Source organism: Hemiscyllium ocellatum, chromosome 20 (genome assembly GCF_020745735.1).
Source record: "Hemiscyllium ocellatum isolate sHemOce1 chromosome 20, sHemOce1.pat.X.cur, whole genome shotgun sequence".
NCBI lineage: Eukaryota > Metazoa > Chordata > Chondrichthyes > Orectolobiformes > Hemiscylliidae > Hemiscyllium > Hemiscyllium ocellatum.
The window spans coordinates 56332068-56471430 of NC_083420.1; the positions used below are offsets into that span (position 1 = coordinate 56332068).

General features: G+C 48.7%; 1 protein-coding gene across 1 annotated transcript; it reads right to left on the bottom strand.

Moving 5' to 3' along the window:
- Positions 1-9310: 9310 nt before the first annotated feature.
- On the bottom strand, positions 9311-121227 carry foxj1b (forkhead box J1b). Its single transcript, XM_060840377.1, has 2 exons — positions 120700-121227; positions 9311-10225 (listed from the first exon to the last, which is right to left on the bottom strand). The coding sequence occupies exons 1-2, from the start codon at positions 121177-121179 to the stop codon at positions 9422-9424; spliced, it is 1284 nt and encodes a 427-aa protein (XP_060696360.1). The 5' UTR covers positions 121180-121227; the 3' UTR covers positions 9311-9421.
- Positions 121228-139363: the final 18136 nt, after the last annotated feature.

Here is a 139363-nt window from a genome sequence, read left to right on the forward strand (position 1 = left end):
TGTGGATGGAAGCAAGTGATTTGCTCAGAGATCTTCCAGAAGTGTCTTCCAAGTGTCCAGTAGCACTCCCTTGGCAACTTTTCACAATCGTACCTGTAACCCAGGGAGTGGTAATGGCCTGGTGGCATTTTCATCACACTATTAATCCAGAGAGCTGGGTAATATTCTGGGGTCCCGGGTTCCCTCCATGGCAGATGTTGGAATTCAATAAAAATCTAGAACTAATAGTCGAATGATTACCATTGTCGGAGAAATACACGCTTGGTTCATCAATGCCCCTTAGGGAAGGAGACTGGTCTACATGGGACTCCAGATGCATGGATACTGGCCAATAATTGATTGACACAGTATAAGTTAGGAATAGAGAATATGAAGAAGGGCCGGAGACAGACAGCAATCCTCAGTGGGTAATCTTTGTGGGCAGTAGTGTTCAACTGGGAGCTCGCTTCTCCAAGTGGAAGATGGATCAGAAGGAGGAGAGGAATACCAAGGGGAGAGCTCGCTAATACTTTGGCAAGAGAACTGGATGCTGTCTTCACCACTTTAACGTTCTGCCCTAATAGCCTGTGTCCCCTCTGGTGTCAATGAACCATCCCCAAAGGTCAGGACTGTGTACTTTCTGTATCTAACTAACTCATGCAATCATATCTAAACTGCTACTTCTCAAACTCAAGAAACTATCGGAACATTACTATAAATTGGTAGCTGCCATTAGTAAGTAATCGTGATTACAACACTCTCTTCCCACCAGCAATGTGGTTGACCTTTGACTGCCCTTGGGACACTTACGGATGGTTGAAAAAATACTGGACTGGTGATGCCCACATCCTGTGAATGAGTCAAAAGACTCATGCAGTCCCTGCTGCAAAGCCAAGGTGCTGATCATTGGAAACTTGCCTGAATGGTGGCTTCTAACACCTTGAAATGGCGCTGTGGTTTGTGGGTTTTTGTAGATGTGAGGGGAGGGTTAAGGGCCAAAGGTCTCCCCTCCAACTGAGTAACCAATGAGCGTGCAGGATCGACTCCCATTGTACTCTGCCCACTTTGTAGACATCTGGTGCGTGAATCTTTGAGGGTGACAGTATGCTCCTGTGCACATGTGCAAGGTGATATCAGATCCCATGGGACTGAGACCAGATACAAGAAGGTTCTAGAGCAGCTCTGCTCCATACTGTCTTTCAGTACGCTGTTTAATAGTTAATCAAGGTAAATGGTTTGGAAAAGAATGATGTCCAGTCCCAATCCCAGATGCAGCTAATGAGACTTATACATAGAGAATATCTCGAAAGGGTGTGAGTTATGCCTGACCACTTGCTGATAGATTAAGTTTGTTACTTGCAGGTACAGTCCAATTTACATGGTGGTTGATGCAGTAACTCTGCTGCCAGAAAGATACACAAAACAATGGGACCTGGATCTACCAATGAGAAATCAGGAATAGAAACAGTACAGATAAGGCTGGCACTGGCTAGGCCAGGAGTTCCTATTTTCCTCGTGTAAAAGGGTAAGGGAATTTGCAGAATCAAACATGCATCAGAGGAGCTGTCATTTTGTTCCTCATCCCCTAGGAAACATGGCGGGGTTAGAAACTCTGCAAATGCCAATTGGTAGGATGTCAAGGGAGATTTTCGGGCAGTGCCTCTGGGAGCTTTGCCCAGTTACAGAGGGTAGTGGGTAGGCTCGGGAATCTGGGGAGCTCAACAGGAGGCTGGTCCAAGACTGAAAGATGGGCATCCTCACTGTCAATGGTGGGTCGGGGTATGACAGAAGGCAAAGGGGCATCTCCTTTTCCAGCCCTCAGCCACAAACGGAGGCAATGTTTATTGGTCAGAGAATTGAGTACAGGAGTTGGGAGGTCATGTTGCAGCTGTACAGGACATTGGTTAGGCCACTGTTGGCCATTGTCCAATTCTGGTCTCCTTCCTATTGGAAAGATGTTGTGAAACTTGAAAGGGTTCAGAAAAGATTTGCAAGGACATCGCCAGGGTTAGATGGTTTGAACTATAGGGAGAGGTTGAATAGGCTGGGACTGTTTTCCCTGGAGCGTTGGGGGCTGAGGAGTGACCTTATAGAGGTGTATAATGTCATGAGAAGCATGGATAGGATAAATAGACAAAGTCTTTTCCCTGGTGTCGGGGAGTCCAGAACTAGAGGGCATAGGTGGCGGCACGGTGGCACAGTGGTTAGCACTGCTGCCTCACAGCGCCAGGGACCTGGGTTCAATTCCCGCCTCAGGCGACTGACTGTGTGGAGTTTGCATGTTCTCCCCGTGTCTGCGTGGGTTTCCTCCGGGTGCTCCGGTTTCCTCCCACAGTCCAAAGATGTGCGGGTCAGGTGAATTGGCCATGCTAAATTGCCCGTAGTGTTAGGTAAGGGGTATATGTATGGGTGGGTTGCGCTTCGGCGGGTCGGTGTGGACTTGTTGGGCCGAAGGGCCTGTTTCCACACTGTAAGTAATCTAATCTTACCAGGTTTAGGGTGAGAGAGGAAAGCTATAAAAGAGACCTAAGGGGCAACGTTTTCATACAGAGGGTAGTATGTGTATGGAATGGGCTGCCAGAGGAAGTGGTGGAGGCTGGTACAATTGCAACATTTAAAAGGCATCAGGATGGGTATATGAATAGGAAGGATTTAGAGAGATATGGGCAGGTTGGGATATCTGTTCGGCATGGACGAGTTGGACCGACAGGTCTGTTTCTGTGCTGTACATCTCTATGACTCTATGACTGAAAGAATTATGGTCTCTTGGATAGAAGGGAGATAAGACCCACACTGGTAAAGAATCCTGTCAGTGGCTATCTTATAACACATAGTACCTTCCCCATTGAATGGCCACAATTGTCAGTTGGAAAATCCAGATCCCAATTGTCTTACTGCACGGTGGGGCAGGTATAACAAATCTTACCATCATTCCTGCTCCTTCAGAACACGATGGGAATGGGAACATATCAGAGCATTGATCTGACTCAATTTTCTCCCTGTTTTCGGATAACTTTCATCATCAATGCCCTCTGACCTTGAGCATTAAGCCCTGGAAGAGCCCTAGTGAGGTAGTTCAAGGTTATTGGAATGTGAGGTTTTTTTTGGCTCGCATATCGTGTGAAAAAATGCCAACATGTGGGTTTCAACTCCAATTCTGACAAGGAGCCTGCCAGGAACTGGAATAGCAGCTCCTCATAACCCCAAACAGGCATCACCACAGGGTCGCCATGCACTTAGACACTCACTATGACCTACTGCGTAGGGCTGTTGTGGTGCTAAAATCACTCCACTGGCTCAGTTTGCAGTCACATTGGGAACATTACAAACATTCAGCCAGTGGTAATGTAACCATTCCTCAATAGAAAGGGTTAGCATTGAGGACCATTTGAACAGTTTGAGCGCACATTTTGGACAAAGACTGGGAATGGGTTGTTTAACAGACTCAAAACTAATCGACATTTCACTCTTTATTGTCCCCGTGCCAGTGGGGGAGAGTAACATCTTTCCTGCAAACATAAACGTTCCAATTCGAGATGGGCTGCTATTTCTCTCATCTGCTCAGCAGGGTGCGTTGGCCATGTAATCCAGAGAGCTAAAGGATATCTATCAGATCTGACTGGAAACTGCTGGAAAGGGTGAGGGCAGGGACCAATCGATGTTGTCTATGACAAAGCAACACCGAAAAGAGGACTGTTTTTAAATAAATGCCCAATCAGTTCCAACAAAGGTGACAGAGAGGCCAGTCTTAGCCTAACATATCGTTGATTCATTTTTACAACTGGACACTGAACAGTAAGCACTGCATTGTACAGTGAATATTCTACCTTTCTGGAAAAATTATAGAAACAAACAAAACAGCTTGGCATAATCATAGAACCCCTACAGTGTGGAAACAGGCCCTTCAGCCCATCAAGGCCACACCAACCCTCTGAAGAGTAACCACCCAGATCCATTCCCCTGCCCTATCACTCCACATTTCCCCCTGACTAATCCACCCTACCTACACATTCCTGAACACTGCGGGCAATTTAGAATGGCCAATTCACCTAAACTGCATATCATTGGACTGTGGGGAGCACCCGGAGGAAACCCACACAGACACGGGGAGAATGTGCAAACTCCACACAGACAGTTGCCCGAGGCTGGAATCGAAGCTGGGTCCCTGGCGCTGTGGGGCAGCAGTACTAACCACTGAGCCACCGTGTCACCCGAATGTTTAGTTCGGCCTACAAATTCTACATTTTGCAAAAACCTTGTCCAACTAAAGTCTCGCCTTAATTTTGCCTAATTCCATCTAACAAAGATAAATATACTTAATGGGACTTGCCCAGGGAACTACACCAATTTCAAATCTCAGGGGAGCATTGTGACATCTAGTCGAGAATGGTGGTGGGTAATTAAACACCTCATTGGAGGAGGAGGCTCCATAAATATTGCCATCCTCAACGATGAGGGAGCTCAACAAGTCAGTGCGAAAGATTGAAGCATTTTGCAACCACAATCAGCAAGACCTTCCAAGTGGATGGTCCATCTCGGGCCTCCTCCCGATTTGGCCGAAACATCGATTTTCCCGCTCCTTGGATGCTGCCTGACCTACTGTACTTTTCCAGCACCACTCTAATCTTGACTCTCATCTCCAGCACCCACTTCCACCTTTTAAAAAAGGCAGATCAGGAACAGACTACCAATCCACCCCCAGCAGGTCAAGCTGAAGAAAGGAGTTTGAGCGTTTCCAATGTATGATTATACACTGACATTAGTCAGGTTTCTTGGTGCTCCCCAAACTCTGGCAAACAAAAGGAAGATTGGATCCATAAGGATCACTGAAGTTCAGTGAGTGTTCTCTCCAGGAAGCCACAATCACCATAGTCCCCACTTCACCCCACTCCAAGTAACGATCATGGTCATAAGGTCTGTCTTATCCCACTCTGGGTACAAGCAATGCTGTCACAACTGATCAAATGCTTATAGCCAACTCAACATATCCAACAGCAAGCCTTTGAGGCTTAGAGAGCTGAAATTATTTTATCCATTCGTGAATTGCATTAAAATGAGGAATTCCGTTTCCTTTTATTTCTGTTGTTGCAACCTATCACACTAATTTCCTCTTCCCTGATACTTAGCTTAATTAAATTATTAACCGAACAATACGGCAAATTAACAAAACACCAAGACCTAGCACTAAGAAGCTGCCTAATAAAATCGTATTTGTTCTTTAAATGGGTTAGATTTGCTCTAATGACTTTTGCCTTCAAATTTCTAACTGCCTACTTCCTTTCTTGCATTTCATTACAACCCTCATAATTCAATTCAGCACAGTTGCCTCTCATTATATTCAATCTAATAATTAGAGAAGGAAATATTTTAATATTCAAAAGAATAATCACAATCAAGAAAAGAATCAGCCTTTTTTTTATTTATTCAACTCCTTTCCCATCCAATAGGTTAGAGGCTAATTTGCATCCAAACACCATGGCTTATGATAATTTAGTTAATACACGATACATACAAACTTTGGCAAGCAGGCCACTTTGTTTGGGAAAAGAGATCCTAACTAACCTATCATAAACCTAAAAACGGGCTTTTCTGAAGGAATACAGTGTGGTGTCCGTGGAAAATGCTTTGAGTTCAGTTGTTTACACTGTTGTTAGCTTCAGGATATCATTGTTGCAAACAACGATATTTTCTCCAATATTTTTAAAAATGTAATTGTGCATGTGTTTAAGTCACAGGAGAGAGTGCAGAGCAGCTTGAGAACTTCTCTCCAATTATCTCTATAATTGTGGGAACGAAATGACAAGGCATACTTCCCAAATGGTTCAACTGACGATGCCACATCGTGGAGACCACCTCCAATTCACGGAGGTCGTGAATTCCGCTGAAACGGGAAGTCGCTGCTTTGCTTTCCTGCTCTCTGCCGTTTGTTGACTTCACCAGAACGGTGACCTGTTTGCTCTCAAATATGCTTTGTCTCTGATTGACCAAAGGCTGCCTTTCACAGGGGACGTCACTCATTATCAGTGCAGCCCGCTCAGACACACTCTATGTCCCCTGTCGAAAGACCAAAATTGTACAACTCGTGCATTCTCCTTCTGATATTTCAAATATTTAACAGATCAAAGTCTGGATTTAAACACTCAAAGTCATTTCTTTTATTCAGAGGTTCAATTTCCAAGGCGCAAGTGAAATGCAGTGCAGTGTTCACAGTTAACAAGACTGTACAGCTGTTGCATTCTTTATTGCTGTCCACTGTCCACCTCCCCCTCAATATTATTCACACCACTGCATTCTACGTTTAGGTTCCAAAGAGCTGCTGATTGTTTTCAATGTCCGGTTAAGTCCACACACCATTGCTGGTGACATTCAACTGGGCCAACAAAGCAAGTAAGATTCCTCATCCGTTTTTTTTTGCAGTTGGTCAGATGTAAGGATGCATCAGACCTGCTAAAGGTTTCCACAAATCGCCATCTGGTCAAAAACTGCAAATGCTGCCTATTGAGAATTGGACACCAATGGTGCAATCCAAAATAATCTTTCAATCAGGATCATATACGAAATGCCTACAGTGTAGAAGCAGACCATTCGGCCCATCGAGTCTGCACCAACCCTCCGAAGAGCATCCCACCCTGAGTGACCCTACCCCCTGTATTTCCTACAGCTAACCCACCTAGCCTGCACATCCCTGGACACTATGGGCAATGTAGCCTGGCAAATCTGCCCTAACCTGCACCTCTTTGGACTGTAGGAGGAAACCGGAGCACCCGGAGGAAACCCACACAGACACGGGGAGAATGTGCAAACTCCACACAGGCAGTCGCCTGAGGTGGGAATTGAAAGTTGGTCTGTGACACTGTGAGATAGCAGTGCTAACCACTGAGCCACCACTGCCACCCACTTAGAGACAACTGACCCCGTTTGAAAGGAGACAATTGACTATTTTAGTCGAAATGCAATTTCTCACATCCATTTTGACGATTTATGGTTAAACACCACCCCACAAATCAGGATTCCCTTTCTGAACGGGCATCACTCACACAGGATGGTGGACAAACCCACTGCACAAAACATATTCAAACCCTAACATATCACTGCTCCTTCAGTGTCGCTGAGGCAAAATCCTTGAACTCCCTCCCTAACAGTGTCATAGGTGAATCTACAGCATATGGACTGCAGTGATCAAGGTGGCTTCTCATTACCAATCGGGTGATGGATGAAGAACTCCAACTGTGAATAATCTTATTATTAGATATTTCTATGAGCATTTCATAAGATCGTAAGAACGAGGAGTAGGAGAAGGCATGGTGGCACAGTGGTTAGCACTGCTGCCTCACAGCGCCAGGGACCTGGGTTCAATTCCCGCCTCAGGCAACTGACTGTGTGGAGTTTGCACGTTCTCCCCGTGTCTGCGTGGGTTTCCTCCGGGTGCTCCGGTTTCCTCCCACAGTCACAAAGATGTGTGGGTCAGGTGAATTGGCCATGTTAAATTGCCCGTAGTGTTAGGTAAGGGGTATATGTAGGGGTATGGGTGGGTTGCGCGTCGGTGTGGACTTGTTGGGCCGAAGGGCCTGTTTCCACACTGTAAGTAATCTAATCTAAAAAAAAAGGCCTCGAACCCTCTCTGCCTTGGAGTAAGATCCGAGCTGATCTTTTCATGCACCCAGCTCTATTTACCCGCCCGCTCACTGGAAGCCTTAATTTAGTGAGCAATTCTAGAACTAAACTGGGTCCAGGTTGGCAATGCATTTCAAACAGATTCAAAATTTCCATCCCACCTCTAATAGTTCATACCATATTCATATCTACTGTTGTGGTGTGTATGATGGTTTGATCCACCTTACCCAAATTAGTTCATGTTCTTCACGATGCTGAATTATGAAGCAGCATATGTTTCAAATTGGAAAGAAATGATGGGTAATTATTGTTTATTCAAATAAAACTCTAGAAGAATGTGCTGTAAACCCCACAATTTTTATTGCGGTGAGGCAAATAGCAATTAACCAGAATAGAAAATGGGAGATTGCACACATATGGGGGATTTGCTCCACTGGTCAGTTAACAGTGACCCAAGCAAACACATTGACTTTCCTGTTACAAACCAAGCAACTAACAGTGACTACTTATCAGTCAGCTCAAAGAATGATGAGTTTATCTCTAGTCTGCGTTCATGAATTGAACAGATTGGCATAGTTACACAGTTCAGCGGACGTTGTTCATTTCATCTTCTGAATTACATAGCAGCTCTTTACAAAAGTCACGGGATGGAAACTTCATAACTTCATTGTTAAGGCAGCAGTTCCAACACAATAAGAAAAGGAATTCTGCATAGAATCACGATGACTTGATTACACCTTTTTTTTTAAAAAAATGAGATCCATGCTAATGTGGACAGGCCAGACGCTTGCTTCACTGTAGGATATGTAGAAAGCACATTTGCCCTTCCTAGTGTTCAATCATTTAGGCCTTGCGTTTGTCATGATTAAGGGCAGTTCCAAACAATAATCGAATCAAGTCCTCCCCACGTCCCTTCGGTTTTTGAGAATTTCACTCAGGTTAGTCACCAAATCAATTCCAAAAAGAAAAAAAAAACTACACCTTTTAACACTAGTACTTCTGAGCAAAATAAGTCTTTTATGGAAAAATATATGGTCAAAACTGTGCCTTACATCCTGTAAGTGTGTTGATTCTGTGAAGCCATTGAAGCAAAGCTCAACACTCACTCAATAGCCAAGTCAAGAAAAAGCAAGTAGAAAATTAACTTGAAATGACTTCTAATTTAGCCCTGTATTTCTAATTCGAGTTCATATGGCGAAACACTGCAACTGCAAGGTGACAGAAGGTGACTTTAACACAAGTTAGGGTTAGTCGTTTTTAGGAGGAAGTGCAATATACTTCAATGGACAATTTTTGGATCAACTGGCAAGAATAGGCTGTTAACAGCCATCTCAGTTGAGAATTAGCTAGCTCCTAATTGACTGTACGTAAATAGTGCCATCACAGTTCCATTCATTGTACGCTTGCTTGACTTGACTATTGGCTTCATATTTTCACTTCAGCAACATTGTCTTCCAAAGTGTCAAGTGCAGTTGTGAGCAATTTTCGGCTTTGAACAAAGAAAGAATCTGAAACGGCAAATAGCTTTGAGAACACATCCCTTTGAAACATTGCAGCATTGTGCACCTCTGGTGGTACAATCTGGTATGTAATCAGATGGTATGATCTTAAACTATTAAGAATTTCAGACTGATTTCTTTCGACTATGACGGAAATCTCTTAAAATGGTATTCCAGTGTAAAAATTATAAACAATAAAAAATAACAAACGGGTCATTTTTCAACAGCATAAAGGAACTTCATGTAAGCTGTACATTTCCAATAATCAAGAGCATTAATGCTAATGTAGCAAATGGTTCAAGATTGATCATCAGGGGAATATAGTCTTGTCACAGAAAGTTGTCTCCTCTTTCCCATTGATGCAGTTCATTGAAGAATCCTTCATAGAAGTTGAAGCCTTGATCTATATCCAAAGGGGTAATTTGGAACTCTTCCTTCATCTCCTCCCATGGATGCCTTTGAGCATCAGAGAAAAATGTAAAATCTTCAAACTGGGAAGCCTGGCTGGTGGTTTCCGCAAGAACCTGGTCCATCCCAATGGAGCACCATTTAGACTGTGGGCTAATGTGCCTTCCTTGGACAGTAAGATCCAGCTCTGTACCCAGAGAGTTCAATGCTGCATTGATGTCTAAGTCCTCAAAATTGCTCCCATTTGCATTGAACACATCATCAAAGACTGAGGCCCAGTCAAAGTCGCCCTTGAGCGATTCAGATTCTCGATCGTCGTGACCCAGCAGTGGAGACTTGGTAGTTCTGGACGTCTTCATCGTTCGCTTTGGCAAGGCTTGCTTGCGTTTGCTTGCAGTTCGTTGGTTGTCTGAAGAGTTGAATAGTGGGTTATTGTGAGAATTCTCCATGTACCGCACAGATGTATGTCCAGGCCCAGGGTAAGACAGGAAAGGTTGAGTTGATGGATTTATCGAGACTTCAGATGTAGTTACAGATGGGAGTTTGTTTTGTTTGAGGGCGCTAAAGTGTGTTGCTGGCATCCGTCTCCTTTTGAATACACCGTTGACAAACATGTCGGCATACTGTGGATCAATCTGCCAGAAACCCCCTTTACCAGGTTCATCTTTCTGTCTTGGCACTTTCATGAAGCATTTATTTAAAGAAAGGTTATGACGAATAGAATTCTGCAAATTGGATAGAAAACAAGAAGAATTAATATGAGAAAATCTTCCAGAATTAAACTATGACAGCAACTATTGTTACTTAACTAGGCCTCTAAAAGGCCAAAAACACATCCATGTGCATAAAAACTGCAAATCATTTATCTACAATAATACATTTTTAGGACTACTCAACATTGAAAATTAGTTGGATTTGGGCTAACCACAGAAGTTTAAAGTCTCAACTCACTTTCCCTGAGTGAGAACAATCCAGAACTAATTCCACCGTTGTGCTCTGTTCATACAGTTTTGTATCCTAGAGCCTGGGGTACATCTTTTCCAAATCTTGCCTGATTTGCATTCGGTTGAACAAACACTCTGTTTCTTACCTATTAAGTAGCTTTTTACCCTTGTTGCAATATTCCCTTTTCTTTAAAATCCTGAATTTTAAGAAGAAATCCATTCCTAGATGTTTCTTACCAACTGCATTCTATAACATCATACAGATGACAGATATGCCTCTGTTTTAAGTGTCATTAATTACCTATTCAACTTGAAATGCTCGATTGTTCTGCTCGGGATTGGGGCTTCCAACTGTTTGCTGTAATTGAACGTTCTCTTCCTACTTAGCCATTAATGGCAACCAATCCCAAGATATAAAAATGTGGAATTCCTTGTTTTAGGCTTCAAAATCGAATGGTGATAATGTACAATTACAATGGCTGCAGCAAGGTTTTACTGAGCGACTGCTATCTGTCTGTACCGTCAGGTGGCTCCAGTTTTCCACCTTCTCATTATTTTTTCTGTCCTACCCTTAAAGTTGGAACAGCATCACTACCCTTCACTATAAGGCCATTATTCTGCATTGCAGGTAATAAAATAACGCAATGTGGTTGCTTGCCAAAGCATATTCCACAATACGTCTCAAATTCTTAAAAATGTTTTACGAGCTGTGGTCAGTGCTTGCAATTTGTTCCCAATCCCAAATTGCCCTTGAGGAGGTGGTGATGAGCTGTCATCTTAACCGCTGTGGTGCATCGGTAAAAGCAGCAGTTCAAGGGCATCTTGTTCGGCCATTTCAGAGGGTAGTTAGGGGCGAAAGTCAGCCATTGTTACCTGTGACATGTGACATCTCCAGAAAAACTGCAGATCTGGTAGGGCACAGCGCCCACACAGACACTGCTCTCATATGCACTAATGCACACATGTGGCAGATTATATCACTGTCTACACTTTATACTACCTCACATAATCTCCAAGAATTGAGACTCAGTAGCCTTTAAGTATTCACCTTAAGCCCACCAGCTGGGAGCAGAGATGGTGAGCGATGGGACTGTCACAGAAACACCTCCAAAGCCATATTTTAAAACTGTGCGCTGCTTTTCCTGGTAATTTCTCCTCCTTTGCCTCATTATTTTGCCTTCATTCTTTCACGGAATGTGAGCATTGCTGATTTAGACCACCATTTGTAGCCCATCCCTAATGATTGGGGTAGCTTACTCACCAGTTTCAGTGGGTACTTTTAAGAGTCAACAACACGACTATGGTCAGGAGTCACGTGTAGGCATGGCCAGGTAGGCCTTTACAACAGCAAACGGGATTTACATGGTACAGGTCCTGAGACCTCTGGGGATTTTCAGCTCCAGAGACACTGATACCACTCATGAGCAAACTAGTGGGCACTGTCGGTACTGCGGTCAAGCCTCAGGGAACCTGGACTGAGATATGTCAGGAATATCGGGTTGGGAAACTTTGGACCGAGTGAGAGCAGGAGAGGGTTTTGGGACAGAGCTTTGCAGGGCAGATGAGAAAGGGGCTCAGTGGTTAGCACTGCTGCCTCACAGCGCCAGGGACCCGGGCTCGATTCCAGCCTTGGATTACTGTCTGTGTGGAGTTTGCACATTCTCCCCATGTCTGTGGGTTTCCTCCAGGTGCTCCGTTTTCCTCCCAAAATCCAAAGATGTGCAGGGTAAATGAATTGGCTGTGCTGAATTGCCCCATAGTGTGCAGGGATGTGTAGGTTAGGTGCATTAGTCAGGGGTAAATATAGGGTAGAGGAATGGGTCTGGGTGGGTTACTCTTTGGAGGATCAGTGTGGACAGACCTGTTTCCACACTGTAGGGATTCTTATGAATCCACAAAGGCACCTGCTAGTGGGAAATTGCTTCTTGCTTCCTCCCTGGTGGGGTTTGAACCCAGGACCTATATTGAGTTAGCCTGAGTTTCAGGATAGTCAGTCCCAGTGACATTACTATCATGATGTGGAAGTGCTGCCAGAGTTGGACTGGGGTGGACAAGTTCAGAAGTCAACTGGTTACAGTCCAACAGGTTTATCTGAAAGCACAAGCTTTACACCATACCTGTCAGTGATGAAAGGGTCAGGTCTCCTTTATTTCTTGATGAGTAATAAGGTATCCTCATTTCTTGGTTTAAAGCATCAGGGAACAGAAAAGAAAAACACACCCTCTCCCCACACCTCCAGCAGCCTCCCCCCTTCAAATCTAAGTTGCTGTATCCTTACGTCCAATGTTAGATCTTTCATACATCTATAGTTTAGCAATGGTCTAACTGCACCGTTTTAAGTACTCCCATCACCAATAAAAGCTTTCTGAATAACACAATCTGTATTTAGTTTAGCAAATGGAATTGAATGTTAATCTGTTCTGACTATAGCTCTATATCCACACTGAAACCACATGTGGGGCCTGTATTCACTGCTTCCAGAATGTACCCAGTAACAGTGACAGCACAGCACCCCACGCTCAGCTGAAGATCACAGAGTTGGAAGATGGTGATGACAAGCCTCACACTCAGACTAAATTGCAGGCTAGCATTTCAGTAGCAGAAAGAAAAAGGTGTTTTTCAAACATGCCAGTTTTCAGTCGATGTGAATACAAAGACTTCAGGATTTGGTGTTGGGGGGGGGGGGATTCAGAATGTGGTGGGCGTTAGGGCCGTCATCAGCCATTTTGTGCCGCTCAGTCTTTGGCAGCCCCTGACACAGGTCAGGTTCCTGACACAGAGGGAGTTGGAAACAGAGATGAACACTTTAAAATCAGAATCCTACCAGACCCAGGTTTCAATGTAGGTCAGCGACCAGAACAAGTTAAACTTTGCGCAACAAGTGATGAATATCACTTCGAGGTGTTGTTCATCTTAACAAAATGAAATTTTGATGATACAAACTAAAACAAAGAATGCTGGAGAAACTCTAGCAGCATTTGTGGAGAGAGAAATAGAATTAATGCTAAGTGTCCTCAGAAATTTTAAATGGAATTGACTAACACCTAAATAGAAATTGGAATAAGAAAACGTGTGTGTCAAAGTGATTATTGACTGGAACCACAATTTCCCTTGCCATCTTTTATCAGATGGCTGTCCTGTTACAGGTATTTCTGGTCTCTAATAAAAATCTGAAAGAATTGTAGATGCTGGAAATCAGAAACGAACAAAAAAAATTCTGGAATGGCTCAGGAGGTCTAGCAGAGAGAAATCAAGGTTAACATTTTGGATCCAATGGCCATTCCTCAGAACTGATTGGCTCTGGAATTCTGGTCTCTGTTGCCTGTGTAAAAAGAGACAATAGGAGTTGAAAGGATTCAGGTAGGCTGCAGATTCAGTCACACTCTGTCCTCAGTCATCCTGCTAATACAGATCCTGATTCTGAAAGCTGTATTAATGTCAAAAAAAAAAGTGGTTCAACATTTTCAAAATTTATTGTTTTGGAACTTTGCTTTGCAGTTCTAAATCCTGAACTATTTTGAGACCAATTCCACAAGATCATTCACTATTGTTTCTTGTAAATGAAACCAGACTGAGATCACCTCCTTACATAAATGTCAAACTACAGATCGTGTGTCACTGCAATGTTGTAAATGCGTTATATCATAATATTGAGCTCAACATTTGTCTTCAAACCAGATATCAGCTATTATCACATTATGATAAAACACAAAAATTAACCCGACTTTGAATCAGAATGAGAAGAAACCTTGCTTAGTTGCAAAAATATCATCGCCATTTTCTGCTCATCAAAATTCACAATTGAAATCCTAACTCAGCCAGGAAGGCTCATTTAAAGCACTTCAGAAATACATGGAAGTATATGGAGTAAAGTCAAATGTCTGTACTCACTCCACAGTACAACAGAAATGCCTTTATTTGTCCACTTTGAGTCATAGAGACGTACAGCATGGAAACTGACCCTGTGGTCCAACGCATGCATGCCGACCAGATATCTGAAATTAATCTAGTCCCACCTGCCAGCATTTGGCCAATATCCCTCCAAACCCTTCCTATTCATGTAGCCATCCAGATACCTTTTAAATATTGCATTTGTACAGGCCTCCACCACTTCCTCAGGCAGCTCCTTCCATACACGCCCCCATCCTCAGTGTGAAAACGTTATCCCTTAGGTCCCTTTTAAACCTTTCCCCTCTCACCTTAAACTTATGCCCTCCTGGGATAACTATTCTGGGATAACAACCTTGTCTGTTCACCCTATCCAAAACCCCCGTGATTTTATAAACCTCTATAAGCTCCAGGGAAAACAGCCCCAGCCTATTCAGCTTCTCCCTCTAGCTCAAACCATAGAGCACACAAATTGATCAGCAGGCCTCAAACTCAGGGAGAGAGGGACAAGCAGAGATTTTTAGGAGAGGAGATTTCCAAACCAAGCACTCCCATTGTGACTGATCAATCCAGGGCTGAATGAAGCTTGCTATTATACAAAGACTGAGAATTATTGCTGATGTCATAAAAACACAAAATATTTCGACTGGGACAACACATCTATCCTGGGGCAGGCTAAGCAAAGACATGCAAGAGAATTCCTAGAGGCCTGGCACTCCAACCACAACACCATAAACAAACACATAGATCTAGATGCCATCTAACAACCCCTCAGAAAACGAACAGGAAATGACATCACCACAAACCCCAGGAACCCCATCCAGGAGAAAGATATAAATAGAAAGCAGCCAACAGCTTCGCTTTACTTAGAGGTCGCCACTGATGATGTTACCTAGCCAGGTAATGAAACATCTGGATATCAAACCTACAGCTCAGCGAGCAAACCTACACCCTAAAGCTCAACCTGAGCTACAAACCGTCACAAACCTTGCAAAAACACAAAATAAACAGGAGCAACCAATATGGGCATTCAAGTTTGCCCTACCCTTTAATACAATCATGGCTGAACTGAAGCTGCAATTCCAACTTCCTGTTAACGCCTCATATCCCTCCAATCCCGAAAGCTCTTGACAGTCTGCCCATCTAAGTCTGAAATATATTCAATGATGAAGTATTTACAACCACTGAGATGGAGGATCATGAACCATTCCTTATCTCAGTCCCAAATGATCGAACCTTTATCCTAGGATTAATCGAGATTCCCTGAGCTGTGGGAACAATCTCCCTGCCAAGAATCTTCCGTGAAATCATCTCTCATTTATCTAAACTCCAGAGGAGCCAATTTACGCAGTTTCTAATCAGAGTACAACTGCTTCTATCCTGGGAACCAATTTCATCAATCCTTGCTGTGACATCTCCCATGCATGTTGTTATGACATGGAGAGAACTTTATTTAGATTCCCTACAGTGTGGAAACAGGCCCTTCGGCCCAACAAGTCCACACCGACCCGCCGAAGAGTAATCCACCCAGGATCCATTTCCCCTGACTAATGCACCTCACACTATGGGAAATTTACATGGCCAATCCACCTAAACTGCACATTTTTGGATTGTGGGAGGAAACCCACACAGATATGGGAAGAATATGCAAACTCCCGCAGACAATCGCCCAAGGCTGGAATCGAACCTGGGTCCCTGGTGCTGTGAGGCAGCAGTGCTAACCACTGAGCTACCATGCCACCCAATCAGAAACAGCTAAACAATCCGAATCAGAGAGAAACAGCCAAATCAAATCAACCTCCCACTCCTACATTCACAACACAGTAAAGTTAAAGCATTCAATAACCCTCAAAATTGAGCTCCATGGTTCCTAACCTGACTTTTTAAATAACTGATACCAGATATAAAGTTTATAGCTGAAAAAAAATTAACATTTTTTTAATAGGACAGTAGGTTTGGCAAAGTTAAACAGCAAGGCAATCAAAATAATGTCTCTGATTTACCTTCTTTGGTTCCAGTCCCCAGGATCAACCCAATTTACTCTGCCTCTCACTGGACAACCCTCCCATTCCAGAGATCAATTGCCTCCAAAGGGAAGGAGATCCTTTAGTAAACCTGAAGGCCAAAGTGCACACGCTACTCCCGATGTGATCGCAGCAAAGGCATTATACAGAAGACATTGGTTTTACAATCAACCCAAAACTCCCAAGTAGGAATCTGGAGAGGCAGCATGGACTGCATTTGGGAACATGCTGGTGAGGACAAGGTATTGTTCCAACCAAAGTGATATTATTGATGTCAGCATGTGAATCCACAACTACCAACTATAAGTCCATAAGACACAGGAGCAGAAATTAGGCCATTCAGCCCATTGAGTCTGCTTCGCCATTCATCATGGCTGTTAAGTTTCTCAACCCCATTCTCCTGCTTTCTCCCAGTAAGCCTTTATACCCTCGACACTCAAGAACCTACCTCAGTCTTAAATATACTCAATGACATGACCTCCACAGCCTTCTGGGGCAGTGAATTCCATAGATCCCCCTTCATTAAGGCTGTGCCCTTGTGTCATCTCTCCTACCAATGGAAACATCTTCCCAACATCTACTCTGTCCAGACCATACAGTATACTGAAGGTTTCAATCAGATCATCCTTCATCCTTCCAAATTCCATCGAGTATTGACCTAGAGTCCTCAAACCTTCCTCATATGTCCAAACCTTTGCCTTGACTGTAGTTTCCTTCTAATTGTTTTACTATCAGGAAGTGACAAAATGAACTTCAGACAAACTTAACCCATATGACTATAATGGGAGGGGTTTGCGACACAGTGGTAGTGTTCCTACCACTGAGGCAGAAGGCCCAGCTCAAGTCCCATCTGTTCCAGAGGTGTGTAACAATACCTCTGAGCTGGGTGATTAGAAAACAACTATAATGGTGCTGAGTCCACATCAGAACTATCTGTCCAGCTGCTTTACCTTAATATCCTACCAATATTTCTCTTCATGTTAACTAGATTTTCTCAGCTATGCACCAATTAGTTCAGGTTATATTTAAGAAGATTGGATTTGGGAGCATCAATAGATTCTCTAAGGGATAGCCAGCAGATGTGAGCAAATTGTTCTGTTTCTCCAGATCAACAGACCTTTAACTGAGTCATGATGGGAGATCAGGAAGATTCTTCTCTGGAAATCTGACAAAAACACAATAAGTGCAATTATATCCTCCTTTCAAAGGACTGGTCGTAGTTTGCACATAAACAGGCAACATGGTTTTAGTCAGGTGTAGTAACTTCAGTGTAGAACACTACACATTGAACCAAACAAAACCGGCAAGTGGACTTCACATTCCACAGAAGACTGTGGAGGCCAGGCCATTGAGTATATTCAAGACGGAGATAGATAGTGTCAAGGGAATCAAAGGATACAGGGAGAAAGCGGAAGAGTGGGATTGAGAAACTTATCAGTCACAATTGAATGATGGAGCAGACTAGATGGGCCGAATGGCTTCATTTCTGCTCCTAGGTCTTAGGGTGTTTTGATGTGAAGCTGCCATTGTCCCAGAGGGCTGCTGGCCCATGATACAGAGGGAGAGAGTGGGAGATGAGTAGTGATGAGTTTCACCTGAGCGTCATCACACCTCAGGCCAGCAGAGCGGTTGAGATGGTGGGACTTTCACAGTAACCTCAGTTGGTTTAAGAACTGAACTGGTACAGTTGGCATCACACTGCATTGCAAACTAGCCAACTGAACTGCTGACCCCATATACTTGATATGCATCTTCACTCAACAAGTATCTACCACCAGTTAGGAATTAAGGACTTGCATTCACCATTTCGCCAACGATGCATCAAAGTACACGTGCATAAGCCATGCAACAAAAAAAAATGTGTGTGTTGGGATCACATACCTGACAATGGTTACAGCTCACGTTTCACACCATTAGTCACGTTTGCATTCCCAATTAGTCGCGTGTGGCTAGGGATTAATGCAATGAACAATATTTGCAGCAAAGCACTGATGCAAGAACAGAACAAAGCTACGTGAATGGGTGTACTGAGTGTGCTACCTTCAGCACAGAGTGTTAGTGGTACACTGTAGCCTGATTCTAACTCAGGCAAGGGGAGGCAGGGCAGTGAGGGGGGGGGGAGACATTACTGACTGGAGACTTTCAAACTTCTCGGCCTCACCCAAAGCAGTTCAGCCCCAGGAGGTCGAAGCCAATCACCCACCAGAGTGACCCCCAACAATCACACAGATCTGGGAGGCTCCCAATATCACAACGCAGTGCGGTTCGTTCAAAGATCCAGGTTTCCTTTCGAGATTGAAAGCCAGTCTCTTGGGCCACAGAGAGTGGGGGGATTCAGATTAATTCAATTATAACTTCTCTTTTCAATCCTATTCTGGGCCTGTTATTCCTTTGCATACAGTGCTACTGACATTGCTGGAGAGCATTGCCTACATTTGACAACGCACAGTTAAAAATCGGGTCGAAATGACCATAAACTCATAGGAACAGAAATTAGGCCATTCAGCCCATTGAGTCTGCTCCATCATTCAATCATGGCTGATACGTTTCTCAACCCCATTCACCCGCTTTCTCCTGTTCCAGGGCCCGTACATCCTTCCTGAGGTATGGGGCCCAAAATTTCTCACAATCTTCTCAATGTGGTCTGACCAGAGCTTTGTACAGCCTCGGAAGTACATCCTTGCTTTTACATTCTAGTCCTCGCAAGATAATGACAATGTTGTATTTGTCTTCCTAACCACCAACTCGACCTGCGCATTTACCTTCAGAGAAACCTAGACTGGGACTCCCAAGTCCCTTTGCATTTCAGATTTCTGACTTTTCTCCCCATTTAGAAAACAGTCCATGCCTCTATTCATCCAACCAAAGTGTACAGCCTCCCATTTCTCCCTTCTCCTCTGAGGCTGCTTGTCCCGCTGTACTTTTTCCAGCTACACTCTATCCACTCTGACTCTGACTCTCCAGCACCTGCAGTCCTCACTGTCTCCTTTGACCAGCGCTGGTAATGCATATTCACCTGGCCCACTGGAAGGAGGTCTCCTTCCTGGTGGCTGTATATGTCAGTAAACAGCAGACAGGAGCCTCAGGTGCTTGGTCAGGTCCAGAAAACAAACCCTCATCGGGGATACCTCTGCCTGTGGCCATCCCCTGAAGCACCAGGAGGTTGAAGAGAAGATGCTGCTGCTGGTGTTGGTGTTGATCCTGCTGGTGGTGCTGGTGCTGTTTGTGTAGACCCTGCTGGTGCTGGCATTAATGCTGCGGCTGGTGCTGACCCTGCTGGTGCTGTTGGTGTTGACCCTGCCGGTGTCGATCCTGTCAGTAGCGTTGTTGGTGTCGCTCAACACCAGCAGCCCCAGTAACAGGATCAACACCAGCAGCAGGATCTGTCAATCCAATTCCACTGCTTGTTCCTCAGAGATCCTAGGCAGAGCTACATTAAAAAAACTCCCAAAACTGCAGTGAGGTCTAACAACTGGAAATGCAAGATCAAAGAATCAGAATAGCAGAAATGACCTCCCAATTCTTGGAAATTACCTCCAACACAATAAAACAATACACTCAGGACTGGTCATGTGAGCAGAAAAAGATCAACCTTTTAATACATTGAGATGCTGAGCATTTCTAATCTCATGATTTGGACTGGGGTGTACAAAGTTAAAAATCACACCACACCAGGTTATAGTCCAACAGGTTTAATTGGGAGTACACTAGCTTTCGGAGCGACTATCACCTGATGAATGAGCGTCACTCCAAAAGCTAGTGTGCTTCCAATTAAACCTGTTGGACTATAACGTGGTGTTGTGTGATTTTTAAGTTTCTAATCTATGTGCATGGGGAGATGTTCTATGGTAATGATATTCAAGTATGATCTACTCAGACAACCTGATCCTAACAATTGTATCGGGTTAGACCAGTCAGTGTCTGGAATCCTATATGTGCATAATTTTACCTCAGCTTTGTAAACAAAACACTCAGTCAGTTTAATGTAGCGTTTTCCTCACATTTCATTCCCACTGGAACATTATTTCAAGTAGACTCAAGCACTTCAACTTTAAATTAGCCTTCGAACAATTGTCACTGAGTGAATAGATTAATCACAGAAGTAACGATGTGATTTGATATTTATACAAATAGACCTCAACCGAATAACAGATGGTTAATGAGAAGATGAGTGAGGTAAAATGACAGGTGTGTGTGCAGAAAGTGCAACACAGTCAGAGGGTAATTCTATGGATCACATACTATTTAATATGTATAGGCAGCAACAAAATCTATCATGAACAAATATGTTACACATTTATAATATGTTTATGAACACATAAATGTAAAAGCAGTATGGGCAATTTTTTTTTGCAAAGATCAAAACTTCCAAATCATTTCAAACTAAAAGCACCTGCATCATATAACTGTCTGCCAAAGAACAATAAAAGACTAATTTTAAAAAGGAATTGATGTCTGATATGCTTGTGTAGCATTTTACTAATTGGAGATAAGAAGGAAGATTAAGGTTTGACAGGAAAAGAGAAGTACTCTGTCTTTCAGTCGATCCTTGGTTTGACCCAGGTACACCCACTCTCTGTTGTATTAATGCATGAACACATAACTACGTAGAACTGGACCTCTACCCCTGCCGAATGTTATGTATCATTGGAAGTGCTTGGGTTCTACACTCTGAAGAAGCACTATACCATGTATGGACCAGTTTCATCACATTAAACTCTAAGATCATAAAGAACACAACAGGGAGAATATTAAATGTGAGGTAGGCACTTGGAATGCTGTGTCATATTAGTTCATACAGTGCAGATAGAGACCATTCAGTTGACTTAGTCTCCACTGACTATCCACCCAAATCCAGCCCCCTATCCTATCCCCATAACCCCGCATTCACTATGGCTGATCCATCTAGCCTGCCCACCCCAATGTAAAATTGAGCCTAGCCAATCCACCTGACCTGCACATCTTTGGATTGTGGGAGAAAACCAGAACAGCTGGAGGGAACCCAGACAGATGCAGGGACAACATGTAAACTCCACACAGACAGTCGCCAGGGGGTAGAATCGATCCAGGGTCACTGGTGCTGTGAGGCAGCAGGACTAACCACTGAGCCAACCTGCTGCCCCATGCAATTATGGTCGAAGTTGTTTCGAATGGGTGGTTTGAGGGTGCTACAGGAATCCAGCACATGTTTTATGCAGATCATCAGCCATTTGTTTTATTGTTCCAGTCATCATTACTGTAAAGGACAGCTGGAATTAGGTCACTATAATTGAAAACAATGACCCCGGTAGTGGAATCCTTGTCCTCTGTTATTAGTTAGATTCATTACCAAACCACGTGTCATGTTACTGTATCCTATTACACAGCTCAATATAATCCCTTTGAATACAATTGGTTAATTGTCAGCTGTCTTATAAAAGACCCTTGGCCCAAATTCCTACTACCTGATATCAATTTTTAGTTACTCAAAGAATAATTAAACTGTCGAAACTACAACAAATAATGCAGAACACAAGCAGAATTACTAATGAAACCATATCCAACAATAGACCCAACTAAACAGTAAGCTGCCAATCCATTCTCACTGCACCAGACTGGTTCTGGCATAGGGACGAAGTGTATACTCCCATGGTCTCTACTATTTGCTAGAGGGCTATGTTTAATACTCCTCAGCACTGGAATAAATGACTCACCCAATGTGCTTCTCGCACAATAAGTGTTGCATCAATTCCCCCCAAAACACTTGATTTAGAAAGACTGGCACTTGCATCAAAGCAGCAATCAGTAAATTAATGTTCCAGGCTGTGGAGAGTGGAATTTGAGAGATGTTTGATAAATGCATGAAGAACCAGAGGATAATATTCCATAATCACCTGATGAAGGAGCAATGCTCCAAAAGCTAGTACGTCCAAATAAACCTGCTGGACTATAACCTGGCGTTGTGTGATTTTTAACAGAGGATCATAGTTAGAGACCAAAAAAGTAACTCATGCAGGGAGGCAGAAGACAGTAGGTATGGTTTGCATCTTCCTTTACAAAGCAGAGTGGGGTTGTGATGCAAACATTGCGATTAAGGAGAAAATATTGACAGAGTGAGAAAGGATGTTAAAGGGGCTACATCTTCCAAAGTGGACGATTGTCCAAGTCCCTGAAAAATGTGCCCCAGGTTGTTCGGAGAAGGGAGGGAGGGAATAGCACAGACTCTGGTCGTATCTTTGCAGTCCTTCCTGTCTGGAGGCCTGGTGGTAGAAGCAGTGAACATTGTAAAATTGACCAAGCAATTACAGGCCAGCCTGACCTCAGCAGAAAACATTTGAAGGGGTGACAATGATTTACTAAAGCACTTATTTAATGAATCACTAATTTTTAATCAATGACCATTGGCATGGATTTGTTAAGGGAAGGCTGTGTCGAACTAAAGTTATTGAATTTCTTTAAAAACAAAAGAATATCAAGATGATCAATGGAGGTACATGTGAGATAATCTACCAGGTTTCCAGCATGGCTGTGAATATGGCAGGCTGGTCAGGAAGATGGTAACATGCACTGGACTCGGTGGGGGGCGCGGTTTACTGTTCAGTGAAAGTGCAATTGTCAGCAGCATGGAGAGGTTGTTTCTCCTGGTGTTCTGCAGGCCCCAGTACACAGCCCGATTTGCACAAACTGTCCGCGTGGGTGACGCAAGGGGCAGACCGCAGGAAGGTATGGACTGGTCAGCTGAGCAGTAACGGGACACATTCGATCCAGAGAAATGCGAGGCCATGCATTTGGAGAGGATAAAAAATGGCAGGGGAAATAACACACAATAAATGGGAGGATTCAGAGATCCGCACAGGCATAGAGACAACATGAAGTGCAAATCCACAGATCCCTAAAGGTAGGAGACAGGTGATCAAGAAGGTTTGGGAGATGCTTTCCTTTATTCGCTGAGTAACAGAGTATGAGATCAGAGTCGAGAGTGTGGTGCTGGAAAAGCATGGCAGGTCAGGCAGTATCCGAGGAGCAGGAAAATCCACGTTTTGGACAGAGGCCTTCATCAGGAAATTGCTTGATTCCTGATGAAGTGCCTTTGCCTGAAACGTTGATTTTTTTCCTGCTCCTCGGACGCTGCCTGACCTGCTGCGCTTTTCCAGCACCACACTCTCTCGACTCTGATCTCCAGCATCTGCAGTCCTCACTTTCTTCCAGAGTTATGACAGCAGGCAGGTTATGCTGGAACTGTACAAAGTAGAAGTTAGGACCTTAGCTGGAGGATTGCAAATAATTCTGGATATCGCATCGACAGCAAAATGTGACTACACGAAACACGCTATGAAGATATTGCCAAGAACTGACAGATGAGATAGTGATACATTTTGACAGAGAGGTAAGGAGAGACAATGGAGACTAACTTGTAAAAGGTGTGCAGCAACAGAGTGTCCTGGTAAGATCTATGAAGGACTTATTGAGAGTGGTTAGCGAAGCATGTGGAATCTTGAGCTTCGTATTTCGAGATGCATTAAGTGCAAAAGCAGGGGGTGTGTGTGTTGAAGCACTGCAACGTTCTGGGTAGGACCCAGTACTGCATCCAGGTTTGGTTTGTACACTTGGAGAACGATGAGAGGGTGCAGAGGGGATTTTAGCAGAATGAGCCCAGGCGATTTTAGATACTAGGTAAACTGGAAAAGACAGCAGTTGATCTCCTTGGAGTAAAGGAGTTTGAAGGGAAGTTTGATGGATGTGAACAAGGAAGGGTCACAGATTTCTCTTCACAGATGCTGCCTGACCTGCTGAGTTTTTCCAGCAATTCCTGTTTCCAATTTACAGCATCCGCAGCTCTTTTGGGTTTTCATTATGAATGAGATTATAATGAACTTAGATAAAGTAGACAAGGACAAACATGAGCAAAGTTGCATGGAGTGGGGGTGATGGAGATTTTGGGCTGGAGACGGGGCAAATATGAAAAAGAACATTTTTCCCTCAGTAAGTGGAATTTGCAACTCACTTCCCATGAAAAAGTGCTCAAAATGGAAACAACCAAATTATTTCAAAAAAAGAAATTGACTGGGCACTTGCCAGAAGGAGAAATGCAGGGCTCCAGGGATTGAGTGAGGAAAATGAGATTGACCAGCATACACATTCAGATGGGCTAAGTGGCTTCCTTCACTGTCACAAATGACTCAACAACAACCCAGGGTCAAGAATAGATTGTATACCAACCATGTTGGAGATCTTCCATTGCTACCTAGATATATACCAGGAATATCATGACGTTTAAACATATGTTCCCAATTATTTTCATAGATTTGGCGTTAGTCATATTGATATATCTTGTTGCTGCGATGTAGGATTTAACCATCGGTGAGTCAATAATATGTAGAAAAAAACATTTCAAAACTGTAATGTCCTGGAAATTCTAATGGGACAAAACAACAAATAAGTAAAAAAAAAAGACAAACATGCTTTGGTTTCAGATATGAGAAATCCAAACCAATGGACGTTCCAGACATTCCACAACACCTTTGGCAATGAGCCCCAAAATGTGAATCACTGCAATCACTTCCGCCCACTTGCTCTACTCCTCTGCCCCTTACTTCAGCTGCTTAACCTCACCGGTCTCTCCCCACCATCCATGCACTCATCCAAGCCCCACCCCATCCATCCAAACCCAACCATCACATAACTGCCCCACTCACCAACTGGATCTGATAACCTTAAAACAAGCAACGTTTCACAAACCTTTTCCCCTCTGCAGCCCATTCCTCCAAAGTTACACCAGCCGATAAGACTGCCCCAAGCCTCCATTCCTATCCCTCCCCTCCCATGTCTTCCCATCTCCCTCTAAGCCCACCCCCTCTGACCCATATCTTTCCTTTTCAGTTAAAGCACTCAGCTCTAACTGAATCATGCTGGATACCATCAAGGACATTGATGAAAAAGATCCCTGGAATACTGGAAGTAGATTGCACTAGATTAGGAGCCAGAGAAGTGAGCTTGTTCATGCTTTAAGCACATGGAGATGTATGAACAGTGAGCAACTCCACTGTGCAGGAACATGTTCAAAAGGATATCACGTGTTTTCTGCTATTTTCATGGAGAACTGGCCAAAGGGAGAATCTATCCTTCACAAAATGTTCAGTCTATTCTGCTCTCAGTCGGTTAATGCCAACCAAATTCTTTCATAGAATTGGAGTGTGGCTGGCTAGGCCAGCATTTATTACCCATCCCTAATTGCCCAGAGGGCAGTTAAGAGTCAAGCTCATGGTGATGGTGATGGTGATACTTGAACTCCTGTCGCCAGAAAGAATTAGCCTGCAATTCTGGATTATAAATCCAGTTGTATTATCGCTACACCACCAGCTCTTTGCACGGAGGTTATAATGTGAGCTTAGTGCCTGTCAGAAGGAGTTAAGAAAGAAAATCAGCCAACAGTTGTGTTCCTGACAACTACCCAATCATTTCTGCCTTTCACTGTCTTTATCTACAGTTAGGATTGGACTGTTGTGGCTGAACAACTCTAGTGGCCCACTGAATGTTACACATAAATACTGGGCACTTGTGTACGACGTTGCAAGATAATGAAGCTCAAGGGAACCATAGCCCTCCACAGAATCACTACATTGTGGAAAGCGAATCAGGCTGAGTCCACACTAACCCCAGCCCCTATCCCTGTGATCCTGCACATCTCTTGTCTAGGTCAGAATGCAGTGACACCAGCTTATAGTCCAACAGGTTTATTTGAAATCATAAGCTTTTGGAGGGCTTCCCCTTCATCACCTGACCTGGTGTCATCTGACTTCTGACCTAATACAGGAATGTGAAGGTTAGGTGGATTAACCATAGGCACCTCCACGTCATCTTTAGGTTGTAGGAGGAAACTGGAACACCCAGAGGAAATCCACACAGACACAGGGAGAATGTGCAAACTCCATGCAGATAAGTCATCCAAGGCTGGAATTGAACCCGGGTCCCTGGCACTGTGTCGCAACAGTGCCAGCTACTGTGCCACCCCACAAAACCGGAGACTGAGGGACCATTGTTGGGGCTAGGGGTATATTCATGGAAGAAACAAACAAAAAGAATGAATTGAATTTAAGGGAATCACTCGAAACAACCTAAAAAAGTATTATATGGTCAGTGCAGATGGTGCATCATTAACATAAACCATAGTCAATTGCATAGTTTCAAATCTTTAAGTAACCTTCTCCATTAAAAGATAACAACTCCTGCTGTGGTCCGTACTCATAACTGGATTCATCCTTCTCCCCACCAAGGAGAAGGCGGCCAGACAAATGCAGTGATGCTTGAGGTACAGTATACCGCTTGGGGAATTGTTTAATGTGTTGTTCAGAACTCCCAGTACTCAACCACCAAGGCTGGCGACAGCAGAGCAAGTTAAAATGCAAAATGACAACTGGAGTAGGTCCAGTTCTAGATGCATATGCATGACATTGACAATGCTGCTTACCCCATGCTGTTAAGTTACCCACCAGCAGAGCAGCTGCCAAGCTTTCACATTCACATCACACAAATAGAAACGATCAGGGAAATAATAAAACAGCAAGCAGAGCTTCAGACTATTGGAAGATTACTCTAGAAATATTTAACAAACATTTTGGGGGGGAAGCAGAATTGAATCCTGTTATCTTCTGAATGCTATAAAATTTCCAGATGCCTTCTTTACTTATGCAGACAATAAGGCATGATGTTTGAGCACTGACGCATGAACTACAGCTAGACGTGAATCAAATTCAATAAAATAAAAGTTCTGTCAAAACACAAGAGATCAAACAAGAAACTCGAAACATGATTTCTTAGCAACTATTCCTTCATAATAAGAGCCTCTCAATCAAGCATAGGTACAATTACCGCCTGTAAAACTGAATCTGGATCGAATCCAGATTGCTTAAATTGCAAGTTTTCCCTTGTTTAGTGAGAATCCAGGTGAATACTTCCCTCAGGTTTAATTAAACTGATCGAAAAATGACATGGCAAAGTTCATTTTTCAGTTCATTCTCAGGAGGTGTACTACTGAGAGTTCCTGATTTGGACAACCATTGCGAACCAAGTGATCCTTCATATAATGCCATCTTTCTACACAGTCCAGTATCGAGCAAAAGTGCTTCACATTCTTGATCCAAATGTCAACGTCAGTCCCGATAAACAAGGAAGGTACAACATGGGAGGACAGGGAAATAGATAACTTTTAGGAAAACAAGGGCTCTCGGTGCTAACTTGAAGCCTCAAGCCTTTGATTGAGAAACAGTTACAGGAGAAAGTACCTATACTCAGGCAGCAAGGAGCTTGCCACAATATGAACGATGCACTCCCCTCAATATCACTTTACATACTACAAGCTCTATAACAATTGTGTAACTGGAAGGGTGCAAAACAATACCATCAAGGATGGAAGTGATGAATCATAAGGAGATAGTACATGCATTCCATTGCTTTCTACACTTCTTGTTAGCTGCAAGAAACTGAGCTAATTTTGATAATATAGATCTTATATATACAATTTTTATTCTATGCAAATTAATTATGATGTTGTGCACAGTGCAGAGAGAATGTTGCAGTCAATATCCGACGTTTATCATCCTGTCTGTAACTTACTTTGATAACTCACATACAAACTAAAAACATCAGCAATTTAACACAGAAGAGGATACATTTTAACTTTTTGTTATTAAAATGTACAGAGTGAAAGCTAATGATGATTAACACGTTTTGTGTGAACTATACAAGCCCTACAGTGTGGAAGCAGGCCACTCAGCCCATCGAGTCCATACTGACCATCCAAAGACCATCCCACTCAGAACCAACCTGCATCACTTGGCAGAGAGCTGACACAGACTTGAGGGACCCTCTGCTATCCTGATTCTATGACTCAGTCACATAGAAGCTAAAAAAACATTGGCAATTGTTCTCCTCAGAACTGAGGAGGTAGAGGGAAGATTTAATCAAGGAGTTCAAAATCACAGAGGGTCCTGACAGAGTAAAGGTGGGGCAATTATTTCCCTGTTGTATTAAGATCAGGAACCAGAGCTCACTAGCTGGATAGGAGAAAGAGTAGCCCAAGCAGTGTACGCATCCCTGGAAGCTATGGGCAATTTAGTACGGCTGATTCACCTAACCTGCACATCTTTGGACTGTGGGAGGAAACTCAGGCAGATATGGGAACAGTGTGCAAACTCCAAGTAGAAGGTACCCAAGGGTGGAATCAAACCTGGGTCCCTGGCACTGTGAAGCAGCAGTGCTAACCACTGAGCCACCGTACCGTCCTATGTATAAACTGTTACTGCAATTTTTATACTAAGCCAAGAGAAAAGGTTAAAAACCACACGAAAAGGAGAAACAGGAATTCTACAGAATGACTCAGAATGCATAACGCATTCTGTCCCGATGCTGTATGCCAGTGTTGATATTGAATCCTCCACCTTCCTTCCCTTAACCCTATCATCATAACCCTCTACTCTCTAATGGAATTCTATGATGAGTGAATTGGTTGATGAGAACAAAGCAGTTGATGTTGGGTTTGCAGACATTCGAATGGAAAGTTGAAAAGTGTGGTGCTGGAAAAGCGCAGCAGGTCAGGCAGCATCCGAGGAGCAGGAGAATCGACGTTTCGGGCATAAGCCCTTCTTCAGGAATGAGGCTGGAGGCAAATCCAGCAAGGCTGAAACCTGGTTAATCAGAAGCCAATATTGCTGAACGGTCGTTTTCAGACTGGACAGACACGTGCAGTGGTATTCCCTCGGGGTCAATTCCGGAACTGCTCTTCGATACACGTTCATGATGTGAATGAACTTGAGTTCACAGAGCATCATTTCAAAGTTTGCAAATGACTGGAAACTTGAAGATGGAGCAAACAATGGAGTTGATAGTATCAGACATCAGCCTGGTGAAATGAGCAGAGGGCTGGCAGGTAAAGGTCAGCAGTATAAAGTGTGACGTGATGCATTTCCTGGGAGATTCAGGAGAATCAACGGAAACTAAATGATATCATAGAATCCCTACAGTGTGGAAACAGGCCCTTCGGCCCAACAAATCCACACTGACCCTCCGAAGAGTAACCTACCCAGCCCCATTCCTATACCATATTACTCTACATTCCCCCTGACTAATGCATCTAACCTACATATCCCTGAACACTACGGGCAATTTAATGTGGCCAATTCACCTAACCTGCACATCTTTGGATTGAGGGAGGAATCCAGAGCACCTGGAGGAAACCCACACAGTCGTGGGGAGAATGTGCAAATTCCACACAGTCACCCGAGGCTGGAATCGAACCTGGGTCCCTAGCGCTGTGAGGCAGCAATGCTAACCACTGAGCCACCGCGTTGCCCCCAAGGAGCAAAGGACACAATTTGAAAGGAAATGCAAGAATAGAGAGTCTTTGGTAAATATTTGAAGATAGCAGGTCATGGTGAAATGCTGTTAAAACCACATTCCAGATTCGATGGAGAAGGTTACACTAAATCTTCAGAAAACCCTGGTTCAGCTTCACTAGGGCACTGTACTGGGAAGCCAAAGTCTTGGAAATAGTTATTTTTGAGAATGGCACCAGGAACGTAGGACTTCAGCTATCTATTAGCAAATTGGTACCAGGCCTAGGGGGGGCACAAGATTAACATTTTAGAGTAAAAGACACTGGGGGGTTGTGAGAAATAACTTTAACCACCATGATTGGACATGGCCTGGAACCTCCTGCTGGTCGGGGGGGTGGGAGCAGAGACGATGAACGGTCTCAGTGGGTGATTGAATGGGCACTTGTGGGAAAGCAACTTGAGGCTTATGGCCACTTGGCTCAGAGCTGACACAGACTTGAGGGACCCTCTGCTATATTGACTCTATGACTCAGTCACAAAGGAGCTAAAAAACTTTAGCAATTGTTCTCCTCAGAGCTGAGGAGGTGGAATCAAGGAGTTCAAAATCACAGAGGGTCCTAATGGAGTGAATTCGGGGCAATTATTTCCCTGTTGGATTAGGATCAGAACCAGAGGACACTAACTGGATAGGAGAAAGAGTAACAGATTAGATGAGATTCCCTGCAGTGTGGCAACAGGCCCATCGGCCCAACCAGTCCACACCGACCCTCCGAAGAGCAACTCACCCTGACTAATGCATCTAACAGTAAAGATAATTTAACATGGCCAATTCACCTGACCTGCACACATTTGGACTACGGGAGGAAACCAGTCCAAAGATGTGCGGGTCAGGTGAATTGGCCATGCTAAATTGCGCGTAGTGTTAGGTAAGGGGTAAATGTAGGGGTATGGGTGGGTTGCGCTTCGGCGGGTCGGTGTGGACTTGTTGGGCCGAAGGGCCTGTTTCCACACTGTAAGTAATCTAATCAAATCTAATCTAATATACACACACACTCACACACTCCACACACACACCACACACACCACACACACTCCACACCACACACACTGACACACCTCACACACACTCCACACACACCACACCCCACACACACTCCACACACACACACTCCACACACACACACACACACATTGACACACTCCACACACAGACACAACACACACCACATGCAGACACACACCATACACTGACACACTCCACACACCACACACACATTCCACACACACACTCCACACACACACAGACACACACTCCACACACACACACACACACACACACACACACTCCACAAACACCACAAACACACACCACACACACTTCACACCACACACATTTGTGGGCGGCACGGTGGCACAGTGGTTAGCACTGCTGTCTCACAGTGTCTGGGACCCGGGTTCAATTCCCGACTCAGGCAACTGACTGTGTGGAGTTTGCACGTTCTCCCCATGCTAAATTGCCCGTAGTATTAGGTAAGGGGTAAATGTAGGGGTATGGGTGGGTTGCGCTTCGGCGGGTCGGTGTGGACTTGTTGGGCCGAAGGGCCTGTGTCCGCACTGTAAGTAATCTAATCTACACTGACACACCCCACACACACAGACATTGACACACTCCACACATACAGACACACACACACACATTGACACACTCTACACACAGACAAACACACACCACAAACACACACACACACCACACATTGACACTCCACACACACACCACAGTGACACACCACACACACAGACACATACCCACACCACACATACAGACGCACACTCCACACACAGACACACATATTCCACACACAGACACACATTCCACACATACACACACACTTCACAGACACACTCATTCCACACAACCAGACACACATATTCCACACACACACTCCACATACACAGACACACACTCCACACATATTCACACATTCCACAGACATTCACACACACACTCCACACACACACACGGACAAACACACAGACAAACACACACACCACAAACACAGACACACACACCACATACAGAGGCACACACACACACCACACATGGACACACACATACCACATACAGAGACACACACACCCACACACACCACACATTGACACACCACACACACAGACACACACACACCACACAGTGACACACCACACACACAGACACATACACACAGACACACACACTCCACACACACACAGACAAACATATTCCACACACACAGACACACACTCCACACACAGACACATACTCCACACACATACTCCACACACACTTCACACACACACACTTCACACACACACAGACACACATATTCCACACACACAGACACACACATTCCACACACACAGACACACACTCCACATACACACACACACACACACACACTCCACACACACAGACACACACACTCCACATACACAGACACACACACTCCATACATATTCACACATTCCACAGACATTCACACACACACTCCACACACACACACACACACCACATTCCACACACACAAACACACCACACACACAGACACACACTCCACACACACACAGACACACACTCCACACACACAGACACACACTCCACACACACAGACACACACTCCACACACGCACAGACATACACTAAACACAAGCAGACACACACATTCCACACACACACACACTCCACACACACACACACTCCAACACACAGACATACACTCCACACACACACAGACACACACTCCACACAAACAGACACACACAGACACATACTTCACACACAGACACACACCACACACACACAGACAAACCACACACACACACACACACACACACAAAAACACACACCACGCACACACCACATATTGACACACTCCACACATGGACACACTCCACACACACAGACACACTCACCACACACACTCCACTCACACGCACACCACACACACACCACACACAGACACACACACACCACACACACACAGACACACACTCCACACACACACAGACACACACACTCCACATACACAGACACACACACTCCACACTCACACACTTTCCACACACAGAGACACACACACTCCACACACACAGACACACACTCCACATACACACACACAGACACACACTCACACACACTCATACACTCACACACTCCACACACACAAACACACTCACACACACACACACTCTCACACTCCACACACACAGACATTCCACACACACACACACACACACTCCACACACCCACACACCACATACAGACACCACACACCCAGACACACACACACACTCCACACAGACACACACACTCCACACACACCACAAACACACACCATACACACTCCACACCACACACACTGACACCCACCCATACATACACACTCACACACTCCACACACACACTCACACACTCTCCACACACACTCCACACACCACACACACACACTCACACACACTCACACACACCCACTCGTCACATACACAGACACACACTCCACACACACACAGACACACACTCCACACACGCACACTCTTCACGTACACAGACACACACTCCACACACACACAGACACACACTCCACACACGCACAGACATACACTCCACACAAGCAGACACACACATTCCCCACACACACACACACACACACACACACTCCACACACACACACACACACACACTCCACACAAACAGACACACACTTCACACACAGACACACACCACACACACACACACACCACACACACACACACAGACACACCACACACACACACACACACACACACCACACACACACCACACATTGACACACTCCACACATGGACACACTCCACACACACAGACACACTCACCACACACACTCCACTCACACACACACCACACACACTCCACTCACACACACACCACACACACACACACACACACACACACACACACACCACACACACACACACACACACACACACACACCACACACAGCCAAACACTCCACACACACACAGACACACACTCCACACACACAGACACACACACACCACACACACAGACACACACGTACCACACACAGACACACACACCACACATTGACACACCACACACACAGACACACACACACCAAACATTGACACATCACACACACAGACACACACACACACACCACACATTGACACATCACACACAGACACACACACACCAAACATTAACACATCACACACACACACACCAAACATTGACACATCACACACACACACACACCACACATTGACACATCACACACACAGACACACACACACCACACATTGACACACCACACACACACATATACCCACACCACACACACAGACACACACACACCACACACACAGACACACACACCACACTCAGACACACATATTCCACACACAGACACACACACACTCCACACACAGACACACACACACTCCACACACAGACACACACACACACACTCCACACACACAGACACACACTTCACACACACACACTTCACACACACAGACACACCACACACACACACGTACCACACATTGACACATTCTGCACCCGGACACACTCCGCACACGGACACACTCCGCACACACAGACACACACATTCCACACACACAGACACACACATTCCACACACACAGACACACACACTCCACACACACAGACACACACTCCACACACACAGACACACACTCCACACACACAGACACACACTCCACACATTGACTCACACATTCCAAACACACAGACACACACTCCACACACATTCCACACACACAGACACACACTCCACACACAATTATACACACATTCCACACACACTCCACTCACACACAAAGCACAGACACACACACACCACACACACATCACACACTCCATACACACATACACACACATTCCACACATACACACAGACACACAGTCCACACACACACACACTCCACCCACACACACCGACACACACAGACACACAAACTCCACACACAGACACACACTATACACACACACACTACACACACACAGACACACACTCCACACACAGACACACATTCCACAGACATTCACACACACACACTCCACACACAGACACACACACTCCACACACCCACACCACACACAGACACACACATTCCACACACACAGACACACACACACCACACACAGACACTCACATTCCACACACACAGGCAAACTCACCACACACACTGACAAACACACCATACACAGACACACACTCCACACACACACACACACATTCACATACACACCACACACAGACACACACATTCCACACACACAGACACACACACACCACACAGACACACACATTCCACACACACAAACTCACCACACACACAGACAAACACACCATACACACAGACAAACACACCATACACAGACACTCCACACACATACACACCCCACACACACATTCCACACACACAGACACACACTCCACACACATTCCACACACACACACTCCACACACAGACACACACCACATATTGACACACTCCACTCACTGACACACACACCACACACACATACTCTACACACACCACACACACATACCCCACACACACCACACACAGACACACACACCACACATTGACACACTCCACACGCGGACACACACCACACACAGACACACACACCACACATTGACACACTCCACACGCGGACACACACCACACACAGACACACTCCACACACAAACACACAGACACACACACACCACAAACACAGACACACACACACCACATACAGAGAGACACACACCACACACACACACCACACACAGACACACACACACCACACATTGACACCACACACACACCACACACACACACCACACATTGACACCACACACACAGGCACACACACACCACACACACACCATACATTGACACACCACACACAGACACACACACACACCACACATTGACACACCACACACACACAGAAACACACACCCCACACACCACACAGTGACACACACTCCAAACACACAGACACACACACTCCACTCACACAGACACACACATTCCACACACACAGGCACACACATCCCACACACACACACACACACCCCACACACAGACACACACACACCACACATTGACACACCACACACACACACACTGACACACACCATACACACACCACACATTGACACACACCACACACACACCACACATTGACACACACCACACACACAGACACACGCATTCCACTCACACAGAGACACGCATTCCACACACAGACACATTCCACACACACACACACACACATCCCACCCCACATTGACACACCACACACACACACACACTGACACACACCACACACAGACACTGACACACCACACACCACACATTGACACACTCCACACACACACCACACGTTGACACACTCCACACACACACCACACGTTGACACACTCCACACACAGACACACATACACCACACATTGACACACTCCACACACAGACACACAAACACCACACACACCACACATTGACTCACCACACACACACACCACACACAGACACACACACCCCACACACAGATAGACACACACCCCACACACAGATACACACACACCCCACATTGACACACCACACACACACACACTGACACACACCATACACACACACAGACACATACCACACACAGACACACCACACACACACAACACATTGACACACTCCACACACACACACCACACGTTGACACACTCCACACACACACCACACGTTGACACACTCCACACACAGACACACATACACACCACACACAGACACACCACACACAGACACACATACACACCACACACACACCACACATTGACACACCACACACAGACACACCCACACCACACAGAGAGACACACACCACACACAGACACACACCACACACACATTCCACGCACACAGACACACACATTCCACACACACAGACACACCACGCATTGACACACCACACACACAGACACACACACCACACACAGACACACCACACACACACAGAAACACACACCACACACGCACACACACCACACAGTGACACACACTCCAAACACACAGACACACACATTCCACTCACACAGACACACACATTCCACACACACACACCCCACACACAGACACACACACACCACACATTGACACACACCACACACACACACTGACACACACCACACGCAAACCACACATTGACACACACTCCACACACACAGACACACGCATTCCACTCACACAGACACACTCATTCCACTCACACAGACACATTCCCCACACACACACACACACCCCACACACAGATACACACACACCCCACATTGACACACCACACACACACACTGACACACACCACACACACTGACACACACCACACACAGACACTGACACACCACACACACACACACACCACACACACATTCCACGCACACAGACACACATACACCACATACACACCACACATTGACACACTCCACACACAGACACACATACACCACACACACCACACATTGACTCACCACACACACACACCACACACAGACACACACACACCCCACACACAGATACACATACACCCCACATTGACACACCACACACACACAGACACACACCATACACACACAGATACACACCACACACAGACACTGACACACCACACATTGACACACCACACACATAGACACACAGACATCACACATTGACACACAACACACACACACACAGAAACACACAGACACACACACACCACACATTGACACACACCCCCCCCACACACACCACACATTGACACACACCCCACACACACACCACACAGTGACACACACTCCAAACACACAGACACACACACTCCACTCACACAGACACACACATTCCACACACACAGGCACACACATTCCACACACACACACACACACACCCCACACACAGACACACACACACCACACATTGACACACACCACACATTGACACACACCACACACACACACTGACACACACCACACACACACCACACATTGACACACACCACACACACCACACATTGACACACACCACACACACTGACACACACCACACACACACTGACACACACCACACAGACACACACCACACACACCGACACACGCATTCCACTCACACAGACACATTCCACACACACACACCCCACACACAGATACACACACCCCACATTGACACACCACACACACACACACTCACAGACTGACACACACCACACACAGACACTGACACACCACACACACACACACCACACATTGACACACTCCACACACAGACACACATACACCACATACACACACACACACACCACACACAGACACACACACATACCCCACACACAGATACACACATACCCCACACACAGATACACACACACCCCACATTGACACACCACACACCATACACACACACACAGACACACACCACACATTGACACACTCCACACACACACACCATACGTTGACACACTCCACACACACACCACACCACACACAGACACACATACACACCACAGACACTCATACACACCACACATTGACACACCACACACAGACACACACCACACACACATTCCACGCACACAGACACACACATTCCACACACAGACACACCACACATTGACACACCACACACACAGACACACACACACCACACACAGACACACCACACACACACAGAAACACACACCCCACACACAGACACACACACACCACACATTGACACACACCACACACGCACACACACCACACAGTGACACACACTCCAGACACACACATTCCACTCACACAGACACACACATTCCACACACACACACACCCCACACACAGACACACACACACCACACATTGACACACACCACACACACACTGACACACACCACACGCACACCACACATTGACACACACTCCACACACACAGACACACGCATTCCACTCACACAGACACATTCCACACACACACACACCCCACACACAGATACACACACACCCCACATTGACACACCACACACACACACACTGATACACACCACACACAGACACTGACACACCACACACACACATACCACACATTGACACACTCCACACACACACACCACACGTTGACACACTCCACACACAGACACACATACACCACATACACACCACACATTGACACACTCCACACACAGACACACATACACCACACATTGACACACTCCACACACAGACACACATACACCACACACACCACACATTGACTCACCACACACACGCACACACCACACACAGACACACACACACCCCACACACAGGCACACACACACCCCACACACATATACACATACACCCCACATTGACACACAGACACACACACACACAGACACACACCATACACACACACAGACACACACCACACACAGACACTGACACACCACACATTGACACACTCCACACACACACCACACGTTGACACACACGACACACAGACACACATACACACCACACACAGACACACATACACACCACACACACACCACACATTGACACACCACACACAGACGCACCCACACCACACACAGAGACACACACCACACACACAGACACACACCACACACTTTCCACACACAGACACTCACATTCCACACACACAGACACACCACACATACAGACACACACACACCACACACAGACACACCACACACACACAGAAACACACCCCCACACACAGACACACACACCACACACGCACACACACCACACACGCACACACACCACACACCACACAGTGACACACACTCCAAACACACAGACACACACATTCCACTCGCACAGACACGCACATTCCACACACACAGGCACACACATTCCACACACACACACACACACCCCACACACAGACACACACACACACACCACACATTGACACACCACACACACAGACACACACACACCACACACAGACACACCACACACACACAGAAACACACACCCCACACAGACACACACACACCACATTGACACACACCACACACGCACACACCACACAGTGACACACACTCCAGACACACAGACACACACATTCCACTCACACAGACACACACATTCCACACACACACACACCCCACACACAGACACACACACACCACACATTCACATACACACCACACACAGACACACACATTCCACACACACAGACACACACACACCACACAGACACACACATTCCACACACACAAACTCACCACACACACAGACAAACACACCATACACACAGACAAACACACCATACACAGACACTCCACACACATACACACCCCACACACACATTCCACACACACAGACACACACTCCACACACATTCCACACACACACACTCCACACACAGACACACACCACATATTGACACACTCCACTCACTGACACACACACCACACACACATACTCTACACACACCACACACACATACCCCACACACACCACACACAGACACACACACCACACATTGACACACACCACACGCGGACACACACCACACAGACACACACACCACACATTGACACACTCCACACGCGGACACACACCACACACAGACACACTCCACACACAAACACACAGACACACACACACCACAAACACAGACACACACACACCACATACAGAGAGACACACACCACACACACACACCACACACAGACACACACACACCACACATTGACACCACACACACACCACACACACACACCACACATTGACACCACACACACAGGCACACACACACCACACACACACCATACATTGACACACCACACACAGACACACACACACACCACACATTGACACACCACACACACACAGAAACACACACCCCACACACCACACAGTGACACACACTCCAAACACACAGACACACACACTCCACTCACACAGACACACACATTCCACACACACAGGCACACACATCCCACACACACACACACACACCCCACACACAGACACACACACACACCACACATTGACACACCACACACACACACACTGACACACACCATACACACACCACACATTGACACACACCACACACACACCACACATTGACACACACCACACACACAGACACACGCATTCCACTCACACAGAGACACGCATTCCACACACAGACACATTCCACACACACACACACACACATCCCACCCCACATTGACACACCACACACACACACACACACACACTGACACACACCACACACAGACACTGACACACCACACACCACACATTGACACACTCCACACACACACCACACGGTGACACACTCCACGCACACACCACACGTTGACACACTCCACACACAGACACACATACACCACACATTGACACACTCCACACACAGACACACAAACACCACACACACCACACATTGACTCACCACACACACACACCACACACAGACACACACACCCCACACACAGATAGACACACACCCCACACACAGATACACACACACCCCACATTGACACACCACACACACACACACACTGACACACACCATACACACACACAGACACATACCACACACAGACACACCACACACACACAACACATTGACACACTCCACACACACACACCACACGTTGACACACTCCACACACACACCACACGTTGACACACTCCACACACACACCACACGTTGACACACTCCACACACAGACACACATACACACCACACACAGACACACCACACACAGACACACATACACACCACACACACACCACACATTGACACACCACACACAGACACACCCACACCACACAGAGAGACACACACCACACACAGACACACACCACACACACATTCCACGCACACAGACACACCACGCATTGACACACCACACACACAGACACACACACCACACACAGACACACCACACACACACAGAAACACACACCACACACGCACACACACCACACAGTGACACACACTCCAAACACACAGACACACACATTCCACTCACACAGACACACACATTCCACACACACACACCCCACACACAGACACACACACACCACACATTGACACACACCACACACACACATTGACACACTCCACACACACACACCACACGTTGACACACTCCACACACACACCACACGTTGACACACTCCACACACAGACACACATACACACCACACACAGACACACCACACACAGACACACATACACACCACACACACACCACACATTGACACACCACACACAGAGACACACACCACACACAGACACACACCACACACACATTCCACACACACAGACACACCACGCATTGACACACCACACACACAGACACACACACCACACACAGACACACCACACACACACAGAAACACACACCACACACGCACACACACCACACAGTGACACACACTCCAAACACACAGACACACACATTCCACTCACACAGACACACACATTCCACACACACACACCCCACACACAGACACACACACACCACACATTGACACACACCACACACACACACTGACACACACCACACGCAAACCACACATTGACACACACTCCACACACACAGACACACGCATTCCACTCACACAGACACACTCATTCCACTCACACAGACACATTCCCCACACACACACACCCCACACACAGATACACACACACCCCACATTGACACACCACACACACACACTGACACACACCACACACAGACACTGACACACCACACACACACACACACCACACACACATTCCACGCACACAGACACACATACACCACATACACACCACACATTGACACACTCCACACACAGACACACATACACCACACACACCACACATTGACTCACCACACACACACACCACACACAGACACACACACACCCCACACACAGATACACATACACCCCACATTGACACACCACACACACACAGACACACACCATACACACACAGATACACACCACACACAGACACTGACACACCACACATTGACACACCACACACATAGACACAGAAACACACAGACACACACACACCACACATTGACACACACCCCCACACACACACCACACATTGACACACACCCCACACACACACACCACACAGTGACACACACTCCAAACACACAGACACACACACTCCACTCACACAGACACACACATTCCACACACACAGGCACACACATTCCACACACACACACACACCACACATTGACACACACCACACATTGACACACACCACACACACACACTGACACACACCACACACACACCACACATTGACACACACCACACACACCACACATTGACACACACCACACACACTGACACACACCACACACACACTGACACACACCACACACACACTGACACACACCACACAGACACACACCACACACACCGACACACGCATTCCACTCACACAGACACATTCCACACACACACACCCCACACACAGATACACACACCCCACATTGACACACCACGCACACACACACTCACAGACTGACACACACCACACACAGACACTGACACACCACACACACACACACCACACATTGACACACTCCACACACAGACACACATACACCACATACACACACACACACCACACACAGACACACACACATACCCCACACACAGATACACACATACCCCACACACAGATACACACACACCCCACATTGACACACCACACACCATACACACACACACAGACACACACCACACATTGACACACTCCACACACACACACCATACGTTGACACACTCCACACACACACCACACCACACACAGACACACATACACACCACAGACACTCATACACACCACACATTGACACACCACACACAGACACACACCACACACACATTCCACGCACACAGACACACACATTCCACACACAGACACACCACACATTGACACACCACACACACAGACACACACACACCACACACAGACACACCACACACACACAGAAACACACACCCCACACACAGACACACACACACCACACATTGACACACACCACACACGCACACACACCACACAGTGACACACACTCCAGACACACACATTCCACTCACACAGACACACACATTCCACACACACACACACCCCACACACAGACACACACACACCACACATTGACACACACCACACACACACTGACACACACCACACGCACACCACACATTGACACACACTCCACACACACAGACACACGCATTCCACTCACACAGACACATTCCACACACACACACACCCCACACACAGATACACACACACCCCACATTGACACACCACACACACACACTGATACACACCACACACAGACACTGACACACCACACACACACATACCACACATTGACACACTCCACACACACACACCACACGTTGACACACTCCACACACAGACACACATACACCACATACACACCACACATTGACACACTCCACACACAGACACACATACACCACACATTGACACACTCCACACACACCACACATTGACTCACCACACACACGCACACACCACACACAGACACACACACACCCCACACACAGGCACACACACACCCCACACACATATACACATACACCCCACATTGACACACAGACACACACACACACAGACACACACCATACACACACACAGACACACACCACACACAGACACTGACACACCACACATTGACACACTCCACACACACACCACACGTTGACACACACGACACACAGACACACATACACACCACACACAGACACACATACACACCACACACACACCACACATTGACACACCACACACAGACACACCCACACCACACACAGAGACACACACCACACACACAGACACACACCACACACTTTCCACACACAGACACTCACATTCCACACACACAGACACACCACACATACAGACACACACACACCACACACAGACACACCACACACACAGACACACACACCACACACGCACACACACCACACACGCACACACACCACACAGTGACACACACTCCAAACACACAGACACACACATTCCACTCGCACAGACACGCAAATTCCACACACAGGCACACACATTCCACACACACACACACACACCCCACACACAGACACACACACACACACACCACACATTGACACACCACACACACAGACACACACACACCACACACAGACACACCACACACACACAGAAACACACACCCCACACAGACACACACACACCACATTGACACACACCACACACGCACACACCACACAGTGACACACACTCCAGACACACAGACACACACATTCCACTCACACAGACACACACATTCCACACACACACACACCCCACACACAGACACACACACACCACACATTGACACACACCACACACACACTGACACACACCACACGCGCACCACACATTGACACACACTCCACACACACAGACACACGCATTCCACTCACACAGACACACTCATTCCACTCACACAGACACATTCCACACACACACACACCCCACACACAGATACACACACGCCCCACATTGACACACCACACACACACACACTGATACACACCACACACAGACACTGACACACCACACACACACATACCACACATTGACACACTCCACACACACACACCACACGTTGACACACTCCACACACAGACACACATACACCACATACACACCACACATTGACACACTCCACACACAGACACACATACACCACACATTGACACACTCCACACACAGACACACATACACCACACACACCACACATTGACTCACCACACACACGCACACACCACACACAGACACACACACACCCCACACACAGGCACACACACACCCCACACACATATACACATACACCCCACATTGACACACCACACACACACACAGACACACACCATACACACACACAGACACACACCACACACAGACACTGACACACCACACATTGACACACTCCACACACACACCACACGTTGACACACACGACACACAGACACACATACACACCACACACAGACACACATACACACCACACACACACCACACATTGACACACCACACACAGACACACCCACACCACACACAGAGACACACACCACACACACAGACACACACCACACTTTCCACACACAGACACTCACATTCCACACACACAAACACACCACACATACAGACACACACACACCACACACAGACACACCACACACACACAGACACACCACACACACACAGAAACACACACCCCACACACAGACACACACACCACACACGCACACACACACACCACACAGTGACACACATTCCACTCACACAGACACACACATCCCACACACACAGACACCCCACACACAGACACACACACACCACACATTGACACACACTCCACACACACAGACACATGCATTCCATTCACACACACAGACACATTCCACACACACAGACACACAACCCACACACACACACACAAAACCACATTGACACACACCACACACACACACTGACACACACCACACACACACTGACACACACCACACACAGACACTGACGCACCACACACACCACACACACACACACCACGTTGACACACTCCACACACAGACACACACATACACACACACACCACACATTGACACACCACACACAGACACACCCACACCACACACACAGACACACATTCCACTCACACAGACACACACCACACACACATTCCACACACACAGACACACACCACACACACATTCCACACACAGACACACACACACCACACTGACACATCGCACACAGACACACACAAACCCTACACATAGACACACACACCACACACAAAGACACACGCCACACACACAGACACATTCCACACACACAGACACATGCCACACACAGAGACACACGCCACACACACATTCCACACACCCAGACACACACGACACAGACACTCACCACACACCTTCCACACACATCATACATTGACAAACTCCAAACAGACACAGACACACACACCATACATCGACACACCACACACACACACCACACACACAGACACACACACCCCACACACAGACACACACCACACACACAGACACACACCACACACATGCAGACACACACCCAGACACACCACACATTGACACACCACACACAGACACACATACACCACACATTGACACATCGCACACATACAGACACACACCCACACCCCACACACACACACACACACACAAAGACACACGCCACACAGAGACACACGCCACACACACAGACACACACCACACACACATTCCTCACACGCAGACACACACCACACACTGACCACACACACAGACACACACCTTCCACACACACCACACATTGACAAACTCCACACACAGACACACATACACAACACACCACACATTGACACACCACACACACAGACACACACACACCACACATTGACACACCACACACACAGACACACACACACCACACATTGACACACCACACACAGACACACACCACACACACATTGTAACACCACACACACAGACACACCCACACCACACATTGACACACCATACACACAGACAGACACACACACCACACACAGACACACACCACACACACATAGACACACACCACACACCATACATACAGACATACACCACACACACATTCCACACACACAGACACACACACACACACACCACACACTGACACACAGACACACACACACCACACATTGACACATCGCACACACACACAGACACACACCCACACCCCACATTGACACACCACACACAGACACACACACCCCACACACACATTGTCACACACAGACACACACACACACCACACACTGACACATCGCGCGCACACACACAGACACACACCCACACCCCACATTGACACACCACACACAGACACACACACCCCACACACAGACACACGCACCACACACAAAGACACACGCCACACACACAGACACACCCACACCACACATTGACACACCATACACACAGACAGACACACACACCACACACAGACACACACCACACACACACACAACACACACAGACACACACCACACACACATTCCACACACACAGACACACACACACCACACATTGACACACACAGACACTCACACACACCCCACACATAGACACACACACGCCACACATAAAGACACACGCCAAACACAGAGACACACACCACACACACAGACACATTCCACACACAGACACACGCCACACACAGAGACACACGCCACACACACATTCCACACACACAGACACACACGACACAGATACTCACCACACACACACACCTTCCACACACATCATACATTGACAAACTCCAAACAGACACAGACACACACACCATACATTGACATACCCCCTCCACACACACACACACCACACATTGACACACCACACACAGACACACACACCACACATCGACACACCACACACACAGACACACACACACCCCACACACAGACACATACACCACACACCACACATTGACACACCCCAAACACACAGACACACACACCACAAACACAGACACACACACACCCCACATTGACACACCACACACAGACACACACACACCCCACACATAGACACACACACCACACAAAGACACACGCCACACACAGAGACACACGCCACACACACACACCACACACACATTCCACACACAGACACACACCACACACAGACACACATGACACAGACACACACGACACACATACACACACGACACAGACACTCACCACACACACACCTTCCACACACACCACACATTGACACACCCCACACAGACACACACACACCACAAACACAGACACACACACACCACACATTGACACACCACACACAGACCCACACACACCACACATTGACACACCACACACATAGACACACCCACACCACACATTGACACACCACACACATAGACACACCCACACCACACATTGACACACCACACACACAGACACACACACCCCACACACAGACACACACCCCACACACAGACACACACACCCCACACACAGACACACACACCCCACACATTGACACACACCACACATTGACACACACTCCAAACACACAGACACACACATTCCACACACACAGGCACACACATTCCACACACCCAGACACACACGACACAGATACTCACCACACACACAGGCACACACCTTCCACACACATCATACATTGACAAACTCCAAACAGACACAGACACACACACCATACATTGACATACACCACGCACACACACACACCACACATCGACACACCACACACACACCCCACACACACAGACACACATTACACTCACACAGACACACACCACACACAGACACACACCACACACACAGACACACACCACACACACACCCAAACACACCACACATTGACACACCACACACACAGACACACACCACACACACACCCAGACACACCACACATTGACACACCACACACACAGACACACACACCACACACAGACACACACACTCCACACACACAGACACACACTCCACACACAGACACACACCACACACACAGAGACACACACCGCACACACAAGCACACACCACACACACACAGACACACACCGCACACACAGACACACACCACACACACACAGATACACACCACACACACACAGATACACACCGCACACACAGACACACACCGCACACATTGACACACACCACACACATAGACACACACCGCACACATAGACACACACCACACACACAGACACACACCACACACACAGACACACACCACACACACAGACACACACCACACACACACAGACACACACTGCACACACACACCACAGACACACAGATACACACCACACACACCACACACACACAGATACACACCACACACACATTCCACACACACAGACACACCACACACACACCACACACCCCACACATTGACACACCACACACACACCACACATTGACACACCACACACACACCACACATTGACACACACTCCACACACACAACACATTGACACACACTCCACACACACAGACACACACATTCCACTCACACAGACACACTACACATTGACACACTCCACACACAGACACACCACACATTGATACACCACACACACACAGACCACACACATAGACACAGCCACACCACACATACACACACACACTACACACACAGACACACACACCCAACACACAGACACACACACACACCACACCACACATTGACACACCACACACAGACACACACCACACACACATTGTAACACCACACACAGACACACCCACACCACACATTGACACACCATACACACAGACAGACACACACACCACACACAGACACACACCACACACACATAGACACACACCACACACACATTCCACATACACAGACACACACACACCACACATTGACACATCGCACACACAGACACACACCCACACCCCACATTGACACATCACACACAGACACACACACACACCCCACACATAGACACACACACGCCACACATAAAGACACACGCCAAACACAGAGACACACACCACACACACAGACACATTCCATACACAGACACACGCCACACACAGAGACACACGCCACACACACATTCCACACACACAGACACACACGACACAGATACTCACCACACACACAGGCACACACCTTCCACACACATCCTACATTGACAAACTCCAAACAGGCACAGACACACACACCATACATTGACATATCCCCCCCCCCACACACACACACACACATTGACACACCACACACAGACACACACACCACACATCGACACACCACACACACAGACACACACACCCCACACACAGACACATACACCACACACCACACATTGACACACCCCAAACACACAGACACACACACCACAAACACAGACACACACACACCCCACATTGACACACCACACACAGACACACACACACCCCACACATAGACACACACACACCCCACACACAGACACATACACCACACACCACACATTGACACACCCCAAACACACAGACACACACACCACAAACACAGACACACACACACCCCACATTGACACACCACACACAGACACACACACACCCCACACATAGACACACACACCACACAAAGACACACGCCACACACAGAGACACACGCCACACACACACCACACACACATTCCACACACACAGACACACACCACACACAGACACACATGACACAGACACACACCACACACATACACACACGACACAGACACTCACCACACACACACCTTCCACACACACCACACATTGACACACCCCACACAGACACACACACACCACAAACACAGACACACACACACACCACACATTGACACACCACACACAGACCCACACACACCACACATTGACACACCACACACATAGACACACCCACACCACACATTGACACACCACACACACAGACACACACACCCCACACACAGACACACACCCCACACACAGACACACACACCCCACACACAGACACACACACCCCACACACAGACACACACACCCCACACATTGACACACACTCCAAACACACAGACACACACATTCCACACACACAGGCACACACATTCCACACACCCAGACACACACGACACAGATACTCACCACACACACAGGCACACACCTTCCACACACATCATACATTGACAAACTCCAAACAGACACAGACACACACACCACACACACCATACATTGACATACCCCACACACATACACACCACACACAGACACACACACCACACATCGACACACCACACACACACCCCACACACACAGACACACATTACACTCACACAGACACACACCACACACACAGACACACACCACACACACACCCAGACACACCACACATTGACACACCACACACACAGACACACCACACATTGACACACCACACACACAGACACACACACCACACACAGACACACACACACCACACATAAAGACACACGCCACACAGAGACACACGCCACACACAGACACACACACACCACACATAAAGACACACGCCACACAGAGACACACACCACACACTCACCACACACACAGACACACACCTTCCACACACACCACACATTGACAAACTCCACACACAGACACACATACACCACACACCACACATTGACACATCACACACAGACACACATACACCACACACCACACATTGACAAACCACACACACAGACACACACCACACACACCATACATTGACACACCACACAAACAGACACACACACACCACACATTGACACACCATACACAGACACACACTACACACACATTGTAACACCACACACACAGACACACCCACACCACACATTGACACACCATACACACAGTCAGACACACACACCACACACACGTTCCACACACACAGACACCTTCCACACCACACATTGACACACCACACACAGACACACACACACACCACACATTGACACACCACACATAGACACACCTACACCACACATTGTAACACCACACACACAGACACACCCACACCACACATTGACACACCATACACACAGTCAGACACACACACCACACACACGTTCCACACACACAGACACCTTCCACACCACACATTGACACACCACACACAGACACACACACACCACACATTGACACACCACACACATAGACACACCTACACCACACATTGACACACCACACACACAGACACACACACCCCACACACAGACACACACACCCCACACACAGACACACACACCACACACGGACACACACATCACACATTGACACACACCACACAAACACATACACCACACAGTGACACACACTCCAAACACACAGACACACAAATTCCACACACACAGGCACACACATTCCACACACACACACACACACACCCCACACACACACACACACACACACCACACATTGACACGCACTCCACACACACACACTCCACTCACACAGACACACACATTTCACACACACACAGGCACACACATTCCACTCACACAGCCACACACTACACACACAGCCACACACACACACACACTCCACACACAGACACACCATACACACACACACACACAGACACACACACATACCCCCCACACACAGACACACACACACACCACACATTGACACACACCACACACACACCACATATTGACCCACACTCCACAGATACACCACACATTGACCCACACTCCACACACACTGACACACACATTCCACACACACACACGTTTCACACACACACAAACACACAGACACACACTCCACACACAGACACACACGCCACACATTGACAAACTCCACACACAGACACAAATACACCACACACACCACACATTGACACACCCCACACACACAGACACACACACCACACACAAAGACACATGCCACGCACACAGACACACACCACACACACATTCCACACACAGACACACACCACACACACACTGACACACGCTACACACACACACCCCACACACAGACACACAGACACACCACACATTGACACACACCACACCACACCACACACTGACACACGCCACACACATACTGACACACGCTACACACACACTGACACACCACACACACACTGACACACCACACACACACTGACACACCACACATCACACATTGACACACACTTCACACACGCATTCCACACACACAGACACACAATTCCACACAGAGACACTCCACACAGTGACACACACACATTCCACACACACAGACACACACTCCACACACACAGACACACACCACACACACAGAGACACACACAGACACACACCGCACACACCACACACACAGACACACACCACAGACACACAGATACACACCACACACACCACACACACAGATACACACCACACACACCACACACACAGATACACACCACACACACAGATACAACCCACACACACAGATACACACCACACACACACAGATACACACCACACACACATTCCACACACACAGACACACCACACACACACCACACATTGACACACTCCAAACACACACTTCACATACACACTCCACATACACACCACACACACCACACATTGACACACCACACAGACACACACACCACACATTGACACACTACACACACACAGACACACACATTCCACTCACACAGACACACCACACATTGACACACTCCACACACAGACACACCACACATTGATACACCACACACACAGACACACACCACACACAGAGACACACACCGCACACACAGACACACACCACACACACAGACACACACCGCACACACACAGACACACACCCACACCCCACATTGACACACCACACACAGACACACACACACACCCCACACATAGACACACACACCACACACAAAGACACACGCCAAACACAGAGACACACACCACACACACACACACATTCCACACACACAGACACACGCCACACACAGAGACACACGCCACACACACATTCCACACACCCAGACACACACGACACAGATACTCACCACACACACAGGCACACACCTTCCACACACATCATACATTGACAAACTCCAAACAGACACAGACACACACACCACACACACCATACATTGACTTACCCCACACACATACACACCACACATTGACACAACACACACAGACACACACACCACACATCGACACACCACACACACAGACACACACACACCCCACACACACAGACACACATTACACTCACACAGACACACACCACACACACAGACACACACCACACACACAAACACCACACACACACCCAGACACACCACACATTGACACACCACACACACACACACCACACATTGACACACCACATACACAGACACACACACACACCCCACACACAGACACACATTACACTCACACAGACACACACCACACACACAGATACACACCACACACACAGACAAACACCACACACACAGACAAACACCACACACACACCCAGACACACCACACATTGACACACCACACAGACACACACACCACACCGACACACTACACACACACCACACATTGACACACACTCCACACACACAGACACACACATTCCACTCACACAGACACACCACACATTGACACACTCCACACACAGACACACCACACATTGATACACCACACACACACAGACACACACACCACACACATAGACACAGCCACACCACACATACACACACACACTACACACACAGACACACACACACACACCCAACACACAGACACACACCACACACACAGACACACACACACCACACTGACACATTGCACACACACAGACACACACCCACACCCCACATTGACACACCACACACAGACACACACACTACACACAAAGACACATGCCAAACACAGAGACACACACCACACACACAGACACACGCCACACACAGAGACACACGCCACACACCGAGACACACGCCACACACACATCCCACACACCCAGACACACACGACACAGATACTCACCACACACACAGGCACACACCTTCCACACACATCATACATTGACAAACTCCAAACAGACACAGACACACACACCACACACACCATACATTGACTTACCCCACACACATACACACCACACATTGACACACCACACACACAGACACACACACACCCCACACACAGACACACATTACACTCACACAGACACACACCACACACACAGACACACACCACACACACAAACACCACACACACACCCAGACACACCACACATTGACACACCACACACACAGACACACACACACCACACATACACCACACATTGACACACCACACACAGACACACACACACCCCACACACACAGACACACATTACACTCACACAGACACACACCACACACACAGACAAACACCACACACACACCCAGACACACCACACATTGACACACCACACACACAGACACACACACACCACACATTGACACATCGCACACATACAGACACACACCACACCCCACACACAGACACACACACACACCACACACAGACACACACCACACAGAGACACACGCCACACACACAGACACACACCACACACTCACCACACACACAGACACACACCACACACACAGACACACACCACACACTCACCACACACACAGACACACACCTTCCACACACACCACACATTGACAAACTCCACACACAGACACACACACCACACATTGACAAACCACACACACACAGACACATACCACACACACCACACATTGACACACCACACACAGACACACACCACACACACATTGTAACACCACACACACAGACACACCCACACCACACATTGACACACCATACACACAGACAGACACACACAGCACACACAGACACACACCACACACACATGGACACACACCACACACACAGACACACACCACACACCACACACACATTCCACACACACGGACACACACACACACCACACATTGACACACACAGACACACACACACACCACACATTGACACACACAGACACACACACACACCACACATTGACACATCGCACACACACAGACGCACACCCACACCACACACAAAGACACACACCACATACACAGACACTGATCTTCCACACACACCACACATTGACAAACTCCACACACAGACACACACACCACACATTGACAAACCACACACACACAGACACATACCACACACACCACACATTGACACACCACACACAGACACACACCACACACACATTGTAACACCACACACACAGACACACCCACACCACACATTGACACACCATACACACAGACAGACACACACAGCACACACAGACACACACCACACACACATGGACACACACCACACACACAGACACACACCACACACCACACACACATTCCACACACACGGACACACACACACACCACACATTGACACACACAGACACACACACACACCACACATTGACACATCGCACACACACAGACGCACACCCACACCACACACAAAGACACACACCACATACACAGACACTGATCTTCCACACACACCACACATTGACAAACTCCACACACAGACACACACACCACAAACACAGACACACACACACCGCACACATAGACACACACACACCGCACAAAGACACACGCCACACACAGAGACACACGCCACACACACACACCACACACATTCCACACACACAGACACACACCACACACAGACACACATGACACACACACACACCACACACAGACACACACCTTCCACACACACCACACATTGACACACACCACACAAACACCACACATTGACACACACTCCATACACACACATTCCACTCACACAGACACACACATTTCACACACACACAGGCACACACATTCCACTCACACAGACACACACTACACACACAGCCACACACACACACACACTCCACACACAGACACACCACACACACACACACACCACACACACACACCACAACACCCCCACACACATACCCCACACACTCACACCCCACACACACACCCCACACACACACCCCACACACCACACATTGACACACACCACACACACACACTGACACACCACACACACACACACCACATATTGACCCACACTCCACACACACACACACACACACACACGTTCCACACACACACACCACACATTGACAAACTCCACACACAGACACAAATATACCACACACACCACACATTGACACACCACACACACACAGACACACACACACACACACACACACACACGCACAAAGACACACGCCACGCACACATTCCACACACACAGACACACACCACACACACACTGACATACACACCCCACACACACACAGACAGACCACACATTGACACACACCACACCACACACTGACACACGCTACACACACACTGACACACGCTACACACACACCGACACACACCACACACACACACTGACACACCACACACACACTGACACACCACACATTGCACACTCACAGACACACAATTCCACACACAGAGACACTCCACACAGAGACACACACACACTCCACACACACAGACACACACCACACACACAGACACACACCGCACACACAGACACACACACAGACACACACCACAGACACACAGATACACACCACACACACCACACACACAGATACACACCACACACACACAGATACACACCCACACACACAGACACACCACACCCACACACCACACACTGACACACTCCACACACACACTCCACATACACACCACACACACCACACATTGACACACCACACAGACACACACACCACACATTGACACACACTCCACACACACAGACACACACATTCCACTCACACAGACACACCACACATTGACACACTCCACACACAGACACATCACACATTGACACACTCCACACACAGACACACCACATACAGACACACCACACACACAGACACACACACCACACACATAGACACAGCCACACTACACATACACACACACACACTACACACACACACACAGCCACACACACACCCAACACACAGACACACACTACACCACACATTGACACACCACACACACACAAAAACACACACACCACACACACACAGACACACCCACAGCACAGACACAAGCATACCACACAGACACACACTCACCCCCACACATTCACACACCCAACACACAGACACACACTACACCACACATTGACAGTCACACACACACATTGACACACCACACATTGACAAACCACCCACACCACACATTGACACAACACACACCACACAATAACACACACCACACAATGACACATACACACACACCACACAATGACATACACACACCACACACTGACACACACACACCACACACTGACACACACACCACACACTGACACACACACACCACACATTGACACACCACACATTGACACACACACAGACACAGACACACCCCACACACAGACACACCCCACACACAGACACACACACCACAAACACACCACACACACAGACACACACACCACACATTGACAGTCACACACCACACAATGACACACACCAACCACACATTGACACACACCACACACACAATGACACACGACACACCACACACACTGACACACCACACACACTGACACACACACACACACACTGACACACCACACACAAACACTGACACACCACACACAAACACACTGACACACCACACACACACACTGACACACCACACACACAGACATACCACACACACACTGACACACCACACACACACTGACACACCACACACACACTCACACTGACACACCACACACACACATTGACACACCACACACACACCACACATTGACACACCACACACACACACCACACATTGACAGTCTCACACCACACAATGACACACACCACACCACACATTGACATACACCACACACACAATGACACACGACACACCACACACACTGACACACCACACACACTGACACACCACACACACACACACACACACTGACACACCACACACACACAGACATACCACACACACACTGACACACCACACACACACTGACACACCACACACACACTCACACTGACACACCACACACACACATTGACACACCACACACACACCACACATTGACACACCACACACACACACACCACACATTGACAGTCTCACACCACACAATGACACACACCACACCACACATTGACATACACCACACACACAATGACACACGACACACCACACACACTGACACACCACACACACTGACACACCACACACACACACACACACTGACACACCACACACAAACACACTGACACACACACACAGACACGCCACACACACACACTGACACACCACACACAAACACACTGACACACCACACACATACACTGACAGACCACACACAAACACACACACACTGACGCACCACACACATACACTGACACACCACACACACAAACACACACACTGACACACCACACACGCACACCCCACACACAGACACACACACACCACACATTGACACACACACCACACACTGACACATTCCACACACACTGACACACCATACACACACTGACACACCACACACATACACACAGACATACCACACACACACTGACACACCACACACACACACTGACACTGATACACCACACACACACACACACACTGACATACCACACACAGACACATTGACACACCACACACACACACCACACATTGACACACCACACACACACACCACACATTGACACACACTCCACACACAGACACACACACTCCACACACAGACACGCACTCCACAACAGACACAGACTCCACACACACAGACAAATGCCACACACACAGATACACACCACACACACATTCCACATACGCACAGATACACACCACACACACATTCCACACACACAGACACATCACACACACACACACCACACATTGACACACCACACACAGACACACACACACTGACACACCACACACACATCACACATTGACACACACTCCACACACACATTCCACACACAGACACACACACGCCACACATACACAGACACACAGACACACACGAACACATACCTTCCACACACACCACACATTGACACCCTCCCCACACACAGACACACACATTCCACACACACACACACATACCCCACACCCACACCCAACACACAGACACACACCACACACACACTGACACACCACACACACACAGACACACCACACACACACAAACTGACACACCACACACACACACTGACATACCACACACACACACCACACATTGACACCCACTCCACACACGCATTCCACACGTATTCCTCACACACAGACACACACATTCCACACACAGACACTCCACACACAGACACACACTCCACACACACAGACACATGCCACACACACAGACACACCACACACACATTCCACACACACAGACACACCACACACACAGATACACACCACACACACATTCCACACACACAGACACACCACACACACACCACACATTGACACACACCACACACACACTCCACATACACACCACACACAGACACACCACACAGACACACACACACCACACATCGACACACACTCCACACACACAGACACACACCGCACACACACACTGACACACCACACACGCACACCCCACACACAGACACACACACACCACACATTGACACACACCACACACACTGACACACCACACACACACACTGACACACCACACACACACACTGACATACCACACACACACTGACATACCACACACACACAGACACATTGACACACCACACATTGACACACCACACACACACCACACATTGACACACACCACACACACACAGATACATACCACACACACCATACATTGACATACCCCCCACACACAGACACACACACCACAAACACACCACAAACACAGACACACACACCACACATTGACACACCACACACATAGACACACACACCACACATTGACACACCACACACAGACACACAGACACACACACACCACACATTGACACACCACACACACAGACACACCCACACCACGCATTGACACACCACACACACAGCACAGACACACACACCACACACACATTCCACACACACACCACACATTGACACATTGCACACACACACAGACATACACCCACACCCCACATTGACACACCACACACAGACACACACACCACACATTGACATACATCACACACACACTGACACACCACACACACACTGACACACCACACACACACCACACATTGACACACACCACACACACTGACACACGCCACACACACACTGACACACCACACACACACACTGACATACCACACACACACAGACACATTGACACACCACACATTGACACACCACACACACACACCACACATTGACACACACCACACATTGACACACACCACACATTGACACACACCACACACACACAGATACATACCACACACACCATACATTGACATACCCCACACACACAGACACACACACCACAAACACACCACAAACACAGACACACACACCACACATTGACACACCACACACATAGACACACACACCACACATTGACACACCACACACAGACACACACACACCACACATTGACACACCACACACACAGACACACCCACACCACGCATTGACACACCACACACACAGCACAGACACACACACCACACACACATTCCACACACACACCACACATTGACACATTGCACACACACACAGACACACACCCACACCACACATTGACACACCACACACAGGCACACACACACCATACATTGACACACATCACACACACACTGACACACCACACACACACACTGACACACCACACACACACTGACACACCACACACACACCACACATTGACACACACTCCACACACACACACACACACATTCCACTCACACAGACACACACACACACACGCATCACACCGACACACATGCACATACCCCCCCACACACACCCCACACCCAGACGCACATCCACACCACACATTGACACACACTCCACACACGCATTCCACACACACAGACACACAATTCCACACACAGAGACACTCCACACACAGACACACACACACACACCGACACACACTCCACACACACACACACATTCCACTCACACAGACACACACATTTCACACACACACAGGCACACACATTCCACTAACACACACACACACACACACACACACACACACACATACGCACCACACGGACACACACGCACATAGCCCCCCACACACACCCCACACCCAGACACACACACACACCCCACACACAGACACACACACACACACCACACATTGACACACACTCCACACACGCATTCCACACACAGAGACACTCCACACACAGACACAAATACACCACACACACCACACATTGACACACACCACACACACACTCCACATACACACCACACACAGACACACCACACAGACACACACACACCACACATCGACACACACTCCACACACACAGACACACACCGCACACACACCACACACACACACTGACACACCACACACAGACACACACACACCACACATTGACACACACCACACACACTGACACACCACACACACACACTGACATACCACACACACACACTGACATACCACACACACACACTGACATACCACACACACACAGACACATTGACACACCACACATTGACACACCACACACACACACCACACATTGACACACACCACACATTGACACACACCACACACACACCACACATTGACACACACCACACACACACACATTCCACACACACAGGCACTCCACATACAGACACACACACACACACTCCACACACAGACGCACACTCCACAACAGACACACACTCCACACACAGATACACACCACACACACATTCCACACACACAGACACACACCACACACAGATACACACCACACACACATTCCACACACGCACAGATACATACCACACACACATTCCACACACACCACACACACACTCCACACACGCACAGATACACACCACACACACATTCCACATACACCACACACACAGATACACACCACACACACATTCCACACACGCACAGATACACACTACACACACATTCCACACATACAGACACACACTACACACACATTCCACACACACAGACACACACACACCACACATTGACACACCACACATACAGATACACACACACTGACACACCGCACACACACCACACATTGACACACACTCCACACACCACACGCACACATTCCACACACACAGACATACACATTCCACACACACACAGACACACACACTCCACACACACAGACACACGCCACACACACAGACACACACCACGGACACAGACACACACGACACAGACACTCACCACTCACACAGACACACACACACACACACACACACACACTACCACACACACCATACATTGACATACCCCACACACACAGACACACACACCACAAACACACCACAAACACAGACACACACACCACACATTGACACACCACACACATAGACACACACACCACACATTGACACACCACACACAGACACACACACACCACACATTGACACACCACACACACAGACACACCCACACCACGCATTGACACACCACACACACAGCACAGACACACACACCACACACACATTCCACACACACACCATACCTTGACACATTGCACACACACACAGACACACACCCACACCCCACATTGACACACCACACACAGACACACACACACCCCACACAGACACACACACACCACACATTGACACACATCACACACACACTGACACACCACACACACACTGACACACCACACACACACCACACATTGACACACACTCCACACACACACACACACACACATACATTCCACTCACACAGACACACACATTTCACACACACACAGGCACACACATTCCACTCACACACACACACACGCATCACACCGACACACATGCACATACCCCCCCCCACACACCCCACACCCAGACGCACATCCACACCACACATTGACACACACTCCACACACGCATTCCACACACACAGACACACAATTCCACACACAGAGACACTCCACACACAGACACACACACACACACCGACACACACTCCACACACACACACACACCGACACACACTCCACACACACACACACATACATTCCACTCACACAGACACACAATTCCACACACAGAGACACTCCACACACAGACACACACACACACACCGACACACACTCCACACACACACACACACACCGACACACACTCCACACACACACATTCCACTCACACAGACACACACATTTCACACACACACAGGCACACACATTCCACTAACACACACACACACACACACACACATACGCACCACACGGACACACACGCACATAGCCCCCCACACACACCCCACACCCAGACACACACACACCCCCCACACACAGACACACACACACCACACATTGACACACACTCCACACACGCATTCCACACACAGAGACACTCCACACACAGACACAAATACACCACACACACCACACATTGACACACCACACACACATAGACACACACACCACACACAAAGACACACGCCACGCACACAGACAGACACCACACACACATTCCACACACACAGACACACACCACACACACACTGACACACGCTACACACACCCCCCACACACAGACACACCACACATTGACATACACCACACCACACACTGACACACGCCACACACACACTGACACACGCTACACACACACCGACACACCACACACACAACCACACACACACACTGACACACCACACAGACACCACACATTGACACACACTCCACACACGCATTCCACACACACAGACACACAATTCCACACACAGAGACACTCCACACACAGACACACACACACTCCACACACACAGACACATGCCACACACACAGACACACACACACACCCCACACACATTACACTCACACAGACACACACCACACACACAGACACACACCACACACACGCAGACACACACCCAGACACACCACACATTGACACACCACACACACAGACACTCACACACCACACATTGACACATCGCACACATACAGACACACACCCCACACACAGACACACACACCACACACAGACACACACACACACACCACACACACACACACCACACACAAAGACACACACCACATACAGAGACACACGCCACACACAGAGACACACGCCACACACACAGACACACACCACACACTCACCACACACACAGACACACACCTTCCACACACACCACACATTGACAAACTCCACATACAGACACACATACACCACACACCACGCATTGACACACCACACACAGACACACATACACCACACACCACACATTGACACATCACACACAGACACACATACACCACACACCACACATTGACAAACCACACACACACAGACACACACCACACACACCATACATTGACACACCACACACACAGACACACGCACCACACACATAGACACACACCACACACACATTGACACACACCACACACACATTCCACACACACAGACACACACACACACCACACATTGACACATCGCACACACACAGACACAACCACACCCCACACACAGACACACACACACCACACACAAAGACACACGCCACACAGAGACACACGCCACAGACAGACACTCACCTTCCACACACACCACATATTGACAAACTCCACACACAGACACACATACACCACACACCACACATTGACACACCCCACACACACAGACACACACACACCCCACACACAGACACACACCCAACACACAGACACACACCCAACACATAGACACACACACACCCAACACACAGACACACACTACACCACACACACAGACACACACACACCACACATTGACACACCACACACACAGACACACCCACACCACGCATTGACACACCACACACACAGCACAGACACACACACCACACACACATTCCACACACACACCACACATTGACACATTGCACGCACACACAGACACACACCCACACCCCACATTGACACACCACACACAGACACACACACACCCCACACAGACACACACACACCACACATTGACACACATCACACACACACTGACACACCACACACACACTGACACACCACACACACACCACACATTGACACACACCACACACACTGACACACGCCACACACACACTGACACACCACACACACACACTGACATACCACACACACACAGACACATTGACACACCACACATTGACACACCACACACACACACCACACATTGACACACACCACACATTGACACACACCACACACACACAGATACATACCACACACACCATACATTGACATACCCCACACACACAGACACACACACCACAAACACACCACAAACACAGACACACACACCACACATTGACACACCACACACATAGACACACACACCACACATTGACACACCACACACAGACACACACACACCACACATTGACACACCACACACACAGACACACCCACACCACGCATTGACACACCACACACACAGCACAGACACACACACCACACACACATTCCACACACACACCACACATTGACACATTGCACACACACACAGACACACACCCACACCCCACATTGACACACCACACACAGACACACACACACCATACATTGACACACATCACACACACACTGACACACCACACACACACACTGACACACCACACACACACTGACACACCACACACACCACACATTGACACACACTCCACACACACACACACACACACATTCCACTCACACAGACACACACACACACACGCATCACACCGACACACATGCACATACCCCCCCCACACACACCCCACACCCAGACGCACATCCACACCACACATTGACACACACTCCACACACGCATTCCACACACACAGACACACAATTCCACACACAGAGACACTCCACACACAGACACACACACACACCGACACACACTCCACACACACACACATTCCACTCACACAGACACACACATTTCACACACACAGGCACACACATTCCACTAACACTCACACACACACACACACACACATACGCACCACACGGACACACACGCACATAGCCCCCCACACACACCCCACACCCAGACACACACACACCCCCCACACACAGACACACACACACACCACACATTGACACACACTCCACACACGCATTCCACACACAGAGACACTCCACACACAGACACAAATACACCACACACACCACACATTGACACACACCACACACACACTCCACATACACACCACACACAGACACACCACACAGACACACACACACCACACATCGACACACACTCCACACACACAGACACACACCGCACACACACCACACACACACACTGACACACCACACACGCACACCCCACACACATAGACACACACACACCACACATTGACACACACCACACACACATTCCACACACACATACACACACACACACCACACATTGACACATCGCACACACACAGACACAACCACACCCCACACACAGACACACACACACCACACACAAAGACACACGCCACACAGAGACACACGCCACAGACAGACACTCACCTTCCACACACACCACATATTGACAAACTCCACACACAGACACACATACACCACACACCACACATTGACACACCCCACACACACAGACACACACACACCCCACACACAGACACACACCCAACACACAGACACACACCCAACACATAGACACACACACACCCAACACACAGACACACACTACACCACACACACAGACACACACACACCACACATTGACACACCACACACACAGACACACCCACACCACGCATTGACACACCACACACACAGCACAGACACACACACCACACACACATTCCACACACACACCACACATTGACACATTGCACGCACACACAGACACACACCCACACCCCACATTGACACACCACACACAGACACACACACACCCCACACAGACACACACACACCACACATTGACACACATCACACACACACTGACACACCACACACACACTGACACACCACACACACACCACACATTGACACACACCACACACACTGACACACGCCACACACACACTGACACACCACACACACACACTGACATACCACACACACACTGACATACCACACACACACAGACACATTGACACACCACACATTGACACACCACACACACACACCACACATTGACACACACCACACATTGACACACACCACACACACACAGATACATACCACACACACCATACATTGACATACCCCACACACAGACACAAACACCACAAACACAGACACACACACCACACATTGACACACCACACACATAGACACACACACCACACATTGACACACCACACACAGACACACACACACCACACATTGACACACCACACACACAGACACACCCACACCACGCATTGACACACCACACACACAGCACAGACACACACACCACACACACATTCCACACACACACCACACATTGACACATTGCACACACACACAGACACACACCCACACCCCACATTGACACACCACACACAGACACACACACACCATACATTGACACACATCACACACACACTGACACACCACACACACACACTGACACACCACACACACACTGACACACCACACACCACACATTGACACACACTCCACACATTGACACACACTCCACACACCACACATTGACACACACTCCACACACACACACACACACACATTCCACTCACACAGACACACACACACACACGCATCACACCGACACACATGCACATACCCCCCCCACACACACCCCACACCCAGACGCACATCCACACCACACATTGACACACACTCCACACACGCATTCCACACACACAGACACACAATTCCACACACAGAGACACTCCACACACAGACACACACACACACCGACACACACTCCACACACACACACATTCCACTCACACAGACACACACATTTCACACACACACAGGCACACACATTCCACTAACACTCACACACACACACACACATACGCACCACACGGACACACACGCACATAGCCCCCCACACACACCCCACACCCAGACACACACACACCCCCCACACACAGACACACACACACACCACACATTGACACACACTCCACACACGCATTCCACACACAGAGACACTCCACACACAGACACAAATACACCACACACACCACACATTGACACACACCACACACACACTCCACATACACACCACACACAGACACACCACACAGACACACACACACCACACATCGACACACACTCCACACACACAGACACACACCGCACACACACCACACACACACACTGACACACCACACACGCACACCCCACACACAGACACACACACACCACACATTGACACACACCACACACACTGACACACCACACACACACACTGACATACCACACACACACTGACATACCACACACACACACAGACACATTGACACACCACACATTGACACACCACACACACACACCACACATTGACACACACCACACATTGACACACACCACACACACACCACACATTGACACACACCACACACACACACATTCCACACACACAGGCACTCCACATACAGACACACACACACACTCCACCCACAGACACACACACACACTCCACCCACAGACACACACACACACTCCACACACAGACGCACACTCCACAACAGACACACACTCCACACACAGATACACACCACACACACACAGATACACACCACACACACATTCCACACACGCACAGATACATACCACACACACATTCCACACACACCACACACACCACACACTCCACACACGCACAGATACACACCACACACACATTCCACACACACCACACACACAGATACACACCACACACACATTCCACACACACAGATACACACCACACACACATTCCACACACGCACAGATACATACCACACACACACTCCACACACACCACACACACACTCCACATACACACAGATACACACTACACACACATTCCACACACACCACACACACAGATACAGACCACACACACATTCCACACACGCACAGATACACACTACACACACATTCCACACATACAGACACACACTACACACACATTCCACACACACAGACACACACACACCACACATTGACACACCACACACACAGATACACACACACTGACACACCGCACACACACCACACATTGACACACACTCCACACACCACACGCACACATTCCACACACACAGACATACACATTCCACACACACACAGACACACACACTCCACACACACAGACACACGCCACACACACAGACACACACCACGGACACAGACACACACGACACAGACACTCACCACTCACACAGACACACACACACACACACACACACACACATACCACACACACCATACATTGACATACCCCACACACACAGACACACACACCACAAACACACCACAAACACAGACACACACACCACACATTGACACACCACACACATAGACACACACACCACACATTGACACACCACACACAGACACACACACACCACACATTGACACACCACACACACAGACACACCCACACCACGCATTGACACACCACACACACAGCACAGACACACACACCACACACACATTCCACACACACACCATACCTTGACACATTGCACACACACACAGACACACACCCACACCCCACATTGACACACCACACACAGACACACACACACCCCACACAGACACACACACACCACACATTGACACACATCACACACACACTGACACACATCACACACACACTGACACACCACACACACACCACACATTGACACACACTCCACACACACACACACACACATACATTCCACTCACACAGACACACACATTTCACACACACACAGGCACACACATTCCACTCACACACACACACACGCATCACACCGACACACATGCACATACCCCCCCCACACACACCCCACACCCAGACGCACATCCACACCACACATTGACACACACTCCACACACGCATTCCACACACACAGACACACAATTCCACACACAGAGACACTCCACACACAGACACACACACACACCGACACACACTCCACACACACACACACACCGACACACACTCCACACACACACACACACATACATTCCACTCACACAGACACACAATTCCACACACAGAGACACTCCACACACAGACACACACACACACACCGACACACACTCCACACACACACACACTCCGACTCACACACACACACACATTTCACACACACACAGGCACACACATTCCACTAACACACACACACACACACACACACACACACACATACGCACCACACGGACACACACGCACATAGCCCCCCACACACACCCCACACCCAGACACACACACACCCCCCACACACAGACACACACACACCACACATTGACACACACTCCACACACGCATTCCACACACAGAGACACTCCACACACAGACACAAATACACCACACACACCACACATTGACACACCACACACACATAGACACACACACCACACACAAAGACACACGCCACGCACACAGACAGACACCACACACACATTCCACACACACAGACACACACCACACACACACTGACACACGCTACACACACCCCCCACACACAGACACACCACACATTGACATACACCACACCACACACTGACACACGCCACACACACACTGACACACGCTACACACACACCGACACACCACACACACAACCACACACACACACTGACACACCACACACAGACACCACACATTGACACACACTCCACACACGCATTCCACACACACAGACACACAATTCCACACACAGAGACACTCCACACACAGACACACACACACTCCACACACACAGACACATGCCACACACACAGACACACACACACCCCACACACATTACACTCACACAGACACACACCACACACACAGACACACACCACACACACGCAGACACACACCCAGACACACCACACATTGACACACCACACACACAGACACTCACACACCACACATTGACACATCGCACACATACAGACACACACCCACACCCCACACACAGACACACACCCCACACACAGACACACACACCACACACAGACACACACACACACAAAGACACACACCACATACAGAGACACACGCCACACACACAGACACACACCACACACTCACCACACACAGACACACACCTTCCACACACACCACACATTGACAAACTCCACATACAGACACACATACACCACACACCACGCATTGACACACCACACACAGACACACATACACCACACACCACACATTGACAAACCACACACACACAGACACACACCACACACACCATACATTGACACACCACACACACAGACACACGCACCACACACATAGACACACACCACACACACATTGACACACACCACACACACACACCACACACACATTCCACACACACAGACACACACACACACCACACATTGACACATCGCACACACACAGACACAACCACACCCCACACACAGACACACACACACCACACACAAAGACACACGCCACACAGAGACACACGCCACAGACAGACACTCACCTTCCACACACACCACATATTGACAAACTCCACACACAGACACACATACACCACACACCACACATTGACACACCCCACACACACAGACACACACACACCCCACACACACACACACCCAACACACAGACACACACCCAACACATAGACACACACACACCCAACACACACACACACTACACCACACACACACACACACACACCACACATTGACACACCACACACACAGACACACCCACACCACGCATTGACACACCACACACACAGCCACACCCACAGCACACAGGCACACACATACCACACAGACACACACACCACACACACACTCACTCACCCCCACACACCCAACACACAGACACACACTACACCACACATTGACAGTCACACACCACACATTGTCACACCACACATTGACACACCACCCATTGACACACCACCCACACCACACACAGACACACCACACAATACACACACCACACAATGACACACACACACCACACACTGACACACACACACCAGACAATGACATACACACACCACACGCTGACACACACACCACACATTGACACAACACACACTGACACACTCCATACAGACACAGACACACCCCACACACAGACACACCCCACACACACACACCCCACACACAGACACACACACACCTCACTCACAGACACACACACCACACATTGACAGTCACACACCACACATTGACACACACCACACACACACTGACACACCACACACAAACACACTGACACACCACACACACACACAGACGCACCACACACATACACTGACACACCACACACACACACTGACTCACCACACACATACACTGACATACCACACACACACATTGACACACTCCACACACACACTGACACACCACACACACACTGACACACCACACACACACACACTGACACACCACACACACACACACACAGACGCACCACCCACACACACACACAGACGCACCACCCACATACACTGACACACCACACACACACACACACACACTGACGCACCACACACATACACTGACACACCACACACACTGACATACCACACACACACACACATTGACAGTCACACACCACACACTGACACTCCACACACACACTGACACACGCCACACACACACTGACACACCACACACACACACACTGACACACCACACACACACACACTGACACACCACACACACACACACACTGACACACCACACACACACACACACTGACACACCACACACACACACACAGACATACCACACACACAGACACATTGACACACCACACATACACCACACATTGACACACCACACACACACACACACCACACATTGACACACCACACACTCCACACACACAGACACTCCACACACAGGCACACACACACTCCACACACAGACACACACTCCACAACAGACACAGACTCCACACACACAGACAAATGCCACACACACAGATACACACCACACACACATTCCTCACACGCACAGATACACACCACACACACATTCCACACAGACACACCACACATTGACACACTCCACACACACACCACACGTACCACACATTGACACACCACACAAACAGACACACACACACACCACACATTGACACACACTCCACACACATTCCACACACACACATTCCACACACAGACACACACACTCCACACACACACACACACACAGACACACACACTCCACACACACAGACACCACACACAGACACACACCACACACACAGACACACACCACACACACATTCCACACACACAGACACACACGACACAGACACTCACCACACACACAGACACATACCTTCCACACACAACATACATTGACAAACTCCACACACAGACACACACACCACATACACCATACACTGACACACCACACACACAGACACACCCCACACACACCATACATTGACACACCCCCCAGACACAGACACACACATTCCACACACACAGACACACACACTCCACACACACACACACACACACCCCACACTGACACACCCACACCCCACACTGACACACCCACACCCAACACACAGACACACACACCACGCACACAGACACACACCACACACATTCCATGCACACAGACACACACCACACACACACTGACACACCTTACACACACACACACTGACACACCACACACACACTGACACACCACACACACACTGACACACCACACACACACACACTGACACACCACACACGCACACAGACACACCACACACACACACTGACACACCACACACACACAATGACATACCACACATTTACACACACTCCACACACGCATTCCACATGCATTCCTCACACACAGACACTCCACACACACAGACACATGCCACACACTCACCGCACACACATTCCACACACACAGACACACACCACACGCACAGATACACACCACACACAGATACACACCACACACACATTCCACACACACAGACACACACCACACACACAGATACACACCACACACACATTCCACACACACAGACACACCACACACACCACACATTGACACACTCCACACACACACCACACACACCACACATTGACACACCACACAAACAGACACACACCACACACATTCCACACACAGAGAAACACAGACACACACTTTCCACACACACCATACATTGACAAACTCCACACACAGACACACACACCACACACACCATACATTGACATAACCCCCACACACACATTCCACACACACAGACACACACACCACACATTGACACACCCACACACACATTCCACACAGACACAGACATACACACTCCACACACACATTCCACACACACACAGACACTCCACACACATACAGACACACACACTCCACACACACAGACACACACACTCCACACACCGACACACACATACACTCCACACAGACACACACTCCACAACAGACACACACTCCACACACACACAGACACATGCCACACACACAGACACACACCCACACACACAGACACACACTCCACACACACATTCCACACACACACAACCACACACACACAGATACACACAACATGCACAGACACACACCAAACACATATTCCACACACGCACAGGTACACACCACACACACATTCCTCACACGCACAGATACACACCACACACACATTCCACACAGACACACCACACATTGACACACTCCACACACACACCACACGTACCACACATTGACACACCACACAAACAGACACACACACACCACACATTGACACACACTCCACACACATTCCACACACACACATTCCACACACAGACACACACACTCCACACACACTCCACACACACACACACAGACACACACACTCCACACACACAGACACCACACACAAACACACACCACACACACATTCCACACACACAGACACACACGACACAGACACTCACCACACACACAGACACATACCTTCCACACACAACATACATTGACAAACTCCACACACAGACACACACACCACACACACCATACATTGACACACCCCCCAGACACAGACACACACACTCCACACACACACAGACACACACACACCCCACACTGACACACCCACACCCAACACACAGACACACACACCACGCACACAGACACACACCACACACATTCCATGCACACAGACACACACCACACACACACTGACACACCACACACACAGACACACCCGACACACACACACACACTGACACACCACACACACAGACACACCACACACTACACACACACACACACTGACACACCACACACACTGACACACCCTACACACACACACACACTGACACACCACACACACAGACACACCCTACACACACACACACTGACACACCACACACACACTCACACACCACACACACCACACACACTGACACACCACACACGCACAGACACACCACACACACACACACTGACACACCACACACACACACTGACATACCACACATTGACACACACTCCACACACGCATTCCACATGCATTCCTCACACAGACACACACTCCACACACACAGACACATGCCACACACTCACCGCACACACATTCCACACACACAGACACACACCACACGCACCACACACACAGATACACACCACACACAGATACACACCACACACACATTCCACACACACAGACACACCACACACCACACATTGACACACTCCACATACACACCACACACACCACACATTGACACACACCCCAGACACAGACACACACACTCCACACACACACTGACACACCACACACACACACAGACACACCACACACACACTGACACACCACACACACAGACACACCCTACACACACACACACTGACACACCACACACACAGACACACCCTACACACACACACACTGACACACCACACACACACACTGACACACCACACACACACTGACACACCACACACACACACACACTGACACACCACACACACACTGACATACCACACATTGACACACACTCCACACACACACAGACACACACACTCCACACACACAGACACCACACACAAACACACACCACACACACATTCCACACACACAGACACACACGACACAGACACTCACCACACACACAGACACATACCTTCCACACACAACATACATTGACAAACTCCACACACAGACACACACACCACACACACCATACATTGACACACCCCCCAGACACAGACACACACACTCCACACACACACAGACACACACACACCCCACACTGACACACCCACACCCAACACACAGACACACACACCACGCACACAGACACACACCACACACATTCCATGCACACAGACACACACCACACACACACTGACACACCACACACACAGACACACCCTACACACACACACTGACACACCACACACACACACACACCCTACACACACACACTGACACACCACACACACACACACAGACACACCAAATACACACTGACACACCACACACACACACACTGACACACCACACACACACACTGACACACCACACACACACTGACACACCACACACACACACACACACACTGACACACCACACACGCACACAGACACACCACACACACACACACACACTGACACACCACACACGCACACAGACACACCACACACACACACACTGACACACCACACACACACCCACACTGACACACCACACACACACACACTGACACACCACACACACACACTGACATACCACACATTGACACACACTCCACACACGCATTCCACATGCATTCCTCACACACAGACACTCCACACACAGACACACACTCCACACACACAGACACATGCCACACACTCACCGCACACACATTCCACACACACAGACACACACCACACGCACCACACACACAGATACACACCACACACACATTCCACACACACAGACACACCACACACACCACACATTGACACACTCCACACACACACTCCACATACACACCACACACACCACACATTGACACACCACACAAACAGACACACACCACACACATTCCACACACAGAGAAACACAGACACACACCTTCCACACACACCATACATTGACAAACTCCACACACAGACACACACACCACACACACCATACATTGACATAACCCCCACACACAGACACACACATTCCACACACACAGACACACACACCACACATTGACACACCCCACACACACATTCCACACAGACACAGACAAACACACTCCACACACACATTCCACCCACACACAGACACACACATTCCACACACACAGACACACACACTCCACACACACAGACACACACACACAACACACAGACACATACACACACACACACTCGACACACACACACACACACTCGACACACACACACACTCCACACACAGACACACACTCCACAACAGACACACACTCCACACACACACAGACACATGCCACACACACAGACACACACTCCACACACACAGACACACACTCCACACACACAGACACACTCCACACACACACACCACACACACACAGATACACACAACATGCACAGACACACACCAAACACATATTCCACACACGCACAGGTACACACTACACACACACTCCACACACACACCACACATACCACACATTGACACACCACACACACAGACACACACACACTGACACACCGCACACACACCACACATTGACACACACTCCACACACCACACGCACACATTCCACACACACAGACACACACATTCCACACACACACAGACACACACACTCCACACACATTCCACACACACAGACACACGCCACACGCCACACACACAGAGACACACACCACACACACAGACACACCAAACACAGACACACACCTTCCACACACACCATACGTTGACAAACTCCACACACAGACACACACACCACACACACCATACATTGATACACCCCACACACACAGACACACACACCACACATTGACACATCCCACACACACATTCCACACAGACACAGACAAACACACTCCACACACACATTCCACACACACACATTCCACACACACAGACACACACACTCCACACACACAGACACACACACACAACACACAGACACATACACACACACACACTCGACACACACACACACACACACTCGACACACACACACACACTCCACACACAGACACACACTCCACAACAGACACACACTCCACACACACACAGACACATGCCACACACACAGACACACACTCCACACACACAAACACTCCACACACACACACCACACACACACAGATACACACAACATGCACAGACACACACCAAACACATATTCCACACACGCACAGGTACACACTACACACACACTCCACACACACACCACACATACCACACATTGACACACCACACACACAGACACACACACACTGACACACCGCACACACACCACACATTGACACACACTCCACACACCACACGCACACATTCCACACACAGAGACACACACACACTCCACACACACACTCCACACACACACACACACAACCCATACTGACACACCCACACACACAAAAACACACACAAAGACACACACCACACACACATTCCACACACAGGCACACACCACACACACACTGACACACGACACACGACACACACACACCCCACACACAGACACACAACACATTGACACACACCACACCATACACTGACACACACAGACACACCCCACGCACACACACTGACACACCCCACACACACACTGACACACCCCACACACACACACTGACACACCCCACACACACACACTGACACACCCCACACACAAACCACACATTGACACGCATTCCTCACACACACACACACACTACACACACACAGACACTCCACACACAGACACACACACAGACACACACTCCACACACACAGACACATGCCACACACTCACCGCACACACATTCCACACACACAGACACACACCACACGCACAGATACACACCACACACAGATACACACCACACACACATTCCACACACACAGACACACACCACACACACAGATACACACCACACACACATTCCACACACACAGACACACCACACACACCACACATTGACACACTCCACACACACTCCACATACACACCACACACACCACACATTGACACACCACACAAACAGACACACACCACACACATTCCACACACAGAGAAACACAGACACACACTTTCCACACACACCATACATTGACAAACTCCACACACAGACACACACACCACACACACCATACATTGACATAACCCCCACACACAGACACACACATTCCACACACACAGACACACACACCACACATTGACACACCCCACACACACATTCCACACAGACACAGACATACACACTCCACACACACATTCCACACACACACAGACACTCCACACACACACAGACACACACACTCCACACACACAGACACACACACACACAACACCGACACACACATACACTCCACACAGACACACACTCCACAACAGACACACACTCCACACACACACAGACACATGCCACACACACAGACACACACTCCACACACACATTCCACACACACACAACCACACACACACAGATACACACAACATGCACAGACACACACCAAACACATATTCCACACACGCACAGGTACACACCACACACACATTCCTCACACGCACAGATACACACCACACACACATTCCACACAGACACACCACACATTGACACACACCACACGTACCACACATTGACACACCACACAAACAGACACACACACCACACATTGACACACACTCCACACACATTCCACACACACACATTCCACACACAGACACACACACTCCACACACACTCCACACACACACAGACACACACACTCCACACACACAGACACCACACACAAACACACACCACACACACAGACACACACCACACAGACACTCACCACACACACAGACACATACCTTCCACACACAACATACATTGACAAACTCCACACACAACACACACCACAACACACACCATACATTGACACACCCCCCAGACACAGACACACACACTCCACACACACACAGACACACACACACCCCACACTGACACACCCACACCCAACACACAGACACACACACCACGCACACAGACACACACCACACACATTCCACGCACACAGACACACACCACACACACACTGACACACCACACACACAGACACACCCTACACACACACACTGACACACCACACACACACACACAGACACACCACACACACACTGACACACCACACACACACTGACACACCACACACACAGACACACCCTACACACACACACACACTGACACACCACACACACAGACACACCCTACACACACACACACACTGACACACCACACACACAGACACACCCTACACACACACACACTGACACACCACACACACAGACACACAGACACTCCACACACAGGCACACACACACTCCACACACAGACACACACTCCACTACAGACACAGACTCCACACACACAGACAAATGCCACACACACAGATACACACCACACACACATTCCTCACACGCACAGATACACACCACACACACATTCCACACAGACACACCACACATTGACACACTCCACACACACACCACACGTACCACACATTGACACACCACACAAACAGACACACACACACACCACACATTGACACACACTCCACACACATTCCACACACACACATTCCACACACACACACACACACACACAGACACACACACTCCACACACACAGACACCACACACAGACACACACCACACACACAGACACACACCACACACACATTCCACACACACAGACACACACGACACAGACACTCACCACACACACAGACACATACCTTCCACACACAACATACATTGACAAACTCCACACACAGACACACACACCACATACACCATACACTGACACACCACACACACAGACACACACACCACACACACCATACATTGACACACCCCCCAGACACAGACACACACATTCCACACACACAGACACACACACTCCACACACACACAGACACACACACACCCCACACTGACACACCCACACCCCACACTGACACACCCACACACATTCCATGCACACAGACACACACCACACACACACTGACACACCCTACACACACACACACTGACACACCACACACACACTGACACACCACACACACACACACTGACACACCACACACGCACACAGACACACCACACACACACACACACTGACACACCACACACACACAATGACATACCACACATTTACACACACTCCACACACGCATTCCACATGCATTCCTCACACACAGACACTCCACACACAGACACACACTCCACACACACAGACACATGCCACACACTCACCGCACACACATTCCACACACACAGACACACACCACACGCACAGATACACACCACACACAGATACACACCACACACACATTCCACACACACAGACACACACCACACACACAGATACACACCACACACACATTCCACACACACAGACACACCACACACACCACACATTGACACACTCCACACACACTCCACATACACACCACACACACCACACATTGACACACCACACAAACAGACACACACCACACACATTCCACACACAGAGAAACACAGACACACACTTTCCACACACACCATACATTGACAAACTCCACACACAGACACACACACCACACACACCATACATTGACATAACCCCCACACACAGACACACACATTCCACACACACAGACACACACACCACACACACATTCCACACAGACACAGACATACACACTCCACACACACATTCCACACACACACAGACACTCCACACACACACAGACACACACACTCCACACACACAGACACACACACACAACACACCGACACACACATACACTCCACACAGACACACACTCCACAACAGACACACACTCCACACACACACAGACACATGCCACACACACAGACACACACTCCACACACACAGACACACACACACAACCACACACACACAGATACACACAACATGCACAGACACACACCAAACACATATTCCACACACGCACAGGTACACACCACACACACATTCCTCACACGCACAGATACACACCACACACACATTCCACACAGACACACCACACATTGACACACTCCACACACACACCACACGTACCACACATTGACACACCACACAAACAGACACACACACACCACACATTGACACACACTCCACACACATTCCACACACACACATTCCACACACAGACACACACACTCCACACACACACAGACACACACACTCCACACACACAGACACCACACACAAACACACACCACACACACATTCCACACACACAGACACACACGACACAGACACTCACCACACACACAGACACATACCTTCCACACACAACATACATTGACAAACTCCACACACAGACACACACACCACACACACCATACATTGACACACCCCCCAGACACAGACACACACACTCCACACACACACAGACACACACACACCCCACACTGACACACCCACACCCAACACACAGACACACACACCACGCACACAGACACACACCACACACATTCCATGCACACAGACACACACCACACACACACTGACACACCACACACACAGACACACCCTACACACACACACTGACACACCACACACACACACACAGACACACCACACACACACTGACACACCACACACACACTGACACACCACACACACAGACACACCCTACACACACACACACACACTGACACACCACACACACTGACACACCCTACACACACACACACACTGACACACCACACACACAGACACACCCTACACACACACACACTGACACACCACACACACACTGACACACCACACACACACACACACTGACACACCACACACGCACAGACACACCACACACACACACACTGACACACCACACACACACACACTGACATACCACACATTGACACACACTCCACACACGCATTCCACATGCATTCCTCACACAGACACACACTCCACACACACAGACACATGCCACACACTCACCGCACACACATTCCACACACACAGACACACACCACATGCGCCACACACACAGATACACACCACACACAGATACACACCACACACACATTCCACACACACAGACACACCACACATTGACACACTCCACATACACACCACACACACCACACATTGACACACACCCCAGACACAGACACACACACTCCACACACACACTGACACACCACACACACACACACAGACACACCACACACACACTGACACACCACACACACAGACACACCCTACACACACACACACTGACACACCACACACACAGACACACCCTACACACACACACACTGACACACCACACACACACACTGACACACCACACACACACTGACACACCACACACACACACACACACACTGACACACCACACACACACACTGACATACCACACATTGACACACACTCCACACACACACACAGACACACACACTCCACACACACAGACACCACACACAAACACACACCACACACACATTCCACACACACAGACACACACGACACAGACACTCACCACACACACAGACACATACCTTCCACACACAACATACATTGACAAACTCCACACACAGACACACACACCACACACACCATACATTGACACACCCCCAGACACAGACACACACACTCCACACACACACAGACACACACACACCCCACACTGACACACCCACACCCAACACACAGACACACACACCACGCACACAGACACACACCACACACATTCCATGCACACAGACACACACCACACACACACTGACACACCACACACACAGACACACCCTACACACACACACTGACACACCACACACACACACACAGACACACCACACACACACACACACACTGACACACCACACACACACACTGACATACCACACATTGACACACACTCCACACACGCATTCCACATGCATTCCTCACACACAGACACTCCACACACAGACACACACTCCACACACACAGACACATGCCACACACTCACCGCACACACATTCCACACACACAGACACACACCACACGCACCACACACACAGATACACACCACACACACATTCCACACACACAGACACACCACACACACCACACATTGACACACTCCACACACACACTCCACATACACACCACACACACCACACATTGACACACCACACAAACAGACACACACCACACACAGAGAAACACAGACACACACCTTCCACACACACCATACATTGACAAACTCCACACACAGACACACACACCACACACACCATACATTGACATAACCCCCACACACAGACACACACATTCCACACACACAGACACACACACCACACATTGACACAGCCCACACACACATTCCACACGGACACAGACAAACACACTCCACACACACATTCCACACACACACAGACACACACATTCCACACACACAGACACACACACTCCACACACACAGACACACACACTCCACACACACACAACACACAGACACATACACACACACACACTCGACACACACACACACACACTCGACACACACACACACACTCCACACACAGACACACACTCCACAACAGACACACACTCCACACACACACAGACACATGCCACACACACAGACACACACTCCACACACACAGACACACACTCCACACACACACACAGATACACACAACATGCACAGACACACACCAAACACATATTCCACACACGCACAGGTACACACTACACACACACTCCACACACACACACCACACATACCACACATTGACACACCACACACACAGACACACACACACTGACACACCGCACACACACCACACATTGACACACACTCCACACACCACACGCACACATTCCACACACAGAGACACACACATTCCACACACACACAGACACACACACTCCACACACATTCCACACACACAGACACACGCCACACGCCACACACACAGAGACACACACCACACACACAGACACACCAAACACAGACACACACCTTCCACACACACCATACGTTGACAAACTCCACACACAGACACACACACCACACACACCATACATTGATACACCCCACACACACAGACACACACACACCACACATTGACACATCCCACACACACAGACACACACATCCCACACACACAGACACACACATTCCACACACACAGACACACTCATTCCACACACACACTTTCCACACAGACACACACCTTCCACACACACATTCCACACACACACAGACATACGCACTCCACACACACATTCCACACACACACAGACACACACTCCACACACACACAGACACACACTCCACACACACACAGACACACACACTCCACACACACCATACATTGACACACCCCACTCACACAGACACATTCCACTCACACAGACACACACACACTCCACACACACACTCCACACACACACACACATCCCATACTGACACACCCACACACACACCACACACAAAGACACACACCACACACACATTCCACACACAGACACACACCACACACACACTGACACACGACACACGACACACACACACCCCACACACAGACACACAACACATTGACACACACCACACCATACACTGACACACACTCTGACACACCCCACGCACACACACTGACACACCCCACACACACACTGACACACCCCACACACACACACTGACACACCCCACACACACACACTGACACACCCCACACACAAACCACACATTGACACGCATTCCTCACACACAGACACACACATTCCACACACACAGACACTCCACACACAGACACACACACAGACACACACTCCACACACACAGACACATGCCACACACTCACCGCACACACATTCCACACACACAGACACACACCACACGCACAGATACACACCACACACAGATACACACCACACACACATTCCACACACACAGACACACACCACACACAGATACACACCACACACACATTCCACACACACAGACACACCACACACACCACACATTGACACACTCCACACACACTCCACATACACACCACACACACCACACATTGACACACCACACAAACAGACACACACCACACACATTCCACACACAGAGAAACACAGACACACACTTTCCACACACACCATACATTGACAAACTCCACACACAGACACACACACCACACACACCATACATTGACATAACCCCCACACACAGACACACACACCACACACACCATACATTGACATAACCCCCACACACAGACACACACATTCCACACACACAGACACACACACCACACATTGACACACCCCACACACACATTCCACACAGACACAGACATACACACTCCACACACACATTCCACACACACACAGACACTCCACACACAGACACACACACTCCACACACACAGACACACACACACAACACACCGACACACACATACACTCCACACAGACACACACTCCACAACAGACACACACTCCACACACACACAGACACATGCCACACACACAGACACACACTCCACACACACAGACACACACTCCACACACACATTCCACACACACACAACCACACACACACAGATACACACAACATGCACAGACACACACCAAACACATATTCCACACACGCACAGGTACACACCACACACACATTCCTCACACGCACAGATACACACCACACACACATTCCACACAGACACACCACACATTGACACACTCCACACACACACCACACGTACCACACATTGACACACCACACAAACAGACACACACACACCACACATTGACACACACTCCACACACATTCCACACACACACATTCCACACACAGACACACACACTCCACACACACTCCACACACACACACAGACACACACACTCCACACACACAGACACCACACACAAACACACCACACACACATTCCACACACACAGACACACACCACACAGACACTCACCACACACACAGACACATACCTTCCACACACAACATACATTGACAAACTCCACACACAACAACACACACCACAACACACACCATACATTGACACACCCCCCAGACACAGACACACACACTCCACACACACACAGACACACACACACCCCACACTGACACACCCACACCCAACACACAGACACACACACCACGCACACAGACACACACCACACACATTCCATGCACACAGACACACACCACACACACACTGACACACCACACACACAGACACACCCTACACACACACACTGACACACCACACACACACTGACACACCACACACACACTGACACACCACACACACACACACTGACACACCACACACACACACACTGACACACCACACACACAGACACACCCTACACACACACACACACTGACACACCACACACACAGACACACCCTACACACACACACACTGACACACCACACACACAGACACACCCTACACACACACACACTGACACACCACACACACACACACTGACACACCACACACACACACACACACACAGACACACCACACACGCACAGACACACCACACACGCACACACTGACACACCACACACACACACACACACTGACACACCACACACACACACACACACTGACATACCACACATTGACACACACTCCACACACGCATTCCACATGCATTCCTCACACACAGACACACACTCCACACACACAGACACATGCCACACACTCACCGCACACACATTCCACACACACAGACACACACCACACGCACCACACACACAGATACACACCACACACAGATACACACCACACACACATTCCACACACACAGACACACCACACACACCACACATTGACACACACCCCAGACACAGACACACACACTCCACACACACACTGACACACCACACACACAGACACACCCTACACACACACACTGACACACCACACACACACACTGACACACCACACACACACTGACACACCACACACACACACTGACACACCACACACACAGACACACCCTACACACACACACACTGACACACCACACACACAGACACACCCTACACACACACACACTGACACACCACACACACACACTGACACACCACACACACACTGACACACCACACACACACACACACACACACTGACACACCACACACGCACACAGACACACCACACATACACACACTGACACACCACACACACACACACACTGACACACCACACACACACACTGACATACCACACATTGACACACACTCCACACACGCATTCCACATGCATTCCTCACACACAGACACTCCACACACAGACACACACTCCACACACACAGACACATGCCACACACTCACCGCACACACATTCCACACACACAGACACACACCACACGCACCACACACACAGATACACACCACACACAGATACACACCACACACACATTCCACACACACAGACACACCACACACACCACACATTGACACACTCCACACACACACTCCACATACACACCACACACACCACACATTGACACACCACACAAACAGACACACACCACACACATTCCACACACAGAGAAACACAGACACACACCTTCCACACACACCATACATTGACAAACTCCACACACAGACACACACACCACACACACCATACATTGACATAACCCCCACACACAGACACACACATTCCACACACACAGACACACACACCACACATTGACACACCCCACACACACATTCCACACAGACACAGACAAACACACTCCACACACACATTCCACACACACACAGACACTCCACACACACACAGACACACACACTCCACACACACAACACACAGACACACACACACACACACACTCGACACACACACACACACTCGACACACACACACACTCTCCACACACAGACACACACTCCACAACAGACACACACTCCACACACACACAGACACATGCCACACACACAGACACACACTCCACACACACAGACACACACTCCACACACACACACCACACACACACAGATACACACAACATGCACAGACACACACCAAACACATATTCCACACACGCACAGGTACACACTACACACACACTCCACACACACACCACACATACCACACATTGACACACCACACACACAGACACACACACACTGACACACCGCACACACACCACACATTGACACACACTCCACACACCACACGCACACATTCCACACACACACAGACACACACACTCCACACACATTCCACACACACAGACACACGCCACACACACAGAGACACACACCACACACACAGACACACCAAACACAGACACACACCTTCCACACACACCATACGTTGACAAACTCCACACACAGACACACACACCACACACACCATACATTGATACACCCTACACACACAGACACACACATTCCACACACACAGACACACACACCACACATTGACACATCCCACACACAGACACACACATTCCACACACACAGACACACAGATTCCACACACACAGACACACTCATTCCACACACACACTTTCCACACAGACACACACCTTCCACACACACATTCCACACACACACAGACATACGCACTCCACACACACATTCCACACACAGACACACACACACTCCACACACACACAGACACACACACTCCACACACACCATACATTGACACACCCCACTCACACAGACACATTCCACTCACACAGACACACACACACTCCACACACACACTCCACACACACACACACACATCCCATACTGACACACCCACACACACACACCACACACAAAGACACACACCACACACACATTCCACACACAGACACACACCACACACACACTGACACACGACACACGACACACACACACCCCACACACAGACACACAACACATTGACACACACCACACCATACACTGACACACACACTGACACACCCCACGCACACACACTGACACACCCCACACACACACACTGACACACCCCACACACAAACCACACATTGACACGCATTCCTCACACACAGACACACACATTCCACACACACAGACACTCCACACACAGACACACACTCCACACACACAGACACATGCCACACACTCACCGCACACACATTCCACACACACAGACACACACCACACGCACAGATACACACCACACACAGATACACACCACACACACAGACACACACACAGACACACACCACACACACAGATACACACCACACACACATTCCACACACACAGACACACCACACACACATTCCACACACACAGACACACCACACACACCACACATTGACACACTCCACACACACTCCACATACACACCACACACACCACACATTGACACACCACACAAACAGACACACACCACACACATTCCACACACACCATACATTGACAAACTCCACACACAGACACACACACCACACACACCATACATTGACATAACCCCCACACACAGACACACACATTCCACACACACAGACACACACACCACACATTGACACACCCCACACACACATTCCACACAGACACAGACATACACACTCCACACACACATTCCACACACACACAGACACTCCACACACACACAGACACACACACTCCACACACACAGACACACACACACAACACACCGACACACACATACACTCCACACAGACACACACTCCACAACAGACACACACTCCACACACACACAGACACATGCCACACACACAGACACACACTCCACACACACAGACACACACTCCACACACACATTCCACACACACACAACCACACACACACAGATACACACAACATGCACAGACACACACCAAACACATATTCCACACACGCACAGGTACACACCACACACACATTCCTCACACGCACAGATACACACCACACACACATTCCACACAGACACACCACACATTGACACACTCCACACACACCACACGTACCACACATTGACACACCACACAAACAGACACACACACACCACACATTGACACACACTCCACACACATTCCACACACACACATTCCACACACAGACACACACACTCCACACACACTCCACACACACACACAGACACACACACTCCACACACACAGACACCACACACAAACACACACCACACACACATTCCACACACACAGACACACACGACACAGACACTCACCACACACACAGACACATACCTTCCACACACAACATACATTGACAAACTCCACACACAGACACACACACCACACACACCATACATTGACACACCCCCCAGACACAGACACACACACTCCACACACACACAGACACACACACACCCCACACTGACACACCCACACCCAACACACAGACACACACACCACGCACACAGACACACACCACACACATTCCATGCACACAGACACACACCACACACACACTGACACACCACACACACAGACACACCCTACACACACACACTGACACACCACACACACAGACACACCCTACACACACACACTGACACACCACACACACACACACACAGACACACCACACACACACTGACACACCAAATACACACTGACACACCACACACACACACTGACACACCACACACACACACTGACACACCACACACACACACACACACTGACACACCACACACGCACACAGACACACCACACACACACACACTGACACACCACACACACACACACACTGACACACCACACACACACACTGACATACCACACATTGACACACACTCCACACACGCATTCCACATGCATTCCTCACACACAGACACTCCACACACAGACACACACTCCACACACACAGACACATGCCACACACTCACCGCACACACATTCCACACACACAGACACACACCACACGCACCACACACACAGATACACACCACACACACATTCCACACACACAGACACACCACACACACCACACATTGACACACTCCACACACACACTCCACATACACACCACACAAACAGACACACACCACACACATTCCACACACAGAGAAACACAGACACACACCTTCCACACACACCATACATTGACAAACTCCACACACAGACACACACACCACACACACCATACATTGACATAACCCCCACACACAGACACACACATTCCACACACACAGACACACACACCACACATTGACACACCCCACACACACATTCCACACAGACACAGACAAACACACTCCACACACACATTCCACACACACACATTCCACACACACAGACACACACACTCCACACACACAGACACACACACACAACACACAGACACATACACACACACACACTCGACACACACACACACACACACACTCGACACACACACACACTCCACACACAGACACACACTCCACAACAGACACACACTCCACACACACACAGACACATGCCACACACACAGACACACACTCCACACACACAGACAAACACTCCACACACACACACCACACACACACAGATACACACAACATGCACAGACACACACCAAACACATATTCCACACACGCACAGGTACACACTACACACACACTCCACACACACACCACACATACCACACATTGACACACCACACACAGACACACACACACTGACACACCGCACACACACCACACATTGACACACACTCCACACACCACACGCACACATTCCACACACAGAGACACACACATTCCACACACACACAGACACACACACTCCACACACATTCCACACACACAGACACACGCCACACGCCACACACACAGAGACACACACCACACACACAGACACACCAAACACAGACACACACCTTCCACACACACCATACGTTGACAAACTCCACACACAGACACACACACCACACACACCATACATTGATACACCCCACACACACAGACACACACATTCCACACACACAGACACACACACCACACATTGACACATCCCACACACACAGACACACACATTCCACACACACAGACACACTCATTCCACACACACACTTTCCACACAGACACACACCTTCCACACACACATTCCACACACACACAGACATACGCACTCCACACACACATTCCACACACACACAGACACACACTCCACACACACACAGACACACACACTCCACACACACCATACATTGACACACCCCACTCACACAGACACATTCCACTCACACAGACACACACACACTCCACACACACACTCCACACACACACACACACACATCCCATACTGACACACCCACACACACACACCACACACAAAGACACACACCACACACACATTCCACACACAGACACACACCACACACACACTGACACACGACACACGACACACACACACCCCACACACAGACACACAACACATTGACACACACCACACCATACACTGACACACACACTGACACACCCCACGCACACACACTGACACACCCCACACACACACCGACACACCCCACACACACACACTGACACACCCCACACACAAACCACACATTGACACGCATTCCTCACACACAGACACACACATTCCACACACACAGACACTCCACACACATTCCACACACACAGACACTCCACACACACACACACACAAACTCCACACACAGACACACACTCCACACACACAGACACAGACACATACACCACACCACATACTGACACACGCTACACACACACTGACACACACACCACACACACAGACACACGCTACACACACACTGACACACCACACACACACACACACACTGACACACCACACACACACACACTGACACACCACACACACACAGACACACCACACACACACACAGACACACCACACACACATTCCACACACATAGACACACTCCACACACACACTCCACATACACACCACACACACCACACATTGACACACCACACACACAGACACACACACACCACACATTGACACACCACACACACAGACACACACACACCACACATTGACACACACTCCTCACACACACACACACATTCCACTCACACATTGACACACACTCCACACACACACATTCCACTCACACAGACACACACATTCCACTCACACAGACACACACAGACACACTCATTCCACAGACACAGACACACCACGCATTGACACACTCCACACACAGACACACCACACATTGACACACTCCACACACAGACACACATACACCACACACACCACACATTGACACACCATACACACAGACACACCACACAGACACACATCCAACACACAGACATACACACACCCAACACACAGACACACACTACACCACACATTGACACATTCCACACACACAGACACACACGACACAGACAGACACACACCTTCCACACACACCATACATTGACAAACTCCACACACAGGCACACACACCACACATTGACACACCCCACACACACAGACACACACATTCCACACACAGACACACACACCACACATTGACACATCCCACACACACAGACACACACATTCCACACACACAGACACACTCATTCCACACACACTTTCCACACAGACACACACCTTCCACACACACATCCCACACACACACACACATTCCACACACAGACAGACACACACACTCCACACACACACAGACACACACACTCCACACACACCATACATTGACACACCCCACTCACACAGACACACACATTCCACACACACAGACACACACACCACACATTGACACACCCCACTCACACAGACACACATTCCACTCACACAGACACACACATTCCACACACACACAGATACACACACACTCCACACACACACACAGACACACACACTCCACACCCCACACTGACACACCCACACCCAACACACAGACACACACACACCACACACACATTCCACACACAGACACACACCACACACACACTAACACACGACACACACACACCCCAGAGACACACAGACACACCACACATTGACACACACCACACCACACACTGACACACACACACACACACACTGACACACACACACACACACACTGACACACCACACACACAAACCACACATTGACATGCATTCCTCACACACAGACACACACATTCCACACACACAAACACTCCACACACAGACACACACACTCCACACACAGACACACACTCCACACACACAGACACACACACCACACCACACACTGACACACGCTACACACACACTGACAAACGCTACACACACACTGACACACCACACACACACACTGACACACCACAAACACACACTGACACACCACACACACCACACATTGACACGCATTCCTCACACACAGACACACACATTCCACACACACAGACACTCCACACACAGACACACACACACTCCACACATAGACACACACTCCACACACACACACACACCACACACACAGACACGCACCGCACACATACAGACACGCACCGCACACACATTCCACACACACAGACACACACCACACACACAGACACACACCACACACACAAATACACACCACACACACATTCTACACACATTGACACACACCACACACACATTCCACACACATTGACACACTCCACACACACACTCCACACACATTGACACACTCCACACACACACTCCACACACATTGACACACTCCACACACACACTCCAATACACACCCCACACACCACACATTGACACACCACACAAACACACACACACCACACATTGACACACCACACACACAGACACACACACACCACACTTTGACACACCACACACACAGACACACACACACCACACATTGACACACACACACCACACATTGACACACACTCCACACACACACACACATTCCACTCACACATTGACACACACTCCACACACACACACACATTCCACTCACACATTGACACACACTCCACACACACACACACACACACATTCCACACACACAGACACACTCATTCCACACACACAGACACACTCAATTCCACACACACAGACACACTCATTCCACAGACACAGACACACCACACATTGACACACTCCACACACACACACACACACCACACATTGACACACACTCCACACACACACATTCCACTCACACACTGACACACACTCATTCCACTCACACAGACACACACATTCCACACACACAGACACACTCATTCCACACACACAGACACACTCATTCCACAGACACAGACACACCACACATTGACACACTCCACACACACACAGACACACCACACATTGACACACTCCACACACACACACATTCCACTCACACACTGACACACACTCATTCCACTCACACAGACACACACATTCCACACACACAGACACACTCATTCCACAGACACAGACACACCACACATTGACACACTCCACACACAGACACACCACACATTGACACACTCCACACACACACACATTCCACTCACACACTGACACACACTCCACACACACACACACATTCCACACACACAGACACACACATTCCACACACACAGACACACTCATTCCACAGACACAGACACACCACACATTGACACACTCCACACACAGACACACATACACCACACACACCACACACACAGACATACACCCAACACACAGACATACACACACCCAACACACAGACACACACTACACCACACATTGACACACCACACACACAGACACTCACACACCACACACACAGACACACACACACCACATATTGACAGACCACACACACAGACACACACACACCACACACATAGACACACCCACACCACACATTGACACATCACACACACAGGCACACCCACAGCACACAGACACACACACCACATAGACACACACACCACACACACACACACTCACCCCCCCACACACATACCCAACACACAGACACACACTACACCACACATTGACAGTCACATACCACACATTGACACACCACACACACCACACATTGACACACCACACACACAGGCACACACACTGACACACCACACACACACAGGCACACACGCTGACACACCACACCACACACAGACACACACGCTGATACACCACACCACACACAGACACACACACCACACACTGACACACCACACACACCACACATTGACACAACACACACACCACACAATGACACACACACACACCACACAATGACACACACACACACCACACAATGACATACACACACCCCACACTATGACATACACACACCCCACACTGACACACCCACACCCAACACACAGACATACACACCACATACAAAGACACACGCCACGCACACAGACACACACCACACACACACATCCCACACACGCAGACACACACCACACACACACATCCCACACACGCAGACACACACTACACACACACTCCACACACGCAGACACACACTACACACACACTCCACACACGCAGACACACACTACACACACACTGACACACCACACAGACACACACAGACACACGTTACACACACATTGACACACCACACACACACAGACACACCACACGCACACACACGGACACACCACACACACACACAGACACACCACACACACACACAGACACACCACTCACACAAACCACACATTGACACGCATTCCTCACACACAGACACACATATTCCACACACACACACTCCACACACACACACACACTCCACACACAGACACACACTCCACACACAGACACACACACCACACCACACACTGACACACACCACACACACACTGACATACCACACACACACTGACACACCACACACACACACTGACATACCACACATTGACACACATTCCACACACACAGACTCTCCACACACAGACACACACACACTCAACACACAGACACATGCCACACACACAGACACACACTCCACACACACAGACACACACTCCACACACACCACACACACAGGCATGCACCGCACACACACAGACACGCACTGCACACACACAGACTCTCCACACACAGGCACACACCCCACACACACAGACACACACCACACACACACAACACACATTGATACTCCACACACACAGACACACACACCACACATTGACACACCACACACACAGACACACACAGCCCACACATTGACACACACTCCACACACACAGACACACACATTCCACTCACACAGACACACACATTCCACACACATAGACACACTCATTCCACACACATAGACACACCACACATTGACACACTCCACACACAGACACACCACACATTGACACACTCCACACAGACACACATACATCACACACACCACACATTGACACACCACACACACAGACACAGACACACCACACAGACACACACACGCACCACACAGACACACACACACCCCACACACAGACACACACACACCCCACACACAGACACACACAACCCAATACACAGACACACACTACACCACACATTGACACACCACACACACAGACACTCACACACCACAAACACAGACACACCACACACAGACACTCACACACGACACACACAGACACACACACCACACACACACACACACAACACACAGACACACACTACACCACACACTGACAGTCACATACCACACATTGACACACCACACACACACACAGGCACACACACTGACACACCACACACACACAGACACACCACACACACACAGACACACACACACCACACACATACACCACACACACACCACACATTGACACACCACACACACAGACACAGACACACACACAGACACACACACAGACACACACCCAACACACAGACATACACACACACCACACATTGACACACCACACACACAGACACACACACACACCACACACACAGACACACACACCACACACACACCACACACACACACACACCACACACAGACACACACTACACCACACACTGACAGTCACATACCACACACTGACACACACACACAGACACTGACACACCACACACCACACACACAGACACACACACACCACACATTGACACACCACACACACCACACATTGACACACCACACACACCACACATTGACACACCACACACACAGACACACACACCACACATTGACACACCACACACAGACACACACACCACACATTGACACACCACACACACACACACACACACCACACATTGACACACCACACACACACACACACACCACACATTGACACACCACACACACACACACACACACCACACATTGACACACCACACACACACACACACACACCACACATTGACACACCACACACACAGACACACACACACCACACATTGACACACCACACACACACACACCACACATTGACACACCACACACACACACACACCACACATTGACACACACACCACACATTGACACACCACACACTGACACACACACCACACATTGACACACCACACACGCACCACACATTGACACACCACACACACAGACACACACACACCACACATTGACACACCACACACACACACACCACACATTGACACACCACACACACACACACACCACACATTGACACACACACCACACATTGACACACCACACACTGACACACACACCACACATTGACACACCACACACGCACCACACATAGACACCCCACACACAGACACAAACACATCACACATTGACACACCCCACACACACACACTGACACCCCACACACACTGACACACCACACACAGACACTGACACACCACACACCACACACACAGACACACACACACCACACATTGACACACCACACACAGACACACACACCACACATTGACACACCACACACACACACACACACACCACACATTGACACACCACACACACACACACACACCACACATTGACACACCACACACACACACACATACACCACACATTGACACACCACACACACACACACTGACACCCCACACACACACACACTGACACCCCACACACACTGACACCCCACACACACTGACACACCACACACACTGACACACCACACACAGACACTGACACACACCACACAGACACTGACACATACCACACACCACACACACAGACACACACACACACCACACATTGACACACCACACACACCACACATTGACACACCCCACACACAGACACACACACACCACACATTGACACACCACACACACAGACACACACACCACACATTGACACACCACACACACAGACATACACACCACACATTGACACACCCACCACACATTGACACACCACACACACAGACACACACACCACACATTGACAGACCTCACACACAGACACACACACCACACATTGACAAACACACCACACATTGACACACCACACACTGACACACACACCACACATTGACACACCACACACGCACCACACATTGACACACACACACCACACATTGACACACACACACCACACACACAGACACACACACCACACACACACACACCACACACACCACACACACACACACCACACACACAGACACACACACCACACACACACACACCACACAGACACAACACACAGACACACACTACACCACACACTGACAGTCACATACCACACACTGACACACACACACAGACACACACACACCACACATTGACACACCACACACAGACACACACACCACACATTGACACACCACACACACAGACACACACACCACACATTGACACACCACACACACAGACACACACACACCACACATTGACACACCACACACACACACACCACACATTGACACACCACACACACAGACACACACACCACACATTGACACACCACAGACACACACACACCACACATTGACACACCACACACACAGACACACACACACCACACATTGACACACCACACACAGACACACACACCACACATTGACACACCACACACACAGACACACACACCACACATTGACACACCACACACACAGACACACACACCACACATTGACACACCACACACACACACCACACATTGACACACCCCACACACAGACACACAGACACACACCACACATTGACACCCTCCACACACACAGACACATACACACACCACACACACCACACATTGACACACCACACACACACACACCACACATTGACACACCACACACACAGACACACACACACCACACATTGACACACCACACACACACACACACACATTGACACACCACACACACACACACACACACATTGACACACCACACACACACACACACCACACATTGACACACACACCACACATTGACACACCACACACTGACACACACACCACACATTGACACACCACACACGCACCACACATTGACACACACACACCACACATTGACACACACACACCACACATAGACACCCCACACACAGACACAAACACATCACACATTGACACACCCCACACACACACACTGACACCCCACACACACTGACACACCACACACAGACACTGACACACCACACACCACACACACAGACACACACACACCACACATTGACACACCACACACACACACACACACCACACATTGACACACCACACACACAGACACACACACCACACATTGACACACCACACACACACACACACCACACATTGACACACCACACACTGACACACACACCACACATTGACACACCACACACGCACCACACATTGACACACACACACCACACATTGACAGTCATACACAGAGACACACACACCACACATTGACACACCCCACACACACACTGACACACCACACACACACACACTGACACACCACACATTGACACACCACACACACACACACACCACACATTGACACACACACACCACACATAGACACCCCACACACAGACACAAACACATCACACATTGACACACCCCACACACACACACTGACACCCCACACACACTGACACACCACACACAGACACTGACACACCACACACCACACACACAGACACACACACACCACACATTGACACACCACACACACACACACACACCACACATTGACACACCACACACACAGACACACACACCACACATTGACACACCACACACACACACACACCACACATTGACACACCACACACTGACACACACACCACACATTGACACACCACACACGCACCACACATTGACACACACACACCACACATTGACAGTCATACACAGAGACACACACACCACACATTGACACACCCCACACACACACTGACACACCACACACACACACACTGACACACCACACATTGACACACCCCACACAGAGACACACACACCAGACATTGACACACCCCACAAACAGACAGACACACACACCACACATTGACACACCACACACATAGACACCCCACACACAGACACAAACACACCACACATTGACACACCCCACACTCACACACTGACACACCACACACAGACACACACACACACACCACACATTGACACACCACACACAGACACACACACACACACCACATTGACACACCACACACACACACATATACACCACACATTGACACACCACACACACTGACACACCACACACACTGACACACCACACACAGACACTGACACACACCACACAGACACTGACACATACCACACACCACACACACAGACACACACACACACACCACACATTGACACACTGACACACACCACACACTGACACACACCACACACTGACAAACACCACACACTGACAGTCACACACCACACATTGACACACCTCACACACAGACACACATACCACACATTGACACACCCCACAAACAGACACACAAACCACACATTGACAGTCACACACCACACATTGACACACACCACACACAGACAGTAACACACCACACATTGACACACCTCACACACAGACACACACAACACACATTGACACACCCCACACACAGACACACACAACACACATTGACACACCCCACACACACACCACACATTGACACACCCCACACACAGACACACACACACACCACACATTGACACCCTCCACACACACAGACACATACACACACCACACACACCACACATTGACACACCACACACACCACACATTGACACACCACACACACACACCACACATTGACACACCCCACAAACAGACACACAAACCACACATTGACAGTCACACACTACACATTGACACACACCACACACAGACAGTAACACACCACACATTGACACACCTCACACACAGACACACCCCACACACAGTCACACACACCACACATTGACACACCCCACACACAGACACACAGAACACACATTGACACACCCCACACACACACCACACATTGACACACCCCACACACAGACACACACACACCACACATTGACACCCTCCACACACCACACATACACACACCACACATTGACACACCACACACACCACACATTGACACACCACACACACAGACACACATACCACACATTGACACACCCCACAGACACACAAACCACACATTGACAGTCACACACCACACATTGACACACACCACACAGACAGTAACACACCACACATTGACACACACCACACAGACAGTAACACACCACACATTGACACACCCCACACACAGACACACACACCACACATTGACACACCCCACACACAGTCACACACCACACATTGACACACCCCACACACAACACACATTGACACACATTGACACACCCCACACACACACCACACATTGACACACCCCACACACAGACACACACACACACACCACACATTGACACACCCCACACACAGACACACACACACCACACATTGACACCCTCCACACACAGACACACACACACCACACATTGACACCCTCCACACACACAGACACATACACACACCACACACATCACACATTGACACATGACACACACCACACATTGACACACCACACACACCACACATTGACACACCACACACACACACCACACATTGACACACCTCACACACAGACACACATACCACACATTGACACACCCCACAAACAGACACACAAACCACACATTGACAGTCACACACTACACATTCACACACCTCACACACAGACACACCCCACACACAGTCACACACACCACACATTGACACACCCCACACACAGACACACAGAACACACATTGACACACCCCACACACACACCACACATTGACACACCCCACACACAGACACACACACACCACACATTGACACCCTCCACACACCACACATACACACACCACACATTGACACACCACACACACAGACACACATACCACACATTGACACACCCCACAGACACACAAACCACACATTGACAGTCACACACCACACAGACAGTAACACACCACACATTGACACACCCCACACACAGACACACACACCACACATTGACACACCCCACACACAGACACACACACCACACATTGACACACCCCACACACAGACACACAGAACACACATTGACACACCCCACACACACACCACACATTGACACACCCCACACACAGACACACACACACCACACATTGACACCCTCCACACACCACACATACACACACCACACATTGACACACCACACACACCACACATTGACACACCACACACACAGACACACATACCACACATTGACACACCCCACAGACACACAAACCACACATTGACAGTCACACACCACACATTGACACACACCACACAGACAGTAACACACCACACATTGACACACCCCACACACAGACACACACACCACACATTGACACACCCCACACACAGACACACACACCACACATTGACACACCCCACACACAGTCACACACCACACATTGACACACCCCACACACAACACACATTGACACACATTGACACACCCCACACACACACCACACATTGACACACCCCACACACACACCACACATTGACACACCCCACACACAGTCACACACCACACATTGACACACCCCACACACAACACACATTGACACACATTGACACACCCCACACACACACCACACATTGACACACCCCACACACAGACACACACACACACACCACACATTGACACACCCCACACACAGACACACACACACCACACATTGACACCCTCCACACACAGACACACACACACCACACATTGACACCCTCCACACACACAGACACATACACACACCACACACATCACACATTGACACATGACACACACCACACATTGACACACCACACACACCACACATTGACACACACCACACAGACAGTAACACACCACACATTGACACACCCCACACACAGACACACACACCACACATTGACACACCCCACACACAGTCACACACCACACATTGACACACCCCACACACACACCACACATTGACACACCCCACACACACACCACACATTGACACACCCCACACACAGTCACACACCACACATTGACACACCCCACACACAACACACATTGACACACATTGACACACCCCACACACACACCACACATTGACACACCCCACACACAGACACACACACACACACCACACATTGACACACCCCACACACAGACACACACACACCACACATTGACACCCTCCACACACAGACACACACACACCACACATTGACACCCTCCACACACACAGACACATACACACACCACACACATCACACATTGACACATGACACACACCACACATTGACACACCACACACACCACACATTGACACACCACACACACACACCACACATTGACACACCTCACACACAGACACACATACCACACATTGACACACCCCACAAACAGACACACAAACCACACATTGACACACCCCACACACAACACACACAACACACATTGACACACCCCACACACACACACCACACATTGACACACCCCACACACAGACACACACACACACACACACCACACATTGACACATCCCACACACAGACACACACACACACACACACCACACATTGACACATCCCACACACAGACACACACACACCACACACATTGACACCCTCCACACACACAGACACATACACACACCACACACATCACACATTGACACATGACACACACCACACATTGACACACCACACACACCACACATTGACACACCACACACACACACCACACATTGACACACCACACACACACACCACACATTGACACACCTCACACACACACCACACATTGACACACCTCACACACAGACACACATACCACACATTGACACACCCCACAAACAGACACACAAACCACACATTGACAGTCACACACTACACATTGACACACCCCACACACAGACACACACAACACACATTGACACACCCCACACACACACCACACATTGACACACCCCACACACAGACACACACACACACACCACACATTGACACCCTCCACACACACAGACACATACACACACCACACACACCACACATTGACACACCACACACACCACACATTGACACACCACATACACACACCACACATTGACACACACACACCACACACTGACACACACACACCACACACTGACACACACACACCACACACTGACACACCACACACTGACACACCACACACTGACACACACCACACTACACACTGACACACACCACACTGACACACACCACACTGACACACACCACACTGACAGTCACACACCACACATTGACACACATCACACACAGTCACACATACCACACATTGACACACATCACACACAGTCACACATACCACACATTGACACACCCCACAAACAGACACACAAACCACACATTGACAGTCACACACCACACATTGACACACACCACACACAGACAGTAACACACCACACATTGACACACCTCACACACAGACACACACACCACACATTGACACACCCCACAAACAGACACACAAACCACACATTGACACACCCCACAAACAGACACACAAACCACACATTGACAGTCACACACTACACATTGACACACCCCACACACAGACACACACAACACACATTGACACACCCCACACACACACCACACATTGACACACCCCACACACAGACACACACACACACACCACACATTGACACCCTCCACACACACAGACACATACACACACCACACACACCACACATTGACACACGACACACACCACACATTGACACACCACATACACACACCACACACTGACACACACACACACCACACACTGACACACACCACACTGACACACACCACACTGACACACACCACACTGACAGTCACACACCACACATTGACACACATCACACACAGTCACACATACCACACATTGACACACCCCACAAACAGACACACAAACCACACATTGACAGTCACACACCACACATTGACACACACCACACACAGACACACACACCACACATTGACACCCTCCACACACACAGACACATACACACACCACACATTGACACACCCCACACACCACACATTGACACACTGACACACACCACACACTGACAGTCACACACCACACATTGACACACCTCACACACAGACACACATACCACACATTGACACACCCCACAAACAGTCACACACACCACACATTGACACACCCCACACACAACACACACAACACACATTGACACACCCCACACACACACCACACATTGACACACCCCACACACAGACACACACACACACCACACATTGACACACCCCACACACAGACACACACACACCACACACATTGACACCCTCCACACACACAGACACATACACACACCACACACATCACACATTGACACATGACACACACCACACATTGACACACCACACACACCACACATTGACACACCACACACACACACCACACATTGACACACCACACACACACACCACACATTGACACACCACACACACACACCACACACCACACATTGACACACCTCACACACACACCACACATTGACACACCTCACACACAGACACACATACCACACATTGACACACCCCACAAACAGACACACAAACCACACATTGACAGTCACACACTACACATTGACACACCCCACACATAGACACACACAACACACATTGACACACCCCACACACACACCACACATTGACACACCCCACACACAGACACACACACACACACCACACATTGACACCCTCCACACACACAGACACATACACACACCACACACACCACACATTGACACACGACACACACCACACATTGACACACCACACACACCACACATTGACACACCACACACACCACACATTGACACACCACACATTGACACACCACATACACACACCACACACTGACACACACACACCACACACTGACACACACACACACACACCACACACTGACACACACACACCACACACTGACACACACCACACTGACACACACCACACTGACACACACCACACTGACAGTCACACACCACACATTGACACACATCACACACAGTCACACATACCACACATTGACACACATCACACACAGTCACACATACCACACATTGACACACCCCACAAACAGACACACAAACCACACATTGACAGTCACACACCACACATTGACACACACCACACACAGACAGTAACACACCACACATTGACACACCTCACACACAGACACACACATCACACATTGACACACCCCACAAACAGACACACAAACCACACATTGACAGTCACACACTACACATTGACACACCCCACACACAGACACACACTACACATTGACACACCCCACACACAGACACACACACCACACATTGACACACTCCACACACAGACACACACACACACACCACACATTGACACCCTCCACACACACAGACACATACACACACCACACACACCACACATTGACACACGACACACACCACACATTGACACACCACATACACACACCACACACTGACACACACACACACCACACACTGACACACACCACACTGACACACACCACACTGACACACACCACACTGACAGTCACACACCACACATTGACACACATCACACACAGTCACACATACCACACATTGACACACATCACACACAGACACACACATCACACATTGACACACCCCACAAACAGACACACAAACCACACATTGACAGTCACACACTACACATTGACACACCCCACACACAGACACACACTACACATTGACACACCCCACACACAGACACACACACCACACATTGACACACTCCACACACAGACACACACACACACACCACACATTGACACCCTCCACACACACAGACACATACACACACCACACACACCACACATTGACACACGACACACACCACACATTGACACACCACATACACACACCACACACTGACACACACACACACCACACACTGACACACACCACACTGACACACACCACACTGACACACACCACACTGACAGTCACACACCACACATTGACACACATCACACACAGTCACACATACCACACATTGACACACATCACACACAGTCACACATACCACACATTGACACACCCCACAAACAGACACACAAACCACACATTGACAGTCACACACCACACATTGACACACACCACACACAGACAGTAACACACCACACATTGACACACACCACACACAGACACACACAACACACATTGACACACCCCACACACACACCACACATTGACACACCCCACACACAGACACACACACACACCACACATTGACACCCTCCACACACACAGACACACACACACACACCACACATTGACACCCTCCACACACACAGACACATACACACACCACACACACCACACATTGACACACTGACACACACCACACACTGACACACACCACACACTGACACACACCACACACACAGACCACACACTGACACACCACACACAGACACACACATCACACATTGACACACCACACACACAGACACTGACACACCACACACAGACACTGACACACGCCACACACCACACACACAGACACACACACACCACACATTGACACACCACACACACAGACACACACACCACACATTGACACACCCCACACACAGACACACACACCACACACTGACACACACACCACACATTGACACACCACACACTGACACACACACCACACATTGACACACCACACACTGACACACACACCACACATTGACACACACCACACACTGACAAACACCACACACTGACAGTCATACACCACACATTGACACACCTCACACACAGACACACACACCACACATTGACACACCTCACACACAGACACACACACCACACATTGACACACTCCACACACAGACACACAAACCACACACTGACAGTCACACACCACACACTGACACACCACACCACACACTGACACACACCACACATTGACACACCTCACACACTGACACACATACCACACATTGACACACCCCACAAACAGACACACAAACCACACATTGACAGTCACACCCCACACATTGACACACCCCACACACACACTGACACACCACACACACACACACTGACACACCACACATTGACACACCCCACACAGAGACACACACACCACACATTGACACACCACACAAACAGACAGACACACACACCACACATTGACACACCCCACACACACACTGACACACCACACACACACACACACACTGACACACCACACATTGACACACATCACACACAGTCACACATACCACACATTGACACACCCCACAAACAGACACACAAACCACACATTGACAGTCACACACCACACATTGACACACACCACACACAGACAGTAACACACCACACATTGACACACCCCACACACAGACACACACAACACACATTGACACACCTCACACACAGACACACACACCACACATTGACACACCCCACACACAGACACACACAACACACATTGACACACCCCACACACACACCACACATTGACACACCCCACACACAGACACACACACACACCACACATTGACACCCTCCACACACACAGACACACACACACACACCACACATTGACACCCTCCACACACACAGACACATACACACACCACACACACCACACATTGACACACTGACACACACCACACACTGACACACACCACACACTGACAGTCACACACCACACATTGACACACCTCACACACTGACACACACACCACACATTGACACACCTCACACATAGACACACATACCACACATTGACACACCCCACAAACAGACACACAAACCACACATTGACACCCTCCACACACACACAGACACATACACACACCACACATTGACACACCCCACACACCACACATTGACACACTGACACACACCACACACTGACAGTCACACACCACACATTGACACACCTCACACACAGACACACATACCACACATTGACACACCCCACAAACAGACACACAAACCACACATTGACAGTCACACACCACACTGACACACACCACACACAGACAGTAACACACCACACATTGACACACACCACACACAGACACACACACCACACATTGACACCCTCCACACACACACAGACACATACACACACCACACATTGACACACCCCACACACCACACATTGACACACTGACACACACCACACACTGACAGTCACACACCACACATTGACACACCTCACACACAGACACACATACCACACATTGACACACCCCACAAACAGACACACAAACCACACATTGACAGTCACACACCACACTGACACACACCACACACAGACAGTAACACACCACACATTGACACACACCACACACAGACAGTAACACACCACACATTGACACACCCCACACACAGACACACACAACACACATTGACACACCCCACACACAGACACACACACCACACATTGACACACCCCACACACACACCACACATTGACACACCCCACACACAGACACACACACCACACATTGACACACGACACACACCACACATTGACACACGACACACACCACACATTGACACACCTCACACACAGACACACATAGCACACATTGACACACCCCACAAACAGACACACAAACCACACATTGACAGTCACACACTACACATTGACACACAGCACACACAGACACTGATACACCACACACAGACACTGACACACACACACACACACCACACATTGACATACCACACACACCACACATTGACACACCACACACAGACACACACACACCACACATTGACACACCACACAGACACACACACCACACATTGACACACCACACACACAGACACACACACCACACATTGACAGACCGCACACACAGACACACACACCACACATTGACACACCACACACACACACACCACACATTGACACACCACACACACACACACCACACATTGACAAACACACCACACATTGACACACCACACACGCACCACACATTGACACACACACACCACACATTGACACACACACCACACATTGACAGTCACACACAGAGACACACACCCCACACATTGACACACCCCACACACACACTGACACACCACACACACACACAGACACACCACACATTGACACACCCCACACAGAGACACACACACCAGACATTGACACACCCCACAAACAGACAGACACACACACCACACATTGACACACCACACACATAGACACCCCACACACAGACACAAACACACCACACATTGACACACCCCACACACAGACACAAACACACCACACATTGACACACCCCACACACACACTGACACACCACACACACAGACACACACAGACCACACACTGACACACACATCACACATTGACACACCACACACACAGACACACACACCACACACTGACACACCACACACACACACCACACACTGACACCCCACACACACTGACACCCCACACACAGACACTGACACACCACACACAGACACTGACACACGCCACACACCACACACACAGACACACACACACCACACATTGACACACCCCACACACAGACACACACACAGACACACACAGACCACACACTGACACACACATCACACATTGACACACCACACACACAGACACACACACCACACACTGACACACCACACACACACCACACACTGACACACACACCACACATTGACACACCTCACACACAGACACACACACCACACATTGACACACCTCACACACAGACACACACACCACACATTGACACACTCCACACACAGACACACAAACCACACACTGACAGTCACACACCACACACTGACACACCACACCACACACTGACACACCTCACACACTGACACACACCACACATTGACACACCTCACACACAGACACACATACCACACATTGACACACCCCACAAACAGACACACATACCACACATTGACACACCCCACAAACAGACACACAAACCACACATTGACAGTCACACCCCACACATTGACACACCCCACACACACACTGACACACCACACACACACACACACACTGACACACCACACATTGACACACCCCACACAGAGACACACACACCAGACATTGACACACCACACAAACAGACAGACACACACACCACACATTGACACACCACACACATAGACACCCCACACACAGACACACACAACACACATTGACACACCCCACACACAGACACACACACCACACATTGACACACCACACACACACCACACACTGACACACACACCACACATTGACACACCACACACTGACACACACACCACACATTGACACACACCACACACTGACAGTCATACACCACACATTGACACACCTCACACACAGACACACACACCACACATTGACACACCTCACACACAGACACACACACCACACATTGACACACCTCACACACAGACACACACACCACACATTGACACACTCCACACACTGACACACAAACCACACACTGACAGTCACACACCACACACTGACACACCACACCACACACTGACACACACCACACATTGACACACCTCACACACTGACACACATACCACACATTGACACACCCCACAAACAGACACACAAACCACACATTGACAGTCACACACCACACATTGACACACACCACACACAGACAGTAACACACCACACATTGACACACCCCACACACACACCACACATTGACACACCCCACACACAGACACACACACACACCACACATTGACACCCTCCACACACACACAGACACATACACACACCACACACACCACACATTGACACATGACACACACCACACATTGACACACGACACACACCACACACTGACACACGACACACACCGACACACACCACACACTGACACACACCACACACTGACAGTCACACACCACACATTGACACACACCACACACAGACAGTAACACACCACACATTGACACACCTCACACACAGACACACACACCACACATTGACACACCCCACACACAGACACAAACACACCACACATTGACACACCCCACACACACACTGACACACCACACACAGACACACACACCACACACACAGACACACACAGACCACACACTGACACACCACACACAGACACACACATCACACATTGACACACCACACACACAGACACACACACCACACACTGACACACCACACACACACACCACACACTGACACCCCACACACACTGACACACCACACACAGACACTGACACACCACACATTGACACACCACACACACAGACACACACACCACACATTGACACACCCCACACACAGACACACACAACACACATTGACACACCCCACACACAGACACACACAACACACATTGACACACCCCACACACAGACACACACACCACACATTGACACACCACACACACCACGCACTGACACACACACCACACATTGACACACCACACACTGACACACACACCACACATTGACACACACCACACACTGACAAACACCACACACTGACAGTCATACACCACACATTGACACACCACACACACACCACGCACTGACACACACACCACACATTGACACACCACACACTGACACACACACCACACATTGACACACACCACACACTGACAAACACCACACACTGACAGTCATACACCACACATTGACACACCTCACACACAGACACACACACCACACATTGACACACCTCACACACAGACACACACACCACACATTGACACACCCCACAAACAGACACACAAACCACACACTGACAGTCACACACCACACACTGACACACCACACCACACACTGACACACACCACACATTGACACACCTCACACACAGACACACACACACACCACACATTGACACCCTCCACACACACAGACACATACACACACCACACACACCACACATTGACACATGACACACACCACACATTGACACACACCACACACAGACAGTAACACACCACACATTGACACACCCCACACACACACCACACATTGACACACCCCACACACAGACACACACACACACCACACATTGACACCCTCCACACACACAGACACATACACACACCACACACACCACACATTGACACATGACACACACCACACATTGACACACGACACACACCACACACTGACACACGACACACACCACACACTGACACACACCACACACTGGCAGTCACACACCACACATTGACACACACCACACACAGACAGTAACACACCACACATTGACACACCTCACACACAGACAGTAACACACCACACATTGACACACCTCACACACAGACACACACACCACACATTGACACACCCCACACACAGACACACACACCACACATTGACACACCCCACACACAGTCACACACACCACACATTGACACACCCCACACACAGACACACACACCACACATTGACACACCCCACACACAGTCACACACACCACACATTGACACACCCCACACACACACCACACATTGACACACCCCACACACAGACACACAGACACACACCACACATTGACACCCTCCACACACACAGACACATACACACACCACACACACCACACATTGACACACCACACACACCACACATTGACACACCACCCACACACACCACACATTGACACACCACCCACACCACACATTGACACACCACCCACACACACCACACATTGACACACACACACCACACATTGACACACACACACCACACACTGACACACACACACCACACACTGACACACACACACCACACACTGACACACACCACACACTGACACACACCACACACTGACACACACCACACACTGACAGTCACACACCACACATTGACACACATCACACACAGTCACACATACCACACATTGACACACCCCACACACAGACACACACACCACACATTGACACACCCCACACACACACCACACATTGACACACCCCACACACACACCACACATTGACACAACACAGATACACACCACACACTGGCATACACACACCACACATTGACAGACACCCCACACACCCACACCACACATTGACACACCACACACACACCACACACTGACACACCACACACACACCACACACTGACACACACCACACCACACCACACACCACACCACACACTGACACACACTACACACCACACCACACACTGACACACACTACACACACACACTTACACAACACACTCACACACCACACACTGACACATCAGACACACCACACACTGACACATCAGACACACACCACACACTGGCACATCACAAACACACACCAGACATTGACACACCACACACACAGACACAAACACATCAAACATTGACAGTCACACACCACATATTGACACACACACACCACACATTGACACACCACACACACACACCACACATTGACACACCACACACACACACCACACATTGACACACACAGACACACACCACACGCTGACACACACAGACACACACCACACGCCGACACACACACACACCACACAGACACACACACCACACATTGACACACCACACACACACACCACACATTGACACACACACACCACACACTGACACACACCACACACTGACACACACCACACACTGACAGTCACACACCACACATTGACACACACACCACACACTGACACACACCACACACTGACACACACCACACACTGACAGTCACACACCACACACTGACAGTCACACACCACACATTGACACACATCACACACAGACACACACACCACACACTGACAGTCACACACCACACATTGACACACCACACACACAGACACACACACCACACATTGACACACCTCACACACAGACACACACACCTCACACACAGACACACACACCACACATTGACACACCTCACACACAGACACACACACCACACATTGACACCCTCCACACACAAACACACACACCACACACAGACACACACACTCCACACATTGACACACCCCACACACACACCATACATTGACACACCACAGATACACACCACACACTGGCATACACACACCACACATTGACAGGCACCCCACACACACCCACACCACACACACACCACACATTGACACACCACACATTGACAGTCACACACCACACACTGACACACACCACACCACACACTGACACACACTTACACAACACACTCACACACCACACACTGACACATCAGACACACCACACACTGACACATCACAAACACACACCAGACATTGACACACCACACACACAGACACAAACACATCAAACATTGACAGTCACACACCACATATTGACACACACCACACCACACATTGACACACCACACACACACACCACACACTGACACACACAGACACACACCACACATTGACACACCCCACACGCCGACACACACACACACACCACACATTGGCACACCACACACACAGACACAAACACCACATCTTGACACACACACATCAATGTGTCAAATGAGATGGCTTGCCTGCAAAAGAGCAAATCTCTTGCCTTCGATTTCTTTGCTGTGAAGCCATGGGCTTCAGTCTTTCACTGGATCCCACTGACTGGACTGAACACGCTGAAGCCTACTGGCCTAGGGAGCTAAGAAGCAGTGTTGCTCCCTAACCTGGCAGACTGGCTCCCACAGCAGGATTTCCAGCCAAGCTGGGTCTAGTGTGGTGGGGAGACGGGAGACAGCAACAGGAGGAGGAGGGGTGCACACACACAGCCTGGCTCCCTCCTGGCTTTGGGACAACCTCAGTTAACCATGAAGAGAGGCAGAAACGTTAGACCTCACTTCCTGCTGCCTCCACCTGCTGCTGCTGTGACCCCCCCCACTGGAATTGCAGGTTAAAAAGATACAAAGAAGATAATACTGGTGCAATGCCACTTACTGGTCAAACTATGTGGGGTTCGGAAGAGATCTGCCAGGATTGGAGGGTTTCAGCGATAAGGAGAGGCTGGGAAGTTTTCCCCCTGGAGCATCGGAGGCTGAGGGCTGACCTTATAGAGGTTTATAAGTCAGGAGGGGTGTGGATAATGTGAGTAGTTAAGGTCTTTTCCCCAGGGTAGGGGAGTCCAAAACTAGAGGGCACAGGTTTAAGATGAGAGGGGATTGATATAGCAGGGTCCCGAGGGACAATTTCTTGCGCAGAGGGTGGTGTGTGTATGGAACAAGCTGCCGGAGGAGGCTGGTACAATTACAACATCTAAAAGAAGGATTTAAAACATCCTGCAGAAGGGCTTATTCCCGAAATGTCGAATCTCCTGCTCCTTGGATGCTCCCTGACCTGCTGCGCTTTTCCAGCGACACGTTTATAAACTACAACATTTAAAAGACAGGTGCACAGATCGGAAAGTTTGGGAGGGGTATTGGCTAAGTTTAGTTGGAACACCCCAGTCAGAATGGACAAGGGTTTGTTTACTATGACTCTAAGCACAATTCAATGAGAGTTAAATTGCCCGTAGTAATCTAGGGGAGGGGAACGGGTCTGGGTGGGTCACTGTTCAGTGTGCTCAACTAATCCAAACACTAGAGTGCAAAAGTCTCTTAGCTTTGGTCACCCACCTGCCAGCTGGGGTCAGCGTGCTTATAGTAGCAGAAGTTGTCAGTGATCCAGTTGTAAATAGCAGACAAGGTGATCTTACTCTTGTTGCTGGCCTGCATGGCCATGCAGATGAGCGTGGCGTAGGAGTATGGCGGCTTGACGTGCGGGTTCGTCTTGTAGTCCACATCCTCCGCCGGGCTCTGGGCAGGAGGCTGAGCCTGGATCAGGGTCTTGGTGCCAGTCACTGCCGAGGTGGGCTTGCCCAGCCCGGTGGGCATACCGCTGGAAGCGGTGTCGCCAGCTGGGGGGGAGGCAGGGGAGTCCGAGCTGGACGCGTGGTGCTGCTGCTGCTGCCTGCAGTGGTGCTGGGCACCTCCAGCAGGTTTCTCCAGGTTGGCACTGAGGATAGAGAAGTCCTGCAGCCACTGCAGGCTGGTCAGGCTGTCATCCAGGTTGACTGCCCCGCTCACATTGTCCTCATCCTCCGGGTGCAGCATCATCCAGTTCTCCTTGAACTTGGTGGCGATTTCCGGGGAGGTCAGAACAGGCATCCTCTCTCGGTCAAGCCTCGGAGACACCAACTCTTCCCCCAGCCCAGCCCACCCCCCGACAGAGAAACCCCTCGCCCTCAACTTGCAGCCGCTGAATTGAAAGTTTCTTGGCGAGACTGTGGTATGGGGGGGGGGGGGGGGGGGTAGGAAAACACAAAAAAAGAGAAATGCAGAATTACAAACAACGCTGAATGCAAAAACGCCGCCTTTTTTTTTACAACAAATAAGAGTTTGTTTTTTTTTCTTTGCAAAAACTGCTCAACTTTTGCAATGAGAGGGGACCCAGGCAACAGGACAGATCCTCCCGGTTGCAAATAGACTCAACCTGACCCCCACCCCACACAAAAACATGCAAGGTTGCAGCGGGAGAGGAAAAGGGGGGGAATTAAATGAAACCCATTAACCTTGCACTGCCTTTGACCTCCCCCCCCCCAATATTCCGAATAACTCTCTAACCGCTGCAGCATCGCTGGTCCCTCTCCCCTATCTCTCTGCTGCCTGTTGCGCTTCACACCGCTCTCTCACCTGACGCTCTGAGGAAATCCTGGAGAATACAGTAACTCCCCCCACCCACCCTCCCACTGAGAGACAAAGCTCCGTTTTATTCAGCTCTCAGACACACTCCTGTAGCCCTGGGGGGAAGCTGGAACCGAACCGGGCTCCTGCAACACCCTGGGAATGCGTGCGGCTCCTCAGCGCTGGCTTCACGTCTCAGCCGCTGTGTGCAGGCTGGGCTGGGCAAGGCGCGACTGATGCCTTCATTGCCAACTTCCCCCACAGCCCCAGCCACCCCCCCCTCCCTCTCAGCGACTTGGTCTCCTTTAAACAGATCCCGAGCAGCTGATTGGGCGCCCGTTTCCACGTCTCACCTTTCACTGCTCTCCCAATGAGGAGGCAGGGAGCAAGCAACTCCAGAGAGAGTCGCCAAATTACAAAGCACAGCCCCCTGTCCCCCTCCCTCAGACACACACAGCCCCCTGTACATCTCCCTCAGACACACACACACACAGCCCCCCAATCCCTCTCCCTCAGACACACACAGCCCCCTGTACATCTCCCTCAGACACACACACACACAGCCCCCCAATCCCTCTCCCTCAGACACACACAGCCCCCTGTACATCTCCCTCAGACACACACACACACAGCCCCCCAATCCCTCTCCCTCTTACACACACAGCCCCCTGTACATCTCCCTCAGACACACACAGCCCCCTGTCCCTCTCCCCCTCTCTCACTCACTCACACACACACACACACACACACACAACCCCGGTCCCACTCCCTCACACTCATGCACAGCCCCCTGTCCCTCTCCCTCACACACACACACACACAGAGCCCCTGTCCCTCTCCCTCTCCCTCACACACACACACACAGCCCCCTGTCCCTCTCCCTCACACACACACACACAGCCCCCTGTCCCTCTCCCTCACACACACACACACACACAGAGCCCCTGTCCCTCTCCCTCTCCCTCACACACACACACACACACAGCCCCCTGTCCCTCTCCCTCACACACACACACACAGCCCCCTGTCCCTCTCCCTCACACACACACACACACAGAGCCCCTGTCCCTCTCTCTCTCCCTCACACACACACACACACACACACAGCCCCCTGTCCCTCTCCCTCACACACACACACACAGCCCCCTGTCCCTCTCCCTCACACAGTACATTACAAATCTCACAATCAACAGGACATTGGGAGACGTCCCATCTCAATTCAATTCGTGTCAGAGACCGCAGCAAAGTTTGTGGTTTTAAGAAACATCGAATCCCTACAGTGTGGAAACGGCCCCCTTGGACCAACAAGTCCACACCAGCCCATGAAGAGTACCCCACCTAGACCCATTCCCCTACCCTATTACTCTACATTTACCCCTGACTATTGCGTCTAACCTACACATCCCTAACGCTATGGGTAATTTAGCACGGCCAATTCACCTAACCTGGGAGGAAACCAGAGCACCAGGAGGAAACCTATGCAGACACGGGGAGAATGTGCAAACTTCACACAGACAGTCGCTGGAGGCTGGAATCGAACCCGGGTCCCTGGCGCTGTGAGGCAGCAGTGCTACCCACTGAGCCACCGTGCCGCCCGACATAATAATCTTCCAGTCCTGGGACATCCTTCAGCTGAGCATCGGAGCAGGTACTTTGAGACTGCTCCCCTACTCAAGATTATCATGGCTGCTCATCCAACTTTTTATTTATTCACAGGATGAGGGTGTCTCGATCTAGGTCAGCATTTATTGCCCATCCCTAATTGCCCGGGGGGCAGTTAATTGTCAACCCCAGTGCTGTGGGTCTGGAGTCACATGTAGGCCAGACCAGGTGAGGATGGCAGGTTCCTTCCCTAAACAGCATCAGTGAACCAGGTGGGGGTTTTCACCCCTAAACAATCACTTCATGATCATCAGCAGATGCTTAACTCCAGATTTTTGATTGAATTCAAACTACACTGGGTGCTGGGTTTCGGATCCGAGTCCCTGGAACGTCTCTGGACCAGCAGTCTAGTGATAATACTACTAGGGACATTTCCTCCCCCATAAATCAGTCCCTGATTCCTCCCCCCCCCCCCCCCCCCACCCCGATACCTTTTGATCCCTTTAGCCCGAAGAACATCTTCTTGAAAACATTCAAATTTTTTGGCCTCAACTGTTTTTTTCAGGCAGAGAATTCCACAGGCTCCCCACTCTCTGCGTGAAAACATTTACCCTGATCCCAGTTCTAATAGCACAACTTGCATCCTTAGACTCTGACCTGCTGGGATTTAGACTCCTCATTGATCAAGAATTTTCTATCTAGCCCTGTTAGAATTATATATAGGTTTCTGCTAGATCCTCTCTCGTTCTTCTATGAAGCCCAGTGAATATAATCCTAGTCAATCCAGCCTCTCTTCATAACCTGCCTTCCTGACCTGCTCTGGTCTTTGAGTGACTCAGAGCTGACTCTTAGCTGCCCTCTGCTGGCAACTAGGTACTGACTTTGTCCCTACAATGCCCATTAAATGCATAAAGAAATGGAGAAGGCCCCCCTAAAACCAATGAACTGACCACTCCATTACACACGAGCAGCCAACCGATCTGTTTTTAACACATGTTCCAGGTCAGAGTGCTCCCAACCTAATGTACAATACCCGCCAGCTATCCATGGTATCCCTTCCCACCTACAGATGTCTAGCCAAATGCCAAACATGTTAAAAACCATTCCCAAACCATTACCCATCAATCCATGCATCATAGTCAAATTTCCCAAAATTCCCAGGCCACAGACTAAGGATACAGGGCTGGCCATTTCAGACTGAGATGAAAAGGAATGTCTTCACCCAGAGAGTGGGGAACCTGTGGATCGAGGCCTAAACATTGACTGTTTTCAAAAAGGACTCAGATATCGGGCTAAAGGGATCAAAGTGTTATGGGGTAAAAGTGGGAACACAGGACTGAGTTGAATGATCAGCATAGTAGCTGATGGCCTCCTCCTGCTGCTATAGTTATGTTTCTATGTTAACCAATTGGTTACTTAAGGATTTGTTATTCTGGTGGGATTACTCATTGATGTAGGTCCGAGGATAAAGACCTGACTTGGATCTTACCTTCTTGAGGAAGAATATGAACAGGACAGACTCCTTGGAGATTTGACACAATCAAAATGAAATCCCATTTTATATTTGAAACCTCTTCCAGCCCAGAAAGGCACAAGTGAGACCTGCATTTCCCAGATGCCAGGTACGGTTAAAATGTGACACCAGGAATATAGGCCTCGTAACATAACTGACATCCAGCTCTAATCTAACACAGCAGTGAAATTAATCTCAAATGAAAGAGAATTTGTTTTCATTTTGAATAAAATTTCATAATGCAATAAAAATAAATGGAATGTGCTGGAATCCTAAGATAATATGGAAATTACACAAAATTTTAAACTTTTATTAAAGTTGTTTCAGAGATTTGAAGGATTTTGGATTTCTCTTCATTTTACAGATTTCTCTACTTATTTATATGACACTTTTCGATGTTTAAATGAGCAAGTCAGCTCACAATATTTCAAACAAAATATTAAGATACCAGCAAGCCACTTATTTTTCCGCTATTAATTCTGCCCAGAGGTCATCAAAGTGACAAGCTGCTGAAAACAAGGGTGGTTTTAAACGGGAGTAAAGGGTCAGTTGAAGGGGCTGTGAAATGGACCTTTTTTGTTGTGTGGGGAAATGTTAAAAACTTCACGTGATGGAACAGTCATCAAAATGGCACATGTAATCAACTGAAAAAGTGCAGAAATTATTTCACAAAAATAGTCACGTGCTGTTTGAGAGCAAACAAAAGGGTGATAGAAAGCTTTCATCTATTTTTCTGGAAACGTTTGAAGTTTATATTAGATTAATCAATTTCACTTTTCAATAAGTGTGTCTAGAACATGTCACAATGTTTTGTTGCTGTAGTTGTCACCCTCTGGTGCAGGAACTGTAACGCTGACTATGCTGCCACCTTCTGGGAACAATATGTAACATCGAGACATTTATCAAACATGTGAATTTTACTCCGGCTGATGGAATCCTGAGGGCTGGAGAATTAAAATTATCCTTGACAAGCTATCATCTCCTCCATCCCCTCATCATATAATCCCCTGGATTCATTTCGCAAGGGTTTCCCTGAAGATATTTTTAACAAACTTGTCACATCTCCAAAGAAGGTAGGACTTGAACACAGAGGTAGGGATATTACCATAACATCCCAAGGGTCCTGAGGGCTTCAAACTGGGCTGTTGGTGGAGCAGCTAAACCACATCAATCTGCATTTTTAACTGAACCCTGAGCATAGCCGACACTGCAGAAGATCGGGATCCAAAAAGACGTGAACAAATCGGCTTTCCTTTCTCTGCAGGGCCCAAGTCGAGGGCTCCATATGGATAAGGAACATCCCAGCACTCACACCTGACACCCCGCGCCCTTTCCCAGCATGTACTCGTGCGGATCCTGACCAAGTGCCAACATGACCTTCCTGCAGCTCAGCTGCCTCTTACCGCCCCAGGAATGGGCAGGGAATCAATGGTCTTACACTGCAGTTTTGCCAAATCTATTTAGGCCAAAGTTTTAGTCAAATGTTTGTGCAATTATTTGGTCTGTTCACCACCTCCGGTCACCCTTGTGCCTTTTGATCGTCCCTTTTCGCACTTTAGGGTCATACAGATGTACAGCATGGAAACAGACCCTTCGTCCAACCCATCCATGCCGACCAGATATCCCATTCCAATCTAGTCCCACCTGCCAGCACCCAGCCCATATCCCTCCAAACCCTTCCTATTCATATACCCATCCAAATGCCTTTTCAATGCTGTAATTTTACCAGCCTCCAGCACTTCCTCTGTCAACAGGCAGGAGGCTGGGAGAACACAGCAAGGCCGGGCAGCATCAGGAGATGGAGAAGTCGATGCTTCGGGTGCAAGCCTGAGAACATAGAACATAGCAAAGTACAGCACAGAACAGGCCCTTTGGCTCACCATGTTGTGCCGAGGTTAATCCTAACGTAAAATATAGTAACTTTACCTACGCACCCCTCAACTCACTGTTATCCATGTGCATGTCCAGCAGTCACTTTAATGTCCCCAATGACTCTGCTTCCACCACCACCACAGCTGGCAACGCATTCCAATCATTCACAACTCTCTGCCTAAAGAACCTATCTCTGGCGTTTCCTTTATACCTTCCTCCTAATATCTTCAAACTATGACCCCTCGTACCAGTCAATCCTGCCCTGGGGAAAAGTCTCTGGCTATTGACTCTTTCTATTCCTCTCATTACCTTGTACACCCTCGATCAGGTCTCCTCTCTTCCTCCTCTCCAGAGAGAAAAGTCTGAGCTTATTCAACCTTTCTTCATAAGGCAAGCCCTCCAGTCCAGGCAGCATCCTCTCCAAAGCCTCTATCTTTCCTATAGTAGGGCAACAACATTCCAAGTGTGGTCTCACCAGGGACTTGTAGAGCTGCAGCAAAACCTTGCGGCTCTTAAACTCGATCCCCCTGTCAGCGAAAGCCAAAACACCACATGCTATCTTAACAACCCTATCCACTTGGGTGGCAAATTTGAGGGATGTGTACTTGAACACCCAGATTCCTCTGTTCCTCCACACCGCCAAGAATCCTGCCTTTAATCCTATATTCAGCATTCGAGTTTGACCTTCCAAACTGCATCACTACACATTTATCCAGGTTGAATTCCATCTGCTATTTCTCAGCCCAGCTCTGCAGCCTGCAGTAGCCCTCAATACTATCGATGACACCTCCAACCTTTGTGTCGTCTGCAAATTTATTAACCCACCCCTCAACTTCCTCGTCCAAGTCATTTATAAAAACTACAAAGAGCAGAGGCCCAGGAGCAGAGCCCTGCGGGACCCCACTCGTCACTGACCTCCAGGCAGAATACATTCCATCTACAACCACTCTCTGCCTTCAGTCAGCCAGCCAATTCTGAATCCAGATAACCAAATCTCCCTGTATCCCATACTTCCTGACTTTGTGAATGAGCCTACCATGGGGAACCTTATCAAATGCCTTGCTGAAGTCCATATACACCACATCCACTGCTCGACCGTCGTCAACCTGTCTTGTCACCTCCTCAAAGAACTCAATAAGCCCCTCACTAAGCCATGCTGACTGCCTTTAATCATGCTTTATCTTGCCAAATAGTCATAAATCCTATCCCTCAGAATTCTTTCCAAAGCTTTGCTGACCACAGATACAAGACTGACTGCTCTGTAATTGCCAGGGATTTCCCTAGTCCCCTTCTTGAAAAGGGGAACAATATTCGCCTCTTACCAATCCTCAGGTATGACTCCCGTGGACAGTGAGGAGGCAAATATCCTCGCCAGCGGCTTAGCAACCTCCTTTCTCACTTCCCGGAGCAGCCTAGGATAAATCTGGTCTGGCCCTAGGGACTTATCGATCTTAATATTTCCCAAACATTCCAGCACATAAACTTCATCAATCTTGATCTGGTCAAGCCCCTCACTAAGCCATGCTGACTGCCTTTAATCATGCTTTATCTTGCCAAATAGTCATAAATCCTATCCCTCAGAATTCTTTCCAAAGCTTTGCTGACCACAGATACAAGATACCAGCTCCTCAAAATTTTCATTTACAACAAGTTCTCTTTCCTTGGTGAAAACGGAAGCAAAAAACTCATTTAGGGCTTCCCCTATCTGCTCAGACTCCACACACAAGTTCCCCCCACTATCCCTGATCATTGTCTTATTCCTTACGTATGAGTAAAATGCCTTTGGTTTCTCCTTAACCCTTCTTGCCAAGCCTTTTTCATGCCCCCTTCTGGCTCTCCCCAGTCCATTTCTGAGCTCCTTTCTCACAAGCCTGTAATCCTCTAAAGCTGTGCTAGATCCTTGCTCCCTCCACCTTACGTAAGCTGCCTTCTTCCTTTTGATGAGAAGTTCCTCTGTTCTTGTTATCCAAGGTTCCTTAACTTTACCCCTTCTTACCTGTCCCAGAGGAACAAATTTGTGCATCATTCGCAACAACTGCTCCTTAGTCTCCATATGTCTGCTGTGCCCTTTATGTGGAACAATTGCTCCCAATCTGTACTTCCCAATTCCTGTCTGATAGCATCATAATTTCCTTTTCCCCAATGAAATATCTTCCCTCGGTAACTGCTCCTTTCACTCTCCAAGTCTGTGCTAAATGTGAGGCAGTTGTGATCACTTTCACCAAAATGCACTCCCACGGCAAGATCTGCCATCTGCAGATCACCAAATCCAAAATGGCCTCTCCCTCATTGGTCTGTCTACATACTGAGTAAGGAACTCCTCCTGAACGCACCTGACAAAAACAGCCCCATCCAAACCATCTGCACTTATGACGTTCCAGTCGATATTAGGAAAGTTGAAATCACCCATAACAACAACTCCGCTACTTCTGCATTTTTCCAGAATCTGTCCGCCTATGAGATCTTCAATCTCTCTACTGCTATTAGGTGGTCTGTGGAAAACCCCCAATCGGTGGCTGTTCCTTTGCTGTTCCTAACTTTCACCGATACTGAATCAGTGGACAAACCTTCCTCAATAACCTTGGTTTCTCTAGCTGTGATGCACTCTCTGATTAGCAATGCTACACCCCCTCCTCCTTTTCCACCCACCCTGTTCTTTTTAAACGTTCTAAACCCTGGAACATCAACCATTCCTGCCCCATGAAACCCACCTCTCCGCTGTGGCCACAACATCGTAGCCCCAAGTACTGATCCCTGCTCGAAGTTTGTCACTCTTATTTTGGACACTCCTTACACTTTAACCAATCCCTTTGTTTCATCGCGTGAGAAACCTTCCTGTTAGATTCAGTACATCCTGTCACTGCCCCGTCTGCAACTGACCCCCTCTCAGACATGTGGCTCTGATTCCCACCCCTCTGCCAAACTAGTTTAAATCCTCCTGAATCACACGAGCAAATCTCCCACCAGGACATTTGTGCCCCTCCAATTCAGGTGTAACCTGTCCTTCATGTACAGGTCCCACCTTCCCCAGAAGGTATCCCAATGGTCTAGGTATCTGAAGCCCTCCCTCCTGCACCAGCCTCGCAGCCATGTGTTAAGCTGCATTTGCTGACTGTTCCTCACCTCACAATCTCGTAGCACCGGTAGCAAACTTGAGATCACTATTCTACTTGTTTGCTCTTCAGCTTCCAACCTAACTCTCTGTTAGTCACTGTTCAGATCCTCAACCCCTTTCCTGGCTTTATCATTGGTGCCAATGTGTACCACAATTTCTGGCTGCTCCCCCTCCCCCATCAGAAACCTGTAAACTCGATCGGTGACATCCTGGACCTTGGCAGCTTCTTCAGGACTAGCTATTTTGGAGTCCAGCGTCTGCAGTTTCTTTTGTCTCCACCACTCTGACAGTTCATTCCAGAAACGCACCACCCTTTGCATGATAAAGTTACCCCTTAGGTCCCTTGTAAACTTTAGGCAGTTGATATTAATTTAGATTGTTTAGTTCTAGTTTGTATTTATTCCATGGTTTGTTGGTTATTGCAGGGATTTAAGGGAAGAAATAACATTTCGAACAAAATCAAGAATTAATCACTGGACATCAACCTGAATGTGGAGCTTTACTGAAGAGATTCTACATAATTATATGTTTTGACACAGTCACTCATGGGGACAAACAATAGTCTTGCAGAGAAGAGAGATATGTTGCTGAAGCCTTTCATTGTGTGCATTCATCAGGACAAGTGCAAGAAATTCCAAACCATCACAACTATTTCAACCGCAGGAGAATAGGATGCTGATTGGTTGGCAAATTGATTCTGATTGGTTGAGGTGTTGCTGTGCGAAAAGCAATGGGAAACAAAAGCACCTGGTCCTTCCCAGTCGTTTGAAAAGGCCAGTGTCGACTGGGCCCAGGGCAGGATCTGCAGCTCATCTGGAATTGCAGAGCCAGTATATCACCGTCCCACATGTGGCTTCAGAGACAAAGGGCACTCCATGTCCGCGCAAGGAAGAAGCATAATGTTGGCATGTGGAACTGCACAGAGAGAGTGGGAATGTGGGCTAGGGACTCGAGACATGCAGTAGGGGAGAGTGAGGGCGGGGGAGGGGAGAGTGAGGGGCGGGAAAGTGAGGGACGGGGAGGAGGGGGAAAGTGAGGGATGGGGAGGAGGGGAGGAGAGTGAGGGACGGGGAGGAGGGAGGAGAGTGAGGGTCAGGGAGGAGGGGGAAAGAGAGGGACGGGGAGGAAGGGAGGAGAGTGAGGGATGGGGAGGAAGGAAGGGAAGTGAGGGATGGGGAGGAGGGAGGAGAGTGAGGGACGGGGAGGAGGGAGGAGAGTGAAGGTTAGGGAGGAGGGAGGATAGTGAGGGACAGGGAGGAGGGGGGGAGCAAGGGACAGGAAGGAAGGGGAGAATGAGGGACAGGGGAATGAGTGACAGAGAGGAGGGGACAGTGAGGGACGGGAAGCAGGGGGAGTAAGGGACATGAGAGAGGAAGGGGGAAGTGAGGGATGTGGGAGAGGGAGTGCGGAGAGAGGGACGGGGAGGAGGGCGAGCGAGTGACATGCTGTGGGGAGGAGAGGGAGTGAGGGACATGGGAAATGGAGGAGGAGGCGTGAGGGACTTGGGAACGGGAGGAGGGGGAGTGAGGGATGTGGGATGGGGAGCGGTAGTGTGGGACATGGGATGGGGAGGAGGATAGGGCTAGCTGAGGAATGAGGAAGGATCCTGCCCCTTCACAGTCTTGTAAATCTGCATTCGGGAATGGCAGTAGCATAGAGCACACGGACTGGTGTCAGCAAACATCACTTTTTTCAAACAGTGCAAGGTGTGGACATGTTCTTTTCACACACAATGGGGATCTCTGTCACTTGCAGCAAACATAAATGAGTGTCATTCTGAGTTTGGGTGAGGATCTGAAGGGGATTGTTAGTGTAGCTAGCAGATAGACCCAAATGTTTTGCCCAGTTAAAGAATCGAACAGGAAACATTTTGATTTGGTTCGTTTGAAGTGTGTATTCTGCCCCATGACAATCAGAGGAACATGCTGTTCGAAACAATCAACCCAACACTGGGACTGATGGCCTACATCCCACCAGCTCCGAAACCCAAGCACCACATTGCTCAGTTATGGGGTAGATGGTGCTGACAGCAGCCTGTTAGTGGGAATTCCCACTTTCATTGTCACTGCAGTGTGAAACAGCTGCCTTAACCCATTGTTCAATGTTTGCCTTTCCACGATTATTTAAAGTGGACTGGGCACTTTTCAGATTCAAAAGAGATGGCCTTTAGTCTACTTGCGAGGTTGTTTGACATACAGGGCTCAGTGATTGATTCATTACAATAGCCGCTGGCCCACAGAATAGCCTTCACTGCCTGCTTTCCCGGTCAACAGCTTCAAGCTGAAAGCAGGGGTCATAATAAAGGAGTTGGCACTCGCTGCAGGAATCATTTCTTCAGCTTTCATAAATGACCCAAAATTGGTGCCTTCTGATCCCCAAGTCCTTTCCAATACTCTCCAATGTGCTCAGTCCAGAATATCTGAGACTTGGAGCAGTTCCATCCCTTCTCCTCTGGACCTTCTCTTCCTCTTTTTTTTTGACTTCTGAATGGACCTTTGAAATGTTAATTCTGATCTCTCTGTCTTTCTCTCTCTCTCTCGCTCTCTCTCCCTCTCCCTGCAGCTTCTGTGGAGCTGTAACACAGTGAGGACTGCAGATGATATCTCCAACACACTTTGCTTTGCACACTGCTCTGCTACTCTGATCAGCCTGGACAGTGCACAAAACAACACTTTTCACTTAATCGCGATACACATGACAACAATAAACCAATCAACATCAGTTAAGGGTGCACATTCGCTGTGGGTTTGGAGTCATGTGCAGGCCAGACCCGGGTAAGGTTCCTTCCCTAGAAGCTATTGGTGAACCAGCTGAGTTTTTACAACAATAGCTCATAGACGTATGGTTCTCATCACTACAGGGTAGCTTTTACTCCCAGAGTAATGAATGAGTCCAGTCTACATTCCCAAAGTTACCATGATGGAATTTCAAGCAGTGTCCCCAGGGATTGAATTTGGACCTCTGGCCTAGTGATAGTTCACCATAGCACTGCTTCCCTCCCATCTTGGTATCAGCTACTTTCAATGAAAAACCAAAATTAACATCGTCATTAAACTAGCAAAGATGAGCCAGCACAGAATCTCACCGCGAAAGGCTAGCGACAGAACAGACACTGTGCAACACAGAAACTGTCCCTAAAGTCTGACAGAAGTAATGTAAATCCCATCACAACTACAGCATCAGGCTGAAATAAATGGGCCACGGTGCTGCTAGACTGATGAGACTTATCACAATTCTCAGGGGCAGACACCGAGTGAAAGATACCGCCTGTAGGAGTCGATTAGACACTGAATGACTAATAACAGGAGAGGAGCTGAGGAACCCGTTGGAGACGCAGCCCCAGAGGAAACTGCTCCCACTCCCTCAGGAGGAAGGTTAGCATGACCTTGGAAGATTGCACATTAACAAAGGACTGACAAGTCTAATGTTGCCACAATAATCTTGCCTTTTCATTTCAGAGATATTATATTTCAAAAATGCCAGTGGTTTTAGTTTTAAATGGCCTTGCCTATTATGCCAAAGATAAGCGTTCGCTTCGTAACAGGTAGAGGCTTTTCTTGAGCTTCAACAGTAAGCCAGAAGTATTTAATAATTATCATTCTGTGCCAAGTTACCTGGTTGGAATAGCAGGGTTAGGTAGGGAGAAAGAAAGAATCAGCCAGGGCTCTCACTCTTAAACCACCAGCCAGCGAACCCTGCTGTGAAGGGGTTCGGATTGTGTTTAGCTGTGATGTAGCCGAGACAGTTAAATAGCAGGTCTTCCCTCTCACTGGTCGTGTTCACACCTTGAACATATTCTTCGAACATAGAATAGTACAGCATAGGAACAGGCCCTTCGGCCCACTGTGTCTGTGCTGACCATGATGCCACTCTAAACCAATCCCTGTTTATCAGGCTTGCAGCGGTGAAATACAGTCATTGCCTGAACAGCCATCAGTCAGCATCTTCAGAAGGAAATAGAACATAGAATAATAGAGCACAGAACAGGCCCTTCCACCCTCGATGTTGCACCGACCAGTAAACTAATCTAAGCCCACCCCCGTACACTATCCCATCGTCATCCATGTGCTTATCCAAGGATTGTTTAAATGTCCCTGATGTGGCTGAGTTAACTACATTGCAGGGCATTTCACGTTCTCTGAGTAAAGAACCTGTCTCTGACATCTGTCTTAAGTCTATCATCCCTCAATTTGTAGCTATGTCCCCTCATACACGCTGACGTCATCATCCTAGGAAAAAGACGCTCATTGTCTGCCCAATCTAATCCTCTGATCATCTTGTATGTCTCAATTAAATCCCCTCTTAGCCTTCTTCTCTCCAATGAGAACAGACCCAGGTCTCTCAGCCTTTCCTCATAAGACCTTTCCTCCAGGTCAGGCAACATCCTGGTAAACCTGCTCTTGCATCTTTTCTAATACCTTTACATCCTTCCTGTAATGGGGCGACCAGAACTGTACACCATATTCCAAGTGAGGCCGCATTAGGGTTTTGTACAGTTGCAGCATGATACCACAGCTCCAGAACTCAATCCCTCGACCAACAAAACCTAACATACCATCTGCCTTCTTAGCATTATCAATCTGGGGGGTGCAACTTTCAGGGATCTATGTACATGGACACCACGATCCCTCTGCACATCCACACTACCAAGAATCTTTCTATTGCCCAGTATTCTGCCTTCCTGTTATTCTTCCCAAAGTGAATCATCTCACATTTATCTGCATTGAACTCCATTTGCCATCTCTCAGCCCAATTCTGCAGTTTATCCAAGTCCCCCTGCAACCTGCAACATTTTTCCCACACTGTCCACTAACTTTTGTGTCATCTATAAACTTACGGACCCATCCAGCTATGACAAACAGCAGTGTTCCCAAAACAGATCCTTGTGGCACATCACTAGTAACCGGACTCCAGGCTGAATATCTTCCATCAACCACCACTCACTGCCTTCTTATAGAAAGCCAGTTTCTAATCCAAACTGTTAAATCACCCTCAATCACAGGCCTCCTCATTTTCTCTAAAGGCTACCATGTAGAACCTTATCAAAGGTTTACTGAAGTCCATATACACGTCAACTGCCCTACTCTCATCCACGTTTGGTCACCTTCTCAAACAGCTCAATGAGGTTTGTGAAACACGACTTGCCCTTGACAAAACCATGTTGACCATCTTCAATCAAATTGTTGCTTGCTAGATGATTATAAATCCTATTTCTTACAATCTTATCCAAAACTTTTCTTATAACAGACGCAAGGCTCACTCGTCTATAATTACCTGGGTCATCTCTACTGCCCTTCTTGAACGAGGGCACATTTGCAATCATCTTGTCCTCTGGTACCATACCTGTAGACAATGACAACTCAAAGATCAAGGCCAAAGGCTCTGCCATTTCCTCCTTAGCTTCCTCAGATAATTCCCAACCTGCCCAGGGGACTTATCTACTTCACACCTTCTAGAATTGATAAAACCTCCTCCTTACTAATCTCAATCTTTTCTAGTCTAATAGCGCATATCTCAGGCTTCTCCTCTATAATATTCTCCTTTTCCCAAGTGAAAACAGATGAGAAATATTCGCTTAGCACCTCTCTGGTCTCCACGGGGTCCACACACAACTTCTATCTTTGGCCCTATTCCTACCCTAGTCATCCAATTATTCCTCACATCCCTATAGGAGGTTTTAGTGTTCTCTTTTATTCTACCTGCTAAAGACTGCTCCATTTTGAACGAAGTGGCAAGGAGAGAGGGCTGCCGGGTAGTTTCTGTTTAAGTGGGTGAGATCCTTGTTTAGTCCTGAGTGGGCTTTCAGAGTAGCGGGATATGGATGTTAGGGCAGTTGTAAGCTCCTCCTGCAGGATGTGGCAGATGGGAGGCACACTTCACATGTCTCTGCTGACCACATCTGCGGGAAGTGCAGCCAACTCCAGCTCCTCGAATAACAAGTTAAGAAACTGAGCTGGATGAACTGTGGATCATCCGGGAGGCGGAGGGAGAAATTGCAAGGATGGTACAGAGAGGTGGTCACTCCTCAGACATAGGATAAGGACAGCTGGGCTACTGTCGGGGGAGGAAAGGGAATCGACAGTCAGAGCAGGGATCCCCTGTGGCCGTTCCCCTCAGCAATAAGTATTGGATACTGCTGGTAGAGATGGCCTACCAGGGAAAAGCCTTAGCTATCAGGTCCCTGACACTGAGGCTCAGAAAGGAAGGGGGAGAATAGAAAAGCGCTAGTGGTAGTCAGATGGATTGACAGGAGATTTTGTGGTCAGGAATGGGACTCCCGGAAGGAATGTTGCCTCCCCGGTGCCAGGGTCCGGGATGTTGCTGATCGGGTTTACAGGATTCTGAAGGGGGAGGGCGACCAGCCAGAACTCATGGTACACATTGGCACCAATGATACAGCCAGGAAAAGGATTAAGGATCTGAAAAGTGACTACAGAGAGTTAGGTTGGAAGCTGAAATGCAAGACAAGTAGAGTAATGATCTCAGGTTTGCTCCTGGTGCCATGAGATAGTAAATTGAGGAACAGTCAACGAATGCATGTGGCTGCAAGAGGGAGGACTTCAGATACCCAGACCATTGTGAAGCCTTCTGGGGAAAGTGGGACCTGTACATGAAGGACAGGTTGCACTTGAACTGGAAGGACACAAATGTCCTGGGTGGGAGATTTGTTAGTGTGGTTCGGGAGGGTTTAAATTAGTTTGACAAGGGGGCAGGAACCAGAGCTACATATCTGAGAGGGGAGTAGTTGTAGATGGGACAGTGACAGGATGTAGTGAATCTATCAGGAAGTTTTTTCATGTGATGAAACAAAGGGATCGGTTAAAGTGTGTCTGCTTTAATGCAGGGAGTGTCAGAAATAAGAGTGATGAACTTAGAGCAGGGATCAGTACTTGGGACTATATGTTGTGGCCATAACGGAGACGTGGGTTTCACAGGGGCAGGAATGGTTGCTAGATGAGAGTGGGTGAAAAAAGAGGAGGGGGTGTAGCATTGCTAATCAGAGAGTGCATCACAGCTTCAGAAACCAAGGTTGTTGAGGAAGGTTTGTCTATTGAGTCAGTATGGGTGGAAGTTAGGAACAGCAAGGGAACAACCACCTCATTGGGGGTTTCCTACAGACCCCTAAAACCAGCAGGGAGATTGAAGAACTCATAGGCCGGCAGATTTTGGGAAAATGCAGATGTAGCAGGGTTGTTGTTATGGATGACTTCAACATTCCCAATATTGACTGGAGCCTCCTAAGTGCAGATGGTTTGGATGGAGCTGTTTTAGTCAGGTGTGTTCAGGAGGGTTTCCTTAATCAGTATGTAGACAGGCTGACAAGGGAAGAGGCCCTTTTGGATTTGGTGCTCGGCAATGAGCCAGGGCGTGTGCTAGATCTCACAGTGGGAGAGCACTTTGGTGACAGTGACCACAACTGCCTCACATTTACCGTAGCATTGGAGAGGGAAAGGAGCAGTTACCAAGGGAAGATATTTAATTTGGGAAAAGGACAGGAGTTGGGAAGTACAGACTGGGAGCAATTATGTGGAGACTATTTAAGGAGCAGCTGTTGCGAGTGATGCACAAATTTGTTCCTCTGAGACAGGTAAGAAGGGGGAAGATTAAGGAACCTTGGATGACAATAACAGAAGAGCTTCAAGTCAAAAGGAAGAAGGCAACTTAGGTAAGGTGGAGGAAGCAAGGATCTGGCACAGCTTTACACGATTACAGGCTTGTTAGAAAAGAATTCAGAAAATAGACAGAGGAGAGCCAGGAGGGAGCACGAAAAAGGCTTGGCAAGAAGGATTAGGGAGAACCCAAAGGCATTTTACTCATACGTGAGGAATAAGAGAATGATCAGGGAGAAGGTAGGGCTGATCAGAGATAGTTGAGGGAATGTGTGTGTGGAGTCTGAGCAGCTAGGAGAAGCCCTAAATAAGTTTTTTGCTTCAGTTTTCACTCAGGAAAGGGATGTGGTTGTGAATGAGATCTTTGAGGAGCTGGGAAACAGGCTTGACCAGATCAAGATTGATGAAGTTGATGTGCTGGAAATTTTGGCAAACATTATAATTGAGAAGTCCCCAGGGCAAGGCCAGAATTATTCTGGGTTGCTCAGGGAAACGAGAAAGAAGGTTACTAAGCTGCTCGTGAAGATAGTTGCCTCCTCACTCTCCACGGGAGTTGTACTGGAGGATAGGAGGGAGGCGAATGTTGTTCCTCTTTTCAAGAAGGGTAATAGGGAAAAACCCCTGGCAATTACAGAGCAGTCAGCCTTACGTCTGTGGTCAACAAGGTTTTGAAAGATTTCTGAGGGATAGGATTTATGACTACTTGGAAAAGCATAGAGTAATTGGAGGCAGTCAACATGGCTTTGTGAGGGGCTTATTGAGTTCTTTGGTGATGACGAGACAGGTTGATGAAGGTAGAGCAGTGGATGTGGTGTATTTGGACGTCAGCAAGGCATTTGATAAAGTTCCCCATGGTAGGCTCATTCATAAGGTCTGAAAGTATGGGATACAGGGAGATTTGGCTATCTGGATTCAGAATTGGCTGGCTGACAGAAGGCAGAGTGTGGTTGTAGATGGAAAGTAATCTGCCTGGAGGACAGTGTTGAGTGGGGTTCCACATGGCTCCGCTCTTGGGCCTCTGATCTTTGTAGTTTTTATAAATGACTTGGATGAGGAGGTGGAGGGGTGGGTTAGTAAATTTGTCGATGACACAAAGATTGGAGATGCCGTTGATCGTATTGAGGGCTATTGCAGGCTGCAGTGTGACATAGACAGGATGCAGAGCTGGGCTGAGAAATGGCAGATGGAGTTCAACCTGGATAAATGTGAAGTGATGCATTTTGGAAGGTCGAACTCGAATGCTGAATATAGGATTAAAGACAGGATTCTTGGCGGTGTGGAGGAACAGAGGGATCTTGGTATTCAAGTGCATAGATCCCTCAAAGTTGCCACCCAAGTGGCTAGGGTTGTTAAGAAAGCACATGGTGTTTTGGTTTTCACTAACGGGGGATCCAGTTTAAGAGCCGTGAGGTTTTGCTGCAGCTCTACAGGTCCCTGGTGAGACCACACTTGGAATATTGTGTCCAGTTCTGGTCGCCCTACTATAGGAAAGATACAGAGGCTTTGGAGAGGGTGCAAAGAAGGTTAACAGGATGCTGCCTGGACTGGAGGGCTTGGCTTATGAACAGAGGTTAACTAAGCTTGGACTTTTTTCTCTGGAGAGGAGGAGGAAGAGAGGAGACCTGATCGAGGTATACAAAGTAATGAGAGGCTTAGATAGAGTCAATAGCCAGAGACTTTTCCCCAGGCACAAGGGGTCATTGTTAGATATTAGTAGGAAGGAAGCGTCAGAGGTAGGTTCTTTACATAGAAAGTTGTGAATGCATGGAATATGTTGTTAGCTGTGGTGATGGAAGCAGAGTCATTAGGGACATTTAAGCAACTGCTGAACATGCACATGGACAGCAGTGAATAGAGGGCTGCGTAGGTTAGGTTACTGTATTTTAGATTAGGAATAATCCTTGG

Coding starts and splice junctions, on each gene's coding strand:
- foxj1b (XM_060840377.1), bottom strand. CDS start 121,179: ATGATGCTGCACCCGGAGGATGAGGACAATGTGAGCGGGGCAGTCAAC. Junction 10,226..120,699: donor ACGCTGACCCCAGCTGGCAG/GTGGGTGACCAA, acceptor TCCAATTTGCAG/AATTCTATTCGTCATAACCT.